The sequence below is a fragment of the Paramormyrops kingsleyae genome, chromosome 19 (genome assembly GCF_048594095.1).
Source record: "Paramormyrops kingsleyae isolate MSU_618 chromosome 19, PKINGS_0.4, whole genome shotgun sequence".
Classification (NCBI taxonomy): Eukaryota; Metazoa; Chordata; class Actinopteri; order Osteoglossiformes; family Mormyridae; genus Paramormyrops; species Paramormyrops kingsleyae.
The window spans coordinates 21445739-21551243 of NC_132815.1; the positions used below are offsets into that span (position 1 = coordinate 21445739).

Here is a 105505-nt window from a genome sequence, read left to right on the forward strand (position 1 = left end):
GGCACTAACACAACAGAAGATTTGTTATTTTTCATCTGGTAAATGTATTAAATTATACATAACGATTGTATTCTAACCGCTATCATTGGCATGGCATCATAATCAATAAACAGAAACCCTTGTGTTTTTTGAATTCTGTGTAGGAATTGAATTTCTATAAATGCTCCACAACAATTGAAATGTAATTTGTGATTTAACGATTTTTGTAACCATGACTTCCTTGAGAAGTGATTCTAGGTAACATCCCTGAATAAATACTGAGTAAGTGGCTTCAGAGAGGAACCTCAAGTGATACAGAAAATATGTCAAAGACCTCAAAGTAGAAGGCTGGATTGGTTGTGTAGTCGTTTTCATACTTCAGATTTACTCCCAGCAGAGAAGTGACCACAGTGCTGTTGACATGAGGGACACTGTCTGTCTCCCTTCAGGATCTGCAGCAGATCGAAGCAAAAGCCTAACGTCCAGCCTGAATTTCAGCTATTGCCAACCAAGAGTAGACCATGGTAACAGAAACAAACCGAGCATGTGCCGCATACCTTGCATTCCAATTATGAGTTCAGAGAGGCATGTATCTCATCCCCCTCCTGCCTGCTGTCTGGTGTTATCAATAGAGAAACACTTTCACACACACACACACACACACATAGGTTTGTAATTAGATTTTTGTGGGGACTCTCCATTCATTTCTATGGGGAAAACTCTAATCCCAACATGAAGACCTTAACCCCTACCCACTCCTAACCTTAACCACAAGTAACTAAACAAAATACGAGACTTTTGACATTATTTAGTTCTTTGATTGCATTCACAGATCCTTGTGGGGACCTGAAAAATGGTTCCCACAACATCAAAATAACAGGTTTTTATTATTGTTTTATTATTATTGTAATGAAAATGATCCACACACACGCAAACACATACAGTGCTCACTGGGACCCTGATACCCTGTTTCAAACAGGTTCACTGGTACCACGTTCCTTCCATCTCTGCTGCAACTTCATCAGGGCAATCAAATATTAGCCAGAGGTCGGACTAGCAGTGTATCTACATAACTGAGCACAGAGAATTCAAGCTGAGCCTGGGCAGCCAAGTGCTGAGTTCCTGAGGAAAAGACACTTTCTCACATATATTATGAAATAAGGATTTGGTTATTAAACTATCATTTAAAAATTCAGTTAGCAAATGACTTTCACCCAGAACACAGAGTAATGTAATTTCCTGCCATTCTAATTCATTAAATTAGGTATTAGGGAGGCCTTAAATTGAACAAAGGGCCCTTTGTAGTATAATAAATCTGGAAGCCATTTTCTGAAAACCTTCAGGCCGGTAAATTACTAGAAAAAAAATCATCTAACGGCAACAAACATCTCAATCTCCATTCATATAATCTGCAAAAATCCTGCCTGCTGTAGCTGTTACTTGTGGTGCAAGACCTTAATTGAGAAACATTTTCCCAGCCTCGTAGTCTGACGGATTAACGGTGTGACCTTTATTGTTTTACGGAACCGGTTCAACTTCTTACCTCAAACCAGCCTCATTTTCGTAACTTGACTTCTTTTAACATTGCTGCAATAACTTTTCATAACTTTTCCTTTGTGTAGGTTGAACACATTTTAAAAAAAAATCCCCTTACTATAACCATATAATAATAAGAATAAGAATAAGAATAATAACAAAATAATAATAATAAGTTTTATTTATATAGCACCTCAAGGAGACTTGAGGACGCTTCACAATACAAACATGTCTTATAATATAAACTCAATCACCCAGGACCGGTTCTGGGTGTTCTGGTGCTTTAGGCAAGATTCTGCTAAGCAGCGCCTTTTTCCCAAATCCCCCCCCCACAGCAACAGAAAAATGTTGTCAGTTTATTTATATTAAAAACATTTCAGTAGCGCAGGGCATCTGGCTGCTAACTAGCTAGCTGGCGTTCGTTTTGTAAGAAAAGTAGTGAAATATTAAAACTAGTGTAAATAACTGTAATATCACATTTTTCTACAGATTTTTTTTCACTTGCTCTTTCGTGCCCCCTAATCAAACGGTGCCCAAGGCCTACATCGTCAATGGGGTGGGGTGGGCTGGGGGGGCATTTAGGCAATCACAATTTCCTCCTGACTCTCCCTTTTGTTTCCAAATCCGCACTCTTATAATCACTAAAATGGTATGATGGCAGACAAAAATAATAAATTAATTCATTTAATTTCAGAAACTTTGTTTTAAGAATGCCCTGTAATGACAGGCATCCCGTCCTGGGTGTATCTCAGACTTGTGTCCTGTTCTGCCTGGGATTGGTGTCCACACCTTTTTCATGTTAAGGTGAGAGTCATGATTTATCGCAAGTGAATTATTTACCATGACATACCAATGGCGCCAGGAATTCTCAGGAAAGTGTTGGCAGGTGTCTCTCGCTGAGCTGCCGTGACGTACATCTTGTGTCATACAGCTTTGGAATCTTGTTCACACCAAGCTGACTGGATGAAGGGGGCAGAATTCACAGCTTATCTACTCCATATAAACAGAAATGTCATTGTTTATGGCATTGAAGCTGTTGTTTACCACCCTTGAGACATTCATATGAAAAAAAAGCCCAGATTGCTTCAGAAGCTGAGAGGAAGCATGTGCAAAGACGTTTCCTGCTTGTGGCAGTGACTTGACTCTGCATCTTCATAATGTCGACACTGCACTCACGCACATGCACCGAGGACCCTAGCAGCATGTGTCACAGTCAGGAATGTCACCCATTTTGTAATACATATGCACATTTGGCTATATGAAGAGGTGCTCTGGAATGCAATTTAATAATTAAGTTACGCTCTCCTGAACTTCAAAAAATCATCGCTGTAGTGCTGTTGAGACTGACCTCAGCTCATTTTAGAATGGGCACTTGAGAAGTGTTGATGTTTGCAGGTTAAGTTGACTACGTCGGAGCTGTATGAAGTGCTCAGCAAAACCATCTTACAGCAGACAGAACTGCTCTATCCTCACATGTATTCCGCTGCCTGCCTTTATAACACAGTAAATGTTCAGGGTTAATACATTCGTCAGTGATACAGTAGAGGAGACCCTCCTGAGATTTAATCCCAGGAGGCCTTCATGCTAACAATACGTGCCCTTCATTACAGGAGTCCTAATGTTTTAAATAATATTTTAGGCATCAATGATTATCTAATTTTCCTATCCAGAAATTCAGGCTCTCCCTTTATAATTAATCTCAATTCCTGATATATTTCAGTTTCAGTTGTTCTTTGCAAATTTAAATGACATGTATGGTGAATAAGAATCTTATGAAACACATATGTGCAAGACCTTTGATCTATAATATTAATACAGGGTCTGTTTGTTAACGGCATGATTACAAACAAACAAATGCACAGTATTCATATAGCAGGATTGGTGTAACCACAATCAGTACCAAACTGAAATCACTTTGTTTTCTAAATGACTCTGCTCAGGCTATAGACAGACGCATTGCTGATTTTGTATTAATGAAACTACCATGCCCCCTTCTGTTATATATGTGTATTGCAAGTAGGCAGTGAAAGGGTTCCTTCGCAAATTTTGACCTATACTCCACAACAACAGTGACTACGACATACTTAATTACAGGTTAATTACAATTTCCTTTACTGCAAAGTAAAGTACTGTTTCAATGATAAGCAATAAGTAAACCAGATCTTCCTATGACAGGCAGACACAAGAGACGTAGCAATGATTGTTGTTTAGACCACAGAAAAGTGCAACAACAGAACACAGATTCACCTGACCTCTGCTAACCGCTTATCTAGCACAGGGTGGAGGTGGACATGAAGCCTGTCCCAGACGACAGAGGACATGAGGCAGGGGACACCCGTAAAAGGGATGTATGTCCATCACAAGTCACACACTCACCCACAATGGGCTGATGGGCAAGGAAGGGGTCCTGACTGAATGTCATCAGAGTATCTTCTACTAAAATATCTAAACAGCTTGACATAGAGGTGTCTCAGAATTTAATAAATTCATACATGGATACAACGTGATGCACATGCATGCTGCACTTTCATGACCTGCTGGTGATTCCCAGTGCTCGAAACTAACAGTACTGATCATTAGTGCCGTTGAACTAAAGTGCAGCACTGCAATCATTAACCAACCGAATAGACTTTCTTTCTGGCAGAATTCCGTTGTTGCCCTTACAGCATTTATCACTGAATGTTTCTGTTATTATAGCTGTTTACCAAACAGAAATACCCCTATTCCAGTAAAAAGTCACCACCGATTGTGTAGCTGAAGAGAATCTCAATAAAAAAAAGAAAAGAATAAAATTTTACATTTTGGTGCTGTTGCTGTACTGTCTGCATCTCCTACTGTCACATCTGTCCTTTTTAAAGTCCTTCCCTAAGTGACTGGAGCCAGCTGTCCCCAACTGGGGTGTGGCGTTTTCACATCCTTCCTCCTGTCGCATGGTCTATGGTATTTTGGTATTATTTTCAGCTATCCTAACATTTTTCTGACAAAACATCTCCTGCGTTTATTTCCCTACTCACGCCGTGAGTTCAGCTCAGCAAGAATTCATGCTGAAACTCCATAAGGAAGCCGCAGGGGGAGTCGAGGCTGTCAGAGTAAGTTAACAGTGCACAGAAAGCCGATGCTACCACCCCACGCACACATATGATACATGCACAGCAGTTGTAAGGCAACCATATTTTGCTTTGCAAAAAAGAAGACACTGGGAGCAGGGCACAAAGAGAGGCATCAAAGCAAATACGCACACAGACTGTAGAAAGCTAATGTCAAGATAAAATAAAATGAAATGTCATTTTAGGTCCAAAAAACAAGAGGAAGTATGGTTACCCTAGTCCAGTGTTTCCCAATCCACTCCTCCGGGACCCAGATACAGTCCTACCAGGAACTGGGAGGGAGCAAAAACGTGGACTGGCTAGCAGGGAACTGAGGACCGGATTGAAAAACACATACCTAGTATTTGGGAGCTACTACCCAGTCTCCCTAAAACACTTGAATCTTTTTGTGAAATGGATAGATCTTTTACAGGGAATGTGACTGTTGTACAGATTTGGCAGTTGTATTTGTATACTATTAGAAGTATAATTATCAGTGCCACTCGTTTGCTTTTCTTTTCTCCATGCTATCTCCACTGGAATGTCAGTTCCAAGGCCTTCAAACCTGCAGAAAGACCACATTCTGAACTTCAGGCCATCAGTCTGTCCTAACAATGGACTGAACTTTCTACCCCGAACATTCCTTCTGCCTACCTGTGCAGATGCGATTGTTCTCGCCTCTCTCTCTCATGCATCAGTTCATGCATCATGCATTGTCTCTCTCACAGTTCATCAGCCCTCTATGTATAGTTAACACAATTTTTTCATGGGAAAATGATAGTAATCTGAAGAGCCTCTCCTGTTACACTGCAGTAAACAGGGAATCTGGATTCATACTGCATTGTGTGTCAGTGTTTTAACAATATACTAATGAGTTTCCACAGCACAGATAACCATTAAAAACGCTCAAAGGGATGGCCTGAAAGGAAAAAAAAACCTTAATTACCCATAATTCCATTATAAAATTAAATACTCCTCCTTAAAATATTGACCTAAATTAAAATACAAAATACAAAATAAAATAGCTACACCCTAAAAAGTAATAAAAATGAACAACTTCATTAATGTATATTTTCAAAGTTTGCGTAATATAACTTGGGGGGTGTACTGGGGGGCGGGGGGGGTGACTGAAGAGAGAGTTTTTTTTAAGCACATCCCTCCCCTCTCTTTAAGAAGACTATATTTAGCCCTGGCATGGGGAAAGCGTGGGTAAAAGGGAGCGTGTGTATGCATGTGGGTCTTAGATCAGCACATACAGGAACTGAAATTAAGGAAAAGGGAACTAGATTCGTTTGTGAAATAGGACAACGCGGCTGGTCTGGATCTGTTGTGGGTTCTTGAAAAACAAATCTGAGCTGGGTCAGTGACGTACTGGGACATTTTCTTGGGAAAAGGTGGGAGGTCTAGGGTCGAGGTGGACTAACATGTATTAGGGGCGCCAAATCCCCTCTTCCCAAGCTGCTTTTAACCCTTGAGTTGCTTCTCTCATTCTGCCTTGATATTTAACTGTTTTCCGTATTTTATACGTCATATTATCGTAACAATCCAGCGATACGATGCTGAAAGGAAAAAAACTTTTAGAAAAGAAGGAGGAAGAAAAGAAAGACAAGGAAGGAGGGAAGATGGCCTTAAAGGTGACAACTCCTAGATCGATTTCAGTCCCAACCGAGGCAGCTCCCATGCCAAATAAGGTGGGCTTTCCATCTGCCACACCCGGAAGCATCTACAGCGCCATCTTGAATCGCAATCATGCCGTCATCGATGCAAAACGCCTGAAAAACTTCATTGAGCTGCGGGACAAATATTTTCGCAAGAAGGTCCTATTCGAAGACCCTCTTTTTCCTGCGGATGACACATCTCTCTTCTATTCTGGCCAATTCCCCATCAAGTTTGAATGGAAGCGCCCACCAGTGAGTATCACTCAGCTACCACTAAGCGGCGCTATATGTTCCAAAGGCCTGAAGGCTCTGACCTGGACCTTATCAAGGAGACGTTACAAGAAAAATTATAATTTTGTTATGTTAAAAGGAATATGATTTGCATCAGTATGGTTCAGTAAGACGTTCCTCCTGTGTGTTGGGAGTGTCAGATTAGATAGTTCCAGTAGTACAAGATCATCACAATGTGTAGATATCTTTCACTGAATGAATCTCTCTGACCATATTAAGCTCTGACCATATTAAATTCAGCATTTAGGTCAGACCAAAGGTTAGTTAACTTATTTGTAGTGGCCAGGTTGTTTATTATTGTATCAACAGTCATCAACATGTGTTCAGTTTACTTCTGATTTCAGGCATTGATATGGCACGTCCTTCACATTTTGAATCGGTTTCCAAATTTGTTTGAATATTTGAATAAATGCATTAGACTTTGGGGTAGTATGGGGTAGTATGGTGGTTAGCATTGTTGCCTCTGGCTTCAAGGCCCCCAGGGTTCCATGTGTGTGGAGTTTGCATGTTCTCCCTGTGTCATCATGGGGTTTCCTCTCGGTAATCCAGTCCCCCTCCCACAGCCCCAAAACATGCTAATGTGAGTTACAAAATTGCCCGCAGGTGTGATTATGTGAGCGAATGGTGAGTGAGCCCTGCGATGGGTTGGTGTCCCATCCTGGGTTATTCCCTGCCTTGCGCCCATGGGCTCCAGACCCTCCCACGACCCTGAATAGCATAAGTAGTTACAGAAGATGGATGGATGATATTACATCTTCTCATAATGTCGCTCATGCATACTTGTCGTATTTACAAACTAGCCTAGAACTGTACATAGTGTGACAGATATCCAACTGACTCTGAAACAATTGCTTGAGTGAATCGATAGTCCAAGTTGCAACTGCACCAAAAATTTGAGGCTTCTCTCCATAGGATTAACCTCCTATAGTTCTGCTGAGGCGGCTCAACTAGGAGCTCCATTGAGAAGAGGTTTAAAAGGCCTGAAAGCCTTCTGCTGAGGCAGTGCATCCTACAGCCTGCCCGTTACACAGAACACACTGCTCCCCTCTTTGTGCGGTCCAACAATGCAGATGGTGAAAATGTGTAACCACCCATACTGTCCAGGGGGCCCGGGGGTCCCGGCATCATTGTTCGAGGACCAATTACCATCCAGAAAATGGTTGATTTTCGTGTGTTCTGCCAAACTCCGCCCACCACGCCCAAGGCCACGGTATGACAAGCAAGGTGTTACATCATTGAAAAATGTGGCCAATCACAGGTTAGTCATTTGGCTATATGCCAGGGTGTTTAGGTCTGTTAATGTATAGTAGAGATAGCAAACGCCAACAAAGGCTAAAAAAAGACAAGACATAATGCCCTACACACCGTCTGGCTTCTTCTGCGACCGGCTGATCCGGGAAAGGGAGCGAAGGGATGGGGAAGGCTCCATCAGCAACCCCCTACGCTTCAGCGGCCAGGACTTTGCCACCATTAAGCAGGAGAACCTCCAAAAGAAAGCCCTGTTTGAGGATGATGTCTTCCCAGCCACTGTGGATTCCTTAGGCTTCAAGGAGCTAGGACAAAAGTCAAACAAAGTGAAGAACATTGTCTGGAAGAGGCCTAAGGTAGGAGAGGGAAAGGGGCAGGGCAAGATCATGGAGGCTGGTGTACATGTAGGGAGGGTAATAGGCAGACGGAGGCTATGGAACATGGAAGCTCCATTCCCAATCTAGAACGTTGACAGGTGCTGAGGAAGAGCAGAGAAAAAAGGTTCAATCATGACCCCTGAGGTTATGTTTCAGTTACGAAGCCTGAACAGTTGATGTAGAATGCAGAGACTTTTTAATTAAAAGAATGGTTGCAAAAAGTGTTGTTTTAGCAGGAGATCGTGTTGGCTTGAAGAGATTTGAATTCTGAAGCTTGAGTTTTGTAGTGGTCAGGCAATGAGGAAACTGTGTGATGTAATGCTGGTATGGAGAATGAATGGCAGGTATACAAAATACCGGGGTCTGTTGGCAAACTTGGCCAGAAAGGAGATTTTATGAGAATGTCTGCAAAACTGTGATGCAAAACTAACATACAGGTATAATGAAATGTATACATACTTGCATGGATAACTAACTGGTGGATACAGTGGTTAGCAAGACTTAGAACCAACCGGCTTGCGAAGTTGCTTGAAGAACCAGTCAGTTATCTTAGCTTTCCATTCAAAGCTACACTGATGAAGTGAAACCAGGCTCATTCAGAGACTCTGGAACTAATAGAGCTGTCAGCTTTAAAATAAAATTACAGATCAATGTCAAGACTGAGAAGCTATTAACAAGCGAAAGAAATTACTTACCATATTGACAAAAGCTAATGGTCTCTGTAAAAATAATTCTTAGAACTAAGTATGAAATCTTTTATTGTACACTTTTTAGATTTTTCAAAGAATAAATCCTAATCCACAAATATATACATACATAAATTATTTTTATTTTAATATTTAAATATTGAAATAAAAACATGACCAATTCGGTATCTGTCACAGCTGACCTGAGATCAGTGGGTTGTGGGAAGGGTCAGTCAGAAGGTGCCACCTGTGGGTCACATGACTGGTTTATTCTTCAGCTGGGTATATATTTTCTTAACCACAATTTATAATTATGTTTATATATCAGAAATTGCAATAACAAATACAAAAAGAGAGAAAGATATTTGCAAAACACATTCATGAATAATAGTAGAATATTCCTAATTTTTATTGATGCCTGGCATCATCAAACTGTCCATACACAGACAGACGTGTCCGTGACAAGACTCTTCTGTGTCCATAGTAACAAAAAACATGTAGGTTATGTCTTTAGATACTATGTCTAAGGTACATTTTAAGTTCCATTTTGATCAAAATGTCCACAAGACTTGGTGTTGACCCTGGATAAATACCAATTATTTGACCTGATATTAAACTGGTTTTCTGGGAATGTGAAATTTATTTTTAGCAGGTATGCTTTCACCATTTGGTAACTGGAAATTTATTTAAAACGTATTGAGTTACAGCCAGCAAGAAGCAGTTCAGCTGGCTGACAGACTCAACACTATAAAGAGGTCAGAGTCTGAAGCAATGTTTTCTGGTTAAAACCTGAAGGATGATGTCGGGATCTACATTATGTTGTTCTGTAGTTGGTGATGTTAGGTTCTAGGTCACCGACACGTCACAGATCATTTGGTGTCTCACAGATCCAGGTCAAGTAAATGGAAATGATACTTTCTCGTGATGTGAGCTATTGTAATTCAAGATGTGTGACACAAAAACTTGAGTTCAGTGCATGGTGCTCAGACATTTCGCCATCGTCATGGTGCATACTCACAGCTCTACGCTGAAAATAAACCCCAGTGATTTTTAACCTGTCTGCTTATTAACAATGTAATCTCCATCAATGTCCTTAGAATGCACACTTTCAGGATTAATGCATTAGGAAACATAAGGTTTGGTATTTGTACCTGTCAATGTGATAAGAGGTGTCGGTTCACAAGCTAACATTGACACATAGCCTGCAACACACGGCAGCTGTCTGGACCGTGTCAACTTGGATGGAGTTCAAGTCAACAGCAGATACGAAAAAGATCTGAATGCAGTCAGCTGTCACTTGGGCACCTGGCATGGGTCACTAAAAGTTATACTGTTGATTGCTTGTGTGGCATCTCTGTCCGGTAATACTGATTCTCTGAAAACACATGCAGGAATAATCTTTTAATGCACAGCTCAGACATAGGACAGCCCTTTTTTAAAATGAGATATTTAAAAAACAGATTTCAGCTGAGTGGCATTTAGGACCATCAATAGGTCAAGTGGACAAGTAAGATTGCAGCTAATGGACAAGAAATGTATTTAATTTTCAGAACCACCTTTTATGGAGCCATACCATTCCCTTTTTGCTTAATATTAATCGTCACTTGACTATACAGTCAATCTTGGCTTATGAAGGATGTATCAGCTCATTCATATTGCCATTAAACACTGCACATCCCTTAGGGGTCGTTAATCATTAACCAGCCAGATCAGTTACCAGGGCAGCCTGCAGTTCTAACTGGAACAGAGAAGAGACTCCTATAATCCTGTTCTTCACTGTACAGGAGATCTGCGAAAACCCACAGTTCATCGTGGGAGGAGCCAACCGGACAGACATCTGCCAAGGAGATCTGGGTGAGAGTCATTTATAGATACTGTCACATCTGGGCACAAGCATGTTAGATGCAGACCTGAGTACTTTAGGAAGTTTGTATGCACCATCACGTTGCCTGTCTATGGCAACAATAACTTTAGCTAGTTTCTCAATCAACATGAACCACTACAAGCTGTCTGCTGAACAGAGGTGCAGACTGAGCATCAATCCTCACATCCAGACACTCAGAGAATCTCAGATCCACCAATGATAAAGAATGGCAGTGGTCTGTCAACCTATAAGCAGTGTTGTAACATCTACTGCTGCTGTCTGGGTGTAACTATGAACTTAGGCCCATGTTTCTATGGTGGTAAAGCTGGTGCATTATCTGCCATGAGAGTACAGATTCACATTTGGAATCTTGGCTGTCTTAGCAACCAGGATTTGCTGAGTGTGAATGAACCAAAAGGTGTGGTGATTCCCAGGGGCTGTAAAAGGTATGTGGGGGGGGGTAAGGGAGAATCAGAGGGATCATGTGGATCAATCAGCATCAAGTGGTGAAAGTTCAGGCAGGCTGACAAAGCAGAACAGTTAACAGCACACTGCCTTGATAAAAAATAAATCTGCAGGTATCTCGATGAAAGGCTGTTATGGCATGACATTCGAATCATCTAATAAAGTTTCCTGGAAAAGAGCGGCACGCCAGGCGAAGACGCGCAGCAGCTGCATTGACTCGCATCTAGTTGACATCGCGTCTCGTTGTTGGATCGTAGATGTCATACCCTCATACGCCCGCAGAGGGTCCAAAAAAAGTCGAAAGACAGAAACAGCTGTGGCCTCAAGTTTGCCTGTCAAAAAAAAAAAAAAAACAAGGAAGGGACTGGAGCAACCGAGCTACATGGGCAAAACCCTGGAATGAAAGGGGCTCACTGCATGCAAGGATGCATGGATAGTGCAGGTCACCAGATACAGGGAGGGACAACATTCCTGAACTTTCTGTTGAGGGCAGAAGTGAGGGGTGTAACTCCAGCCGTTCGATGTGTGACCGCAAGCCACCTGCACACAGAGCTGTTAATGACGACGAATACCCACCAGGGAACTCTAAACTCCATTTCTGACACATTGCATGTTTGCTCAGAAAATAGCACCGATGTGCGCCAGCAAGCCTGGACTTGAAGGCTTAGACACCTTGTCAGGCATGCATCTATGGGGCCTGGTTTTATCCAAGTAGACAAGGGATCTCCAACTCTGGTCCTGGAGAGATATTATCCAGTAGGTTTTCTCTTCTACCTGAAGCCAGGTTATACTTTATCATGTAGTGAAATGGTCATCCAGTATGGCTCCTACTGGTTTCTGCAGGTGACTGTTGGCTACTGGCGGCCATTGCATGCTTGACGCTTAATGAGAAGCTTCTGTACAGAGTCATCCCCCCAGAGCAGAGCTTCACTGAAAACTACGCCGGCATTTTCCACTTCCAGGTTAGTGCCGTGAACCAGCTGCTGCTTTATCATTTAATTGGGATCAAAGCAAAATAAAGTTTCCTTCTGACACTTTTCTGTCATCTCTCAATTCTGCGTTTGGTTACCCCTGGGCTGGGTGCTTTAGTTCTGGCGCTATGGCGATTGGGTTGATGTAGTCGTGGACGACCGGATCCCCACTTTCAACAACCAGCTGGTCTTCACCAAGTCAGAAGTGAGGAATGAGTTTTGGAGCGCCCTACTGGAGAAAGCCTACGCCAAGTGAGTGGGATGCAATGTGACCTCTATAAATGCACCAGGGAAAATGCCCACTGCAGCACATTGTCACAGTGTCCTGAAAAACCCCCTCTGTCCCCAAAGCCTCCTATTCTCCTGTTATATCCTGCACTCCATCCTGCTTCTAAGGACCTCATTTTATGCTGAAAAGTTTGGCATTTAAATGCCATCGAATGCAAGCAGACTCTTTTGCATTTGCCTCCAGTCATGAAGAATTGCTCAACACACTAAAATTGAGAAAGCTGAATTTCTCTTTACTTAATTCCAGTGTGTCCACATTCTGTATGTCCACATAGCTGTATATGTATTTTAAAGTCACCATATCCTTCTTCTTTTTTGTGAAGGGGACAAAGGGACAACAGCAAAGCCAAAAAACAGAAAAATGAAAGGAGATATTCTCCCAAGTGTCATTTGTACTGGTTCATCAATATGATCCATTTCTTAATGAAAATATTGGAAAAACATTAACATATGTACTAACATAACACATACTGATTTTGTTTGATATTTCATATTAATTTTAAATTTAATTAAAGTTGGATACTCCAACTTCCTCCCGCAGTCCAAAGACACTCAGTTGGGCTAAATTTCCAATGTCATGTGACCAAAGCAGCGGACTGGCCAGGTACCCTATGCTGCTTACAAAAGGCTCCAGGTCCCCCTATGATCCTGTTCAGGCATCGGTGTAAATTACGGGGGGGGGGGTTGTAATCCTCCCAATAATCGAAAACCAGCCAATACAACCCCCTGAACCCCCTTAAATGGGTAGGGATCTCAACCCCCCCCCCCCAATCCTCAACCCAAAGTTATACCCCTGTGTTTAGGATAAGTGTTCGAAAGACAGACGTGTGTACTAGCACTTGGATGTGGAATCGAGTTCACCGCATAGTCTGCACTCATCACCGCTTCACCCCGTGGCCAGGCTGCATGGTTCCTATGAGGCCCTCAAGGGTGGGAACACCACCGAAGCCATGGAGGACTTCACCGGCGGGGTGACCGAGTTTTACGACATAAAGGACGCACCCAAGGAGCTGTATAAGATCATGAAGAAAGCCTTGGAGAGGGGGTCTCTCATGGGATGCTCCATGGACGTGAGTGTTTGCCACAAATCTCTCCCAGCCGATGGACACACGGGCCTCCGCGGGCTTATGGTAAAACTACAGAACCGTAGCTTTTGTGGTGGGTGAAGTTAAAAGGATTTTGATATTTCCCAGCTTAATGCTGATAGTTTTCATTTTGCTATGTTTGAATAAGGGTCTCATTTTCAGGTCACAAATAAGAGTTCTTGCTGTAATCAAAGTCTTGTTTTTCATTTTTGTTTTCGTCTTTGAGTCTTGGGTTTTTCTTTATTTCTTGTATCTTTGTAAAGCTGTATCTACTGATCCTACATCCTGACTCTAACTGTGAGTCTCTGTCATCTGACGTGTCTCTATCCTGCTGGTGTGAAGGATACCTTGGGATACTCCCCACCCCCAGACGTGCTGGGCCCTATTATCGATAAGATGATCACAGATGCACAAAAGAGCAAGCTGGGGGACACCTCGGGTGGGGTTGGTATCGATCCGATTGGCTGAGGCCTTTTGAGGGAGCTTGCATCACCTTGGCTGTCCGGCTGCTACTCACCTGGATGGCGTCTTGTACCTCAGCTTTTCACAGAGGAGGCATAAAAGAGCCTGAGGGCAACAACTGAAATTAATGTTTTCTGAGCATGTGCACTGAGTTGAGTAACTAATCTTTTCCATGGTCACCGAAGGTTAGTACTGCTTGCCCCTTGGCTCTGTGCCATTCAGTCTAATTTACTAGCCCATTCTACGTTATAAGGGGACAGGTACTGGCTGATTTCAAGTTTTTATGTTGCTCGACATATTTTATAGGCACAAATGATGGTTAAGCAACCTGAAGCTGCCCACCTGCTTTCTCCTCAAAAGTTCAGCAGAACTATGGCCCTACTCAGCAGCCTTTAGGAGCACCTTTGCTGCATGTAGGATGTCTGTGATCATCACCCGGAGGCATCAGCTTCATATAACCACTGTCAATGAACTCATGTCTTTTTTCGTTTCTTGGTCTTACAGGCTTTAGTTCCAGCCCGGTTAGAGACCCGGACCGCCACTGGACTCGTCAAAGGCCACGCCTACTCTGTGACAGGAGTGGAGGAGGTGAGGATATGTCATTGACTTAGACCCAGATCACACAGTTCAAGGAGGGTAGGGTAGGTGACTGTAACTCATCAGCGACTTTACCCATAAAGCAATGCAGGATATTTTATTTATGTGTTTTTTTTCATCCAGTTTTTTGGTAAGCTGTTCAATAGTATGAATGACTATCTCTTGTTAAAAAAATGAAATACAGGTTAATGGATTGATTAAAGCGCCACCACACTGATGTGTTGCCGTATGGCCGTGGTGGGAAAGGTGCCGTGCTAATAGGTCCGGTGTGTTCCACGCAGTGTACAAAGTCACTGCAGAAGCAGCCCAAGATACGCCTGGTGCGGCTCCGGAACCCGTGGGGTCAGGTGGAGTGGAACGGGCCATGGAGTGACAAGTGAGTGGCTCCATCCTGCAGACGTCACTATGGGGACCAATCAGCCAAAAAAGTCTGTAATCAAATACAATGAAATACTCTATGGTGTCTGACCCTTAACAGCTGAGTTGGTCAAGCAAATTAGTACACAGGATTTTGTAAGAAATTAAGTACACAAGCAAGGAAAATGCTTCTTGAAAACAATCTCGGTTTACATATAGCTCTCAATGTACAAACATGCTTACTTTTGAGCAGTCATCACCAATGGCAAAATGGCAACGTTTGTTATAAGCTTGTGTTGCTAGTCAAAGCGTGATTTCGAGTAGCGTTATGTGAATCCCTCTCCACCCCCATGTAGCTCAAAGGAGTGGGCATCTATCGCCAAGGCAGAGAAAGAGAAGCTTCAGCAGCAAAATGCTGAAGATGGAGAGTTCTGGTAAGAGGCAGCTGGCAGCGTACCTGTGTATGACCTGCCTCACAACCACTCCTAGTACAAAGGGAAACATATGTACCCATTGATACAAGTTTAATAGCCATGCCTGAAGTTATTCCTTTTCTAAGAATCATATATCTGTCGAGATTTTCACAAAGTCTTTTCCCACGTTTTCTGCCTCTCTTCTACCCAGGATGTCCTTTGACGACTTCAAGAGGAACTTCACTAAGATCGAAATCTGCAACCTCACTCCCGACGCGCTTCAGGACGACAAGATCCACAAGTGGACAGTATCAGTGAACGAGGGCCGCTGGGTGCGCGGCTGCTCTGCTGGGGGATGTCGAAATTACCCAGGTGGGCAGCCCGCAAATCCAAACCAAGGGGAAAGAGATCACTGATACCAAGACTGATACCAAGACTGATTCCAGGACTGATACCAAGACCGATACCAGGACTGATAGCAGGACTGATACTAAGACCGATACCACTGCCATACCACAAACACCTCCACTCTGGATTAAATTTGTGATTCATGGAATCATGGACTAGAACATTATCAGGTTCAACCAAGGTCTCCACCCATATTGTAATTACTCGGGGGGGGGGGGGGTGGTGGTGTAATGGCTGGTTTTGAATATTGGGGAGGTTATAAGTCCCCCCAGCCCCAGTTTTTTAATCTTAAAAAATCCCGAAAAAGTAAAACAAAAATCTTCCAAATCAACCATTTAAACATTTTAACAATAGTACAGTTAACAATGGTGCATTTGCCTAACCTTCTTATCAAAGGAAGTCGATAAAGCCAATGATTCAAGTGATTAAAATAATAAACTGATACAGAATAACATCAGTGCTCAGAAACAATATATTATAAAAGTTATTGACCATGATGTCCACAGAGCAGCACAACCTGAATAGAATCATAGCATTTTAGGGGAAATCCCTGTGCCACCACCTGCAGACACATTCTGGACGAACCCCCAGTACCGACTGCGCCTGCTGGAGGAGGACGACGACCCCGATGACAACGAGGTGGCCTGCACTGTTGTGGTGGCTCTGATGCAGAAGAACCGCAGGATGGAGCGCAAGATGGGGGCCAACCTCTTCACCATTGGCTTTTCCATCTATGAGGTGTTTAACGCGGTTGTGGACTTCTCAGTTCATACAGAACATGCGTTTCCTCAACATGTGTTGACCATGGAGTTTCTTCAAGGATTTCCGATCTGAACACATTGAACAATAGTAATGCGGCACTGCAACAAGTCCATGCTCGATAATGGCCTGTTTTCTCTTCTTGTTTGTGTCCGCTGCAGGTCCCTCAAGAGGTATGGTGGTGTGAACCTCCTTCAAAGACATTCGATGAAGCTTTAGGTCATGGCTGAGTCAAACAAGTGCCCAGTTCTCTGCAGTGTGAAGCATTTATATCTACTGCTACATTCCTGTTCTTCTTTCAGCTTGCTTCTTTGGTCTATCTGCAGATAGACCTAAACATTTTAAAACATTCATTAGTCTGAACTTTTACATAGAGAAATAGCTTCCGGTTAAGTAAACGTACATAAAGGTGTCACTACGCCTTGACTTTCCATGTTGAGCATTTGTATTAGTTTTCATCTCTCCCGACAGTCACAGTAGATAGTCCGCTGGACCAACACTTCAGCTGGACTTTCTCTATGAATCTCTGCATTAGATGCACGGCAACACGCAACACATGCCGAAGGACTTCTTCCTCTACAATGCCTCCAAGGCACGCTGCAAATCCTACATCAATCTGCGGGAGGTGACGGAGCGCTTCCGCCTCCCCCCGGGAGAGTACATCATTGTCCCCTCCACCTACGAGCCCCACCAGGAGGGAGAGTTCATCCTCAGGGTCTTCTCAGAGAAGAACAACTTGTCAGAGTAAGTAGGCTGAGCAAGTTGGGGGGGGGGCTGAGGAGGCATGGAGGCAGTGGGAGGTAGGGGGGGATTAATTATGTCAGTGACATCCCCCCTTAAAAAGATCAGATAAATATTCTTGATGATTTACCGTCTTTGGCAACCAAAACCTAACGATATTATCCAACGGTAGGCTAATATTTACAGATCATAATGCAAATTCTGTATAATTTGCAACTAATACAGAATAGCCAGGTATACAGATGATGCCTGTAAGGCATTTCACTGCCCAGTGCAACTAAGAGAGCTTCATGACAGATACACTTATTTGAGTTCCCAATCAGGTATTGAAACAATACAAGTGTGCCTGTTCAGTAATGGTGCTTTTCCACTGGCATACAGGAAGTAGGCTGAACCCGAGCAATACCATGAAGAGTGCCTAGTTACAGTACAGTTCCAGCTTGCTTTGGTTTTCCACTGCAGAGGGGCCGGCTCAGTAAAGGTGTTGCTGGGTTTGGTGAGCGATAGTGATGGAAAACCGAAGAAACGCATATTTACTGTTCACATTGTGTACATAATCATTTGCTATATGCTAAACTCTTCTAGCAAGTCTGTGAGAATCGCCATTTTATGAAAGTATCGAACGCTAGCGTAATTAACATTTTCTTGCATAAATTTGCATTACGAATCTCTTCCGTTCAGTTGATCGATAGCACTTTTTTAATTAGGCAGCTAGAAATGTTCAAGTTCCGAGTTACTGGGAATGCATCGATACATCGCGATGCGCAACACTACTAATAATGAATAATATAGAATATGCCTTCAGATAATCTATGCATATCAATGCAAATCAGTGGTATCTCTGAGCTTTTTAATCAATCAGATGGTGGCGATGCAACCAGCTCAGTTTGGTCATGCTTTCGGCCCTGCTAGTAAGCAGGACCATGTCAGCGCGGTTGGGGCTCACATAATTTACAATGGAAAACCATCAGTGTGCAGCGTGGTTCAGTTCTTGGCGGCAGTGGAAAAGTGCCATTATATCCTTGATCCTTGTACAATGGGGGGGGGGGGGTGCTTTTTTGTGTCAATGTCCAGTTTTGGCAGGGGTGAGTTTCACAATAGATGTGTGATATCTGATGATCGGGTGTAAAGATCTTGTGAGTTTTCATGTGCCTGTGAAGAGCAAGTGAATAGGGGTTATACATCTGGCATCTCATGATCCATTTCCTCAAAGTGAGACTCAACATACTGTATGGACGTACATTAGGGTGGGGTGAAAAAATCTAAATTTCCAATAGCAATTCAAATAGTGTGGAAAAGTTGTCACCGGACTTCTTTATTAAATGTGCAAAATATCTTTGAAATAGGTTAATATTTTCAGTTTCCGCAACGCGATCGAAGTTTTCACCTGTCACATCAATGGGCAATATACACTATCCATTATCTATCATCGGTGTTGTGTTTGTGCACTTTCACAACATGATAATCACTACAAAATACCAATGTTCAGGTAACGCAGATTTTTACTGGGTATCAGCCATACACATACATTACATCGCTCTGCGGCTCTACGTGCATTGCGATTAATCACCTGTCACATCAATGCGCAGATCCACGCTATGTATCATCCATATCATAACGCAATGTAAAATTGCTCCTCAGTGCCACCAAAATTAAAAGTATTAAGCACGACAGTCAAAATGGTTAGATACACTATATTACTAAAAATATTGGGACACTTGAATTCAATGATTTGGAGGGGTGTCCCAACATTTTTGGTAAGACCCAGATGGATAAAGCGGTATAGATAATGGATAGTGTATATTGCCAGTATGTCAGTGTAAGCATGCTCCCGTGGTATAGATAACGGATAGTGTATCTTGCCAGTATGTCAGTGTAAGCATGCTCCCATGGTATAGATAATGGATAGTGTATATTGCCAGTATGTCAGTGTAAGCATGCTCCTGTGGTATAGATAATGGACAGTGTATATTGCCAGTATGTCAGTGTAAGCATGCTCCTGTGGTATAGATAACGGATAGTGTATCTTGCCAGTATGTCAGTGTAAGCATGCTCCTGTGGTATAGATAACGGATAGTGTATCTTGCCAGTATGTCAGTGTAAGCATGCTCCTGTGGTATAGATAACGGATAGTGTATATTGCCAGTATGTCAGTGTAAGCATGCTCCTGTGGTATAGATAACGGATAGTGTATATTGCCAGTATGTCAGTGTAAGCATGCTCCTGTGGTATAGATAACGGATAGTGTATATTGCCAGTATGTCAGTGTAAGCATGCTCCTGTGGTATAGATAATGGATAGTGTATATTGCCAGTATGTCAGTGTAAGCATGCTCCTGTGGTATAGATAATGGATAGTGTGTATTGCCAGTATGTCAGTGTAAGCATGCTCCTGTGGTATAGATAATGGATAGTGTGTATTGCCAGTATGTCAGTGTAAGCATGCTCCTGTGGTATAGATAATGGATAGTGTATATTGCCAGTATGTCAGTGTAAGCATGCTCCCGTGGTATAGATAACGGATAGTGTATCTTGCCAGTATGTCAGTGTAAGCATGCTCCTGCGGTATAGATAATGGATAGTGTATATTGCCAGTATGTCAGTGTAAGCATGCTCCTGCGGTATAGATAATGGATAGTGTATATTGCCAGTATGTCAGTGTAAGCATGCTCCCGCGGTATAGATAATGGATAGTGTATATTGCCAGTATGTCAGTGTAAGCATGCTCCCGCGGTATAGATAATGGATAGTGTATATTGCCAGTATGTCAGTGTAAGCATGCTCCCGTGGTATAGATAATGGATAGTGTATATTGCCAGTATGTCAGTGTAAGCATGCTCCCGTGGTATAGATAATGGATAGTGTATATTGCCAGTATGTCAGTGTAAGCATGCTCCCGTGGTATAGATAATGGATAGTGTATATTGCCAGTATGTCAGTGTAAGCATGCTCCTGTGGTATAGATAAAGGATAGTGTATATTGCCAGTATGTCAGTGTAAGCATGCTCCTGTTGTATAGATAATGGATAGTGTATATTGCCAGTATGTCAGTGTAAGCATGCTCCTGCGGAATAGATAATGGATAGTGTATATTGCCAGTATGTCAGTGTAAGCATGCTCCTGTGGTATAGATAATGGATAGTGTATATTGCCAGTATGTCAGTGTAAGCATGCTCCTGTGGTATAGATAATGGATAGTGTATCTTGCCAGTATGTCAGTGTAAGCATGCTCCTGTGGTATAGATAATGGATAGTGTATATTGCCAGTATGTCAGTGTAAGCATGCTCCTGTGGTATAGATAATGGATAGTGTATCTTGCCAGTATGTCAGTGTAAGCATGCTCCTGTGGTATAGATAACGGATAGTGTGTATTGCCAGTATGTCAGTGTAAGCATGCTCCTGTGGTATAGATAACGGATAGTGTGTATTGCCAGTATGTCAGTGTAAGCATGCTCCTGTGGTATAGATAACGGATAGTGTGTATTGCCAGTATGTCAGTGTAAGCATGCTCCCGTGGTATAGATAACGGATAGTGTGTATTGCCAGTATGTCAGTGTAAGCATGCTCCCGTGGTATAGATAACGGATAGTGTGTATTGCCAGTATGTCAGTGTAAGCATGCTCCCGTGGTATAGATAACGGATAGTGTGTATTGCCAGTATGTCAGTGTAAGCATGCTCCCGTGGTATAGATAACGGATAGTGTGTATTGCCAGTATGTCAGTGTAAGCATGCTCCCGTGGTATAGATAACGGATAGTGTGTATTGCCAGTATGTCAGTGTAAGCATGCTCCCGTGGTATAGATAACGGATAGTGTGTATTGCCAGTATGTCAGTGTAAGCATGCTCCCGTGGTATAGATAATGGATAGTGTGTATTGCCAGTATGTCAGTGTAAGCATGCTCCCGTGGTATAGATAATGGATAGTGTGTATTGCCAGTATGTCAGTGTAAGCATGCTCCCGTGGTATAGATAATGGATAGTGTGTATTGCCAGTATGTCAGTGTAAGCATGCTCCCGTGGTATAGATAATGGATAGTGTATATTGCCAGTATGTCAGTGTAAGCATGCTCCTGTGGTATAGATAATGGATAGTGTATATTGCCAGTATGTCAGTGTAAGCATGCTCCTGTGGTATAGATAATGGATAGTGTATATTGCCAGTATGTCAGTGTAAGCATGCTCCTGTGGTATAGATAATGGATAGTGTATATTGCCAGTATGCTCCTGAGCGCCACATTTCTGAATGAGTTGTTTCCCACGTACTCATTGTCACTGACTGATTGTTAGGTTCTTGTATTAAATTGAAACAATTTTACATTGCGAAAATATTAACCTATTTCAAAGATATTTTGCACGTTTAATAACGAGGTCCAGTGACAACTTTTCTGCACTATTGGAAATTGTTATTGGAAATTTTGATTTTTTCACCCCACCCAAATGTACATCTCTAGTGTGTGTTCATTTATGAGAGCACAAATTACACATAATCTTCCTGGTTGCTCCTTGCCTTGTAATCACAAGACTTGCACCTCTTTATGACTAAGCATGTTTATATAATGCCTTAGAGGATTTAACAAGAAGGGAGTCGGAAAACAACAAAAGAAAATCACCCTATCTGCTGCTGAATTTGCAGTCATGTCCCTCTAAAGCAATTACAGCAACTCCCCAGACCATGAAGCAGAGGGTGAGAGTTTGGCTCATGTTACCTCTATGATGGTGATCATTGTAAAGATGATCAGGATCAGATGTCTTGGACCCAACTCCTCTACCATCTGATTAGTTATCTCTCTTATTTTTCCTCCTGCCCTCAGAACATTTTTGTGCAAGTAAAAGTACCTCAAGTCATTGTAAAACTCACATCTAGGAACACTCAAAGGGCTCAGTTTCTGCTGGTCGGAACCGGGGCTGTGTAAGGTCCCTTCAGTATCTGCATGATGCTAATTCTTGTGTTATGAAGCCCACAAGAAGAAGAACTGCAGAACATTTCACAAGAGTATCTGTGCGTGCGATAGGCTGCTTCCCCTTTTGTTCTGTTTAGAGGGCACAGAGCACAATGAGGAGGAAGAGGAATGAAATCCTGACCAAAAATAACACAAGAAGGTCACGTTAACAGAAGCCGCCCTCAGTCAAAGTGTACATGTGTAACAGTTTCAACACTCAGATTTTACACAACACTTAATGCGCAAGATTACACATGGATGTACTGCACGAGAAGAGAGGGGTCAACATCCAGAACCATGTTAATATCCCATGTTCATTTTCACAGAAAGGTACTATTCAATAGTAAGAAACAATAAGCAAGAATATAAGAATATCCTCCTGAGACCCAAGGAAAAAAGTGTCCTTCAATTTTAGGTTATTTGTCTTTGGAGGAAATAAGACATCTTGCAATTTAGATTTTTTCAAATGTATTTTTATTTTTAATTTCACAGCATGTCCTCTTTAGTCTACAACAGGAATAAATATGTTTCCTTACATCAGTGAAAAGATAGATGCAAAAACAAAATGTCCACTGCAATGGACATAAATGAATGGGTGGGGTCTCAGGAGGTTATAAATAGCACAGAGACATTACATTAAAGCCCCTCTAAGATGCTATGATGACAAAAAAACGCTCCTGTCTTCATCAAACTGAACTTCTGAACTTACAATGATGGCAATTCCATACATTGTTATCATTTATGTAGACTCAAGAGGTCTCAAAACTCACAGAGAACCTCAAAAATCCAAGGCCATGTGCCAGTGTATTTATAGAGAAACGTGGGGAAGAGGGGAGTGTTGTTTTTTTGGGTTCGGAGCTGAATTCGTTGGGCTCACTCCTAGCGTAACTCACTATTTCAGTGCTGCCATGGTAACCACCGCTTTCTTGGTTTCTATTTAGGGAGATAGAGCACCAGATCGAGGCCAACAAGCCGGAGGTGAGTACCTCCCTTTTTCCAACAGCCTGCCCCCATCCTCCCGTCTCTGAACTCCCCAGTCATGCCCTCCTCGTTCAAAATGCTAGGGTGCGGCTAGAGATTTTGGGCCTTCAACCCAGATCAATCCAATTATGTTTTTTTTAGGCCCCTGTCAGTCAGGGGCCCTTGGAATCGCCTTAACTCCACCCCCCCCCCCCCCCTTTACAACACCCCTGCCCACAAACCCTCACTCGTCAGCAGCCTTCAGACAATGGATAACAGGCTCTTTCAAAAGTCAATTAAATTCACTGTCATTGCCAGTTCAGTAACCACCCTGTGCCCTCTCCCTTGTTAAATTCTGTTTTATTTTCCTTGGCATCCTCAGCCAGAGAAGAAAGAGAAGAAACGGAAGGTAACAGCCTCAGGCATGCTGGGATATACTTCTCATCCCATCTACTTTACTTTACAACAAAGCAAGAATAACATTAGGACCGACTCCAGCTTGTGACACTGGGATGTAACACTGGGTATAGGACCAAGTGGCGTTTAACACGGTTGGCAAAAAAAGAACAGAATAATAATACATCCTAGAATAAATGAAGCGAAAAATGTTATCTGATCTTCCCCAGGTGTCTGGATAATGCATGCATTCTATGTTTAACTATATAGTGAGTCTAGCAGAGTTAAAATGTGCAGGCGGTCTAGTTGACTGTTGGTTCACCCAGAATTCCTCTCTGTCTTCACTCCCTTTGAACGGCCCTGTGGCTGTCCGCTCCCACTGTGACCCAATCCGGCGCAGCCCATCGTTTTCGTGTCAGACATAGCGAATGCCAACAAGGAGATTGAGCAGGAGGAGTATGAGGAGGAGAGTAAGAAAAAAAAGGAGGAAGTGAAAAAGGTTGCTGTCCTTTCTTTGAGGAGGGTGGGGAAGGTGAAGCATGGAAGGCAGGGTGTGGGGAAAGGGTCCCAGCTTAGGGGTCAAATGCAACCCCCTGCCATCACAGGACCCCACCGATCCACATTTAGTGTGTCAGCTTTTAAAGGTCAAACCTAAGGTTAGTAGGAGCCCCAGCTACCTACATGTAAAGAGAAGAGGCACAATTATAGTTTTGGGCCAACGTTTGGTGCTGGTCAGTGATCTGGACCACTATGGTGGCACCTTCATCTCCACCATCCCCACCCCAGCTCCAGTATCACCTTCAAGCACTGGATGCATGGCTTGCAGTGAAGGATTTGATGTGTCTTCTTCTCGTCTTGTTGATTTTGAATTAACTTTTGTTTGGGCGAGACAGCAGCTGTTGCTGCCATTGCATGGATTTGAAGGTCCTTGAGGAGGTCCTGTATGGAACGGTAATGAAATGGCTGTTTTGAGCTCATCTAATTTCCATGAATAAGTGCCAGCTCAGTAATTCAGAGAATCCTGCTTTCAATACAATGGAGGTTGACAAGCCTGCAGTAGGATTTCCCTCCCAGTCTCCTCCTGTCCTGTATTCCCATACAGTCTGTGACTGAATGATTGCCTTAATACATTAGATCAGTGTTTCCCAATCCAGTCCTCAGGAACCCTTAGCCGGTCCACGTCTTTGCTCCCTCCCAGCACCTGGTAAAATCATGGACTGTCTCTGGGTCCCTGTAGACCGGATTAGGAAACACTGCATTAGATTACTGATGGAGCATTTACAACCACTGGATCCTCAAACTCTGGTGGCAAGTGTGTTGGGTGCCGCACTGATCTCCAGTTAATCCTGCTTCTCTGGTGTCAGCCTGGGTTCACTGGGGATAATAATGCCACCCCCAGCCTAGGTTTAATACTATTTTAATATTTCTTACACTGCTAGAGGCTTTCTTCAACAGTTTCATCTTTATATTGCTAATGCAGAATTAGCCAAGTACAAAAAGTTTGCCTTCTGCTAGCCTGGGGTTATGACGTGTATGATGGGTGTTTGCAGGTTCTGCTTTAACATCTCAGCAAACTGGAATGCGTTAAGCCCTGGCTGACGAGGGCAGCCCTCATACCGGACAACCTTCTGACTGGTCTCTTTCCCTCCATCTCACAGCCAGCACCAGCCACCACAGAGTGCGAGGAGGACAAGCAGTTCCACAGCATCTTCCAACAGATCGCCGGGGATGTGAGTACTGGGAGCACTGGTGGGATTGAGTACTACCAAGTCACCTGGGACACTGGCAGTTCCGTTCATATGAACTGCATAAATGGATGCCAAATATGCACGATGTTTTTGCGGTCAGTTTTCTGAAGGTACGCATGAACAAGATGTCAGCTACACCCTGCAGCTCACCATCTAGCTAACCCAGAGTTGTCCTTCACTGCAGGACATGGAGATCACGTCCAATGAGCTCAAGAATGTCCTGAACAAAGCCATTGGCAAACGTGAGTGTGCTTCTTACCTTTGGTCTTGCTTCTTCAGGACAGCCGACGGCCCCATCCCTTTCTACTACCCCTGTTATCCATGTCACCCCCCTCTCTCTGTTCTCCTCCCTCCCCAACAGACAAGGAGCTGAAGACCATGGGCTTCTGCCTGGAGAGTTGCAGGAGTATGATTGCCCTCATGGATGTATCCTGCCCACAATAGCATTGCTGTACTCACATACACACCCTGAAAAGGATACTGTCCTCAGTAAATTGTTTCTTACCTACAGTGTATTACACATAAACAACAAAGTTAGTAATTATCTCCATGGATATGCTCGATCTTTCTAATGACTAAGACAAAACAGCTTATTAAATGTTAGTAAAATCTCATGTCATCCCGATCATTTATAAAATAAACATTTGAAGTCAGTTGGGAGGCAAGTACCCTCTTTAACTAGCACAGACAGATGGGTCAGGCAAACTAAACTTTGATGAGTTCAAACACCTGTGGAACAAGATCAAACAGTGGCAGGTGGGTGAAGTGATTAACATTGCAGAGACTTCTTCATGTATACATACGCTACCAGTCAAAAGCTTTTGCACAGACAGATTTTCTACATTTGCGTGTTACTCACTTAATTTAATTTACTAAAATATGCTGAGAATTCTTTGCTAACAAATAAATTTACAGTATGTTCACCATTTGAGTACCTTTATTAGCAAGATGTCAATATCTTTGATTCTCTAGCAGTTACAACAGCAGAGAAAATTTGAGGTATTTTTTCTACAAGGGACCTTAAATACTGCTCTGTTTCATGGGATGAAACAGTTAACTAGTGCATTAAAAGTTAATGGACATACTAGAATTTGACTATACCCTCACCACACAACCAGTTAACAGGATGTCAGACATACACTGTTTTATACTCTTTCCATGTTGTTGTATTTGACTTATATTTTCATTTCATTCATGTTCACTGAACTTTCCAATGTTTAACAATAAAAAATCTGCAGTTCATGAAATGAATGGAAAAGTGATGTGATGTGCAAAAACTTGTGACTGGTGGTGTATATAGTAGCATTTAGGCACCCTTAGCTTAACTTGACATGCTAGCTGCTCTCTAGGTACAAATTCTCAGTTCGGTCAAGGACACTAGTATCCGCGGTCATCTATGATGTGGTCTACATGCAGGGGATCTTCAAGCGGCACGACTTTGACAAGTCTGGCACTATAAACAGCTATGACATGAGGAACGCTGTCAATGATGCAGGTTAGAGACTGCCAGTTCACAATCCATTTGTCCGGTGTTGTCCATTTAAATCATCGCTAGCAATCTAATGAACTATCATTCACATTTTTTGTGCCTTATGTCCTACATAGGCTTCCATCTCAGCAATCAACTATATGACGTCATCACCATGCGCTACGCCAACGACAACATGAAGATTGACTTTGACAGCTATATCTGCTGCCTGGTGCGGCTCGAGGGCATGTTCAGTAAGTTATCATCTTATAATGCAGGACATGTGGGAGAACAGCAGCACACGAATGTATATGTTATGAACTCCAGTGAATTCAGCATGTTTGGGGGGGGGGGGGGGCAGCTGGTGGCTGACACATGGGGTTTCCTTTGCAGGGGCTTTCCATGCTTTTGACAAAGATGGAGACGGTCTGATCAAGCTCAACGTCCTGGAGGTAAAACCACTCACCTTTAACTGATTTACATATGTACAGCAATGGGAGTGAATAGATTTATTAAGATTATTAAGAATATTAAGGATCAAGATAGTCAGCGTTTTTGCTCCCTCCCAGCTCCCGGGGGACTGTCAGGCAGGGAGCTGGCTGGGGGCCCCTGAGGACCGGGCTGGGGGCCCCTGAGGACCGGGCTGGGGGCCCCTGAGGACCGGGCTGACACGTGTGTATGTGTGTCTCCCCATGTGCAGTGGCTCCAGCTAACCATGTACGCCTAGAGGAATCCTCAACGCCAAGCAGGGCCTCCTCTACACTGAAATACGAAGGCTCGACCACACCAGAAGTTACCTCAGCCATCACCCCACGGAATTCGGCTCTACCCAACACTGACCGCCAGCTTCCTGCCCACACACTGTCAATATACCTCACGGACAAAGGCAGTTCTCTTTCACCATACTGGGCACTCCTTGCCCAGACACAGCCAGGGTTTTAACTTGCAGCACAAATCCCTTCCTCGTTTCACCATCACTCAAAGAGAGAGGCTCATTCCTCAAAGGTTGGACTTGTCTTTCATCTCAACTAAAGTGCACCAATGGAATTCTTAGGCACAATCCAAAAAATAGTTTGGAAAGTGTTAGTGTCACCTCATTGGGCAGATATAGAGGAGGAGGGTCACACGGCAGGCAATCAAATTAGGCTTTTGGGGGGAGGGGATTAACCAAAGTTCTCTATATACATATGGTGTGAATGTTTTTGTAGTGTAATACTGAAGCTGCATTTTAAAGATACACTTGTTTGAATTTCTTCAAATCCTATCAAACTAGGCTGTTCCATATTTAGTACATAAATTGCTAATTAGAGTACCACAATGAGACATTTACTGACACTGTGCAATTGTCTCGTTTGAACAGCAATGTTGTAGTCTTTTAAAGGACGCCATTTCACTTTTTATTTTTATTTGAAAGCCTGTTAATTTAAACAATACCGATCTCAGGTTCTCTCGCAAACTTCCTCAATAAACACCAAGCCATGTCGATTCATTCGACTGAAAAGGTGCTCGAGCACACGCAAAAATACAACGAAACACAGCGAATGTCAATTTGAAAATAAACTATTCAAAAATTTATTTTTGTCTGTCACTCATGCTCCTTATAAAATGCTTATAGACAAGAACAATGGGCTCCACAGAAGGTGCAGGTGTGCCCCAAAAGCAGGGGGAAGGGGCCACCTCTCCGCCACGGACGAAAAACACAATCAGCGGTAACCACAACAATGGAGTCCCTACAGAGACACCACAGCTGTGGCTGGTTCAGATGGACTGTTTTTTAATACTCATACGAAGGTAACTGGCTGGATGGAGGCGGCAGGGCGGGAGGGGGGGCCAGCTGCAGTGCAGCGTACACGTTTATGTGAACACCCAGCACTCTGAGCCAACCCCACTTTAAAGTTTCAATGCATCCTTTTCACTGCTGTATTGTTAGTTGCCAATTCCCCATTATGTCACACTGCTCTGAAACTTCCACTTAAAAACATCTCACTCTGTCCCTACAAAACAAATCAGTCGCACGTGCATACACACTCATACAACCTAGGTCTGCAATAGAGAGCGCCCTTTCAGCAGGAGCATAATCGGGATTTAAAAGCATGTGAAAACACGTCACGCACTGGCTTACTCTGGTAAAATTTGAATCCAAAATCAAATACGCATAAAGTACGTGTTGAAAATAAATTTTCAGCCCAGTAGTAGTAGCTAAAAACAGGACTGTGATCAGTGCAGCGATACGTGACTCTGGAACATTCCACCATCTTTTGGACGACACGCTGACCTTTCCGTATTACTAGGAGATTCTTAAATACTGTACTGCATAAGGCAGAATGGTCACATGACAAACTGCTTTTTGTTGTTCCTGTAGCTGCTTTAAAGACTTCCAGGGGAAGGAAAAAAAAAAAGATAAAATCCATGTCGAAAGGCATCCATCCCCTTTCTTGGAAGCGGCCTATTTCCCTCGACATGGGGATTTGCGTCTGAGATGAGCAAACAGGGGATGCCCCATGTTTAGCCCAGTTGTGGCCCAACAGATGCTGATGCTTTGCTTGGTGGTCCTGAGTGACTAGAGCCCGCAGAAACTCCATACAGCACGGGACCGCACCTCCTCCAAGTTTACACCCCCCCCCCCAGTTTGTTAAGCATCCCGTTGACATCTTCGGGAGGTGGGTCAGTCTAAAGTTTTGGCAGCTAAGCAAAAGGTAGAGGACTTCACAAATAAAGTCACCATCCCAGGTGACACGTGGGTAAGGACCTCGGGGGGGGGAGGGACTGTCTGACCCCAACATCGTTTCACTTCAGCGGAGGCCAACTACAGACAATCAGGCCGCCTCAGCTGCCTAGGGCTCCGGGCTGCTGTCCTCCTCGGCGTGTTTCTGTACGTGCAGGGGGATGTCCTGCTGGGACAGAGGAGCAGCATCAGCCTCACACTCACCGAACACACAGGGGAATGGGGGCAGTGTGCCAAATATCCTGTAAACCAGGGCATCTCAACCTGGGGGGCATATGATGGTATAATCAACAAATTCACACAATTTTCAAAACAAAGTATTTAAGGGACCCCCCCCCAAAAAAAATTATTAAAGAAGCCCCCACCCCAGTCTTTAGTAATCACACATATTAGAGCTATGGGGGTCTGCGCTCTTTGTGGGACCCTGCTTTAAGAAAAACCCCAGCATTAGAATTTAGTGATCAGTGGTCATTGTTGAGACACCACAGCACACTGTGCACAACAATGAAATGGGTCCTCTGCATATATGTGACAAAGTGACATAGCAGGGGGCAGCTAATTCAGTGCCCGGGGAGCAGTGCTTGGGGGCGGTACCTCACTCAGGGTACCTCAGTGGTGCCTTGCTGGTCGGGATTTCGAACCAGCAATCTTTCAATTACAAGTGCGCTTCCCTAACCATTAAGCCACCACTAACACTAACAGGAGGTACCAGTACAGCCAGAGACACACATAACTGGTGCTGAAGTACATATTCCCCATATAAAGTGGGGTGTGCGATATGATACATCTTGCAGCAACTGCGTAAACAAACGCACAAGAAACTGCCACATGTATCGCTTTATATGGCAAAAGTGTCCTTCCATTCCAGTGATGTGCATCCCTGAGTATAGCCTCTAGATACCAACGTATTCTTACTAGAATTGTGCATCGTTTAGGTTTCCAATACTGGTGCTAAGGCGTTATTTTTTAAATTGTGTTTCTAAATGGTGCCTGAACAGGCACTGAACAAAAAATAAGGCAAAAAACAAAGATAAACAACATTAAAGAATGGCTTTATATTCCTAAGGCAAAGTTCGAACTTGGTATATTAACCTGACACCTCAAATATGAATATAAATAAATTTGACGTGTTCCCCTCTTTACACACAATCGTCTTTAAATATTAGCTGAATGTCCTGGTGTCTGAATCCTTTCGAATGAAATACAGCCACACGTAGACCATTTAGATTTAGGCTTTTAAACCGCGTTTATGGTAGCTACTAACTATCGTTAGGCGTTTGCTGACATCAGAGCGGGTGTAATGTTAAGTTGCAACGGCGCGTGAGGTGCAGTGATGCTTCCGTTGCCTGAGCACTAAAGGGTAAATAAGCTTACTCTACAAGAGCAAGTTGAGGGAAGCATAAAGACAATTTCCCCATGGGGATCAATAAAGTATCGATTATTATTATTACTACTACTACTACTACTACTACAACAAATCGACAGCTCAGGCATTTAAGAGGCCTTGAAATCTGCGTTGCAATACGGTCCGGTACATACCGATTCATGACCACACTGGCACTGAGTTTCGGTACTCGAGCCTAATTCTTGCACTTTTGCTCTGACGTTTATTATTAGATAGGTTGCCACGCTGCTGTGAATCGGTCGGCTGGCTGCTCGCCGTCCCCGGCCGTCTGGCGACGGGAGGGAGGGCCGCGTACCTGGTTAGAGCCGTTCCGTGAGGTGAAGAAGGCCTCGCAGCTCCGCCAGCGGCACTTGAGGGTCCGGAGAGTGGGGTTGGCGTGGTCCGTGAGGAGGTGCTGCTGCAGGTGGGCCATCACACCAAAGATCAGCGAACAGCCATGCCACTGTAGAAGGGAGGGTATTTTTGTAATCCACCCAGTTTGGCCCTGACTCAGGAATTAGCATTCTTCAAGAAGGAAATAGTTTTGCTAGCTGTGCTGGATTTTTTTGCACGCGTAAATTATTCTGACTCCGCCTTCGGCACTGTAATGTCTGTCCTGTCAAGAACTTGGCACCACGAGTCCAGGAGGATCGTTACTAGTTTCACTGCTTCTCTGACTGGGTTGAAGATAAGAGCTTTACTTGACCTAAAAATGACTATCGCCATGCTAACTGCTAACCGCTAACCGACTGCGCAGCTTAAGTAGAGGCGTGACACGTTAGCTGACTGTCCAATCAGCCTTACAGACAGCCACGTTCGGGACGACTGGCCCAAGCGGGTGTCCTTACCCAGCAGCGGTAGTTCTGCATCAGGTTGAGCCTGATAGCCTGGACACTCCCATCGTAGCAGCCGGTATAAATCTGGGCCGCGGACATGGAGACAGAGTGACTGCGTTAACGCCAGCCGGCCATCTTGAACATTTGCTCGCATTAAGCGCTCGCTGGAACTCGCCAGGCCCGAAGGCGGCCATTTCTGCTCACCATGCTCTTGTGGATGCTCATGCACATGACCATGTCTGCGTGACCACCGTACACCTGCAGCCGGTCGTGGGACTGGGGGGGGGGTGGAGGGGGGCAGAAAGGCAGGCTTCATCAGCAACACACTGAGGGAGGGGGCAAAGTGAGGCCACGGCACGGGATGGGGGACCAACCTGTAGCTCGTAGACGCGCAGCAGCCTGTCCAGACAGGCAGTTACCATCACCTTGCCCAGGATGGCTACCACAGTAACAGCGTGGCTGTGCCCCTTATAGATCCGATTCAGCTCCCCTGTCTGCAAGCGACAATTCGGGGCCGAGGGGGCGGAGACAAAGAGACACAGAAACGGAGAGCTGAATGAGGTAAGCGGAGGACAGGACCAGCAGGGCGGCGCCGAGGAGGCGGCGAGGCCACTCACGTGGATGTTATGGGCATGGACAGACTGGTCGCTGGAGCCGCTGAAGACGAGGTCGTTCACCACCTGCAGGAAGACGTGTGGGTCAGATGTTCCACTAGGGGGTGCCACAGAGCAGAGGCAGAAGAGGTGAACCTACCTTCATGCAGAGCACTGTCTTGGTGTGGCCCTTGAGTGTGCGCAGGAGCAGGCCGTTCCTGGCGTCCCGCACGCTGATGGTGCTGTCGTAGGAGCCCACCAGCAGGAGGCGGCGTGACCCTTCCTGCGTGGACGCCAGGCAGCTCACTGCACGCGGCCCGTGGCACTCGAATACATCCAGCTGCTGGTTTTTCTGCGGGTGACAATTGCCATTAAACTCTTAGAGGTTTATAGAAGAGGGAATATGAGCCCTGTGCCAGATCAGGGGTTAAGCAGCGTCAGCAGGGGGACCTCTGGGATTGGGAGGGGGCCCCGTGTGAGCTCCTGTGCTTACAGGGAGGGGCTGGCACTGCATGTTGCCCCCCATTGTGTTTCTTATCTATTAATAAGTATTTATTGAGTTGCTCCTCGGCCTTTATTTAAGGCAGGCATGAGCCCCACAACCACCCACACCAAATCCAAGAGTCAATTAAAATGTAGGTGGCGTAAAGCTGAAGAGCAGAAACGAGGCTCACCTTCAGACTGAAGCTGACCACAGAGCCATTGGCCAGACCCGCGTAGAGAATCTTCCAGCGGCTATGCAGACACAAGACCCGATCCAGCATGCAGAACTGCTGTACGCACTGTCTGTTCTGTGGACAGGAAGGGGAGGCGGTGGGAGATTGGGAGGAGAGAGAGAGAAAAAAAAAAAAAAGAGAGAATACACAAGCTATAGGACCAAAGATGTTCAAGCCGAGAGACACAACGTTCCTCTTCAAAAAGCGATTATCCACACAGTTCTGCCAGACAGGCATGTGCTGGGCCGACGGCTCTACCTTGAGACTGTAGCAGCGGACGGTGTGGTCACTGGAACCCGTGTACAGGCAGGACTGCATCCCCGGGCCGGACGACACCAGCAAGCAGTTGACCTTGGCGCCGTGGCCTTCGAACACGGCCGTGCACTGGCGAGTCTACAGGCGACACGCCCGCGTCAGGAACCGTGCGGGTCAAAGAACTGTGCGGCGGGTCCGAGATTGGACCAAGCCGGGTCGACACCCACCACTAAGCTGAAGGCACGCGCCGTCTGGTCCTCGGAGCAGGTGTACAGGAACCCCCCGTGGATCTGCAAGCCAGTGACGGCCGCCTGATGGCCCTGGAAGGAGCCCTCAGACGGCTCCTGCTTGCTCTCCGACTCCAAGGAAACATGGACTGCAGACACACATACATTCATACGTGGCATGTGACACAAAGACAGAAGCAGGACTTTGCACTCTCCCCTATCCTTCTGAGATCCACACAAATAACACATTAATGGCAATGGCAAATATCACACCTCACATGTGACATCATCTTAAGGTCCTAACCATCCTCTTTAAGGAAAAACAGGACTTAAGAAATCAGCAAGTATAGTCTGAGAGATATGAGCAAAAACATGGTGTCCTCTAGAGCGGACGAAAATGAACTTCTGCATCTCAGAAGGAAGTGGAAAGGTTTTCTTGCATTATTTACTAGTTGGAGCATAAAATGCCACAAGAGGAGGATGTGACATGGTACGAAAATGTGATGTAACCGAATGGAGGTCTGCTGATACATACAGCTGCCACTGCATTTCAACAGCCCTTAATCTGAGGCAGGGCCAGTAAGGCACTTACACTGCGAACTGCGCTCGCCACCCCCCGCAGATGACCGGGTTTTTCTGTGGGGACAGAAGTGACAGGGGTGAGAGAGATTTCCTGCTTGCAAACCGAGGCGGTGACACTGCCGATGATGCGTTTGCGCCCTCTGAAGGCCGGCCGGTCTATGTGCGTATGACTTGCGATGAGCCATAAATGTACGCAAACAGTCATCACTGTCACTGAACCACAAGGGGGCCCCACTGGGACCGGGCCTGACCTGCAGGGCGTCTCCGTTTTGATGCCAGGGTCTAGCTCGCTGGTGGAGCTGACCTCATCGCAGGCCAGTCTCCGCTGCTTGGCTTTCCTCAAGATCTGAGGTAAGGGAGCAGCAGAGGGCGATGGGGCGGGCTCCTTGCGCTCCTCCTCCTCCTGTTCAGAGGAGTCGAGGGAGATGACCTCGCAGGGAGGAGCTTCCGGGTTATCCACAATGGCCAGGGAGGAGGAGGAGTCGCTGGTGGCCCCTCCCAGAGGGAGCTCCGAGGGACCCGGTTTCCCTGCCTCCTCATCCTGTTCCTGCTCCTTTGGCCTCCTCTTGGTTTTGCTCGGGGGCTCGAGGATCTCCTGGTCTGTGTCGCTCGCCGTACTCCCTGCGCGGTTCTCACACTGCGCCACCATCCTCCTCCTCCTCCTCCTCTTCTTTTTCAGGAGTTTCTTCTTCTTGGAGCCCGGAGAGGAGGTGGGGAGAGAACCGGGAGGCGGGGATCCACTTCCAGAGCCTCCGGCAGCAGGACACTCAGCGTGGGCCGCAGCAGCCTGGTCAGAGCGCGCCTCCACTTGGGCCTCGGTGGTGAGCATCCCAGGAGAACCCAGCCGCTCCCCAGCAGAATCCCTATAAGCAGCACCACTAAGCCCCCCCCTCGACACACTAGTGGATGGAGAGGAACCGTGTACAGGGAGCTCTGCAGGTGGGAGGAACAGAAAAACAATGGTGATTAAAGAGGACGAAAAACTTACCACAGCGATGCTAAAATGTTACCAGGGACAGAGAGCTCGGACCCATGTGGGGGGAGGAGACGGCAGGGGGGGGTGCTGGGTCACACAGTCCCGGGGCGGTGCTGTCGATGGCGTCCGGATTCGAGTGGCTGGGAGAGAGGGACTCTTGCTTGATGGAAGAGGGCCCTTTGAGGGCAAACATGCTGGCCGCAGGTGACGCGGAGGACAGGGAGACAGACGGCGGGGAGAGGGCAGCTAGAGGAGGCCGGCTGGGCAGAGCAGATGAATCAGCAGGGGGCGCCACAGAGGCCTCTGCCGTTCCATTAGGACTGGCCCCATTCTCATAATTGTCTAGAAAACAAGGTTGGAAAAGTAGGAGTCAAATGCCAGGTATCTCGTAAACAATTAAAAAAACAAGTTTGTGTGTGTAACAGTGCCATGGAGTCCAGGCATGACGGTCACCCCCACTGTACGCACAGTCACCCCCACTGTACGCTCACAGTCACCCCCACTTTATCCTCACGGTCACCCCCACTGAACGTTCACTGCCATCCTGACTTTCACGGTTATCCCCTCTGTACGCTCACCGTCACAGACGACCACAGAATTCGTTCATTGTCACTCATTTTATGAACAAACTTTGGTGGGACCAACCTTGCATGCCCTGCAGGATTTCAATGCGCTTCGCCCGCAGCGAGTTCATTTCTGTGGTGATCTGGAAGCATTTAAAGGTCATAACATTGACATGCTTAATAAACACCCAGACATTTTTAAGGTAGTGGGAGGTGAAAGGAACCTCAAAATCGACGATGAATGGGATTAGCACGTTACCCACCAGAGCCTGATCATTTCTGGGTTCCTGTTGGGTTAGTCAAGTTATTACTGGGAACAGTTAAACCAGTCTGCAGCATGTTAATCCCACCCAGTGTGGGTCTGAAAGCCTCTGAGAAAAAAAAGTGTGTGCCACGCCCAACAAACAAACTACAGGGGAAGGACATGCTCTCAGAAGGAGCCTTTCAATCAAATGAGACCCACAGCAGCTCTACTTGTTCTACAAAATGACTGTGCTCCAAGGGTTAAATATTAACCAATCAGAAGAGGCTACAGAAATCCCTGCAAACTGGTACAAGAATAATACACTCTGGCATAATTTTTAAATAGGATGATAACGAAGTTCCTTAAATGATGAGGCAGACTGGGACAGGGAGACGCTTAATATCGGCGACCCAGAAAACTGCTGGCACCTCACCTGCTGCTTGACCATCAGGAGGCGCTGCACCTCCATGTATGCAGCCTGCAGGGCCATGCGAGCCTGAACTAGGCCGTCTTCTAGGGTCTGCAGGGAGCCGTTGAGCTCCTCCTCCCGCAGGGAGAGCGTCAGCAGCTCGCCCACTGGTGTGCGCTCTGAGGCCCCGTACCATGGCACCAACAAAACAAACAAACAAACAAACAAACATCCATCATCAACATGGACTGCCAGCCCCAGCACCAGACCACTTTCAGGTCACATGTCGGCGAGGCAACATGCCAAATAAAGAAGCATTCCCAACCATATTTGCAAAATAAAAAAAATCCTGTTAAGTACATAACTTCGAGCAAGGCTTAGTCACCATAATAGTTGCACATTGCATATGTAAACAGCCTTTAAGAGCAAAACAGACTCACCTTTAACTTTATTCTTCTTTGTGACCTTTTTTGAGACTGTCGATGTTACATCCTGTCCAAAAAGAAAGGAAACAGGAACATGAACACACCGCAGAGCCTTTGGTCGCTTCAGGTTCATGGGCTCGCACTCTACGGATGCCCACCGTTCCGGCAGTCCCTCCCCCATGGGAATTGTCCTGCTCTGTTCCCGAAACGGTCCCAGCATCCTCTTCCACAGAGTTCTCTGGGTTGCCCACTGGACTGGCGCCCCGTTGAGAGTCTCCCTTCTGACAGCCTTCTGCTTGAGGCTTGGAGGGTAGGGGGCTCCCATTGACCCATGGCACAGTCCTGGGTTCCCCAGAGTTCAAATGGAGGCTCTTCCTGGGAGCTTCCCTCGGGACGCCGCCCGTGGCCAGTGGAAAATCGAGGGCCCTGTCGCCACTCGCCACGTTACTCTCCGACAGGCTGCGTTTCCGAGATGAAGGCCCAGGGACAGCAGCGTGTGGCTCGTCCAATGCCTCCCAGTGAAAGCCCTCTGACAGAGGAGGCTTCTCCAGGCTGTGAACTTCCAGGTCAGAAGTCACCGGAGCCACCATCTCAATTCCAAACCTAAAAGGTGAAAGGCAGACATCTTTGTTTACAAACACTTACGCTGTTTCCAATGCGAAATGCACCAAACAATCAGACAAGTGATTATGGGCCACAGACTGAACAAACAGCACCGCAAAGCTCACATAAAATGGTGCATTAAAAACAGCAAAGGGAGTAGCAGATACATCAATATGTCAACAGTAAATATGGGAACCAACAACTTGGAAATGACATAGACAAATATGGCCGCTTCTGCAGAATATGCTCAAGACGGCCCAGCTGACATGAAGTATCGCGCCATCGGTATGAGGGTGATTGCCCACCTTGACCCTGCGTATACCAAGCGAAGTGCATTAACCAAAGGCTACATCGTTTCTGCAAACAATGGATAGCTCTCACCTGGGCATGCCCCTCCCCTGGCCCTGCTTCTTCTTGCTGACTTCCTGGTACACCTGGTCCCAGTTGACGCTGCGCCGGGAGCCCGAGGAGCTGATCAGCTGCCTCAGGGTGGGCTTCAGGCCCGAATCCTTCTCAGCCATAGGCCTCCGCTGGCCGTCGATGTTGCGGATCCGGCGTGCGATGTTCAGGTTAGGCTCGTGGATCCCCGCCTTGCTCATGTGACGAGACAGGTCTCGTTTGAGGGACGCGGGCAGGTCCAGCTTGCTCAGGCTGGGCACACGGGGCGCGGCGGGTGTCGTGGGGGCGTCCTTCAGTGCGTCGCTGTCAGAGCTGGGCCCCTCGTCCGTCGTGGGCTCTCTTACCCCTTGCTCGACGGCTGCCTCTGATGTTTCCGCCTCCCGGGCCTTCCCCTCCCCCGCTTCCATGCTCAGCCCCTCCACCCCTCCTTCCGGTGCCACAGGAACAGCCTCTTGGGAAGCCTCGCTGGTGGAGGTACTTATCTGGACTGACTGCACGGATGAGGCGTGGGGAGATGTTGGTTTGGTGTCCCCGCTGGATGTCTGAGACTGAACGCTATTTTGCGGATGCTGGCCAGCCTCGTCCGGTTGGGTCCCCATGCTCTTCAAACCCGCAGATGTACTAGGATTGCTTTTCGTACTGGGCTGCACGGTCCAGTGGTGCCCCCCTGTGTGTGGCTTGGGGGTTAAGACATCTCCCGTTCCCCCATCGTCCCGAAGAGCCTTCCTGGCCTTCCACATTATTTCCTGAAGCTGTTTGTCCTGCTCATGTGGGGACCGGCCAAAAGACCCACAGCTGTTGGCCCTACCCCTGCTTTGGCCAAACTTGGGGAGTTTCTCTGTCCCGGACGTTGGCTGAGCCTGCTGCCTCCCATCGGGGCGCCGGTAGCCTTCTAACATCCTTTCCTTGGTGTTGAGCTGGAAGCTGCACGACATGGGCAGCTGATTGTTGGTGAAGTCGATGTTCATCTCTGTCGAGTTCATGTTGCCCCACGGCCTGTGCTGTTTGCCAGGGTATGACCCAAAGATCTGTCCACTTGGACTGAATGTGTAGCTTTGGTGTTGCCACTTTTTCCCTCTTTGTGTACCTCTATGCCCGAAACCCCGTGCTGGCCAATTTGGGAAGCCTGGCATCCCGCCTGGGGGGAATTCCTGGCTGGGGTGCCTGTTCCCCGACCCTTGAGGGGCCCCTCCATCATGGTGTGTGCCATGGGCGCCCCTTTGAGGAGGAAATGGTCGCAATTGCCAGCGGGGTGTGCCACAGCCCATCTGCATTGGGTGGAACATGGGGTAGCCCCCTCTATGTGGCCCCCTGAAGTGCTGGAACGCGGGGGCCCTCTCCGACCAGAACAGCTGCTTCTGTCGCCTGTTCTCCTCCGATTGGGCGGCTGCCTCCTGTTCTTTTCTGATGGGAGAGGAGGAGGTCAGATGTGATCCCAGAGAGGAGGCCTGACTGGCCAGTACAACACAACTACTCTGAGATCCATACTCTCTGTCAGCATTTCTCAAACTGGTCTCTTTCTGGTCTCCAGAAAGTCCACTGGGAGATGGGAGGTAGCAGAAACGTAGACCATCTAGGGGACCCTGACGACCGGATGAGAAACACTGCTCTATGTGATTCTGACTGGGACGCAGGATTCTGCGCTTTTATTTTGACTTATTCGTGCTGTTCCACGTTTTTGATACTGCTATGTGTAAATCATTTTGCCATGCCAGTTATGCTCCTATGATAGTATACAACTGATTGCTCACAGGCCATAAGGACGCAAGACTCCATAAAGCAGGGGTCTCCAACTCCAGTCCTGGAGAACTACCTTCCAGTAGGTTTTCTACTAGTTCTCAGGTAAATACCAGGAGCAGGTGCGGCTCATCAGAAGCCAAGTAGGATAGAAAACCTACTGGATAGTAGCTTTCCAAGACTGGAGTTGGAAACCCCTGCCATAAAGAACATCATTATTTTTACCTTAGATGGCAAATCACTTGAAAAACTTACTTAGTGTTGGCTAAACAAAGAATTCTGAAGAAAAGTAAGAAAAATATCTTGTCAGTGAGCTTGAAATAACTGTAATTAGTTAAAATTTAGCAATTTACCACTAATAACCTTCTGCTGGTGGACCAGGTCAATGGTCCTGCTTGGGTTTGAGTTGCTGGATAGACTGGTACAGTCTGAGACAGAGTGAGCCACAGAGCAGGGTGTTTATCGTACCAAGTGTGAGCGGACACCCGAAGCAGCGCACGCCATGACGTAACCCCACCTGCGCTGTTTCTCGAGGTGCTCCAGCTCTGCGTCGAAGTACTCCTCATCCGATTTGGGTCCCTCGCCCTGCTCCTGCTGTGCCACCCGAAACTTATGCAAGGAGCTGGAGATGTGACTGGCGTAGCCCGTCAGGCCCACCACCGAAATCTGGCAAACCCGACACTCGTGGTTACAGTCCCTGTGGAGGAGGCCAACATTGGGGCTGTCAAATGCAGCAACTAAAGAGCCCTGACTGCACATTCCCAAAGCTGGCAACGTCCAGCGAGAGTCAGCTGTTATTTGTGGTGCAAATAAATCCGACAACAGGCATCTTTTAATCGTAACAGGTCCCTGTGGATTAGTGTGACCACCTGATCCACATCAGGAGGGACATCTGAGCTACTTCAGGTTTCACAATTTGGTCAAATTGTTTGGTTCTTGTGTTTTTACTAGTTCGTTTCCTTGATTGAAAGACTCATCCAGCTGTTTCACATTAACATTAATGACACATGCATGATTATATGAGACTGACCAATCAGCACACAGCAAGAACTCAGTGCTTAAGTGAAATCCGGGTCCTTTTAATTAAAATGGCTGAAACGGAAGTTCACAGACCCTGCCCTAGCCAATAATGTCTCTCCTGACATGGATTAGGTGGTCACACTACTGCGGATAGAGGGAGGAGCTTGCAGAGGAACCTCGCAGGATTGTCTCTCACCGGCCCTTAATGTTCTCCAGCTCGCGGTGGTGCAGCATGCTCCGCAAGTGCTCCTCCATCTCCTGGAAAGAGGGGGCACAAAGCCAGTGTTAATGCTGGGTGGGGAACACAATGACTAGAACAGGATCTAGCAGTACGTGCTTGGAGTACAGACATCCCCTCCTCTCATTGGCTGGGGAGCAGGACACCTCGCCGTACACAGCATCCCAGGCTCTGGGTGTGGAAGCTCACCTGCTTTGTGTTGTGTGTCGTATGACACAGGATGCATCTCCTCTCTCTCCCCATGTCGGCCACTGAGGTGGAGCATCAGGCCATCACTGGAAGGAGATTCACAGAAAAATCTGATTAATAAAAAATACATAAATAAAAAAAATGTTCCTGGCTGTAGCATATCTGTGGCATATGATGGGTACTCCGGTATCCATCTACGTGATCATACATCCAAAGAGCATATTTGTTCTTTTTTGAGTTCCTTTATATAAATAATTTTTAAGAGCACTTCAAAAAGATTTTAATGAATATGAAAAAAATATTGGCAAATCATTAACTGTGGTTTGACCATTGGATTTCCCACCAAATTTACGTTATGGACTACAAGGAAATAAAACATTACGGACAGCTTTCAAATCCTGCTGATGAGATCGAGGCAGTAAATATGCATGTAACCCCCTCACTTCTCTTAGTTCCATTTCCAAAGACATTATCATCATTGTTAGGGCCGAATCACTACACCATACCTCAAAAGCATTAAATGTTGTTATCTTGGTATCAATATAGTAATTCACATCTTCACGTACACAGAAACAACAACACAAACATTACACTTGACGTGTGGTACTGCTACAGCAGCCATGGAAATCACGCCAGAAAAATTTATCCGTAATTAAAAATATTTACTAAATATCAAAACTAAAAGTCTGATGAGGCTGATTTTAAAAAATCCAGGTAACGTATTTGTTGAAAAGCCTGAAAAAATGTGACAAAACATTGCCGTACTTAATCCATCGCTATCTGTATTTTTGAGGGAGATACTTCAACCAACATTTGTGTGCCAGGTTGCATTTTATAATAGTAAATAAGTGATACGTAATATTCATATTTACTACACGCTACATCGGCATAAAAATAGCTTTATTCAGCCCTTTTATTAGCAAAATGTAAACTTCACCGCCCAACGACCTTCGCAACTGTTGGCGCATTAATTGTATAGCTTTAACTTTCGTATCATTACAGGGTCTGTCAGAGAACATGCACAATAGCAACCCCCATAACAGAAAACACGGGTACAGCTTACTTTAAAAGTTTATACGAACCACTTACATGTGTTTTAAGACAGATGCACAGGGAGCCAAATCAGCTTGCTAGTAACAAGCATGCCTTCGCTGTTTGATGTTGTCTTAAGTATATTTATGTTTCTTAAAAACGCGCCGTAGTAGATTTTGCGAAGTTCTGCACATTGTACTAACAGGATATCATACTTATTTTCCTGGTATAGCCTGTTTACAGTTCCAATCCCCTTACACTACACGTGCGTCCAATATACACCATGTCCGTAGACGGTACAGTTTGGTTTCTCCTCATCCCGTATGACGTCACAGGCAATCACGTCGCACTATGATGACGTGTAAAACACGTCCATTTTTTTCAGAAAAACTGATGTAGTCGTCTTCAATATTATATCTTTTAGCGGGTTAAATATTTCGCTAATTACATTAACCACCAATATCTCAGGCGTGTTCACAGTTATTATCTGAAAGTACGATTTTATTAGTCAGGGCATGCATTTTACCATAACCTTGTGAATTTATGTGTATTTAAGTTAAACTTAGCCATAACACTCATAACACTCAGCCATAGGTTAAATTGCATGAACTGTAGCTATATCATGTTTATCAAGGGAAAAATTCATAACTATAGCAATTGGGTTATAACAAATTTAGTCAAATATGTTAAAAATGATAACATGCTCATGAGAGCTGACTGATACTGGCAGCTGCGCAACATGCATCGCTTTTTTTGCAGCCTCGGTCTACTGGACTGGAATCACAACGTGACCAAGGCCACTTTGGCGGAAGTGCACTGCTTGGTTATATTTTTATTTGGATCGTTGTAATAACCACTCAGGGTATTGTTGTACTATTTGCTTTTTATAATAACGCAGGAAACGGGAGAATAATGTGCACCGACTGCGTACAGAAAGAGTATCCTGATAGGGTAAGTCTTTTGATCACTGCTAAAAATATGCGTGCAGTTTAAGGAAGAGGCTCGTCAAGCAGGTACGTAGTCACCCATGCGAAAGCATACGCGTGCCTGAGACTTTGAAACTCTTACGGATGCTGTATATTCCGTATTCATTACACGTGTAAAGAAACAACCAGCTATGTGGTGAGTAAAATGGAATTTCTATAGTACTGTATGAGCAATCTGCTTGCTCGATCGAACCGGTGATCAAACGGAACACCCACGTTAAGGTATCCTCACGGTTGGGTATCTTATGAGAATATGCGTCATTTCATTAGAGGGAATACTGTACGTTGTCCAAATAGTTCCACCAAGCCTAAGTAGCTGCACTCAGGAAAAAGGTATTAAGTTGGCGCCTGGGAATTACGTATGTTAAGGAAGCACGTGTAAACATTATTTAGCCACTTCTGTTTATAGCTTTGTTTATTCGTATAATCTTTTTTCCATAGCAATTTAATTATGTTACGTACGTATTCTGTTCAATATTTATTTAATCCCTTTCTTGGCCTTTAAATGTGGCTTTCTTATCAACCGTCCAGGGGTGAGTTTCCCGAAGCCTACGCTACGTCGTTCGTTAGTTCTATCTTTTACACAGAACTTAAGAACGACGTAGCGTTAAGAACGCTTCGGGAAACTCACCCCAGAGGTCGTTAAGCGATGTTTCATATGTTGCCTTATTTAGCTTGATTTGGTGTTCCCTTCATTTGAACTTGGTGGAAATACCTCATCTTTATAGTAGCGATATTAGGACTTCTCAGGGACGGGTGAATTGTTTTTATGAGTTTATAATTGTTGTGCAGCTGATGAGACGTTGAAACATCTTTCGGCAGAATCAGGCTTGCCAGCTCTAACACATCTGGCGTGACCCTCACCCTTTCAAACTCAAGAAATCTTACGGCAAATCTATATTATTCCATTATAACCCAAAAATTAGCTACGTCAAAAGCGGGGTTGGGTTAGTTTGCAAACCTTATAGACTATTTACAAGGTAATAAAACTTTTACATAAATGTAAATTCGTGAGAATAATCTCGATTTAAAAATCTTATTCCAGCCAGCTGACTAAAGTTGAGAACCCTGCAGAATAATGGCCAAATCAGGCACAAGTTCGCAACATAATTAACGTGCTCATTATATGGTTGACGTCTATTTCACCAGAAGACCATGTGTATAATGGAAAGGAATATCTGTACAAGTTATCTGCTGTAAACAATCAACCTTTACTTTCACTAATGTAGCCTGCTGTTTGCTAAGACTTTGTGCTTTTTCAGGGAAACACATGTCTGGAAGATGGCTCGTACCTGATGAACTACGTCGGCTGTGCCAAGTGCCACCAGCGTGACTTTGTGCTGATCAGCAACAAGGCCACAGAGGATGAGGATGGAGAGGAGATTGTCACATATGACCGTAGGTGACTGTTACCTGTCATTTAGGTACACTAAACATGGTATTTGGTACCTCCTTTGAAATGTTTTTCTTGTATAGATGTGTGCAAAAATTGTGACCACATCATAGCCAGGCACGAGTACACATTCTCCGTCGTGGATGATTATCAGGTGAAGCCCCCCTCCTTATTTTTTCTGTCCTCCAGGAGGCAAGGATTTTTAACAAATCAGCTGAAATCAGTAGTATTCAATACAATTGAATGCTTTGTACATGCAAAACACAGTGCTTCCATGTTGCTCTGTGTAATTCTTTTTCTTTTCTGATTATGATCTCCAGGAATATACCATGTTGTGTCTCCTGTGTGGTAAGGCCGAAGACTCCATCAGTGTTCTGCCGGATGACCCAAGACAGAGCGCACCCCTGTTTTAGAAGATAATGGACTCAGCTCTGATCTTGTGTGCCATTAGGATGTAGGACATAGGAACCAACCATTATACACTGAACAAAAATATAAACGCAATACTCTTGTTTTTTTCTCCCATTTTTCATGAGCTGAACTCAAACATAGGAAAATTTTTCTACATACACAAAAGACCCATTTATCTCAAATATTGTTCACAAATCTGTCTAAATCTCACAGGTGTGGCATGTCAAGGTGCTGATTAGACAGCATCAATATTGCACAGGTGTGCCTTAGACTGCCCACAATAAAAGGCCTCCCTGAAATGTGCAGTTTGATCAAACAGCACAATGCCACAGATGTCGCAACCTTTGAGGGAGCGTGCAATTGGCATGCTGACTGCAGGAATGTCTACCAGAGCTGTTGTCCATGAAATGAATGTTCATTTCTCTACCTTAAGCCGTCTCCAAAAGCGTTTCAGAGAATTTGGCAGTACATCCAACCGGCCTCACAACCGCAGACCACGTGTAACCACACCAGCCCAGGACCTTCACATCCAGCATGTTCACCTCCAGGATCGCCTGAGACCAGCCACCCGGACAGCTGCAGCAACAATTGGTTTGCATAACCAAAGAATTTCTGCACAAAATGTCAGAAACCGTCTCAGAGAAGCTCATCTGCATGCTCGTCGTCCTCATCGGGGTCTGGACCTGACTGCAGTTCGTCGTCGTAACCGACTTGAGTGGGCAAACACTCACATTCGATGGCATTTGGCACGTTGGAGAGGCGTTCTGTTCACAGATGAGTCCCGGTTTTCACTGTTTAGGGCAGATGGCAGACATCGTGTGTGGCGTTGTGTGAGTGAGCGATTTGCTGATGTCAACGCTGTGGATCGAGTGGCCCATGGTGGCGGTGGGGTTCTGGTATGGGCAGGCGTATGTTATGGACAACGAACACAGGTGCATTTTATTGATGGCATTTTGAATGCACAGGAGGTACCGTGACGAGATCCTGAGGCCCATTGTTGTGCCATTCATCCATAACCATCACCTCATGTTGCAGCATGATAACGCACGGCCCCATATTGCAAGGATCTGTACACAATTCCTGGAAGCTGAAAACATCCCAGTTCTTGCATGGCCAGCATACTCACCAGACATGTCACCCATTGAGCATGTTTGGGATGCTCTGGATCGGGGTATACGACAGCGTGTTCCAGTTCCTGCCAATATTCAGCAACTTCACACAGCTATTGAAGAGGAGTGGACCAACATTCCACAGACCACAATCAACAACCTGATCAACTCTATGCGACGGAGATGTGTTGCCCTGCAACAGTTCAGCTCATGAAAAATGGGAGCAAAAACAAGTGTTGCGTTTATATTTTTGTTCAATGTAGAACAAAGACTCAAGCACACATCTTGGGTAAAGTTACAAAAAATGCATAAGCAGTTTACACTTGCAGAGTGAATGGATACCCCTGAATGAATATTTAAATGGCAACTGTATGGTTTGTGATATAACATTGTCCATTTGCATTGTACATGCCATTTAGGAAATGATTAAACTCCTTTACCCAGCTGAATTTGTACAGGGAAGTATTGGGCCACTGGTTTTCTTTATCTGGGGGTGCAGTAGGGGCATGGACACCCTGGCAGATTCTGGAAGGGGGCAGTATTTTACAGGGGTCCATAAATTTCATGTCTGAAATTCATGGTCCATGAATTTTTGGCTATGCCCCTGGATATTCCTGCTGACCCCATGAACATGTAGGGTGAGGTTCAGTGGTATAAGTTCCCATATGTTGATTGGATAGTAACTGAAAATAGTATTTTAGAAGTTTCCATAGAGCTTAGTAGCCAGTTCGCACAGAGGCAGTGACTATTGTGAGCACTCAATAAACAGAGGCTGAAGTTGTATAAAAAGGCTTGCATTTATTTCTAGCACTATACTAGCATGAGGGCCAATACACTTAACATAAACAACAAACGCAAAATAACAGAATAGAACAAATCAGAATGTAATATGAAAATGCAGTGCCCAGATTTAAATGGGTAACCTTAAAAGAGAAATACTGTTCTGCAAAGCAAGCTCAGTTTGTGAAAACACGACCTTAAGTTAAAAAGCAAATTAATCAACAGGCTAGGTTGTTAAAATGAATGGAAGTTAGTTTACTTGGTTGGAGGGGATCTTGGCAGTAGGTTGCAGAGGTGATGAGCTGAGGGTATGGTGGCACTCAGGAAGGCGCGGCGTTTGGAGCGGTTGTTGGAGTGGAGCCCCTTGGATTTTTCTCTCCTTGTGAAGCTTTGAGGTGAAAGGCTTTGTCTTGGGGTTGCAGTTCTCTTTTGGGTAGCAGGCCTTCACTGGCAGGCTTCAGGAAGGGCTTCTCTACTGCGCTTCGCAGTGTTCTGGCATTTTTTTGGTGGTTTTCTGGAGGGCTCCTACTCTGAATCTAAGGCGCCAGGTTTAATGGTCTAAAGTTTATGAATAGGGATGACCAGGAACCCGACACCTGAGCCAATTGCTGGCCATGTAGTTGGCGGGCTTTCGGAGGGGTGTCTGTGACAGTCCTTTTGGGATCTACGACTAGGCTGATTTTCATTAAACGCATGTAATGTTTTATACATACAATTTTATGATTAGCACTGACCAGATTTGAGTTCAGGAGCAATTTTCCATCAGTTTGACACCAAACATGCCATACCAACCTGGAGGTTCACACCTCATATAATCTGTATTAATTAATTAACTTCTTACATTGTGCATGTTAATGACTCACCTCCATATATAGTGTAGGTGGTTAGTGTTGCACATCACCAGATGTTGCCATTGGGTAAGTTAAGACATTACATCACATATTCACATCCAAACAGCACATCTTACCCCTAGATAGGTGTGGTCACTGGTTTGTTGTAATCCCAATTTCAATTAAACATCTGGAAATTACATATTATGGTTGGTGTGGCTTATTCCAATGATTTGCTCCCCAGGTTAGATAATATCCACATTGATTCAGTCTTTTAACACAGAATAGTAGAAGACAAAGAAGTGCTAACAGGCCACAGAGATCAGATAAGGGCCAACAGAGGATTGCAAAAATGGGAGTTGTTAAACAAAGAAAGAAAATACCTCTGACAGGAGACCCAGTAAGATACCTTGTTACATTATTTAACTTTCACGATTCCTCTGGGATAACCATGAGAGCATGTATGCAGGGGTAGCTAAACATATATATTTATCCATTTCTATATAATGGTTCAAGTGAGAAAGGTGATACTCTGTGAAACACGATTAGAAGCGTGGCAGACAAAACACTAAGACTGTCTAAGGACACAAACAAACATAACCTATATGGATGTCAAGACTAGCAATATTAAGTAAACACATATACAAGGTATACACAAGCCAAACTTGAGTGAACTTTCTTCAAGGTACTGGGTGTCTGGATTGTAAGGCGCGATTGAAAGTGGGGGGTGGGGGTTGCATGCCAAGTTGAGGGGCCCCTATCTTTGAGGTCCATTCTGTTGTCTGTAGGTCCCTAAATCTTTGAGCCATAGAAGTTAGAATGCTGGCCTCCCTTATGTGAGCTTGGGGTCACTAACCCCCCTTTTGTGCCTTGGCCGACGAGTATCTCTCATACCAGGCTGTGCCTCATCTCAGGCAACCTGGAATCTCAGCCCTGGTGTATGCGTGTGTGTGATCCTACATAGGTAATCACTTACTTCAAAGGGGTAACCAGGCGACTGGAGAGCAGGCTTAAATAAAGATGCACAGGTGTTAATTTCCATTGCAAAATGGTTTTGTATTCAGTTTAATCCATATACATATATGAGAAATCAAGGACCTTAAAAAGTACAAACGAGCACCAAAAAAAAATACTTTACACTTCAAAGCTATAAAAGAAATAAGTACAGATATCCTTTAAATATCTCAATATCTAAATATGCCAGTATTGGATGGTAATGTCCCTGCAACCCACCTCAAAGTAAGTGAAAACATTTAATACGTGTAAAGATAATACATCTGAGTGACACAAAGCGACTATTAAAAATTATTTCCATACACTCTCCCCGTTAAGTGTCTTGAAGGTACAGTTCATACCATTCATTGTAAAGTGGAAACACACTGCAACAAACCAAATTCAACCACAAAATTCACGTAAAAATACGGTTCATTACAGAACAAGCGAATGTCAAGTTTAATTTAGCATAAGTGTATAAACATTTAAAGGTTACTTTATTAAAGTGAGCAGGAAATACAGCATAAGTGATCAATGCCTACTGTGGTCAGAGGTAACTGCATTGAACAGATTGTCCATCTGGTACTAAAAATACCAAATGATAAGCAATCAACAAGTATAAATAGGACAGAACTGGAAAATAATGAAAGGGATCTTAAAAACAACATACAAACACAAAGTTGAAACAGAGCTGCGTTAACACTGCAATAATCAAAAATATGTTTCAAATCTATGAGTGTTACTTATAAGCTGAACTATATTATCAGTTTCACTTTGTGATCGATACTAGCAAAAAGAAAAACACAAGGGACATTAGAAAGTGCCAAGACTGGAGCACATTCACTTTTAGAAATGACATGTAATAGGTGAAAGAAACCTGAAGAACAACAGTGGGTGAGACTGATGTCTTATCATTAAGTGGCCTGACTAACATCCAATCAGGTACCTTACTAGGTCATAAGCCAGGAGCCTATTGGCCACACTCAGTAACTCTACCCACCGTTGGTCTGAAAGCATCGCTACCCCCGTAACTAACAGAATGTACAACTTTATGAAGTGATGTGACCACAGTGCCTCCAATCTCGTGTGAACACCGGCACTCTGGTGGCTAGGTCCCCTGCTAGGTTTCTCTTCCGGGTTGGGGAAGCTGAGCAGGGGGCTGGGTCTCATTAGGCGATAATGAGGAGCGGGGCAATGCCCCTCCCTCTACTTCAGCAGGTTGTTGGCTCTCTTGTCAGCATCCTGGACACGGGCGTTAGTGACCTCCGCCTGCAGCAGTCAAAGTAACAACAGGGTGTCGGAAAGGCTGCGAGTGAAATTATAACAGCATACGGTGGTGGTGCAGGGGGGGCAGACCTTCTCATTGATGCGGTCGATCTGCTTGTTCTGCTTGTCCAGCTCGGTGCCCATATCCAGGGCCATGTTCTTCAGGTTGCCCACGATATCCCCCACGTAGCCCAGGTTCTCCTCCATCTCATCCTCCCGGGCATCATTTGTTATCCTACAAGACCAAGCATGCAGACAGATGCCAGGTAGTGGTACCCCCCCCCCCCCCCCCCCCATGGGGCTGATGTGTGGCCTCCCTTCTGCTCTGGTTCATTAGATGTGCCAGGCACTGAGAAGCAGGAGGTCATTTTGGCATTCTGCTGGCGAGCCGGTCTCACCTTTTGATGTAGGGGCCGCTGGATTCTGGGCCGGGCTGCCCATTGCGGGAGCTTGTAGGCTGGCTGGACACGACCGCCCCCTTGCTGCTGTCGCTGTCCGGAGCACGCCTGTATCCTCTGTCGGTCGTCTTCACCCTGAATCAGCCGTTCCCGTTAACCAGCATCCATTGAACAGTGGAGAGCAACCGTCTTAAATAAAACGCAAATGTCATGTGTCTCGGGGAAAGAGCACGGGGGACCTGAATGGGCCTTCGGTAATGGTTGCTACAGGCACAACAGGAAGCCTTTTCAGGAACCAGAAACTTCTGTCACGTTCTCACTCGGAGGTACTTCCTGAACCGCTTTTTTGTGGTCCCTATTCTGAAGTAGACCCAGAACTGTGGGGCGGGGCTTACACTGAAACTCTGCTGATTGGTTGACCACCAGCACTGGCGCGAACTTGGAAGTTACGCGATGTGCGAGAAAACAAGGTAGAAGTAGTGGAGCAAGATGGAATTTTCCTGTAGTATTTCCTGTCACATTAAATGCATTAATTAATACATTTTTACTACCATCCGTATGTTTCTGCATCAGAAAATTAGATCAATACGTGATATTTTTGCCTAAATCACCAGTGCTGACAGTGAAGCTTAGCAGAAGCAGTGAAGTTTCGTATGAAATTACATGTGAAGTTTAACCTATGAGCTTTTTGCATCCCCCGTGCTTATTTAGCATTAAGGTCCCAGTTCCTGTTGTGTCGAGAAAGCGATGGACAAAAGTGGCCGGAGCCTACAAAAGTCTACAAAGTCCCCGGTCAAGATGGCCCAGGAAACTGGAACCAGATAACAGTTGCTCAACTTTGGTGAGAAAGAGGCATCTTATCGCTACCTATTGCACGGACACAGACAGAGGCCACAGCACTTGGACATTTCAGTGAGGTTCTTCTCCGCGACTTTCATGTCTTCATTGATCTTATCAAGCCCAGTCTCGATGTCGTTCAGCTTATCTGGGGGGGGAAAGGGGCAGGGGGCAGAATGATGATGATACTGCTGACAATGTCAGTCAGAGCTGTGTGTCTCTTTGTGAAAGGCTACAGGGCAAACACTCACTTCCCTGATCATCCAGCATCCCCAACGTTTTCACTCCCGTTTCTTGAGTCTGCAGAAAATGACGGCTGAGGTTTTATTTCTGGTGAAATTCTGTACATTTATTCATTTGACATGGACCATTTACCCTGGACAACGATGCTATCAATACATAAAAACACAAGTTTGGGCCAAAGACAACTTTAGACCACACAAGTTTAGCAGCATTTCAGGTCGGAACCCAGTCAAAAACAAACACTCATAATTGCACTGAGGGATTAACACTTTCCACTCTATAATTCATTTGGGCAGAGTAACACGAGCAGCACAGCAGTAATTGGGGGGTGGGGGGGGGGGGGGTGTTGCTGCACCCCTGCCTCACCTCCTCGGCCATATGCCGCATCCGCCTGGTGCTCTCCAGCGACTGCAAGCAGGAGAAACAGGAGATCAGTTCCCTTACCCAGCTCTGACAGAGAAATAAACCCTTCCTGTCCTTCTTCCTATATCTGCCTTCAAAAGCTAACAGATTTAAGCATGCAATGTCAATGCGTGGGGGGATGGGGGTCACGAAGCCCTGAGTGATGACCGAGGGGCTGCATTTCAATCTGGTGCAGGAAAGGTGGAACTCTGGTGGTCAAAGTGTCCCATGTCCTGTTTAGTCACTTTTCCATGTCAAGCATGCTTCAAATGAACAGTAGGAAGTTCTGTAACAACTGCAGCACTGAGCAGAGCAGAGGAAAGCCGCCGACAGCAAACAAATGCAAAGCAAGCCTGACGTCATGCAGGGTCTAATTACTGTAAACAGGGCTGGGACGTGGCATTTCCTTCCTACTCACAGCAGATGAGTCAACGACCTCACGGAGTTAGTAAATGAAGGACAGGCCCCTTAGGCAAGGCTAAGCTGCAGGGGCAGCTAGCGGGGGGAAGAAAGGGGGAAGAAAGAGCAGCAGTGGAAAAAAGACCCTGGTCTGATGAATAATCTGGTATGTAATGAGTGTTCACCCAAGTGGACAGGAACATTGCACTGGCTAAGGTCAGTTAGATAAAGAGCTAATATTGACACGCTGCTTTTATATAAACAAGTACTAAAGATGTGGGCACTGCCTTTTAAAAATGTGAGGCCGTCTCTAGTCAGCTAGATCCCCTGTGTTACGAGGGGGCAGCTTAGAGCGTCAGCGATCCGTGCCGTTTGGGAGACCCTCTATTGGTAACCTGTGGCCGACAGACAAATACAATCACAGCTTTCACAAAATAATAATGTATACATTAACTAGCACTGAATGGATGAGAATCTGCCTAACAAGATATCAAGATGCACCACCACCATCCAAGGGCACAAACCAAACCTGACTGATGGGTGCACTGAATAAGGACTGAACAAAATGAGGTTTCAGACTACTGCTTTCTGATGAGGTTAGGGGCCATAAACTGTGATTACCCTAACCCACAGCAGGGTGACACTGCATGGTGATTAGCCAGGCAGAGCCAGCGAGCACGGCTGCCCCACCCACATCTGATCTGTGCCGTCCCACACAGAGGCAGCAGGAAGAGAGGAGAGACAAAAGTGGGAAGTGAGAAAAGGCCAAAAGGGGAAATCAGTCAGGTGCGAAAACAAACAAGCCCTTCATTCACATCATCATTTTGCAATTAAGCCACCCGTCGGCGGAACGAGGCAATTATTAGAAAAACGTATTAGCGTGTACAGAAAAGAAATAAATAAAATGGAAGAGACATACCTCATCTGTCAGCTGATTGGCCTTAAGGGTCATCTCCTCCATATCGTCCATGCTGTCTTATTGGTGTGAGGGGGAACCGCCCAGAGCAGTGATCAGAGGCTTCTGTGGCTGGACAGAAATCACACGTCAGTGGGACATGTAGATCTGTACTCGTCCTAAAGCAGACTTTCCCTGATAAAGTCCCAGGGAAGTCAGCACACATTTACCACAGGACCCTGACCTCCAGCAAAAACTGATAAGGTGTAAACGGGCTGCAACCAGATGTTAAAGTTCAGTTACTGATCCTTTTCAGACTGGGCTGTGTGCTAAATGAGTTTTGAGATCAGGAATTGCTAAATTTTTAAATCCCTGGTAGTCCTTCGGGCAGGTATAATAACCATGAGATTTATATTGGTACTTACACATGAATACACCAAAATATTTCGGCCATACTTTTTGTACCCAGCTACAACCATTTTGCTGTCATACTGTGTATGGGTCCCATCCAGTATTATCAGTTCTTTTTATTTCGTTCACTTTTAATTTGCTCATATAACGTTATTTTGTGACACCATATTCAGTGGAAGGAATATGACTGGTGTCATAATAATGCTGTACTTCACTTGCTCTCTTTAACGTGATCCGAGTACTCCATTAGCATGACTGACAATGCACCAAGATGGTGGCGAGAGGCAATTCCTCCTATGAATCAGGCTTTAAGCGTGTCCTAGCAGACAAAGCATCATCATGATCAACTACTCGTTCGTTTGGTGGTCAAAACAGCAGAAGAGACAGATAGAAACAAACTTTAGGTTCTGGTCCAATTTAAACAGAAAGGGTAGAAAAATTCCAAAAATTCACATCTGGTTCCATATTTTTACTGACGAAAATCCTCAGAAAATACTCATTAAGTTTTTAAAAAGTTCCCACAGAAAATTTTGCCACCTTGACTTTACTCTTCACCTTGCTTTTCCTCTGCACTAGGTACGGTGCTTTTGGTACTTGAGTTAAGTATGTACCATAAGTACGGTACTTTGTTGTGTTGGTTTTCTGCTGGCGTAAAAACTGGTACTGGCACTGAACGACATCAGAACGAAAGCCGGGGAATTTTGTATTGAATTCAGAAAATGGCTTTAGTAAATTATAGGGATGTGATATATTAATACCAACATGCTATGCACATGTGATTCTCACATCGCAAGGACTGCAAAAGTCAGCTGGGTTGAGATCAGGCTTTTTCATACCTTCATATTGTCTGGACATTATAGCATGGGGGGGGGGGGTTCACTAGATCATTTTCACTCTTTTATAAGGAGAAAAAAAAACACTTATAAAGCTTTGCAATTTTAATTATTATTCCTTTTCAAGATTATCTAGTTTATCTAGTACATTTTTAAAGTTTAGTTTAAAAGTTTACTTCCACTCCTATTGAGTATAGCATGCATTCTCCATGACAATCAATCATTTTCATCCTTGCTGTATTGCTAGGCGATAAAAAAAATGACGATAATGATAAACGTAGGGTATAAAATTCGGTCAAACTATTTGCCCTGTATTAGACAAGGAATTGAGACAGAAAATGCCTGTGACCAAACGCGCCAAGCCTAAGTCCGGCGTAACGCCAGCACAACAACCAATCACAGTCGACGTAGCAAATTTGCCCATTCCCCACGAAGAAGCAATGTTGTAAACATTAGCAACATGGTCACGTACGTGAGAAAAGATGACGGGCAACCAGGACATCCTGATGAGTGTAGCACAAGTGGAATGTGTTAATTGCTCAAGTAGAAATTAATACCAAAGAAAAGGCACAAGTCATCAAAAATGTGCAAGTAGTTTGGTTTTCTCCAATCAGACCAAACCCAGATAAAGCCAGTCTGCAAGATATGCCACCAACAGGTCCCAACAAAGACTGGTAATACAACAAACCTGTTTCACTACCTTCAGAAATACCATCCAATTAAACAAGCTGATTCCCAAAATGGACCCTCGAGTGATGCGACTAGCAGCCTTCCAGCAGTGGTGCTGTTTGTAACCAGCTGACTCCGATTACATTTGCCGCTATGACCTAGCAGAACATCAAAAACGCATCAGCATATCACAACTGCAATCACTTACTTCAAAGCGAAAGATCTGATGCCAGCGAGTCTTGTCGAAAAAGAAGGCTTCAGGAAACTTTTGAAAAGTAGTCGACCCGAGGTTTCAACCCCCTGGGCGAAAACATTTCTCAGAGAGATTTGGCAGCAGCTCAAGAGGAAGTTCAAGCAGAAACTGATTACAGAATCACCAACAAGATGGGGGTCCCGTCAAAAAATGGTGGGGAGAATGCTGAAGCAGGAAAAGGCCATTGTAAAGGTACCATCTGCTGAGAGAGAGGGGGAAAAGAAAGAAGGAAAAAAAAAAAAAAAAAAAACACCACCTTGTGCCCACATGGCAAGACATGATGTCATTGAGTCTGTCCACAAGCCACAAGGCTCTAAACCCAGTGGCTAGTTTCATAGATGTGCTGTCAGGGGAATCATATCAGTGTATCATATGTGAAGCCTGTACCCTACTTTCTCAGTGAGGAGGTTCTGAAACCAGAGGATGAGGACTCAGACTTCACAGAGAACATTAAAACTACAGTCATCCACAACATGAAGGACAAATTTAATGACGCTGCTACTGATGATCTTCTGAACATATCACCCAACCTTGATCCTCGGTTCAAAACCTCCCATGTGAAACCTGAGAAAGTCGATGCCCTGAAGGCCAGAGTTGTGGGTGAAATAACGCAAGAAATCTAGAGCCTTTCAGCTCCTGGGCTTCACAGCTCCTCAGTACAGAAGGAGCTGAGGGAGAAGCACCAGCACCAGCCAAAAAACACAAGACGACACTGGGTAGCTTTTTCAAGAACCCTCATTCTGCTGCAGCAGCTGGACTCACAGACCAAATCATCTGATGTTGAACTTGAAAACTCCCTCCAAACACCTTGTGTGGGCAGTGAGACCAGTACTCGGGAATGGCGTAAAGTCAACGCAACTGCCTTTCCTAAAGTGAAGCTCCTGGTTACCTTTTTTGCATACCTGCTAGCAGATCACCCTCAGAAGGGGTTTTTAGTGCATGAGACAACATGGTTACCTGCAAAAGAGCATCAACCAAACCAGAGACATTGAACAGGCTAGTCTTCTTAGCAAAAAAAACTAAAAGTGCAAAAACAAAAGTATGCTTCATTTATGCAACAGGAAGAAAGCCCAAATTATTTTAGTTACTGTTCTAACAGATTTTTAAGAGAATAAAAGCAGATATTTTTTGCTGCCAGCAATGCAGCCTTGGTTTGCGTTGTTTTATGGTTGCACTGTCAAATCATTTTGCACACTAAAAGGAAAGTATCAAAAGTACGGGACTTAGCAGTGGAAAAGCTACTAGAGATGGGCGATCCACATTTTTTTCAGTTCCGATCCGATTCCGATACAAGAGCTCGTTTTAATTTGTTATACTTCATATATTAATTTTTTTAAGCTAGTAAATAAAGATGGAAAAAAAAGGTATGGCAAAAAATATTAGGTTACAATAAACATACATAACTGTTCCACCTCGTTTGTTTTAAGTGTTTTTGAGGCATTTGCAGTTCAATATGAATATCTTCAAAGCAAGTATACACAAGTGGCAAATGCTTAAAATTAACAGTTTTTCTCCCATTGCCGTCAGCGCAGTTACACTTTTGTTGCGATGGCAGCCCCTCTTGTATCACAAGCTGCAGCGAGTTTGCAAAACAGTCCAATTAAGTTAGTGACTCCCAAATCATCCATTGCTTTGTTTTGTCTCGCAGTTGCGTGCGCTTTGTTAAATGGGATTGTCCATTAAACACTATTCCCACCTCAAAACTTTATTTTACATATATTGCAAATCGCTGTGCTACTGGTTTCTGTTAAAAGCGTAAAATACTCCCAGATCGTCACATCTTACGCTCCTCGTACTGCGAAGGGTATGAGCATGACGTCACAGCAGGCGGAAGTCACTGTACTCACACCCACTGAGTAGCAAAAAAGACTGAGGTGCAGCGATAGCGTTCGATTTGAATGCCGCAAAAACACACATGTAAAATGGGAAAGAGCTGTCGCGCGATTGATTGCCAAAAACTAAATAAGTAAGTATAGGACGTGGATTGGTCACGCATGGCCAATACCCGATCCGTCAAATAGGTCTGGATCGGCGCCGATACCGATCCGAATATCGGTATCGGTGCATCTCTAAAAAGCACCCTTACCGTTTGCTGTCCTCAGGGTGACTGAGGATTATGTCATAACTGGAAAAACAGGTAGTTCCCCATGCTTGCAATGTTAATTATTTAAACAATATAGGAATGCAGACCTAATATCTGGATACATTTATAGAAGATAAGCAACCACTAAGACAAAAAAGATTATTAAACGTTTACAGGGAAAATATCCCTCCATGTAGTACCAGGGTTGCCAACTCTCACGCATCTGCCGTGCTGCTCACGCTTTCAGACTCTCACGCAAGAAATCTTACAGCAAAATACATATTATTTCATTATAAACCTGGAATTAGCTACATCAAAAGCATTGGGGTAGTTTGCAAACCCTATGGAGTATTTACAAGGTAATAAAACCGTTACATACATGTAAATGCATGTGCTGACTTGTCTCAAATTGAATATCTCATGCCAGTTAGCTGACCAAAGTTGGCAACCCTGACAGTACCCTCCAAAGCAAGCACTCATAAGGTATGTGTCAGACTGTTTTTTGTGAAACAAGATGAACAAAATTTTGGGAGGAAAACGAAAGCGGATACAGATGTGAGAATGGAGAGGATAAAGCCACCACAGTATGAGTCCGATGGTCAGAAGGAGATGCGCACAGGCAAAGGCAGAGTGACAACAGTCACTGGCAAATGCCACCGCGCCACCCATACAAAACTCCATATGCCAAAATAAAGAACGGAAGTGTTTCTAGGCAACTCGCTTCAAGATGACGGAAACCCTCAGACAATCAGACAGCTGTAGGCCAGGCCGGTGTCAGCCTCTTACTGTCAGTGACAGATTAAGCCCTTGTCACCGCCCTGGACGAGTCAGCAGACACAGAGCGGAGCTGGGTGACAGCTCGCAGTGACACAGTGCCCAGTTCCCAGTGTGGAATCTCCTGATACTCTTTCCTGTTTTTGCAGGGAACCTGAGCCCTTAGTTTCCTGACTAGGGAAGAGAGGGCATTTCATTCTGTTTCAGTTTTCATAGGAAAGGCATGGTGATGGTACACGGTCATGGTGAGCTGATAGTTTTGATACTGCTTTTTCCTGTTTTTGATCAAATCAGTTTCCTCCTGGCCTGCATGAATTCTTTAACAAACCCTTAACTAAACAATACAATCATCAACTGGAAATATTTAACTTTTTCCTGACGCAGAGACCGGGATAAATATAACCGCGTATCATCTCCTCAAACTTATCTGATGTACTTTTTTTATCAATATAAATGGAAATGATACCAAGGATAACATATGGCGCTGCAAAGGCACTGGCGTGTTGTGGACTAGCAGGCACTTCTCTGGAAAGCACAGGAACGGAGGTGGGGCGATGCCACTCAATATGGAGCGAGCGGAGCGTCCCAGGGACGCCAAGGCGCCCAAAGGAAGCTGAGAAGGTCTGACACCACGTGGTCTGACACCACGTCCCAAACATCCTCAGCCGCCCTCTCTGCACTTCGGAAAGCCCCCTGAAGACTGACTGCTCTTAGCACTGTCAAATAATAACCACTAAATGGAAAAAAAAGATCGAAATTCGTAATGAAATCATACAATTCTTAACATCTAGGTAACCGGCTTCGTTTACTGCCGTTACTTCTTGTCTTATTCCATGCTGCGAAACGTGTCTTTTAAAAACTACCTTATTACACGCCACTGCGTAAAAACAAAACATTAAACAGCCACTGTTACTCAATTAGAAGAAGCCGGTTTCTCTAGTTTACTGTCTTCCCCTCCCGTCATCGACTAACATACAAGTAATAGAACCTAGAAGTACTGCATCACCTTATGATACATTTGATTTAAAAAGTATAAGTATTTACCGTGAAGTACGGGTACAAACAGTAACATAAACTATGGACAATCTAGCTTCCTAATTCTATAGGTAGGAAAGCTTCGCCTTCGTGTCGGTTATTTCTGGCGGATAAACTACCTGTAACAAAACACCCGTCAGCAAGGACTCCAGCGAAGAAACCTTTAAGCGCAAATTCTGCTTTTACGCCAATAACATATCAGGTTCCACTGTCTTACAATGAACTTCAAACAAACAACGAAATTCAGAAGCGCCACAAAGTACTTACTGTGACTCCAAGTTAAATATCGCCAGAAAAGCCCAACTTCAAAACTTGAGAACTTCCGAGCTCAGACATGCAAAACTGCGAATTCCTTCAATCAAGCGCACAGCGCGCATGACCCTCATTCTTCTACCAGTTTCGACGCCGGAGTGTACATTGGAGTGCTTCCTCGATACTGCCACCTAGAGGATTGGAGTGAAGAGGCATATATGACTAAACCACGGCTAAAAAGAATACTGTATTTGCATTTACCCTAATTGAATTCAGCTGCCACGCCGCCCTGTTTCTGGTGGACATATCAGAGATTCTTTTCAGGTTACACTTACACCGCAAAATAATTCAAAAACAAACTAACGTGTTTTCTTTTTTTAAAGAACACACGCAAGTATTTTCTGCAAGACATGTAAGAAGTAGATCTGTGTCTCACAATGTATGGGTATGCAAGGAATATTTATAGAAGAGTTCCCCATTTCCGAGCCAACAAAGTTTGCAGATTTCCCTTCTTAAACACATCTTAATCAGCTAATTGCCAGAATTAGTAGGTGTGTTTGAACAGGAAAATCTGCATACTGTGCATACTGCACTATAGTTTTTAACTTGTAGCCCTTTGAGATCCTGTGATGTAAAGGGCACTATAAATAAAATGTATTATTATTATTCTTCCACGCTTGAATGTAAACAAAACAGAACACCATACTAAAAAGATTGATTAAACATATATACTACAAAGAAAGCAGCCATGATAGATGCAAAATCATACTGACTAAGTGCAGGGGTGCAAAAAGAGGGGGAACATTACAATGGTTTGAAGGACCTGAGTGGCAGGGGCCCTAAAATAATTGGAATATAATTGGATTGGTCTGGGTCGGGGGCCCAATAGTTATACTCTAATGGGGCCCAAAATGTCTATCAGCGCACCTGACTGGATGTACTGCAGCTGGCCGAAGGGACAGCTGTCAGTGGAACATGTTTTACCAGGTCACACACGCACATCATGGATATGACTGCAAAATGAAACGATTATCTGACAGTCTCTGGATGCAGAAAACTTACTTACTCAACAAAGAAAATAAGGGCCCACTAATGGTGGTGTGTATAGCTTTGTAGCATAGGACTCAATGTCTGTGATCAGAAGGCTCCCAATTCATTCCTGTGGCTGGTAGAGTGATTTCAGCACTGGGCCCTTAACCCCCAAGACAATGGCTGATCAAAAACAAAAGCATCTGCTAAAAATGCAAATATAATGGTGTTATTACAGAGACATATTCATGGAGATAAGGCATGACCAGGACTGAAAATAGATATACAGTATATTACCCTGCATTCAGACTACTCATTTCCCTAGGCTGATTAATCATTAGTCATAATATTATTCATTCCTACGCATTTGCATAAAATAGGTATATACCCCCCTGTGTAGCACTTTTACGTGATACAGCAAATGTGACAAAATTGTTCCCTATATACTGAGAGACGATACTAAGAATGGACACAGTGGTTTTGTTTAATTTCCTTTTGTATCTCAGTTTAAACAGCTTTTTCCTTCTTTTGAATGAAACAGGAGAGCATTGTCTCTCACGGCTTGAGTCCATGTTCATTCGGCTTCAATCGCCCCCACGCTGCAACATGATGAAAGGCCGTTAAAATACGAATTCCTATGAATACGTCTAGGCAGGGATATTTACTGAGCATGACTATAAGAAAATGTGAATCGGTGAAACGTGGAGTCGGTCTGAGGCTAGCAATTGGCTGGAGCCACGGGGGCGGTGTTGAGGCGCTCGCCTACGAGGCATCGCGGTACACTGGCCGCGGTTAATGAGAGAGGGTCCTTTTGCTAGCCGGAGAAGGATCGCGGCTGCTGGGGGCACTTGCGGGGCTCCGGGACCGGGGGGCTGATCTGTGACGTACAGAAGGACAGATGCCCACTGTGGCCATGACGAGCACAAGCTGAACGTCCCCCTTTTCTTTAAGGCTCCAGTTAGTTTGATTCAGCCATGCCAAATATAAAATAAATCATCTATCACTCGGCAGCCGGTGAAAAGCCGACGCCTCGCAGCTATGGGAATGCACAACACACGGCGCACGTAAAGGATTTCTTTTTTGGTTGTTGTTGTTTACCACACCCGGCAATCGGATCATAAAAAACCGACAAAGGTAGGAATGGCCAGCGGCCAGGAAAACGCTGCGTGACGACAAATGTGGATCCTCCCGGGGCTAAACGAGTTGGGCGACTTACAGCCCGGCGCCTAGTTAGCTGAATTAGCCTTAGCATGCCGGGGGGTGTAGGGAGCTGCGGCGGGGATGCGCTGCGGATACAGCGGCTGGCGCGATCCGTCTCAACGCTGCGGGTTTGCGGGAGATCCTTCCGAAATTAGCTGGCCGGGGGGGGGGGCGAGGAGTTCCACAAAGCTAGCTTCACCGTCGGTAATGTGGCCTGATAAGTCGCAATCTCTCCAGATGAAAAACGTAAAGGGCTGCGAAGCAGTACAGATTGCATGGATGGATAATGTCGGCTAAACGTGGGAATAACAGGTTACAGGCTAGTTTAAAAGTGCGTAGCTCGCCATCTGATCTGGGGTCTCGTTAAAAAACCGGAACACAGGGCAGTTTTATGAAAACCATGAAAAGATGCATTGATGGCATCAGTAGGCTATCATTCTTGAAATGAGTTGTTAATAACCCCTTTGCCCGATACAGATGCAATTTCTAGAGTGTTGTTGCAGGGTGGATAACTGTCTACCCAGGTTATGTGACAGAATGGCAGAGGATGTAAGAGATGTCCTAGTGATGAAGAGGAACTGATTCGTGCCTTTGTGACAGCAGGTTTACAACCATTTTACTGATCCCGCAGTGGGACATCAGTCTTCCATCAATGCTAACTCACCGCATTCTGTCAGGATGGACATTCTGATCAGCATCTCCCCATAGTTACAGAAGAAATCCAGTAAGATAGGCTAATAATAATGCCAACAATAATAATTACAAAGATAATTTGAATAAAGAATTAGAAAATAACTTTTTTTAGTGAAATGCCAGCCCTCTCGTGCTCATTGTTGTGCTGTTGTCATTATGGGAATTGGACTTTACCCCTTTATTTTCACCCCGTGTAATCATTAATTTTCCCCATAACCATAATATATTTTCATGTTCACGAGCCATGCATTGCCAGACCGTGCTGTTAGTTAGACCAGGAGGTGATGCTGCTCTGGAAAGTCCTCAAGTCAGTATCAGCAAAAACAAGACTGGGCAAATACACGGCCCAGTTCCCAGATCCAGCACCAAAGACGTCCCTGTCACCCCTGGTACCTGCAAGGACGTACTGCACACTGGTGGTGAAGCTCAGGAGACATATGAAATGTTAGAAGGCTTGTTCTCGAGCTGTTAAAATGTGATAAGGTTACAGTGGATAGGCTGAGGCATTGATATGCGGCATTGTGTATCACCAAAGGAGAAACTGTGCCTGGCTGTGGAGTTTTGCATTTATGGCCACACCTGCATTTCAACAAATTGGAAAATGGCTTTAAAAGCCTAGCTGGAGTTGGGCAGCATCCATATGAACTGATTATGCTGTGTATGTCACCTTGAGGTGCTGGGTTGTGTTAGGGTTTAAGCTTAGTGGTTATCGGTTCAAGTCCCAGGAGATGTTATATTTTTAAGTCAAATAGTGAAATGTGCAAAAAAGAAAGCAAATACTTAAAGAAAAGTTTGGTAACACTTTACTTGAGGGGACACAAATACTTTACAGGAACTCAGTTACTGCTGAAGTACAAATCATGAACAGATATAGTCGCTACTTAAGATGAAAGATGTGTCATGATTCATTAATGATGAATAAACATGACAGTATTTCACTTGTGTTATTTCTTGTTCCTTCAATAGTCCCTTCAGTAGTTCAGAAATATTTACAGAATTAACTGATACAATAACAAACATAGTAATTGCTTGGGATGAATTGTCAGAATTCATTAATGATGACCAAGCATGAGATCACTATGTAACTAACACTTAGTTTGTGGTTAATTAATACATAGGTAATAGCATAATACTATGTTATTTGTGTCCCCTCAAGTGTTACCAACACTTCAGTTGGTTCCTTTGGGTAAAAGCTGTAATGATGATTATGAAATTGAAATGATTATGATAATGAATCGATTTGACCCATGATCACATGTAGACCCCAGACGTTGGTAATGGAATTCAGTTCAGCACAGAACAGTTTTCATCATGTCCCATTTCTCAGTAGACAATTAAAGTCTTAATAAAAATAACATCACCCTGTTGGGCAATTTATTTGTGGGCTACATTTCAATTCACAGTTGGTATCTGCATTGCAAAAACCTGGGTGGGGTCATTTTTTTCTGTTTTACTGAAACAGTGACTAATATTCCCAATACATCCTGGAACACAACAAAAGCCACACCCACCAAGAGCATGAATGGACACACCCCCTGTAGACTGCATGTTTGGCTGTGTTGTGTTGTACCAGCTGTCAAGTCACCCTGTCCCGGATCATCAGGTCTTCGTATTGCCTGGAACCCTAAGAGCAGCCTTCCCTGACTGACCTGTTCTTAGACACCAGTGAAATTGGGAAGGTTAGAAGAGAGACAGTTTCATTCTGAGAGCTTCGGGACAGAGCTGCTCAGTCACCTGCTAGGAAGCTGTACTGGGAAAGTTGGCAGCCACATGTCAAGAGCTTTTGTTTGTTGACTAGCCTGGTGTCCGTATTTTACATCAAAATGGTGATGGTGTCTTGTCTCATCACAACTGCCGATAGTCCTCTACCCTGTAAAATCTCCCCTGTTACACAGCTTTGAATTGAATTCTCACCTTCAAGTTGGGAAATGAAAGAAAACCATTTGATCTTCAGCATACTTAGATAAATGTACTAAGATAGTAGTGGATGAGTCACCTTAGCCTTCGGTTACCTTAAGTAGGTATGGAGTTTCTTTGGAACGTTGTCTCAAATGAAAGAAAATCCAATTGAAGACTACAAATATCTCCGACAACATGCATGGGATCTTGCAAAATTAGTATTTTTAAGTGTATTATTTGCTTTTTTCCAGAGTAATGTACAAGTGAGGGAAGCTTTGGGTCAGAGAGAACATGGTCAGCAGGGGTCCTTGGGGCAATTGGGGTTAATGGCTCAATAATGATTTGATTACTGGGCAGGCGATGGGGTCAAACCATAACTCCCTGATTTACACGCTGCTCTGTGATGATGGCTTCAACAAGGCATCATGAAAGTCAGCCTCAGTGTAGCGAGGAGAGAAGCCTGTGGCTATGTGCCCTCAGTGCGCGTGTTCACAGTACCTGGGGGCCGTCACATGTACACTGCTGCCTTCCTGCGTCCCGCTGGATAAGGGGTTTAAAATGGAAAGACACTCTGCTGCTGGTCTGAGTGGTCATCGGTAGAGTCCCACTATCTTAGGTCAAATTGGTGCTGGGAGCTGCGGGCCTCTTCCTGCACAGTGTAAAAAGAGAATAATCGAGATCCATCTGGGATTTGGGGTCAGCGGGTGTGATCGTCCCCCTGTCTGTACGAGAGGCTGCAGACCCAGTCTCTTTTCCGTCAAATGCTGCTGTAGCCCAAAGTCATCATAACCTACCGGATCTGTCACTCTCAACCGTTCATGCTTGGTTCTCTGCAGTAATAAATTTGGTGTGTTGCCGGCATTTTCCGCCCGCTTTATTGATTCTGCGGGAATTCTACATGATCGCTGACTGCCTTGCACCCGTGCTTGTTTTTGTTGTGATGTTCCTGCAGCCGGTTTATTTAAGGAAACTCTAAGTGGACCGGCTCATTCCTTCACTGATACCTCAATGGTTACTTTCGTTGCTGTAGCCACGGCGATTTGGACGCACACAATGGCCAGCCTCCATTAGGCCGAGCAAACTTTGTCGTATCGGTGCAATTACTCTTTACCCTCCACGCCTACTTGCTCTGTAACTAAATCATATCTCGGTTCCCCTGGAGTGCCAAGCATCGCTGTGGTGACAAGGAAATGGTCTACAAGAAAATACATCTCGGATGGCGTCCTGGCATTTCCAGCTGAGATAAGGAGTCTCTGTGTGCCTGATTCTCTGATGGTTCTCCTGCATTCGGCCCGAGCTCAGCACTATGGGACCCTGATTCCTTGTGCCTTTTTCCTAGCCTGGACCTGTCCTACGTTTTGTGTGTCGCTGCTCTATTTTTCTTTGCGATTATTGCGCGGTCCCTCTGCAGCGAGAGGCCGGCTTCGTGCGCGTCGCTGTTTCTGCTGAGTAATCGCACCTGCCGTATGGGCCGAAAGAGCCAAGTCAGACTGGCAGCCCCTCGTAGGCTCTAGCGTGCAATTCCCGCACTGATTATGCGACTGAGTCCCGGCTCACTCGCCAGCTGACCTTTGGTAAAGCCGCCTCCATGATGAATCGATGTGACCCCAGTGTCTAGTTTCATGTGCCCTGCGGCTGTGCCCCATCCCCCCCCCCCCCCCCCCAGCCGCGGGGCGTGGTGTGACTGCAGTGGAGACGTGTTTTTGTCACCTCCCTCCGCCTTGTGTTCGTAATGAAAGATGAAGTGGTTTTTCCCTTGCTCAGTCTGCTGTGTGGAGGCTGTGGGTTTAGGGTCTGTTTTTGCCAGGATTCCTCTCTCTTGCTGTAAATGTAACAGTAATTTGGGTTACGGATCGTTTCTCGAGGTCTGCAGTCAGAACGACTTAGAAGAAGCACATGATGTTTTCTGGCCCCAAACAGGGCTGCTGCTGCTCCATCTCTCCTCTGGCTTTGTAGCTCAGTCGCATACAGGATCATGTCACATGTATAATTTAACATTTTTTGTTTATTAAAGAATGAACACATTTGTCTTATAGCTGTTGGATTTTTATGTGGTGATTTTATTTTATTGGCAAGCCTACTTTGGTAGTCCCGCACTCGTTCATTATTGTCTCTAAAATACAAAACAATATTTTATATAGCCAGCTGAGGAATAGAATGTCCTCATTTGCAAAGTGTATTTATTTGAGGTTGGTGTTTAGAGTGTGCAAAGTCAAGAAACCTACCTGTAATGGTAAATTGATAACCACAGAAAGTCTCGTGGTTATATTTTTTTGCACATAATTTTTTCATTTAACCAGCACAGGATTTTGAGGAGTTTACACCTGGGTAAACATCATACCTGTCAAGTTTTGGATTTGAAAATAAGGGAAATTTTCCGGCACCTACCGCGAGCCATCCCACCACCCCAACCAAGCTCCAGTATCCCTTACATTTTAAGACAGGTGTACAAGAAATCTAAAATAACCACTTGTCATTTACATTTTATTTTCATTACACATTTTCTTTTAATTTCTCATGTTCACTCGTGTGGCTCTCTGGCATTCACTAATGACTTATTATACAGATTTGTTGCAGACTTTGTATCCGTGTTGAAGTCGTCACAGAAGGTGAAAGTAACGTTGTTTTTGGCACACAGCACTGCCATTATAACCTCCGCATTTATGACCTGGTTAATGTTGTAAATGACCTGCAGACTACTGCAGGTGGCAGATCTCGCGAGGCTACTGGCAGTTCAGTTTGGAGAGGCAGAGGAATTTTTTTTAAATGATATTATAATACGGGAGATTTACGGGAAAATACTAATACGGGAGGAGGGCGGGAAAGAGGGGTAAAATACGGTAGTTTCCCGGCCAAAACGGGAGACTTGACAGCTATGGTAAACGTGAACTTCTAACACACTGAGACAAGGCGACACCTGAATCCTGAAGTTTCACATCCTGATGCACTAATGGGTTCTCGTGAGTTTTTTCACTCTTAATATTTGTCTAGTTAATTATCCCCCAGAGAGAGATCTCCCTCTCCACATGACGCAGACGTAAAATTTCTTGCAGTTCGAGGATGAGGTTGCGGTGCCCCTGTGATTGGCGGGCTCCCACGCCTGCTCAGAGAATCGTCAGCTTACGTAGCCTCCTCTCTACCTGATAAGACCAGGTCAGCGTGACTATAAAGTGTGAAGACTAAGGAGTTGAAGTGAGAAAGCCCAGCACAGAATCAGCCAGTAATATCAGTGGGCGGGATTATCGTGTGCTGTCAGTCATCCACTGGTTTAACTCCCTTTCTATTGGCTATTTCTGGTTTTGGCTCGGTCAGACCAACCCGTGATGTATTTGTTACAGCAGCAGTTGATGCTTATCGGATAGATGGATGCCAGTGTGGTCTCTATAAACTTCTGGCGTGGCCTCAAAACCCTCTATGGTTTCCTGTCCTCAGCTGTGGCTTCACCGTACAATACTGTAATGCTATTGGTGAGGACATGTTCAGTGGTATTATCTGGGTCTGTGTAGCCTGTCATCACACTGGCGTAAAAGTTCACGATGCGATTGCCCCGGATACAATTTGGGATGAACTTGGGATGCATCTTTCTGTTGGTAAAATCTGATTAATTACATTAATTGTCATTTTTGGCCCACCTAATTTGGCTCTCCATGACACACACATACTGTAGGTGCGAGCAAGCTCAGCAGTGAGGGGCAGCCACCTGTAGCAGCGCCCATACAGCTGGGAATTAAGGGTCTTGCTCAGGAGCCCACAGACATGTGCCGAGGCTGGGACTCAAACCAGCGACCTTCCGATCACAGGCACAGAGACACATGTGAGCCACATGCTGCCCCCAAAAGACGATTCTGGAAGATAATTGGCTGATAAATGACCGCTTACCCCATTAAGCCACCCAGCAGCCTAAAACAATTTATGATTTGCTGTCTGCTTAAGAAGAACCAAAGAAATAAAATCAAACTGTATCATATTATTTTGCATTACATCATATCATGTTGAATCACACTGCATAGTATTAGTAGTTGCTTTTTATGTATTTTTATCATATCTTTGGCAGTGCATCAAGATGCGTATCGCATCAGCCTCAGTGATGGAGATGAACAACACCAGTGCTCAAGTATAAATTCTGGCAATGGTGTAGCTCACTAGCGTAGGCTATGGCGTAAGCTCTGTGTAGGCTTGATGAAGAATGATACACCAGCCTTTAGTAGGTGACCGAGCATACCGGCTTTTATGACGATTGGTCCAGCGTTCTCTGTCCACCTCAGCCTGAGATCTAGATGCAGAGGAACCTGAAGTTGCTGACTGTTCCCCGTGGATGGCCGTCACTGGTGATCGGTGTGCCACTCCCGCCAGAGCATCGCAGGTCGTGATCTCAAGTCAGCATTTTAGTGACACTGGCGATGTGCAAATTCTGCGGCTGCATTCTTCTAAGCCTGCATTTGAAGACCAGGTGGTGCACGCAAGGCTGTCCCATTTGGAAGGCTCCTTCAAATGCGGTCTAGAAATGCGTCCTTTTGCCGAGTCACAAAGGATCCACCCGATGGATCCTTCATGCCCCAACATATCCCAAGATTCATTGAGTTAAAGTGGGTGTGTCCCGGATAGGAGATAGGAGGGATACTTCATGACTCAAGGGTAAGGGCGAGAGCAGCTGGTGCTGGTCAGACCGTCCCGTTCCGTAACACTTTCCATTTGACCTTTGAAAGACTTAGTCTATGAAAGCATAGCCTTTGCAGGCTGTGCTCTTCAAAGGATGCAGCCCATGCATTTGGACACAGCTCATGCAAAAATGATGAAGGACAAAGCAAAGTATTTGCTGCCAATAGCTTTGCCGTGGCAGTTGATTTGAACAGCGCCACCTGCTTGTGGAGCTGGGGACACACTGCAGTCAGTGTCTCAACTCATTGCAGAGAGTCTGTGGAAAATGGGTCAGGCACTCGGAACATTTTGCCTGTTGGGTGGAGTTGGTGTGCATCCCGCCGTCGACAGCAGGCGTAGTGATGGCACGTGTCTGTCTTTGATCAGCAGAATACGAGCTTTATGTTCCAGGCCACAGGACCCTCTGAAATACACAGCTGATTAGAGCTAGAAAATGGCTTCGTGTTTGATGTCGGGCCTCGGAATTCTGCATCTTACTGTTAGACTGATTTCTGCTCTCTAGCTCCCGTGGTCGGCTGGGGCTTTAATTTTCTCCCTGTGACTTTTACGAATTAGTGCTTCACCGCGACCTAAAGAAGCTACATGTGGTGAACGGAGGCAGGGTCACCTCGTCTTTGACTCATTGAGGTTCGCTGAGATTGACTGTGGAGATCTGGTCAGCGTGTCCAAGCCCAGAATCATTGTGTAGCGACAGGAACGGCAAAGCAATCAAACTATGTGTAATCAGTGGACACCTTTCATATAAAATGAAAGATGCTTTGAAACTTTTATTTTCTGCCACTTGGATTCTTCTTAGTTACCCTCCCTAAGTGGTTGATACAATGCTACAATGTGCAATAAGAAGGGTGGGGGTGAAATGCAAAATGTGTTAAAATAACCATAGCATAGTTTGATCTGCTGATTATCTAGGAATGGCCTTTAACTGTATTGTTTGGCCCTAGGGCTGCATTTTGGCCTTGGCAGCTTAGCGCAGGTCATGTGGTTATGGAGCATGCCGAGTCTGAAAGCCCCTTTGGGGCTTAGTGAGAGCAGTTCTCTGAGAACTCGTGGGAAGCAGGACAGGAGAAGGTATCTGCCACCATCCCACGGCCCCTTTGCTGTCCCAGTAAGTGGCTCTCTGGGCGTTCCTCAATACCAAGGACGTGCAGATCGTACTTGTAGTCTTGGCAAGACCGGTCTTGTCAGCTTACCTCCCGAGAACAAGCTTGGCGTGCAGTGAATCATGGGATTGATCTCATTGATATTTGGGGTGTGGCAGGAACGATATCTGGGGATTTTTGCCATCCTCTGTGCTCCTCTTCTTGAGGATTGGAACTGCTCTCCCGCAACGGAAGATGATGTGAAACAGGTACACAAGAACAGAAATATGGTCGCATACTCTCTCTTTCTCTCTCTCTCTGCCCTCCCCGCCCCCTCCCCCCCCCCCCCCCAACCAGCGAATGTCCTGCCACACGCAAGGAGGAAAACCATAGGGACCAGGCAAGATGAACGGGGGAGGGGAACAGCCGGACATCCTCAGCACGCCCATGCTGGTGAAGGAGCGATGGAAAGTGGTGAGTACCACAGCGACACCAGTACTGAGAATGGCTGTGCCCTCCCAGGCTGGGTGGCTCGGGTCAGGTGGAGAAGTGGGTTTGCTTGTAATTTAAAAAGAACATTGAGCAGCTGAAGTGAGCACTCAGCCTTGGTGGGAGGGAGTCGACCTCCTCATCTGACACCTCCCACCTTCACTCCCACGCGCGCCCTGCAGCTGAAGAAGATCGGGGGTGGCGGCTTTGGGGAGATCTACGAGGCCGTGGACCTGCTGCTGCACATGAACGTGGCGCTGAAGGTGGAGTCGGCCAAGCAGCCCAAGCAGGTCCTGAAGATGGAGGTGGCTGTGCTGAAGAAGCTGCAAGGTGACGGGGTGCCACATAACACAGCAGATCAGACATGTCGGGAGCGCAGGAAGACAAGAAAGATACTGTCAACCTTTGGGGGGGGGGGGGGGGGGGATAGCTGTGTGTTGCACAATCTGTTTCCTGCACGTGATTCGTTTAGCCTTGTTGCTGTTGGTCACAGCTCGTTAACTGTAACCTGGGCATGGCCATGTGACTTTCCTGCCCAGTGGGAGGGGTTAGGGTTAGGTCATTGTGTTCAGTAAAATAGAATACTGTGTATCCCCACTGTGATCACTCTAATTACCTCTGATGTTTAGAGGTTAACATGTGAGCCAGTGTTTGTTTGCCACTTCCCCCCCTGCGGTATCCCAAATAGGGCGGGGCTTAAGCAGACTCTCTCTCTGTCTCTCTCTGGCAGGTAAGGACCACGTGTGCCGCTTTGTGGGTTGCGGCCGTAACGACCGCTTCAGCTACGTGGTTATGGAGCTGCAGGTACGGCCGAATCCGAGCGTTAGTGTGTGGCTGTCAGGTCCGGCCGCTGACCGTGACTGAGCGCCCTCTGCTGTGCAGGGCCGGAACTTGGCGGACCTGAGGCGCAGCATGGCCCGTGGGACCTTCACCATTAGCACCACCCTGCGGCTCGGGCGGCAGATGCTGGAGGCCATCGAGAGCATCCACTCCGTGGGCTTCCTGCACCGGGACATCAAGCCGGTGAGGGGGCGTGGCAGCGGGGGGGGAGGGGAGGGCGGGGGTCACATGGCCCAGCACAGACGCAGATAGTCCTGTGTCCAGTGTGCCTGTGAGGGTATCACTGAACCTCCTGTTCTAACTCCATCTTCAGTCCAACTTCGCCATGGGCCGATTCTCCAGCACCTCCCGGACCTGCTACATGCTGGACTTTGGGTTGGCGCGTCAGTTCACAAACTCCTGCCAGGAAGTCCGGCCCGTAAGCATGCCTGTCTGTGTCTGTCTGTGATTATTTGTATGTGTCTGTGCCTGTCTGTGTCTGTCTGTGATTATCTGTATGTGTCTGTGCCTGTCTGTGTTTGTCTGTGATTATCTGTATGTGTCTGTGCCTGTCTGTGCCTATCTGTGATTATCTGTATGTGTCTGTGCCTGTCTGTGATTACCTGTATATGTCTGTGCCTGTCTGAGATTACCTGTATGTGTCTGTGCCTGTCTGTGTTTACCTGTATGTGTCTGTGCCTGTCTGTGATTACCTGTATGTGTCTGTGCCTGTCTGTGATTATCTGTATGTGTCTGTGCCTGTCTGTGATTATCTGTGTATGTCTGTGCCTGTCTGTGATTATCTGTATGTGTCTGTGCCTGTCTGTGATTACCTGTATGTGTCTGTGCCTGTCTGTGATTACCTGTATGTGTCTGTGCCTGTCTGTGATTATCTGTGTGTGTCTGTGCCTGTGTGTGTCTGTCTGTGATTATCTGTGTGTGGCTGTGTGTGTCTATGATATTCTGTGTCTGTCTGTGATTATCTGTGTGTGTCCATGCCTGTTTTCTTTGTGTCTGTCTGTGATTATCTGTGTGTTTCCATGCCTGTTTTCTCTGTGTCTGTCTGTGATTATCTGTGTGTGTCTGTGTCTGTCTGTGATTATCTGTGTGTGTCCATGCCTGTTTTCTTTGTGTCTGTCTGTGATTATCTGTGTGTGTCCATGCCTGTTTTCTCTGTGTCTGTCTGTGATTATCTGTATGTGTCTGTGCCTGTCTGTGATTATCTGTGTGTGTCTGTCTGTGATTATCTGTGTGTGGCTGTGTGTGTCTATGATATTCTGTGTCTGTCTGTGATTATCTGTGTGTTTCCATGCCTGTTTTCTCTGTGTCTGTCTGTGATTATCTGTGTGTGTCTGTCTGTGATTATCTGTGTTTCCATGCCTGTTTTCTCTGTGTCTGTCTGTGATTATCTGTGTGTGTCTGTGTCTGTCTGTGATTATCTGTGTGTGTCCATGCCTGTTTTCTTTGTGTCTGTCTGTGATTATCTGTGTGTGTCCATGCCTGTTTTCTCTGTGTGTGTCTGTGATTATCTGTGTGTCTATGCCTGTTTTCTCTGTGTCTGTCTGTGATTATCTGTGTGTGTCTGTGTCTGTCTGTGATTATCTGTGTGTGTCCATGCCTGTTTTCTCTGTGTCTGTCTGTGATTATCTGTGTGTGTCCATGCCTGTTTTCTCTGTGTCTGTCTGTGATTATCTGTGTGTGTCTGTCTGTGATTATCTGTGTGTTTCCATGCCTGTTTTCTCCATGTCTGCTATAGAATGACTATTTTTGCTTTTTCTCACTTCCCCCTCCCTATCCGGCAGCCGCGTCCCATAGCTGGCTTCCGGGGTACCGTGCGCTACGCCTCTGTCAATGCCCACAAGAACAAGGTAAGCCTCTGGAACTCCCCCAGGGACTCCCACCCACCGTCATGCCTGCCCCCGCTCACCCAAAGCTGGAAATGTCCTCCCTGTACTTCGACAGGAGATGGGTCGCCATGATGACCTCTGGTCACTCTTCTACATGCTGGTAGAGTTCCTGGCTGGCCAGCTGCCTTGGCGGAAGCTGAAGGACAAGGTGAGCCCCCCCTTTCCCCTCCCCGCAGCATCACTGGGAAGCCCCGGCTCCGCTGTAAAGCTGTGTGCCCTCCCTCCCCCCTCAGGAGCAGGTGGGGAAGATGAAGGAGATATACGACCACAGCCTCATGCTGAAGCACCTACCGCCAGAGTTCAGCGTCTTCCTGGATCACATCAGCGGGCTGGACTACTACACCAAGCCTGACTATCAGGTATCTGGGACACCAGCTTCAGTCACTCGCATGCAGGGGCGTTTGGCTGATTTCTAACTTGCTGCAAAATGGATAAAAACCAAATATAATTTATTTGACTGATAAATTGAATCACATAGACATGCAGTTGGTGAACTGGTGTCTCCGGCATCCTGTCCGGGGGGGGGGGGGACCCCTTCTTTGTGCCTTTTGTTTCTTGGGGATCAATGGATGGATGAAGCTTTTGTGTTGTGACTGTAGATGTGGAATTAGTCTGGCCCCCCGCCACATTCCCGTTAATGCTTCATGCAATGCACAGCATCTTGTTAGACGATCGGCGTGAGGCCTTTGGGCTCTGTGTGATGTCACGGGGCTGAGGGGCCGCCCCCGGATGACGTGGAGCGTTGCTCTTTTCCAGCTGCTGATGTCGGTCTTCGAGAACAGCATGAAGGCGGCCGACATCCTGGAGAACGACACATTTGACTGGGAGAGACGCGACGGCACCCTGGTCATGAACGCCCTGGGGCCGACCCCCCAGCAGCACACCCGTTTCACACCCGCGCACTTGGGGTAAGCACTCCCTGGCACGGACATGACCTCATCAACAGGGAACAAAGGGAGCCAATGTGTGCCCTGCTATAAAATGATCGTCATCTCCCAGTCTGATTCCTGGTGCCGAAAGTAGTTTGGTGTAACGTCTGCCTGCACTGGGGGGAGGGGCTGCAGGGGGGTTGACTGCTGGTCTTCTCCCCCCGTGACTCGCTGCCCGGTGCTCCACAGCATGGCCAACGCCTCCTTGGTCCCGGGTGACCTCCAGCGGGAGAACACGGAGGAGGTTCTGCAGGATGAGCAACTGAGCGACGGCGACAACCATGGCGTCCCAGAGCGCTCAGCGCCACGCCCACAGGAGGCTGACGTCTGGGAGGAATTCGACCGCAACCGCACCCGCATCCGACTGGGCATCTGTAAGGTACGTGGAGCACGCTTATCAGGTGCTGCTGTCCAGAAACCACCACCCCCCCCCCCCAAAAAAAAAATGTGTATCTGGTCACATGGTGGCCGTGGGTCGTTTTTGCCCTAGAAAGCCAGGTCGGGACCTAGGGACAGCGCTGGCCTACTCCCCGTGAAAAGCCGGGTCATCTTGCCGGAACTTTCCACGGGTCGCGCAGTAACCCTGACATCCCTGACCCTGACAGATGACCACCGAGGACGAGCATACGCAGAGCCCGGGCCCCCAGAGTCCGTGTGCGGGGCCCATCCCGGGGTCCCCGCTGCGTGTCCGCTCCGAGGCACTGCCCCCGGACCGCGAGGCCCCGCTGCTAAGGAAACTGCGCAACATTCACAGCTTCGAGCTGGAGAAGAGACTGACACTGGAGCCCAAGCCCAGCACTGAGCGCTTCCTGGAGGCCTAGTCAGTAGCGCCTGTCTAGCCGGCCGGTTATTACCACAGCATGTAGTGGAGGGGCTGATGAGGGCTGCGGTCAGGAGCCTCCAGGTGACAACCTGGAGTTACAATCCAGCTGTTACAGTGAGGGCAGAAAAATAATAATAATATTCTCTCTCTCTCTCTCTTTTTCTTTAGCTTAATCAAGCAGTTCGGCAGCTCCTTGCAGATTAAGGAGAACAAAGGAGGAATGGCGTCAGGGCCTCCCAGTGTTGAACGAGAGGAGCAGGCCGGGAGAGCAGGCGAGGAGCCCACGCAGGGCACGGGCTCCCCGGAGCGGGGGGAGGGTGTGGTCAGCAGCGGCTTCGTGGCCGTCCACCTGAGCTCGGACCGGCTGGACCCGGCCTCGCCGGACTGGGTGATGGTGGACCGTGAGCAGGAACTGCGTGACTACCAGGGCGGTGGCAAGGCCACCAGGAGCCCCGAGGAGGAGGAGCCAGAGGTCCTGAGGGTAGAGGGGCCGGCGGGAGGAGAGGATCCGGGGGAAGGCCTGAAACCTAAGGCAGAACCATCTGGAATACCTCCCCCCAGCACCAGAACTGACCCAGCTGAACCTGAGGGGACGTCTGTGCAGGTAGGGAAGTGGCTTTGGGATAGGACCTGCGGGGTGCGAGGACCGCAGACATTTGGGTGGGTTGGCTTATTCAGGTTCAGGTCCAGAAAGTACAAATCCAGACCAAGATTTTGTTTTAACCAACCAGTTTATTACTCTGTAAATGTGACTATTTATTCTCAACTGGCTGGTCAAAACAAAATCTTGGTCTGGATTTATACTTTCTGGACCTGAACTTTCCACCTCTGGAGAGGAGTCAGTGAGGAGTCTTAAAGCGATAGAGCTGTGATCCCCTCTGTGTCACTAAATCCTGGCTCTTGAAGACGGCTCGGCATTTAGACAGCCCCCAAAACCTGTCACCGCCTTCACCGAGCCTTTCAGCGCTGCTGCAGGATATTCTGTGTGGGTGTTTCAGACCAGGGTTTTTGCAGATGTTAGCATTTAAACCAGCTCCCCCCCACTCTGCTCGCAGCCCCTCCCTGAGGAGCCCGCGAGTCAGACCTCGAGTCCCCAGCTCCTCCGCTCCCCAAGTCCCCACACCGTGCCGACCACCCTGTCAGACCCCCTGCACCGCAGCCAGTATGCAGAACAGCGCCCCCTGTCTGTGCACCGCAGGCTGCCGGCCATCCCCGCGGGGGCAGCCAATGCCAAGTTCCCCTCTGTCATCCGCATCACCCGCGCCCAGCTCCAACAGGTGAGCACCGCCCATGCCCTCGCTGCTCAGCTCCCACCATGCAGAAACACCCCCGTTTTATGAGAGAGCATTCGCAGATCCCCCTCATGGGCCATCTAACATGATCTGACAGTATTTGGCTGATGTATAAAGCTCTGATTGGCCAAGCATTAAAGCTTCCTGTCATGTGATTGGGGGGCTGGGGTTTAGCGCCCCGGGTACAGACTTAGCTGGCGCGCCTCACAGCATCCTCGCCTTCTGATGCTGTCTCCCCCCCTCTCTCCCTCTCTCCTCTAGTGCCCCGCATGGCCGAGGTGAACGTTCATTGTTCTTGTTGGTCTGTCCACTCTCCTTGGCTATACGGTCTCGCCTTATTTAGAAGTTCTGTGTTGGGTCCTGGTGTCTGTGTGCTTCGAGCCTCCTGCTCATTGTGTCAGTCTGTGCCATAGTGCTGTGGTCACTCTTCCCCCCCCCCCACACACACTGGTGATGTGCTCGATTGTGCCCCCTCCTTTCCTCCAGACTCACGGTGTGCTGAGAAGATTCGCATTTATCTCACTACGCTACTTTCAGGATCCGACACCTAACCCCCCCCCCCTGTCCTTTTTCCCTCCCTGTCTCTGTGGTTAGCTGACAGCACCCAGCCCCCCCACACCATCCTCCCAGTGTGCCTCCGACAGTGCCCCACAGTCCCCCCTGGTGGAGAAGTGTGACGATGCCGTCCCATCCCCGGGCGGAGCCCCTGATGCCACTCGCCCCCCTAGCCGTCCCGGCAGCCCTCCCCCACCTCAGAGCGATCAGATTCCTGATGGAGAATCTGCCAAGAAAGATGCCGGTCCTGTGCCAAGCCTGCGAGCATCGCCGCGGTCCCCGCTGTCCCCCAAGTCACCCTTCAGCCCTGCCATCCCCAATGGGCAGATCTCGCCCCCCGGAGAGCCGCAGAGTGGTGACATCGCTATGGCCATTGCTGAACCGGAGGAGCCCATGACCAATCCAGGGCCCCTTGAAGATGCACCAAGCCAGCTCCCCGCAGAGGAGGTGGATGGAGACGTGGATGGAGACGTGGATGGAGACGTGGATGGAGACGTGGATGGAGACGTGGCGGAGAGCGCCGACACGACAGGAGCATCCCTCGCCCCACGACGAGACCCCACCCGTCGGCTGAGCCGCATCCCCGTCCTCGAACCCGGCTCCCTGTCAGAATCTCCCTCTGCCAAAGAGAAGCTGCTGCATAAGAAGGGGAACCCCCCCCACGCCTCGCTCGCAGGCGACCTGAGGGCGCCCCTCCTGTCGGACCGCTCCCAGGATGACGAGTCCCACCCAGGTGAGGAGGCCCCGTCGCTGTCCTCCTCGTGTGGCCTGCAGCCTCGTAAGAGCAGAATCCCCCGGCCCATTCCCCCGGAGCCCCCACTGCAGCTGACGACCGGCCAGTTTCTGCCACGCCCACCCCCGGGAAAGCCGCCTAGCCGTTCTGCTGCAGACACCAGGTAAGAGGCGTTCCCCCTGTGGCCTGCAGATGGCGCTGTGCGTGTCTAACATGCGCCCGTCGTTCATCCCCCAGGCTTCGTCGCTACCGGGTCCGCGCAAGCAGTGCCAGCGATGCTGATATTCTCAGCTGCCTAGCCCAGCTGGTGCATGGCGGCGGGGGCATTCCCAGGGTGCGGGGCCCCGCCCTCGTGAGGGCGTCATCACATGGGGCTCCGCCCCCAGCCCACCGGAGCTCCAGCGCCTCCCCTCGTAGCTGCTCCTCTTTCCAGCGCTCCATCAGCTCCTCCCCCTCCCGGCATGAACACTGCGGCGGGAGCACGGGTGCGAGCCGCTCGCCACCCAGTCTGTCGGGGTCACCCCCCCCCCGCTGCCCTAGCTCCTTCCAACCGCCCCGGGGCAAAGGCTGTGGCCGCGAGGGGAAGTGCTCCACTAAGCTGAGCAGATAGTCCCCAGAGCCCAAATCCTGGCCATGTCCTCTGTCTACAGTGCTGTCACAACGGGCTGGGCTGTGCGGCCTGATAAGTGAATAACCCCATGCCACACACACACCCACACACACACACACACACCCACCCACACGCACGCACGCACACCCACACCCACACACACACACAGACACACACACACACCCACACGCACGCACACGCACGCACGCACGCACACACACACACACAGACACACACACACACACCTGGGCTGCCCCACTTCTCTTTCTCTCGCACTACAGATGGTTGCTCTCTGGCTCTCTCCTCCCTCTCACCTTTACATATTTAATAACTTATTTATTCAGCTTTGTTAGGTCAGATTATAGGTCTTTATTCTTCCCCCCCAGACATGAGGACAGATTCTAATTGGCAGAACTGCGTACCTCCCACTTCCTGTGTGCCGCCTTCTCATTGGACGACTGGGCCTGGTTCCCCGCCCCCTTGCCGTATGCCACTCACGGGCCCTGCTGTGTGTCCCACCTGCGCTCTGGTCACAGTGGCTTTATTTCCAGCTTCAAAGTCAGACACATGTCCGGAATCTGAAGCGAAACTGGCTCCCCCAGGAGGTCTGGCACAGTGCCCCCGCCCCCCTGTGCACCACCGCCCCCAGAAGGCCAAATGCGTTGTGGTTTCGTGGGCGGTGTGAGGGGTGTTTGATCGGGCATGACTGTGTAGAGATCTGAGGAAGGAACCGTGATATGACAGCAGATCATTGGGCTTATATGCCAGTGGTTGTCGGTTTGAATCCCAAGGCATGGGGTTATGCTGTAATAACTTTGGCCCTGATTTCCTGATCCAGGTGCCCAGCTGGAAATATAGGTAAATGTTTGGGGTGAATCTGGGGGGCCCCAAAGATGAGAAGGCTTGTGACGCAACTCAGAAACTCACGTAATTCTGACTGTAACTAAGCTCCAGTTTGGGGTGTAGATGCATTTATTTGGGTGTATTTCATTTTATGGTAATTGTATACCAGTTGCATAGGTATTTATTTTATTTCCAGGGGGTGTAATGCACCAGGTTCACTCTTGATACACCGCTGACATGACCAGCTAGGTTAATGCTCCTTTGACTCCCCCCCCCCAAAGCATATGGTGCCATGCCCTCTGTGGTCGATAAATCTGGGAATTTCAGGTTCCCCCAAAAGGACTGTGGAATGGCCCATTTTTCCAAAAAAAAAGAAGCATGTAGCATTGCTGCCTGAGGTGGTGTTTCTCCAGATGGCCTCTAGAGTGTGTCGCTGAGTACCTCTGATAGAGACAGAAGGGTATTAGCCCCTGTGCTAAGTGCCTGTGTGCTTGTACTAATGACTGTACTAATGAGTGTTCTGACACTACATGCATGTGATTGGTAGCAGACCCAGCCGGGCAGTGCTGCGCTCCAGTCTACACTCCTGCTTTTCAAAGAGAGTTTAAAACCTTCACCACACACTACAAGAAAGTATTCCATGTAACTGGGCAGATTTCACTCTTTTTTTTTTTCCGGGGAGGGGGGAGGGGTGTTGTTTTTTTGTACTTGTACTAATCAGTGGGTTAAAAACAAATGAAATTCTTGTAATATTTAATTGTATTATTTAGTATTAAGTGCTGCCTCAAGCAACCAGCCTTGACTGAAACCCATGACCCGAGAGAAAATGCTTCTTAGTGTGTTAGCGCTGACCCCGGCCTACAATCCCCCCCGTACACTTGCTCTAACTGAAGGTAACCTTTTGCTTGAACAGTAAGAGTCCTGTACTCCATCGGTCGGGTGTTACCTGTATGCCAAAAACTCAAGCGTTACTCGCCGGAGATGGGCGTTGTGGAGAGTTTTGAATCCTGCCGCGATTAAGTGGCCGACTGACGCCTCTTCTCTGTCCTGCTTCCTGAGCTGCTGTAGATGGAAATCTAACAGGCACTCCTGCATGCACCACGAGCGTCTGCATCCGCCCCGACAAACTGCGCCCTTTGTGAGATGTGCCGTAATCCCATACCTGCAGCTACAGGCAGTCTGTCACCTGACTGCTATGTATAATGTCCTTAACCAACCACCCCCCCCCCCCCGCTGTTAAACTATGCCTGTGACTCCCATCATGCAGTGTGCCGCATAATATAACATCTACTGTATGTCAGCAGGAAAATATCTCATGTGCTTGACTGACTTTCTGCAAACATAGCCACTGTTTATTATGCATATATGAATGCATAATCCACCATATCTGGTACATTTTGCATGCCAGGGCTAATAAAAAAAAGAGGAATATGTGGAATTTGTCACTGAAATGAAATGCTGGCTAGTCTGTCAAAGAAGCACATATGTTTGCAGATAAATATGACTGGCCTACTGGGTGCCATGTGTTCCAGACGTATTCATGTTCACTAAATATCAGACCTGGTTTGGGTGTCTTTGTTGGTAAACAGCAGGTAAGTGTAGCATTTTAAAACTTGCATTGTTTCAGTCTAGATGCTATGGCTGCTTCCCCATCTGCAGAACCTTTGATCTGACCGCTAGCAGACCAAACCGGATAGAAACATGAACACGCTTGATATGTTGTTCTGACCGGTTTGCTGACATGAAATATGCCTATTGGACCTTTAAAAGCTATTATTTCTCTGGCTAACCGTACGTAAAAGGAAGTTTTCCTCACCAGGGACAGGGAGAGTTTCCCCTTTGTCCCTGGGCAGATGTTACCAGATGCTGAGGCATGTGTGGTTCTTTACCCACATAGGAAGGGGATTAAATCATGTGCTCAGCCCTCCTACCGACTCCTCTGAGTGTTTGTGGTTGTTTAAATGTACAGATAGCTATGTATCAATGACCACAGGAGTCCGGATCCTCACTGATCCTCTAAGTGAGACTGCAACTCAACAGACGACTCGAGCTGCTCTCTGTCTTTCTTTACGTCCACATCTCTCTCTCTCTCTCTCTCTCTCTGTAATCAGTTTCTGTCTTTCTGTTTTTGTATGTATAGATATGCTAACGGGATAGCTGCAACTTTAACAATATACTTAGACATATTTAATAGAGGTGCTTACAAGTGCACAGGTTTATAACTCTACAATATGTGCAGTGGTATTGGAGGTGAACAAAGCAGCAGGTGAACCAATTCAAAAGTTATCCTTCAGATTCTCCAGACGTTTTAGTTTCAAAGTGTATTGGCGACTTCAGGCTTGTGCTTCTGTCCACTTCCAGTTGTATTATTTTTGTTTAATTTATTCCTGTTTATTTTATTCCTATACCACTCCATGTGTCAGTGCCCTGGTTGTCCCCCACTGTTGTCCAGGCTACCTCGGCCCTGTCTTTGACAGGCAGGGGACCGCATCAGCCATGTGTCTGGATCGGGGTGTCTATTCCTGGTACTGCTGGTATGGCTGACCCTCTGACCCCTCCGTTTCACCACCCAGAAGGCAGATTGTCACTTTCTGCGCTTGGCCACACTTGCAGGGTCAGCCTTTGTTCATTTCACAGTAACACTTATGTTTTTATCTAGATATATATGACGCCTTACTGTATTTTTGTTATTTATTCTTTGTCATTGCTGTCACTGAATGTACAGTTACGGGAACTGAATGTAGGAGAATGAGTCGCGATTGTATATAAGAGCTGTAATTATTGTTTTCCATTTGTACCATATCAATGCCTTGTACAGCGTTTTTTTTTTTTTTTTTGCTTTAAAATAGTTTTATATTTTATTTTTATAAACTAGTTTAAAAATAAATATTATTCAGCATGCTGAAAAAACACTCCTTGCGCGTTTATTTTTCTTAAATGCTTATTATATTCCTGACTGTCATGATCAGATTCATTCAGATCCCGGAAGAGGGGAAACGCAACTGCATAGTTTCGTGTACGTTATCGGAACACCATGTAATAGATGTCAGATTGAAGGTCAAGTCCAAAACTTGACATATCCAACAGATTGTGTTTTTAAGGCATTATTAGACCGTCGCTTTCAGAATTGAGGGACACAGAAGACCATCCATCCGTCCTTCCCTTCTTCCAGCGCTTACTCATTATAGAATCACAGAGTGTAGATGACTGTATGGTGTATTTTTTATACTGTGAAGTTGATATGTTTGTTTCAGTTAACTGCCAGTTGTTGCATTTGATTTCCTTTATTTTCAGTAGGATTTGATTTTTGCCGGGATCACTTACTGGTTAATGGACTAAGAACAAGAAGTCTGTGAATAAACTCGCTTATACTTGGGTGATATGAGCTGTGCTGTAATTAGGGACTGACGCCTTTTCCTCCGCAAAACCATTTCAGTTCCCGCAAATGAAATGAACCAGTTGGTTTCTTTAGACCATCGCTGATGGAAGCATAGTGTGAAAACGAGTTGATCAACTAACACTTAAAGCCGACAGCACCCACCAAGTGTGCGATTAAGAAAGGCACCGTCTGCAAAGCATGCTCTGCACATTCACACTAAATCACACACTACAGTGTGCAATCAGAGCCCTCGCTATAGCGATTTACGCATTGCAAACAGTGCAGTTCTAGTCACAAGGACCAAGGAACCTTGTCTCCATTTAAGGCTTTTAAGCTCTACGTTGTGGTGGAGCAATGTTGGTTTTGTTGAGTGCAATTTCAGGTCCAGAAAATACAAATCCGGACCAAGATTTTAGCCAACCAGTTGAATACTTTGTGAACGTGACTCTTCGTCATGATCAGATACGCAGCTGGTTGGTTGAAACAAAATCTTGGTCTGGATATGTAACTTTCCGAACCTTAACTTTCTACCTCTGATCAATGTTGTTTTACCTATACAGTAGGCTGCTTTTCAGTTAAACCGCACAAGGAAATTAAGTATAAGGTAAGTTAAACAGTTTAAGGTAAAACTATCACTGTTCATTGTGGGGTGACTATGAGTACACTGCCGAAATGGGGATAGCTCTTGCATCTTCTGATATTAAAAAATTTTCTGTGACCACAAGCTGCATTGCAGCATATCTTCTGTGATCTACAAAAATGCAAATGAAGAAGAATGTTGCAGCTCTTGCGGCTATTTACTTCACATACTTTGTAAATGTTTAATAACTTATACAAATGAAAACTCGCGCAAGTCTTTCTAGCAACCATTTCAGATATGCTAAGGTTTTTATTTATGATTTAAAAATTTGTCTAAAAAGTAAGGTGTCTAAAAAAACGATGTTTTCCAAAGAACGAAGAAGCCGTCGGTAACATCGTAAAAGCGCACAAAATTTCAATAAGCATTTTAAATATAAGCGTCACGATGATTACGATTAAATATCTAAGGACGATATTGCGGTTCGCATTGTTTTCGTTTCCTTATGATTTGGTATGTGTTTACTTTTCCTGTTGCACTTACGTAATGACACTTATCGAATTGGCAAAACAACTAAACTCCACCTTTTAAAAGGAAAGGTCTATTCACCCACGCCCTTTGTCAACCTCTGTGACGGCTTTCTGCCTCACGGTCAAAAACCATTTAGTATTTTTTTTTTACTTGCTCTGGTATTGCTATAAGCCTACATATTTTTCACTGTGAAAATATGTAATATAAACCACATTCGCATTCAGCTCAAACAGGCTGATTTGAAGTGGGCGGCTAATGCAGTAACCAGTTGATCTTGTTCTAAGATTAGACCCCTTTCACCGTTATCTCCCCTCTACCCAAGACTACTGTATCACCTATTCTGATTGGCCGCACAAACATTGTACGTGCAATCACTTCACCAACAGGTGGCACTCTTCCAGATCGGCTTTAAATAGCTGAACGATTTACAAAGATGGACACAGTATACCATGGAGACAGGGTGTGCTCTGTCGTTCCCGGCTCGTATACTCTTTCAAAGCCTTTATTAAAGTTCACATAACTAAGGTCCAGAAAGAGTTAGAAAGCTAGATCCAGCTACTGGGGTCTTTCCATCTCAATCAAGACTCGGCAAAGAGTAAGTAGGTCCAAAGTAGGGCTTCAGTCCAGCAACTGAGGATGTCCGTCTTCATAGATCACGATCGCCATCCTGTAAGTCAATTATATAACTCCAATACAATTCATAAGGTCACTGCAAACCAATGAGTATGGGTATTGCTGAGCAATTGCATCCACGTATAATGTGTCCCATCTGTCACTGAAAAAAAAACATGTGCACAGTTATCAGATTTAAGTAGGAACAAAATACAACATACTAATTCTACAAATACAAATGCTGCTTTTTTTATCCACAGAGGTTTCTTCCAGTGGATTCAATTTCAATCGTGTTTATGGTCAAACACAAACCTGACTACAGTTTAAATCTGTTATAAGTTAACTTCCACAGATGTATGATTAATGGTCATTTTTAGAAAAACATTGTAAGACTTTTACATTTCACATGAATGTGTTGTTATCCAAGAATTGTGTAAGTAAGCTTAATTAATTTTATTCGAGTGGTTAATTAACATCCAATGTGGGGACGCCTGGCGGGGGTTTGGCGTCACTGCAGCGTGTGAAGGCACGATACGCCGCAAACACCCAAGATACGTTACCAGTTGGGAGATCGTCAAACTACATAAATTACCGGAAAACTTATATGCACTGAAAGAAGTATAATGCAACTCTTGGAAACTATAGATAGTACAAAATAATATTCCACGTAGGCCTTTTCTTTCTACATGGTCAGTGTTGTAATACAATACCCCATATACAGTTTCCTGCCTGTTTGTCTGGATCAACAAGTTTTAAAGGTAGGGCGGGAGTATACATTTCGTGTCAGTCTTACGTTTGCACTGCTGCTTGTTCCTTCACATACATGACTTTCTCGTAGTAAATGACTAGTGAGGTATATGCTCTGTTTTTCGTCTAGTCAAAACAGCGATCAGATGTTTAATGTCCAAAACGGTACTTTAAAAGAAAAAAACTGGGGGATAAAACACAAAAAAACGCCATAGCAGCCTAACACGGGGCAATAAAATGAAATCGGACATCCAAAAGTACTTAGTCAATGTCCGTACATGCAGTAATATATCCTCCAAAAAGACATCTAAAATACATTGCAACTGATGTATATCCTAAAGTAGGCCCAATAATACAAAGTACTCCGCACAATGAATAGTATATAAGAATATATAAGCGACTTCATGTGAATCACTGGATGCATTTCATAGGAGCGGATTTGCGGTTATTAAATATTTGTAGTTTCTGTAGGGATTCATTTATAGCACACGTACACTTGAAATGTTAAACTAATCCTGCATGCACATGCTGCAGCACAATCGTTAGATGGCTGCAGTGTGCACACCTTGCAATTAAGCGACACTCTCGACTAACAATCTGAATAGCGTGCTGTTTGTACATGACAGGAAAAGGTGTGTTATTGCTCCCAAACGAGTTTCAAAGTGCTTCGCTGCGTCCGAAGGCGAGTGATCGCGGAGAAGGCGCTAATGCTAGTGGCTGGGCGTCATGGGACTTACAGTGTAACACTGGCATAGAGCAGCGGGGCTGGACGGCACAGTAGGAAGTGACGCCTATAAAGGGAAAAAAGTTTTACTGCTGCTTGTAGAAAGCGAAAATATTTTGTTGAGAAAAAGACGTCGGCTGCTGCTGGATCCCGCCGTATAGGTACGTGTGCATTCACTCCATCTGAGCCGTGCATACGAGCTCGGCGATCGCACGCCGGAGTTCCCTGCGACTTAGTAACGGCGGGGTTGACGGATTTCGCCGTAGTGTTTACTTTGAAAGATTTTTGTGAGGGATTGGGGATGAGGGAGGGGGGGGCGCAACGAAATGATCTGCGCAGCAAGCAAGCGGACATCAGCTGATTCCGTCCTGCAACGCAGAAAAAGCGCCAATTTTTTTCCAGAAACCTAAATATAAAGCATAGCTGTTGCAGGATCACGGTTATCTTATAAGTATAGGGAGTGCGGATCATTGTAGCCGCACCGTATCGATCTTGAAATATCACAGGCGAGCCTTTCTTTGCTGTTGATCTCATCGTGCGTGACAAGGGGGATGTGGCACGTTTCTTGCCAGCCAGTCAAGGTTCCTCTGCCATACGATGCAAGTTATCTCATTTGTGAAGCCTGGTAGTTAAAATGGGTCAAAGAAAAGCAGCACGAGGAAGGACTGTGTATGTGACGTTAAAGCCTTCTACTCAATTATTTACCACGTACTAGTCGGGCTGTTCCAGTTTCGCAACAAAGCAGCCGTAGAGTTTTCGATCGCTTTTCAAATATTGTATTTGACATCTAAATATGGACGCGTTTGCAGGCTGGTGGTCCATGCCTCTGTCTAGCAACTGGTGTTTTCAACTCCAGTCTTTCAGTCATCATAGTAACACTTCTGCTTCTGGGCCTCCCCAGTATACGATCATGCTTTGCATAGGAACACCCGTGGAACTAGCAAAAAGTTGCACGCCTTACCATTTCTACACGGCATCGTGCCATTGGCGCCTCGATCGGTGCATGGCAGAACTCTGAGATTTTCTTAGTGCACCATTTGTTACTGGGGTATGCAGATTACCGAATATATTGCCAATCGTCGACACGAAGAAGTAAAACTATGTTGTCAGCAGTTAAGACAATTCCCTGTGGCCGACTATTATTCAAACCTGAATTCAGTAAAGAAACCAAGATCGCAACAGATCGTTAAAAATACAAATGTATTCTTAATAGTGTGATCGATTGATTGTTGCATAAAACCCACTATTTATAACATTTGGTTTTCATAAATATAATTTGCGTTCTCTCTTGGTTCTCATGCTGGCTAGTTTGTATGCTAAGCGATGCATGGAAAAAAATGCGCATCAAAATATTAGGCATTTCCCCACGGCCTCAAATCCATATTCGAAACAACTTCGATTTGTTTGTTTGTGGTTCGCATCAACAGCAATCAGTATCGTTAATGCCATTTTTGATCTTCCGGCTACTTGGCTGTGACTTTTATTCCATACCTGAACACTTCTAGTTCCTAAAAACATTTTAGCTGTGCGGTAGCTATGTTTTTTGATAAAAACTAATGATTAGTGGCTGCAAAATTCTTATGCGGAACATTCAAAGACAACAAGAACACCTGCTATAATATGACTTCTTGTAATATTTATACGGCAAACTTTTTAACCCAGAGAGGATCATTGACATAGATCATCTGATATTCTGATGTTTCGCAAGGAATTGCATTGTGAATGCATTATGAATACATGGAAATATAGTAAATATAGTAGTGGTCATATTTAGTACATATATGGTCATTTTATTAAATGATGTCATTATAAAATATGGTAATACTACAAATCAGGGTCGTTTTCAAAGCAGATCAGGCCTTGGTGAAGCGGAGCCGTACTCGTATCCGTGCTGAGGTGAACGCGCGCTCGCCTTTGGCTCATTTTTTACTGTAGCGCTCAGCTTGCGAGATTCCATTGGCTGGTTTAAGTCGGGAGGCCGGCCGATGACATCATTATGATTGCAACATGAGTGTAACTTTTCCCAAAAATCGATGAATGAAAATTAAGTCCTGTAAATTAAAGCATCACGCGAGTCCCTTATTTTTAGCTGCGCGCGCTGGCCTTGCGAGCGAGTTACACCACGTAGGGATATTATGAATTACTCTCGTGTGATTACAGTAAGATTGGTGTAGAATCAGAATACGATGAATAATTGAATCTCACCAAGAGCAGATTCTCAGTCTTTCCTTTTTATTTTACTGCACTTATCAAAGTAAGTTCACACCGTTCATTCTTGGAAAAGGGCGAGAGTTAAAAAGATGAAAACATCTCACGAAGAGCGCTGTGCGCGGCATCACGGGCAGCTGCTACAGTACGAGAAAGAAAATAAGCTTGCAAAGCTGTGTATCGCGGGGAGTATCTCCCGTTTCTAGCCCTCGCTAGCCTGGCGGAATTTCCCTGCAGGGACAGATAGAGGGTATACTGTAATTTACTGGACTGCACATGCGGCGGAATGACCATATATGGAGGTGGAAGAGGGCGTGACCAAGGTCCTGGATTGGATCACAAGACTCGAGATGAAAAAGAATGTTGTTCGTTAGTATGCGCACGCGTTCGGTCCGCGAGGAAGGGCGAAGTCAATGTTTTTTTATATCGGTAGTTGTGCAACATGAACAGAAAATGTGCAACAGTCTGAAGACGTAAGCTATAATTAGGTTATTTAAACATTTTATTGGCGCTACGGACTTCTTCTAAGCTGCTTGCAAGGTTTTCCGATGCAACAAAATCGTTCTCCTGATTTTGAGAGCGTAAAAATAAGGAGTTCGCGACGTAAAGTCAGCCCTGGAAATGATTGCAGCAAACTGCCCGGTTGCAAACTGGATGCGCGGGCGTCGCGGTGAGCCTGCTACGGGAGTTCTCCAGGAAGCGAGAGCGAAGCGTGCCTGTAATGGTAAGACGCTAAAATCTTGACAGTCCGACAAACTGGAAGCGGATAAAGGAAACGTGTGGCTCCGATTAACAAAAACCAAACCTATTTTTTGACGTGAATGCTTAAGTGCATTTGGTTATAAGCAACTGCGTATTAACTAACTGCGTATGCAATTTTTATTTTTAACACCAATTATGCACGATTTAGTTTTGAAGTAATTGGTTCATTAAAACTGCAACACTTGACTTGTGCATTATCCAAAACATTTAGTCTATTAGTTCCCACTCGTGTCCGTTGTATTATTGTGCCTGTTCTCTATAACAAAGTGCCACTGCGCTCGTCAGCAGATAATCCTCTTGCAACAAAAGATGTTTAGTAAATAGCGCTGAGTGGGCCGGTGGATCGGGAGGTCCTGGCGGGGATCTCATGTATTAGCGACACTGATTGCTCTTTTTCTTTCTCCGATCGGAGACGATCACTTTACTCTCTGTGGTCTTGTAATATTACCGTTTATGTGCCGATTCAGTGATCGCGTTTGACGATATTAGTAAGAGACGCGTTTTCCGGCCCTTTGGATTAAAAGTTGTTCCCCCCCTCTTTATGCCCCTCTATGAAATGCTATGAAAATGCTCACTTTCGCCAGTTAGGAAGAAAAAACAAGCTCTTGGAAATTCCCAAATGTTACTGCTGTGCAACCGCGTACTCGTTTTTCAAAAAGGTGTAAATTGTATTTTGTCCCATTTGACTAATGGCGCAGGGATGCGAGGATATTCAGATCTTCCATTCATAATGCAACTATTACTTTAAGTTGTTTATTCGTATAGGATATAGATCCTAGTAGTCCGAACGTCCCTCTTTAAGTCAGAATGACTTTGCCCGGGCGACAGGCTTCATTTTTATGTTTTATTGATGAGAATTCGTTCACTTCGCGTTTGAGAGATATGTGTCGATGTGGTTTGAACATTTTGAATATTCGGAAATGTTAGTTGACATACATAGTTACAAACAGCTTGACTTGTTTCCATTATTCGAAATGCTAGATATCATTGAAGGAGTGAAAATTAACAAGTAAACGAGACCCAAACTTAAAGGAAAAAAAGTTAACATGAAACCCACACACAGTGGGGTTTTCAGAATGATAATTTGGGGAAACTACCTTTCAGGCTTGTTACACCATTAACCATCTTTACCACTAAAATCGCATGTTTGTGAGATTGTTTAGCAGCGATATACATTCCCGATTAAGTGCTTTCTCACCAGCACTCACATTTTGGTTCATGCTTTTACTTGTTTCCTTCGAGTAAAAACATTGCAGTGAAGGAAAGCCAGATCCTTTGCAGGTCTGCTCTGGGACTCTGGGCTGATGCAGACTCTGTTTGGTACATTAGACAACAGGTTGCACTCTGGAACTTCAGGTTTTTACACAGATGCAGATTAAATGTTGTTAATACATTTGTTTGCCGATGATTACTAATGTGTTAGGTGGTTCTTACTTTAACTTGTTTTATTGTTTTTCAGGATGCAGTGTAGGGGGATTGGGCCTGAGATATAGGCAGCAGGCATAATTGACAGTGCTCATTTTTACCCATTTGATTGTTTATTTCTGAGGGACTTCTTGAATCAGTGTTTTGTCCAGGAGAAGGCAAAGCCAAGTTCACTCACTTTCCTTCCCAAATGTCTGACACTCTGCCTGGTTCTTTCTTTGCCTCTTGGGCTGTGTCGTGTGACACTGCAGATAGTTAGGGTCCTTGACATATTGTATAAATGGCGTCAGCTTATCTGAAATTCAGAACGTAGACTGTGTTTCATGTGCAGTGAGCTTTGACCCTGTGTCAGTATGGTGACGGAGCTGCATAATACTGAGGACTTTTATAACCTGTGAATCTCAATAAGATAGAAGTTTAAAGTTCTGCAAAAAATAACCATGTAATATTTATGTATCACATAGAAGGCCATTTGTATTGGGGGCTGCATGGACTGCAGAACATATCTGAACGGGGGGGTATAAAGTCATGTCTGCTTGTGTGTTTGCTTTTGAAAAACTTGAAAATCATACAACTCCTTAAAAAATGTGGATGCAAGTCAGGCTTACAGCTTACTGGTTTGCATTGTATTCTTTGTATGTGATTTATTTCTGATTGTTTGTTTGTCACTGCATTCGTAATAACAGATATGAAATTACCCCCCCCCCCCCCAGCCCAGTTCTGCGGTCCATGTGAGGTTGGTGTGACATTCTGAAAGTGAAGTTTCTCCTTTCTTTGCAGCACAAAAAACGCTTTACGCCTGTGCTACACACAAAAATAGTTTAATTCTTGATGTATATCTATATCTATGTATACGTGTGTGTGTGTGTGTTCATATACATATACATCAAGAATTAAAATATGTATGTAATATGTCTGCTGTTATTAGTGGCTTGTCTGAGCTTCACCTAATTTAGCAAAGCACAATGTTGTACAAAGGGAATAGAAAGATGGTCTGATCTAAGGATCCAAGCCCAGAAAATGGTGAGACGCGGACATCATTCCGCCTCGTTCACCGGCTGTCCCACTGCTTCTTTTTACCGCCCGACACCTCTGCACTACCAGTTGTACCGGTTTCTTTCCACCTTTCTGGGAGATGTGAGCTTCAGATCCAGGTTTATAACCTGTTAATGCCCTCAGACAGAACCATAACCTGCTTGTCAATGAGCTGTACAGCACTAATCAAGGTTCAGTATGTGTGTGTGGGTGCATATCATTACCGTCACATTGCAGAGACCAGCGTCACTCTGAAGAACATCGGGCGAAAGGTGCCCTTTTAATTATTGCTATGATGATGATGATTATTATTATTATTATTATTCCCCTGGCAATAAAGGAGAACTGTGTCGGAGTCTTGCCGGCAGCCATCACTGTTTACCTTCCTTAATGAGGCAACTGCAAACGGAAACGAGGGGATTCCCACAACAGCAAGCTGACTCACTTGTAGGAGGCGCGAGTGGGAGGCCTTTTCGCCTTGCAGTCAGCTCCTGTAACTCCAGGATCACCTCCATGACAATGGGTCAGGCGATAGTTACTCAGTCTTATTAACCGAGCCTGTGGAAGTCGCACTGTCCTCCAATTACATTTTTATAACACAAAAACACGTATTTATAAAGGTATGTTTTTTCTCACACATAGCTAAAACAAAAAAAATCACTTCCATAATCTTTATTTTTGAAAGAGCTCATCTGAGGATGTGGCTGCTGTTAAGTATTGTTTGGCTGCACTTCTTTGTCGATTCTTCCCGCTGTTACTTTAAAAAGTGCACTCTGTTGTAGTTGCCTCCCATTGTCGAGTCCTGCCCTCTAATCCGTATCTCGCTCGGATTGTGTAAGTTGCCATTTAGCAGTTCTGCTCCGATGCCATAACTGGGCTTCTGAGTCTGTGCTCTCCAGAAGCCTGTCGTCAGTGGAAACTCGTGTTTTTTTTTTTTTTTCTTTTTTGTTTTTTTTCCCCCGCTGTTTGCATATTTCGAAAATAAAACCGGACAGGTTCGTCTGGTGTGGGAGCAGCCCCAAAAGTTTTAATGGGAATGCGACTGCGGAAAGGTATGGCACTGAATGTCGACCGGACGACGGAGTTTTCTGTTTCTCAAACATGCCTTCTCTTTAACACCAAGCTTGACTTTTTTGTGTGTTTGGTTTTTCTTGGCCGTGTTGCTAAATGTGAGTGGCCTAATTCGCAATGCGAAACCACTTTCTGTATGTGCTCTGCTTTAGCTAGAGTTACTGACCGAAAGGAGATTTATTTGACGCACATGCAGGCCTCGTTCTTAGACAGCTGCGGGTATAGCAGCAGCCATCTCTTAACGCTGTCGTACGTTTATCCTCAAGTGCAGTTTGCACTGTATTTGAGCCTGACTAACACTATTCGCTGTTCTCCATACACAGCACATCAGAGTGTCTCTTTGGATGTGATTTTATGCTGATGCAGTGGCCGTATGGAAGAATTCACTCACTCGGTCGGTTTTCTAAGATATTGGAATTGACAGGGTTGAAAGACAAAGTATCAATATGAAATGCTAAGAGAAGAGGCACAGATCGTAGTTGATTAGTCTGAAATCACTGAAATTAAATGTTGGATTTTATAGTTACACGATAGGGTTATGGGATAAATGACAAATTTCTCATTGAATAGTCTACGCTGTGTGTGTATCTGCCCTGTGTGTGTGTGTGTACCCTGTGTGTATCTGCCAAACCTCTGCTCAGTTTTCCCACCCTCCTGTGTGTATAGTTTATGGTAGCTGGACCCCTCTCCTCGTTCAGCACTCACCTGCAGCCTCTCTCTCTCTCCCAGGGTCCCGCCAGCCAGTGAGGACGGCCAGTGGATCCCCAGAAATCTCAGTGCCGCTCTGCACCCTCCGTCTGCAGGAGGACTGGTTCATGTGATCCCTGGTCCTCCCCCCTCCCCATCTTAGGTCGTTGTGGCTGCATATTTTGACAGTGTGGATTAAATACAAACTAGCCATCATTTGAGGAACTGGACCGTTACAGTGGCCCCTCCACCCCCCAAACCCCCCCCCTGCCCCCCCCACCAGCCTCCTCTCGGCTTGATGGTGTAGCCATGAGCTTGCCACCTCAGGCGAAGCCCAACGCAAAGAGGACCGGCAAGCGCATCACTTTCTTCGACGAACAAGCCATGCCCATGAAGGAGTCACTGCAGCAGCACGGCGGTGGGGGGGGCTGCTTTGGCATGCGGGCCCCGGGGTCCGAGCCGCCACGCGGCGACATAGTCTTTGGCCCCGACAAGAATGAACAAGCACGGGCTCACTTCCAGCACGGCGTGCCTGTCAAGTGGCCCGAGCAAGACCCTGGCTGGCCTCAGGGCATCCCCCGCACCTGGGGGCAGGGCATGGGCCCGTACATGGGCGTGAGCGATCCAGTGGGCCAGGTCACCTACGCCAAGCCAGCCCACGAAGCAGGAACCATGCAGGTGCCGCGTAGGGCTGCTGAGAAGCAGCCGAACCCGGCTGAGGCATACCGGGACCCGGCCAAGACCCGAAGCCTAGAGTGGGAGCAGCAGGCGCCTGCCGCCATGCCGCAGGTCTCCTTCCCTGGCTTCCCGCAGGGCCACAAGCCCGGCGTGCTGCACGGCGCCGCTCACACAGCCCCCAACTCGAACGTGCTGCAGCCCTTCCAGCTAGCGTTCCGCCCTCCGAGGCAGCACCTGACCTCTGGCTACTTTCCGACCCATGGCGCCATGTCTAACGTGAATTACGGGGTGCACGTCAAAGAGCAGCAGCAGCAGCAGCAACAGCTGCAGCATCTGAGGCAGCAGCAGCAGCAGCAGATCCAGCAGCAGCACATGCAACAGCAGCAGCAGCAGCACATGCAGCAGCAGCAGCAGCAGCACATGCAACAGCACATGCAACAGCAGCAGCAGCAGCAGCATTTATTGCAGCAGCAGAACCAGCAGAACTACCTGGACATGTACCCTAACGCGCACCACACCCATGCCCACCCGCACCTCCACCAGCAGGCCCCCAAGGCCATGGAGGCGGTGGGTCACCTGCAGGGGACCACTGTTCCCTTCGGCCCTGTGAATGTGGATCCCCGTGCCCAGGGGCCCCTTGCGGACTCTCGACATCCCTGTGACATGCCTCAGCTCCAGCTCCGTCGCTCCCGCCGCCTCTCCCGGGAGGGCGATGTCCCTAGTGTGGTGCTGTGGGGCCAGGATGCCCCAGAGCAGCCGGGCCCTCGAAACGGGGCCCCGGATGGCCAGGGGGGCGCCACCGAGCCACAGGGGGCCCCGATGGGGGTCATCCAAAGCACGCGCCGGAAGAGGAGGGTGTCCCAAGAGGCCAATCTAGAAACATTGGCACAGAAGGCGTCCGAAATGGAGTCCCTGCCTTCGCAGGTCGTCAAGGTAACCGCTCCCTCCCTTGCTGTCACTGTAGCACGGCAGTGAAATTCACCCTATGACTTCCAGCCGAAATCGGTGGGTAAAAACAGCAGGATAAAGAGACCCCCAGTATATATTAGTATGAAAACCATACTGGGAGATTTACAGGCTTGTGGGGTTATTCTGCTAGAACGCATCCTGAGCCGAAAACCCCGTATTTCTAAGGCTGTTTCACCACGTTAGATTCCACATCTTATTGGTGCAGGCCAGCTTTGCACTGGGCTGGCTCCGTCGTGGGTGTCGCCACAGGAAGCGGGAGCCGGCTGGTGATGAAACCCTTCACTCAGCCCTTCCCTCGCTCATTTCACTGAGGGACGCTTCTGCTCTGACCAGGCGCTGCATTTTTATGGTGATTTTTCGGTGCGGCCTCTCCGTCGTTCTTCTCTGTGACCGTGGCCATGCCGTCGCTTTGCACTTCGCCTGCCCCGCACAGATTTTGTGTTCCGTGGGTTCAATGCGTCATGGCACGCCATGCGCGTCAGCGGGGTTGTGCAACGCGGCGGCACTAGGAGCAGGCCGCCTCGCCGGGGTGACGGACCCACCGGTTCAGTCGTCGAGCTCCAGCAGGTCGCGCCTTGCAAACCTGCAGCTACGGGAAGTAACTGCAGCACGCGAGCATCGGTGTCAGGAACAGGGAGTAGAACGGGGGCGTGGTCCTAACAGAGCGCAGGATGCGTCGCATGGGACGGGGTGGGGGCAGGATCCAGAGGTACTGGGTGTTTTGCCAGGACGACAACAGAGCGTGTCCACACACCTCTGCATTCCTACGATCTGGGACGGCAGCAAGCCCTGCATTCGGGAACGCCCTTGGGGCTGGGCAGGTTCCACTTCAGGGAAGGGGAGATGCGTCGCATTCCAGAGCGCAGGAGATCTGCTTCCTGCTGGCGAAGGCACCTCCATCAGAGGCAGGCTGTCTAAACATGCAGCTCGCTCCACACTCCTCCTCTTCTCGGCAGCCAAACACAAATCTCTCTTCTTTCTTTTGGCTTGAATAAAGTAGAGGAGGAAGGGATGTTGTTCACATTCAGATCGCCACGTTTAGCGGCGTGGCCGACCTGTCATACTTCTCTCTGCCAGCAGGAGGAGCACCTGAAAGCCCACGATGGCCAAGAGTCCGCCGAAGGGGAAGGCCAAGGTGTCAAACGTGCTCGTGATGACAGCCTGCTGCCACTGGTGATTCCCGTGTCTGTGCCAGTGCGGCAGACTGAGCTAGAACTGTGCTCCGGGTCAGGGCATGGCCAGACCGGCTGGAGCACCCCCCGGCCGGGGCAGCAGGACCCTACGCAACCGGAGCACAAGGCCTCCGTCATCGTGACGCGACGCCGCTCGCTGAGGAACTCTCTGTCAGAGAGCTCTGCCCAGGTGGGTCTCGCTTTGCATCGTGGGAATTGTGTGGCTTGACTTTTCCTTCCACTTGACAGCAAAGGGAAAGTGGCTTCGGTAAGACGCTTGACCTTGTAAAGAGGAAAACTCTGTTTGATATCATAACTCCATTTGCTCGGATCTTTGGGTCTTATCACTTCACAAAAACATTCAGTGGATGAGAACCTGCACCTGAGGTAAATGGCACCAAAATAGAAACAGCAGCGATAGGTGTAAGAGGACAGAATGGGATGTTTGCAGATGCCACAGCCATCTGAAATCTGAAAGTGTCTTTTTCAAACTTTCCATGTCAATGGTTCTCGTGCTGGACACAGGATGATTTTCTAACTCTGTGAAATTTATTGTGGGGGATTTTAATTAACGTTGGGCTTCTCATAAGGATGTCTTGGAGAGTTGGGGAGAGTGTGTGGGTTTAGGGTTCGGTGGTGTTATAGCAGTATTTTCATTGTACTGCTGTGTTTTTTTTTTTGGCAAAATCTATCATGGGAAAATTTAAACGTGTAACTTAGCCCTAGTGATGTGAAAGAACTGGTGCAGATCAAGTCGCAAGTCTTGGGTTTTTAATAAAAAAATTTTTTTTATGTTTTTTTTTAGAGCTGGGGGAGTGTGTAGGGTAGACTTGGGTAGTATTAAGATTTACTGCAGAATTCCGCAGTCAGAAACAATGTAAGCAGCAGTAACATTTGGTCTCAGAAGAAAATCACAGTGAGCTCTGTATCTGTCTGTATGACATTACATAGTATTTCTCAGTTATAGGTGTGTCTGGTACAGTTTCTTATTGTTATGTACCAGAATTTGTTTGATTATAGTGCAGATGCATATTGTATAGTTAGACTTCTAAGTAATATAAGCAATATAATAATATCTAATTGGTGGAGATGGATTTGTGCAAATTGGCATCTAAGTGGAATGTGCAGTAAATTAATATGTGTAGATACAGAATTGTGTGTCGTAACTCGGACTCACAACATTCAAATAAAAACACATTTATTGGCTTTTGTATTTCCGGTTCATCCATACAGTACTTCTGGAAATTGTACAAGTTGGAGGACGTGGGGAGAGTGAGGATTAGGGACGGTGTGATTGGAAGACATTGTTGTTCCGATAGCAACTTTCCTAGTTAGCTTGTAGGTTTTGGCTCTCTCTGGTTACTACATATTTATGTTTACTGTGCATTGTGGGAAAATTTTTCCTGTAATTTGCAGAGCTTTGGGAGTTGAACCCCTCACCCCCCCCAATAATGAAACCGTGCGCCCCTCCAATGCTGAAAGATCAGGCTGTCTGTCCATCTCCCCCGGTTGCAGGATGAGGGGGGTAAAGACGACGACGGCAAGTCGGTGCGGTGGAAGCGTCGGCCGCGCCCCGAGCCACTCTTCATCCCGCCACCCAAGCCCAGCTCGCTGATCGCGCCGCCGGCCTACCACAACATCACGTCGTACCAGAGCCACCTGCGCTCGCCGGTGCGGCTGGCCGACAGCACCATGATCATCCCACCGTACACGCCGCCGCCCATCCTGAGCCCCGTGCGAGAAGGCTCCGGCCTCTACTTCTCCACCATCCTGTCGTCTGTCGCCGCCAGCAGCCAGGGCCTACCGCCGCCCCCCACGCCCAAGACCTCCACCCGCAGCCTGCTGCGCTCCAGTGAGTATGCCCCCCCCCCCCCCAGAGTGGTGAATCTTTGTTGTCGTTTATGTCTTGCTCATAAACACATGACCCCAGCTTATCGATTTGTTTTGCTTTGTGCTTGCAGCCAGTTCAGATATAACACCCCCAATCCTCCCGGTCATGGGGGAGGCCACTCCTGTCAGCATTGAGCCGTGAGTACCCCCCTACCCTGGCCCTTACTTAGCCATACCAACTTGCCATTACTCCTCCATGCCTGAGGGGGCAGCATTTAGTCCTTGGTTTCTGACCGAAGCGGCAAAGAATGCATTGGCCTTCACGACCCAGATTGTTTTTTTCTTTTCCTCATTTGTCTTATCTGCTCGTATAAAAACTTCCTTCTGTAACGCAAGAAATTGTGCGTGCCGAAATGAAGGACGAGGTTTTCCCCTCACATCAAGTCTTCTGGATAAACAATATTTTTACATGGAAGTTATGTGAAGGTTGCCTTTGAATGGTTAAAATGTTTTCATTGACATATCTGTTTTGTGTATTTCCCTTTTAACTGAGACGGCCCACTATCAGCTAACGGATGACAGTACTCTTCTGATGTTGTTAAAGGGTTTAAATTGGACAGTTTGTCATTAACAGAGGAGAATAGTCTGAAGCTGTTCTGCGTCACATAGTGCAGCTTGTGGTATGTGGCCCTCAGCAAGAGCTTGTGCAGAGACTCTCTGCCTCTCTTAATAGGCGGATAAACATCGGGCAGCAGTACCAGGCGGACATACCCACACTGCTGGACCGTTCTGTTGCACAGCAGGACGTGCATCTGGCCGACCTCGTGTGGCTCCCGGTACCGGAGCTGCAGTCGACACCTTTACTGCAGGAGCGTGGTAACTATCCTGCCACACCTGACAGACATTTTAAACGTGTCCGCATTTAACAGGCTGTTCTTTTTAAAAGCTTACATCATTCTTCTCCGACCCCCCACCCCCCCCCCCCCCCCCCCCAACGCCCCTGTCCCCTCTGCAGTGAATGACCTCATGAATCTGGCTTGCTCCAGTGCTGTGTGTGGGGGTGGGACGAATCAGGAGCTGGCTATGCACTGCCTGCACGAGTGCAAAGGAGACGTCCTGGTGAGCAGTGCATGCTGGGACATTTTGAGAAGATGAAAGCAGTCCAACTCTCTCAAGCACCGCATGTACAGGGACAGCAGGGCACCGGGGGTCCTCTAGGGAGGCTCCAGTGGGCATCATTGAGGCACCAGGGTGGCTCTAGGGGGACTCTGGAGGGGTCTAGGGGAGCTTTTCATGTTCCAGCTCTTGGGAAATCCCCCTTGTGTTTTCGCCTGTCCCTGGGCGGCCTGAGTGTCCTATAACCTGGATTAGACCGGTCAGCTCAGAGCCGTCTGATCTGGCTGTGACGGCACTGTGGATCTGTAACGGGTATGATCCCGGTTTAACCTCAGCGGCTCAGTGGCTAATCCTGGCAGCCATCGTCTTACATGCCTGAACCGGAGCTCTACTCCTCACGCGTTTTTCTCCGAATGCTGCCTGTCGTGTCTGTGGGGAGGAGGGCCAGGGGTGGGCCCGCTCTGAGCTAAAAGAACCGCCTGTCTTCTAGGTTGGTTATAAACATCATCATGCTGGATCCCAATAATTTTTACAGAACAGATCCGGAGAAATGAGTATGAGTTCATAGTGTTCAGCCTGTGTTCAGCCTGTGTTCAGCCTGTTCTCTCCCCCTTTTGCTTTTGTTCTGTTCTTGTTCAGTTCTGTTCCGCTTGTCGCAGATGGTGATGTAGGCTGCTGTTGACAGGCCGGCCTTGTTGTTATCCATTATCCCCTGCGTTTTTTTTCTTTCTTCCTGGTGCGTCAATCTGCCTTTGCTTTTCAGAGAGCCATGGAGCTCCTGCTTCTGAAGAATCCCATTTTCTCCAAGACGCACCCGCTGGGAGACTATCACTACTCAGGTGGGCCGCCTGGCCTCACGCACGCGCACACACACCCACGCACGCGCACACACACCCACGCACGCGCACACACACCCACGCACGCGCACACACACCCACGCACGCGCACACACACCCACGCGCTCTCGGGGGCTGCAGGCTCTTAAGCTCACGCGCGCGGAATGTTCTTGAAGCCAGAAGGCGGGCTGTAGGGGTGTGTGTGTGTGTGTGCGCACGAGGCTTCGCTCTGCACACACTGAGCATGTGCAGCTGCTGCGTTCTCTTCCTCCGTATATCTGTGTGTGTGTCCCTTTCTCTCAGGGTCAGACCTTTGGACACCAGCAGAAAGAGGCTTCTTCAACAAGGGCATTACCGCCTATAAGAAGGACTTCTTTGTGGTCCAGAAGCTGGTGTGTGAAAACCCTGGGGATGAGGTGTGGGGGGGCGGGGGAGGGGGGACTGCCGTGTGTTTCAAACCCCCTGACAGCATCAGAAGTGTGCAGTGTGGAGAGTTACACCCCAGTGCGTGTGTGCATGTAATCCCCTCCCTGCCCCCCCCCCCCCCCCCCCACAGGTGCGCACTAAAACCGTGGCCCAGTGTGTCGAGTTCTACTACAGCTACAAGAAGCAGGTGAAGCTCGGCCGTAATGGCGTCCTCATTTACGGGGAGGCGGAGCCCGGTGAGCCCAGGGCCTCGGACGCAGAGGTGGATGTGAAGGTGACCCCCCCCTTCACCCCATGCGCACACACACACGCACACACCCCCCATTCATCTTTAATGAAAAAAACCCTGATCCCAACAATGACAACCTTAACTCCTACCCAGCCATAACCTTTATAATAAATACACAGATTTTTATAAAATTGAGTTTCTCCTTATGGGGACTGAAAAAATACCCCCACAAGATAAAAAGGGAAATCTGGACCCATAATGTAATAATTACAAGCATACACACACATACACACACAGCTGCGCATTTCTCTTTTTGGGGTGAATCTCCTTTGATACGGTTTGCATTCACTTAATGATTTCAGAAATGCAGGATTGTAAAAACTGTTGTCTGATCCTTAGGGGTGTCTCTCCATTACTGTGGCGTGCTTTTGAGCGGGACACAATCTAATTATTTAAATGCGAAGGTCGAATGTTTACCAATGAAGGCAAATTAACATTGTGGGGGGGGGGTGCATGTCCCTCCTGGATCCCACCCCCCTGCCTGGACATACACTCTGCATGGCTGTAGGTAGAATGTATGGCAGTTCCAGGCATGTTAGTTTAGGGTCTCTCTCTGTCGCCAACACAGACCTCTCAACGGTTTGACCAGTGGAAGGAGGACGACGAGCACCCCAAGACAGAGGGGGCGTGTGAGCCGAAGCGGGAGGCAACTCCGGCCAGGGTGGTGCGAGCGCTGCAGGCCAACACAGGCGTGAGTGCCGAGGGGGAGTGGCTTCATTGGCAGGCTGGAACGTATTACTTCAGTCGGGAGGGTGCCGTACTGCTCCTTCAGTGTTCCACCCACAGCATAAGTGTGGAAAAAAAGCTAAAAAACGAAGTGATTGGGAAGGCCTGCAGGAGATCAGCGCAGCGCGTGCGGGGCAGCTGGGTGAGCAGCGTGCCGGTTCAGAACATCATGCTCCCACAGTCTGAGCTGTTGAGAAATTCAGCGCCAGTTGGAACAGAGCTGGGGCTCTCGGTTCCACCCATTGGCCTGGGGAAGGAGGACGTGCTTCTGGGCCCTTCTGAGCTCACTCAGCAGAGGTGGGGGCTCAGACACGGCGCACAGAAGAGCTTTGCTGGATCGTTCACTAGCTGGGTCGCTTAGCTCTTGCCAATCAGAGGTTTGTTAAAGCGGTTAACAAACTGCTGGAACTTAAATTCGTTCGTTTTTGGTATTTTCCTGAAACGTAAAACCCTTGAAGTGATAGATGAGAAACACACAGATTTGGGTTGCCGTGTAAACATGTGTCCTGGGTTCACACCTGGTAGCATTGTGTTGTGGTTTGACCTCCTCCCCTTTCTGAAGGGTTTTGGGGAGGGTGGGGGGGGGGGTGTTGTGGAGGTGTGTCTGCCTCTGACTCGTGGCCGTGATCCCGCCTCGTCTCTCCAGGAGGAAGAGCGGAAGGAGCCCCCCCAGGTCAGACAGACCCCCCAGCCACCACCGGCTGTCGCCTCACGGCCGAAGAGCGGGGCAGCCCACCCGGGAAAGGCCCCACTGGACCAGGAGGGCACGTTCCCCTGCAAGAAGTGCGGCAGGTGAGTGACCCCCCAAGACCCCAGCCGAGCCTATAATCTCTCAGGACTCAAAAAATTGGGATATATCACAAAGAAAAATCAAATCCACAAGCATCACTGGTATTAATAGTATATTTTAAGTAGATTTTTCATGTGTTTACAATAAGTTCGTTTAGGTTTTAGAAACTGGTCAGTTTGTAATGAACTCAATAATAAATCTGGATTATTTAGTGTAAAGAAATATGTATAATTGACACTCTGGATCATAATCCGAGCATGTTCTTTAGTTATTCAGTACAAATCTCTAAATATTTAGCTGCGGGGAGTAGAAGGTGTCTGACAGTCTTTTGTCCAAGGAGCGTGTAGAGCTGTAGGATCGGGAGTACAGTGCACGCTCACTGCGTTACGCACTGCCGCAGAAGCCTTTGGTCGGCCTGGAGGTACAGGAGAAGCTCCGACTCAGCATGCTTGGCAGGCGCTGCGGGCTGCTCTGTGCCTGCTGTTATTGGACCTCAGTTGCTGGGTGGTTCCCCGTCCCGGCCAAGGTCCGGTCCTGTGGCCTGCCTTGTCGATCCAGCAGTGCAGGAATAGAATGTCGTTTTCCTTTCGTTAGCAGTAAACAGAACCCAAACCCTGACGAGAAATAGTGTTCTTTGCTGGACACGGGAAGCACAGAGACGGGAATAGAGCACTGGCGGGACACACTGGCCACACTGACCGGGAACACTGTTATTACCAGCTGTTGCCTAGCAATAGAAACGCGGCTCAGGTGGAAAACAGCGCCCCCCAATGGCTGCTCGATGAGTGTGCGGGCCAGTTTTGGAACTTTTACTGCTCCTGATTGCCACCTGTAGGCAGGTTTTGTGAATATAATCACCTGCCGATTCAGTGGCGGATCACGTCACATGTCCGTCACATGTCCGTCACATGCTGCTGCGTGACTCTGCCCTCTTCTTGATTCCGCCCCCAGGGTTTTCTTCAAGGTAAAGAGCCGCAGTGCCCATATGAAGAGCCACGCCGAGCAAGAGAAGAAGGCGGCCGCACTGCGCCAGAAGGAGGCTGAGGAGCGGGCGGCGGCCCAGGCGGCGGCCCAGGCGGCAGCAGCAGCAGTGGCGGCGGCGACCCAGCAGAACGGCGCACGGGATGGCACCGAGGACAGCAGCACCGAGGAGTCGTCGGAGGAGGGCGAGGACAAAGAGGATGCGGACTGGCACTGAAATGTCCCCTCACCGCCCTTCCCATCTGTGGTGTCCAGAGACTCCATGCCGTGCAGGTTCACAGTCTCCGCCCACTGGCACAGGACTCCGCCCACTGGCACAGGACTCCGCCCACTGGCACAGGACTCAGCCTACGCCAACATGCTTTTGGGGGTCAGCTGTGCTCGTGCAGTTCCACTCTCATCTGGGGGAAGCAATTTCAGGAGCTGGATTTTGGGGATAGCAGCCATTATCATTGGGGTTAAAAGACACTGGTGCACGCATGCACACGTATGTGCGCGTACTCTCTCAGAATTTGGAGGTATGTGCAGTGAAACCCCTGACTTGATCTCAGATGCAGCATAAATATTATACTGGAGGCTGGAGTGCCGGTCAGGGAGACCCAGCCAGATAGTGGAGTGTGTGTGTGTGTGTGTGTGTGTGTGTGTGTGTGTGTGTGTGTGTGTGCGCGCGTGCGTGCGTGCGTATACTTACGTGTGCACACGCATGCCAGTGTCTTCTAATGTTTTTTAACGAACCATTGATACACAAGACTTGGTCATACGGTATATTTTAAAGACCGCAGTGGTAATACACCTTCGCAGACCTGCCAGAACAAGGTGAGCTGTTTTCGTGTCGAAGTGCTGTGTTTTGGGATAACTTTGTTTTTTTTTTCCTCACTGTAGATGCCTTGTATGTTTTTGATGCTTTTATATTTGCAAGACAATCCATTTTTATTCTGCTCTTTTGTATTGAAAAATGTACTTGCTATTATTATTATTATTATTATTATTATTATTATTATAAATAATATTATTGTTATAATTGTTGTATATTCTCCAGTGTAATGATACTGTTATTGAAACTGGTGTCTACTTTACATTCAAGTTCTCTTTTTCAATGAACTGTTCAAACTTTGAGAAAACTGTGACGCTTGATCAGATTTCTCTGGAAAACAGGAAAGAACAAATGTATTTCCCATGTGCAATACTGTGTAAACAACACAGTCTCCGCCCCTCCTGTTCTCTCCTCGCCTTAAGTCGCTGGATAACATTATTCAAACAAACAAACGCCGCTAACTAATGCAGAACGATGCTGACAATCAAGAAATCCAAACTGATTTCTCAGGGTCTGTCGTCTTTTTTTTTTTTTTGTGCATTTTAGATGCAATGTTTACATCCGGCTTCACCTCTTCTTGTCTTTCTTATAGCACCAATAATGATGTCTGTATATGTGCATGTGTGTCTCTCTCAGCAAAATCCTTCTGCTGAAGTTCCCATCAGCTGCGGGAGGAGGTGTGATTTTGTATTTCTGTTTGTTTAAATACTTTATTATGGATGCGTAATGATCAAGAATCTAACTTCACAAATGCAAAGCTAAAACGCTACTGTCACTCTGTACAGTCTAAGGGAATTTTAAAACGAAGGGTTATATACATAATGTATGTACAAATATATAAAAATGATATATCCACATTTTCTATATTATTTTGATGAGTTACGATACACTAAAGGAAAAAAAAGTATTGCGTGCTTTTGCTATAGTAACTTATTTGATTTCTTAAAATGGAGTTTTTGAATAGTGATGAACATTTTTGATTAAAATTCATGACTCTTGTAAGTGGAACATGTCTTTTGCTTTAAATCAGCCAAATGTGAAAGCCAGTTATTCCCCTATAAACACTTTTTCCCCCCCAGAGTGCAATCTCTTAGCATTAGTTAACTCCATATTGTTTATGTGAATTTGCTGTTAAACAATTGTCCAGCAGGTGGCACCATTGCTGCACTAGTTTGCTTTCCAACTTCCTCCCACCAAGGGCCACGTGGATCTATAGTGTGGTCACCACATGTGTTATCTAGTATTACAAAACCTTATCGGTATAAATTGATTTATGCTGATTAATTTGTTATCCTGTTTCTGTTTAAGGCCATTATGGAGATACAGAAAAACAGCTTTGTCACCTTTGCTCTACAAATGTAGACAAACATTTGATAGATGTTGCATTTGTTATTCAAGTAGATGCATATTACTTAGCTGAACAAAAGATATGTTTATTAAATGTAGTCTAGTTGATAGTGAATCCTGGTGCCTACAGAGATGTCATTTCTGCCATTATTCTATATCTACAGGCTTTGGAAGACATGCTCACCCTAGCAACTTATATCCAGTACAACACAAAAGCAACAAATGATTGATTGTACACTAGGTTAGGTAGCGAAGTCTGGCGCACAACTCATGGGGGTACTGTTGGTGGGCTTAGCAAGGACGTGCTGCTTCTGGGGTTCTGGCATCGTGCGTCTCTACGGTGATCTGACCGGTTGTCATGGGGACCACCGCACTCCGTTGTATCTATGCTTCACTACACTAATTTTTCACTCCTTTTTGTTTTGGCTCTGTTTGCTCGCAGAAGGCTCTATCTTCAGTGTAATGCAACAGTATTTGGGGTTCTACTGGGTGAAGGGGGGGGGCATCCCAGCTCCATATGGAATGTGGGGCTCCTGACAGGAGGGCAGTGGCTGTTTGGGCTCTCAGTGGTGTTCGTTGGGTGAGTATGTTATTTGAACTCCAGCTCTAGGGCCATTCCTGCTGGTATATATGATGAGCAAACCTGACGAGGATTAGTGGTTTGATAATGGATGGATGGATTAGCTTAGTTTAACCGTCAACCAACCTGCTGCTTGAAAACTGATTTTAAATGTATTTATAATGCATGCAGTGGGTTTTTTTTTTTGCCTCATTCTTCCATCCAGCTTTCATTCATCCATCTTCAATAAGGACTTTTCCAGTGAGCTTGGGCCCTATCCCAGCATGCCTAGGGAACAAGGCTGGAGAGCAATTATTTGTCTTCCATAACTGCACCTTAAAGGGGATGCCAGACATCCACAGTCATATATATATATATATATATATTTGAAGTTTTTGCCCAGATCTGTGCGCATCATTTCCTGCTGGCCACTGACACTCCTTGTCCTCACTCCCCCACTGTAGAT

At 46.4% G+C, this 105505-nt stretch overlaps 6 protein-coding genes across 13 annotated transcripts; 4 read left to right on the forward strand and 2 right to left on the reverse strand.

The window, feature by feature from the left end:
• The first annotated feature begins 5800 nt into the window (after nt 1-5800).
• Nucleotides 5801-28359, forward strand: LOC111859952 (calpain-3). 4 transcript variants are annotated; one of them, XM_023843145.2, is made up of 24 exons: nt 5801-6511; nt 10646-10715; nt 12034-12152; nt 12280-12413; nt 13351-13519; nt 13877-13978; nt 14501-14584; nt 14875-14969; nt 15307-15384; nt 15575-15735; nt 16340-16509; nt 16692-16703; nt 17066-17274; nt 23154-23190; nt 23555-23581; nt 23969-24067; nt 25227-25298; nt 25501-25558; nt 25678-25742; nt 26004-26072; nt 26733-26811; nt 26922-27038; nt 27178-27236; nt 27485-28359. In XM_023843145.2, exons 1-24 carry the CDS (start codon nt 6158-6160, stop codon nt 27509-27511), a joined length of 2466 nt encoding a protein of 821 aa, XP_023698913.2. In that variant the 5' UTR covers nt 5801-6157; the 3' UTR covers nt 27512-28359. The 4 variants fall into 4 exon arrangements, with proteins under 4 accessions (XP_023698913.2, XP_023698914.2, XP_023698915.2 ...); XM_023843146.2 differs by lacking the exon at nt 13877-13978; XM_023843147.2 differs by lacking the exons at nt 23555-23581; nt 23969-24067.
• Nucleotides 28329-42260, reverse strand: LOC111859951 (zinc finger protein 106-like). Of its 2 annotated transcripts, none has more exons than XM_023843144.2 (22): nt 41995-42260; nt 40906-40991; nt 40675-40736; nt 39976-40155; nt 37704-39125; nt 36878-37322; nt 36735-36786; nt 36319-36473; nt 35724-35784; nt 35133-35420; nt 34354-35035; nt 34113-34156; nt 33521-33669; nt 33297-33431; nt 32997-33113; nt 32483-32674; nt 32347-32409; nt 32104-32223; nt 31934-32005; nt 31742-31813; nt 31210-31356; nt 28329-29675 (listed from the first exon to the last, which is right to left on the reverse strand). In XM_023843144.2, the coding sequence occupies exons 2-22, from the start codon at nt 40957-40959 to the stop codon at nt 29619-29621; spliced, it is 4569 nt and encodes a 1522-aa protein (XP_023698912.2). In that variant the 5' UTR covers nt 40960-40991; nt 41995-42260; the 3' UTR covers nt 28329-29618. The 2 variants fall into 2 exon arrangements, with proteins under 2 accessions (XP_023698912.2, XP_023698911.2); XM_023843143.2 differs by having other exon boundaries at nt 28329-29678.
• Nucleotides 42261-42523: 263 nt separating this feature from the next.
• Nucleotides 42524-44815, forward strand: churc1 (churchill domain containing 1). Its single transcript, XM_023843168.2, has 4 exons — nt 42524-42888; nt 44186-44321; nt 44400-44470; nt 44637-44815. The coding sequence occupies exons 1-4, from the start codon at nt 42850-42852 to the stop codon at nt 44727-44729; spliced, it is 339 nt and encodes a 112-aa protein (XP_023698936.1). The 5' UTR covers nt 42524-42849; the 3' UTR covers nt 44730-44815.
• A 3662-nt stretch (nt 44816-48477) lies between these two features.
• On the reverse strand, nt 48478-59373 carry LOC111859958 (synaptosomal-associated protein 23-like). 2 transcript variants are annotated; one of them, XM_023843166.2, is made up of 8 exons: nt 59205-59373; nt 52904-53011; nt 51550-51591; nt 51192-51240; nt 50971-51088; nt 50104-50238; nt 49796-49940; nt 48478-49708 (listed from the first exon to the last, which is right to left on the reverse strand). In XM_023843166.2, exons 2-8 carry the CDS (start codon nt 52952-52954, stop codon nt 49646-49648), a joined length of 603 nt encoding a protein of 200 aa, XP_023698934.1. In that variant the 5' UTR covers nt 52955-53011; nt 59205-59373; the 3' UTR covers nt 48478-49645. The 2 variants fall into 2 exon arrangements, with proteins under 2 accessions (XP_023698934.1, XP_023698935.1); XM_023843167.2 differs by lacking the exon at nt 59205-59373 and adding an exon at nt 55001-55119.
• A 1615-nt stretch (nt 59374-60988) lies between these two features.
• Nucleotides 60989-79070, forward strand: LOC111859942 (tau-tubulin kinase 2-like). Of its 2 annotated transcripts, XM_023843127.2 has the most exons (16): nt 60989-61352; nt 70106-70222; nt 70420-70567; nt 70968-71041; nt 71120-71260; nt 71391-71495; nt 72859-72924; nt 73019-73111; nt 73197-73322; nt 73720-73871; nt 74082-74271; nt 74498-74712; nt 74884-75319; nt 75771-75992; nt 76602-77458; nt 77533-79070. In XM_023843127.2, the coding sequence occupies exons 2-16, from the start codon at nt 70154-70156 to the stop codon at nt 77903-77905; spliced, it is 3267 nt and encodes a 1088-aa protein (XP_023698895.2). In that variant the 5' UTR covers nt 60989-61352; nt 70106-70153; the 3' UTR covers nt 77906-79070. The 2 variants fall into 2 exon arrangements, with proteins under 2 accessions (XP_023698895.2, XP_023698896.2); XM_023843128.2 differs by lacking the exons at nt 60989-61352; nt 70106-70222; nt 70968-71041 and having other exon boundaries at nt 70443-70567.
• A 13695-nt stretch (nt 79071-92765) lies between these two features.
• On the forward strand, nt 92766-104131 carry LOC111859943 (mitotic deacetylase-associated SANT domain protein-like). 2 transcript variants are annotated; one of them, XM_023843129.2, is made up of 12 exons: nt 92766-94117; nt 95231-95515; nt 96841-97177; nt 97287-97353; nt 97889-98031; nt 98171-98274; nt 99035-99110; nt 99411-99499; nt 99664-99807; nt 100391-100513; nt 101195-101340; nt 102290-104131. In XM_023843129.2, the coding sequence occupies exons 1-12, from the start codon at nt 92816-92818 to the stop codon at nt 102534-102536; spliced, it is 3063 nt and encodes a 1020-aa protein (XP_023698897.2). In that variant the 5' UTR covers nt 92766-92815; the 3' UTR covers nt 102537-104131. The 2 variants fall into 2 exon arrangements, with proteins under 2 accessions (XP_023698897.2, XP_023698898.2); XM_023843130.2 differs by having other exon boundaries at nt 95234-95515.
• The last annotated feature ends 1374 nt before the right edge of the window (nt 104132-105505 follow it).

What these genes read in the sequence shown, in the direction of transcription:
- LOC111859952 (XM_023843145.2), top strand. Translation starts at nt 6,158, where the DNA reads ATGCTGAAAGGAAAAAAACTTTTAGAAAAGAAGGAGGAAGAAAAGAAA. An exon ending in CCGGCATTTTCCACTTCCAG is followed by an intron (nt 12,153 to 12,279) that starts GTTAGTGCCGTG and finishes TGGGTGCTTTAG; the next exon opens with TTCTGGCGCTATGGCGATTG. An exon ending in ACAAGATCAAACAGTGGCAG is followed by an intron (nt 26,073 to 26,732) that starts GTGGGTGAAGTG and finishes GTCTACATGCAG; the next exon opens with GGGATCTTCAAGCGGCACGA.
- LOC111859951 (XM_023843143.2), bottom strand. Translation starts at nt 40,959, where the DNA reads ATGGGGAGAGAGAGGAGATGCATCCTGTGTCATACGACACACAACACA. An exon ending in AATCCTGCAGGGCATGCAAG is followed by an intron (nt 35,421 to 35,723) that starts GTTGGTCCCACC and finishes CTTGTTTTCTAG; the next exon opens with ACAATTATGAGAATGGGGCC. An exon ending in TCCGCTGCTACAGTCTCAAG is followed by an intron (nt 33,114 to 33,296) that starts GTAGAGCCGTCG and finishes TCCTGTCCACAG; the next exon opens with AACAGACAGTGCGTACAGCA.
- churc1 (XM_023843168.2), top strand. Translation starts at nt 42,850, where the DNA reads ATGTGCACCGACTGCGTACAGAAAGAGTATCCTGATAGG. An exon ending in AGAAAGAGTATCCTGATAGG is followed by an intron (nt 42,889 to 44,185) that starts GTAAGTCTTTTG and finishes GTGCTTTTTCAG; the next exon opens with GGAAACACATGTCTGGAAGA. An exon ending in CCGTCGTGGATGATTATCAG is followed by an intron (nt 44,471 to 44,636) that starts GTGAAGCCCCCC and finishes TATGATCTCCAG; the next exon opens with GAATATACCATGTTGTGTCT.
- LOC111859958 (XM_023843166.2), bottom strand. Translation starts at nt 52,954, where the DNA reads ATGGACGATATGGAGGAGATGACCCTTAAGGCCAATCAGCTGACAGAT. An exon ending in CCAATCAGCTGACAGATGAG is followed by an intron (nt 51,592 to 52,903) that starts GTATGTCTCTTC and finishes TCCTGCTTGCAG; the next exon opens with TCGCTGGAGAGCACCAGGCG. An exon ending in GATGCTGGATGATCAGGGAA is followed by an intron (nt 51,089 to 51,191) that starts GTGAGTGTTTGC and finishes TTCCCCCCCCAG; the next exon opens with ATAAGCTGAACGACATCGAG.
- LOC111859942 (XM_023843127.2), top strand. Translation starts at nt 70,154, where the DNA reads ATGAACGGGGGAGGGGAACAGCCGGACATCCTCAGCACGCCCATGCTG. An exon ending in TGCACCGGGACATCAAGCCG is followed by an intron (nt 71,261 to 71,390) that starts GTGAGGGGGCGT and finishes CTCCATCTTCAG; the next exon opens with TCCAACTTCGCCATGGGCCG. An exon ending in GGCGGAAGCTGAAGGACAAG is followed by an intron (nt 73,112 to 73,196) that starts GTGAGCCCCCCC and finishes CTCCCCCCTCAG; the next exon opens with GAGCAGGTGGGGAAGATGAA.
- LOC111859943 (XM_023843129.2), top strand. Translation starts at nt 92,816, where the DNA reads ATGAGCTTGCCACCTCAGGCGAAGCCCAACGCAAAGAGGACCGGCAAG. An exon ending in GGGAGACTATCACTACTCAG is followed by an intron (nt 99,111 to 99,410) that starts GTGGGCCGCCTG and finishes CCTTTCTCTCAG; the next exon opens with GGTCAGACCTTTGGACACCA. An exon ending in ACGCAGAGGTGGATGTGAAG is followed by an intron (nt 99,808 to 100,390) that starts GTGACCCCCCCC and finishes TCGCCAACACAG; the next exon opens with ACCTCTCAACGGTTTGACCA.